The 144,179-nt window shown below is 43.5% G+C and overlaps 1 protein-coding gene across 1 annotated transcript; it reads left to right on the forward strand.

Moving 5' to 3' along the window:
- The first annotated feature begins 23,292 nt into the window (after positions 1 to 23,292).
- Positions 23,293 to 95,291, forward strand: PAH (phenylalanine hydroxylase). Its single transcript, XM_019952115.2, has 13 exons — positions 23,293 to 23,388; positions 30,749 to 30,856; positions 44,471 to 44,654; positions 59,998 to 60,086; positions 73,192 to 73,259; positions 80,041 to 80,237; positions 82,413 to 82,548; positions 83,606 to 83,675; positions 87,436 to 87,492; positions 89,833 to 89,928; positions 90,457 to 90,590; positions 92,000 to 92,115; positions 94,180 to 95,291. Exons 1-13 carry the CDS (start codon positions 23,329 to 23,331, stop codon positions 94,221 to 94,223), a joined length of 1,359 nt encoding a protein of 452 aa, XP_019807674.1. The 5' UTR covers positions 23,293 to 23,328; the 3' UTR covers positions 94,224 to 95,291.
- The last annotated feature ends 48,888 nt before the right edge of the window (positions 95,292 to 144,179 follow it).

Here is a 144,179-nt window from a genome sequence, read left to right on the forward strand (position 1 = left end):
CTTGCAGCCGTCGCTCGGCCGCTTGGACGGCGCCCACCCAGGCGCCCTTCCTGGGCCCTCGGCCCTGGCCCTGTCTGGCCAGAGCCTGGTCCAGCTTCGGGGCTCCTTGGGACGCGGCGCTGCGGAGAAAGCGGACGGAGCAAACGGAGCAAACTACCGCTCTGGTGGACGGAGAAGAAGGAGACGGGGGCGCGTCTCAGGTGGCGTCTACACAGCCGGGAAAAGGCAGAGTGTCACCATCCGGTTGATTTGTCCACTAGGAATAGGCAGTTTGGGTTAGAGACCTGGGTACAGGGATGCTCGTTTTGACTTATCCCAATAATTGCTTCCCATTGAACTTCCCTTTGTGGAGATGGGTCTCTCTCTAAAAGATCGTGTGGGTGACCGGGGAACCGCCTCTGGTATGGGCGAGTGCTGTCGGAACAATAGTGGTGGTGAGGGCAGTGGTGTCGGGGTCCCGAGGTGAATCACATCTCAGCCTCAGTTTCTTCTTTTAAAACAGATGTGTTTAGGAAGCATAGGACTGAATGGGGCCAACAGAGATCAGTTCTGTAAACTTCCCACCCACACGGCCCCCTCCCCTACAGTAGCCTATGGCCTGCTGACCCCAAAGGACCGGGGTGAATTCCGTGGGATTTACACCTCTGGCCTCTCCCCCCGCCCCTCCCCCACCCCAGGAAAGGAGATGAGAGGGCTCCAGGTTACATGTGTCTCCTCTTCCAGGAAGTATAGGAGGCCATGAAGCCTAAACAGAGTCGCATTACCCGCTTTTCAACAGGAGGAAGCCTCAGACCACCTGGCAGGATACCGCTATCAGGCACATTCCGCAACCCGTTTGCCCCAGCTGTGCGCCCCGGGTGCGGGCCGCTAGGAGGCATCCACCCTCCTGAGCAGAATAGGGGCTGGGGTGGGGGGAGCGGGGCGTGCGTGGCGTACGGGGCGGGCCGTCAATATCAACGCATCTAAAGGGCACTATCCTTCACATTAAGCTGTATCCCTTCCAATTCAGACTCTATCCTTCCACACTTTACAAAGGCCCATAATCCTGGCTCTACCACCGTTTCGCGTTGTAACCTTAAACAACCGCTAAGGCCCTCGGTTTCCCCATCTGTGCCAGAGCGGCGTCCGCCAGCTCATTTCGAACCGTATCTGCGAGCGGGGGAAATTTGCTGATGGCCAGAACGTGTTCTCAGTATCCTTCTAGGATGCGGGCTCCACGGGTGCACAGAGATGCTCCTTATCAGGGACTTCAAGGCCAGAGCCTACTCCCAACCCCCCCCCCCCCACACACACACACACACACACAGACGCGCGCCATGTAATGGGCGTTCAAAGAGAAGGGCCAACTAGTGAAGCCGCGCATTGTAGCGGCCCTACGCTTTGGCCTCCGCCCAGGAGAAAAGACAGCGGGCGCTGGGATCCTTCCGGCCAAAGCCACGGAACATTTGTCCTTATTCTTCCCGCCCCAGCCCCGAGCCAAAATCCCGTCCTCACCCTCCCCACTCCCACATCCTCAGCCTATTTCCTTACATGCTTTGCAGAACCTCCAGGAACCCAGGCTTTCTCTTCCTCCCACTCAACACAAAGAGTGCTCCCAGCCAGACGCTGTCCTCTCCACCTTCTCCAACCCTAAGGTAGAGCAGTCTAGAATCTTTCCTTAGGGGCTTAGCCTCGGCCCTTGGGGACTGTGCACTATCAAGGGTAGGGTTTTTGGGGTTTTTTTTTTGTTGTTGTTTGTTTGTTTGTTTGTTTTGTGGTACGCGGGCCTCTCACTGTTGTGGCCTCTCCCGTTGCGGAGCACAGGCTCCGGACGCGCAGGCTCAGCGGCCATGGCTCACGGGCCCAGCCGCTCCGCGGCATGTGGGATCCTCCCGGACCGGGGCACGAACCCGCGTCCCCTGCGTCAGCAGGCGGACTCTCAACCACTGCGCCACCAGGGAAGCCCTCAGGGGTAGTTTAACATGTTCTTCCACTGAAATTGGCGTTCTGGTTGTTACACCAATTTGGAGCAAAGGACTGAGGCTCAAGGGCCAATTAGAATCCTGCCTCTGATTCTGTGACCTACATTTGACCTCCCCAACACACACTCACACACCTAAGAGAGCTGCCACATACTCTCCCAGGCCCAGGGAACTCCGGACCTTATACTAAGGGATAAAGCAGAGGCTAATTCGCTATCCAGGCTCTGTTACTTCAGAGCTGGGAGTTTGAGCGAAGAGCCGACACTCTGAGTTTCGGTTTCCTCATCCTTACATGCCCATGGTTATAGCACCTACCTCCAATGGTTGTGAGATTTCAAAGAGATGTACGTGGAGCTCTCAGAACTAGGTCAAATGGAAAGGGATTAACAGGAATGGCCTTTTCCAAAACGAGGAGGAAGGCCCTGCTCACACAACCCACCCAGGAAGGGTTTTGTGGGAAGAGGACGCCTGGCTGTCAGCTTCCTGGAACCGCACTGTGCTAATTGCTCCAGCCATTGGAGATCAAATGCCACCCTGTCCCACCGTCCTTTTTGGAATTACTGGGTAATTCCTGTCCTTTTTGAGGAATGGTGGTGATGCTTGCTGGCAAACCGGGGTGATAGAGATAGAAACCAAGTGTTTGTTTGTTTGTTTTAAACACAAACAGTAACAAGTCAGATGGAATACAGACAAGCTTCATGGCTGGCAGAGGGAAAGGGCTTCAGCAGAGCCAGTGGCCCTGCCCTCCAGCTGTCTGTGGCTCCTTTGACACCCAGTGGGCCTGACTCTGAGCAAATTTCCAGGCTTTTCTTGACCAGGACACTCAAGGTCCCATTTATCTAGAAGTGGAGGCAGAAGAAAACAACTCACAAAAGGAGGGTTCCATGCTTTCATTCATACATGGAGTAGTGGCACTCCCTTCGCTTATCTGTCAAGGCCTGCAGGAGAATTAAATCTTTTGTTTTTTGTGAATTCATTTTGCAAATTCTTCCACACGTATCAGGGGTTACCATTCTTGTGATGGGGAGGCAGGACACTCACCCTCTTTGGTGTGTATTACCCATACTATAGATATCCCAGAAAAATGGGGAGGTTCCTCTTTCTCCTCCAGTACAATAAAGGCCTCAGTTTCTGCACCTTCAGACCCCTCTTCTATGTTAGGGGATCCTGACGCTGGACCATACCTTAGATTAAAACTACATTCAACACCAGGATCTGCGTGGGGAGATGACTTTCCTAGTGATGCTTAGCAGTCGGCTGCCCGGGAGACCTGTGGTGCTGAGGCCCCGAATCTCCCGCCACTTTCTTTCCACCCGCAGCTGAAGGCCAGGCCACCTTTGCTCACAGGCTACCCTCAGTCTCCGTAACTGTGCACCTTCTCTCTGCGGAAAGGAGCTAGGCCTCCTTTCTAAAAGTGCCTTTGGTGCTCTTTCTCTGGAGGGAGGGGAGTTCATACTGAAAGTGAAACTAGGTTTCCCATTGAATGAATCATTTAATACAATTATATTTACAGTGGATCCTGAATAAAAGGCAAAGGGAGGACGAAGATGAACGCAGGCCTCAGAGCCTTGATTTGAACAGGAGATTTTTGCTGCAGCCTTCAATGTTGGTGAGTGTTAAGCCCCATAAACCCGGGGTTCTTTGAGAAAAGTGCGCGTGCAAGGAATTCAGAGCAGACACCCACCTCCAGTAGCTGTAACACAGGGCCTCTGTCCTGGGATGTATGCGGCTCTGAGCCTGTGCTTGACACTGTCTTACCCAGGGGAGATGAGAAGTTCATTACTGTGAGGTCTGCTGTCTCCAATACACCCTTCCCAAGGTAAGTTCGGAAGCGGCGCTGCCCAGCCTGGGTTGAGTCTGACCAGCCTGGGATGGGCTGTTGCAGTCGGGGGCAGAAGTACACAGACCAGAGACCTGGCTGAGCTGCTTGGTCACAGCAGCCAGGCCTGCACCTGCATTAAGGAATCCATGCTCCAAACCAATCTATTTGCTTTTTCCATACGCCTTACAAAGGGGGGAAAAAAACTGGAAAAAAAAAAAACAAAAAAAGCACAAACTATTATTTTCTCGTGGCTTTTTGGTGAAGGAGGGGAGGTCGGGAGGGGGAGGGGGTAATTTGCAGCCAACCTCACAAATCCTTTTGAAGTTCTTCAAATAAGGAGAAATAACGCTGCTAAGTCTTTATTTTTTCTAAAGCCCCATTTACATTATGATTAAATACCTTCCTCGGATAAGCATAAAGAAAGTCGTTAATCTATATAGCTCTCCAAAGAATCAATACATTCGAAACTTTTGTAGGATTTGTTACACCCTATTTTGTTACAGTAGACCAGCTCCTCTCTGTCTAGGCACATGGCTCTCCTTCCCTCCCCCCTGCTTCCCCACCTCCTCCAAGAAAGGAAATAAAGTAAAGGTCTTTCACGGTAAACAAAACCAGCTGATTCTTCACAGAGAACCCATGAATAGCTGGAGAAGAAAAAAAAAAACTTACAATAAATGGTGCATTTTTTCTCTGCTGGGTATAGTATTCAAGGATCAGGGCAGTATTCAAACAGAGGTCCATTTTTTGCTCAGCAAGAGAGTTTAGAAAAGGAGCGTGGGGTCCATTCAGCGCTTTCCCCCCTTCACAATCGCCGGGTTCTATGAAACCTATCTTCCATGCCTTGTCGGAGTGTTTCTGGGGACCAATTAGTGCTTTGTTGCACGGCTTCTTTGCTGAATCTTTGAGCAGCAAGAAAAAGCGCTCTCGACTCTCCCCTTATTTTGACCATTTCAGTCATTACTCAGTGTAATAATTAATATGACAACTGGACGCTCCAGTTTGTATAGAAACACCTCAGCTACAGGAGCGAGCGTGCAGTGGGTGGTAACGAGCCCTCACATCAGCCGGGGAAGCCACACACACAAAAAAGGAATGAATGGCCAGAGAGAAAGAGAAGGAATAAAGATAAAATAGTTGGCAGAACGCAGAGGAACATAAAACAGATGAGAACGGAGAGACGGAGGGGGAAGGGGGGACAATTAGAAAGGGAGGGGGAAAAAAACACCCGATGGAGGTTAACTTATTTTGAAACTGTTTTCTGAATAGGACCCTGGACGTGAGTGGGCCGGCTGTCAGCCCAGCGCATTCCCCACCCCCCACCCCCGCCCACCCGCGACTTTCTGAACTCTCTTGGAACTCGGTGGGGAGGAGGGTTGGAAGGAGGACTCCTGCAGCCTTTGGGCTCTCCCCGAGGTCCTTCTAAAGAGTGCACCCAACACACCACCCACACCAGCTCCTAGTTTGCCTTCCAGTTTTGCCTTCCAGTTTTGCAAAAATCCTGTTCCCCGTCGCTCCAGCTTCGGGTGGCAATAGAGAAGATTGGGCGCGAGTGTAGACGAGAGTTGAGTGCTGCATCAGCTCCCCGTGGGTGAGTTTTGGGGAGAGGGCACTTCTGATACACCCCAACAACTCTGCAAAGCTGTCTCGTGGAGCAGCGCCCCGCGGGGCCCTGGCGGGGAGGGTCTTTCCCGGTAGCGCACAGCCAGACTGCGCGCTGCGCCCCGGGTCCCCGCAAGTGCGCCCCGGGGTGGCGATGCGCCCCGGGCTGGCGACCCGCTCCGTGACGGCATGATAAATAATTAGAGGGTTTAAGCGCGTTAGCCACAGCTCATGCTAATGAGCCAGATAAAGGCTCAGTCTAACCCGAAGTGACAGTTTGCATATAGCAGGGAAGAAAAAAATCCGTTTATTTTTTCCGTATCTTGATTGCTTCTTCTCAAATGCAGGCGTCCCCAACCCCCTATTCATTCCCCTGATTCCCTCTCCTCACAGCCCCCCACCTCCTGCCACACACACAACACGCACAGTCCACCCCCCCTTTTGACGCTTCCTCTGTCACCCAGGCCCTGCCCGGCCGCCTGGTGACATCGCAAAATACCCGGGTGTCCCTATCTGACCAGCCGGGAAAGTTCACTCCCAGCGCGCCCTGGCCAGTCTCAGCCCCCAAGCGGAGATGGTTCGTGTGCCTTTCTTTACAAAATATGGAAGCCACCAAGGCTCGCATGCTGAGGGAAGGACTTTGGGGCTGAGGGTCAGAGGCCTCTGAGAGCTCCGGGGGCCCAGCAGGCCCTTGGGCGCCCTCTGCGCTCACCGGGGCGGGCGAGGGGCGCTGCCTGCTGGGGAGAGGAACGCAGGCGCCGCCCGGGGCCCTAGAGCTGGAGCTCCTGAAACGCTCCTGCCGCCTCCTGAAAACAGGGGCAGTTTGCCGAAGTGACTGAGGTCAGTCGTGTGTCCCCATTGTGTGGCCACGTGTCCTGTGTCCATCATCACCTCCCCAAAGTCCGAGCTCAGCCCGACTCCTTGCGGCGCGGCCGGGGAATGCTCTGGCCTATAAATCAGCCAGCGGCTGCGAGCTGTCTGCACCTCGGTGCAGACCTTGACGCTGGCCCCAGCCGGCCAAGGGGAAAGTTTGCTCGCACCAGGTTAGCAAGAAAGAGGCCGCTGCCAGGGCCCAGGGTCTACTTGGGCAACTGTGGGCCCCCAAAGTGGGACAGTTGAACTCTTTCCTCCCCGCTCCCCCTTCCCTAGACCTAGCATTTGCAGAGTCTTTGGGGGTAGGAGGTGGAGGGAGAGGAAGAGGGTAATTTCTGATACATGGTTATTCGTTGTCGTGGAACCTTAAATAAACAGCAACAAAAACAAAATTAAATGAGTTAATATTTGTAAAACGCTGAGAACCGTGCTGGGCACCGAGTGAACACTGTATATGCATTTCTCAGGTAAATATAAGCATACTGAAATACATCACAGGAGGTATGTGCTATTCATCTCAGATGTTAGAAAATATTGCTTTGATCCCAAAATGATCAAGGTTGACGTGCTCACTGATTCGTCAAATAACTGTTGAATGTAATCAGAGATAAATAAGACAATCTGCCTTCAGTCAGCTTCTAGCTTAGTAGACAGAAAAGGAGGAGTATAAGACAAGAAGGTCCATTAAAACACAGTTTAAAAACAATGGAGAGCCCTCTGCCCTCTCCCCTCATGCTCTGTTAGTGTGTGCTCTCACCCTCCCTCATCCTCCAGGTTACCCCCAAGTAAATACACGATCTAGGTAAAAAGTGGACTTGTTGATGCAAACACGTCCAACCCCTCTTCCCCAACCAGATGGTCACCCCCAGCTTCTCCTGTATGACAATAATTCATGAGCAGACACTCATGAAGTAAACACACCCACGCACACACCCGTTAACACCTGTAGTATCAAGTGCAGTGACAAGGCAAGCCACTTGAAGTCAGACAGACTCCAGGTTCTGGAACTTTCTATCTCTGTGCCCTTGGGCAAATGGCTTACTCTCTCCTAGACAATTCTCCATCTAAAAAATAAGGGGACTGAGTAAAATGCTTCCCCTTCAGCTCTGACTACACAGACAATACAGGCACGACCACATGACCCTCTATTGGCAACAGCTTCCCTCTTTGAGCAGACAAACATCTTTCGCTGATCTTTACTGCAAGGACCTTCAGAAGGCACATGACCTCATACCGCTTCATGATGGAGACCAGTCCTTGCTAGTGCCAGGATCATGGCTCCTAGGGGCCAGAGGCTGCATTATGGGGTCAGCATAACTTCAGCCCTGGGGGCCAGAGTAAGAGATGGGCCATTGGCTCATCAGGATTCACATGCAAAGAGAAGAAACTCACCACTCTGGCTAAAGGCGGCTTTGCTTGGGTCACAGGATTCCCTTTGACTTCCTGAGCAGTTTTTGGTTTGGGATTTGGCGGCCAAGGAAGCTCGAAGTCCTCCTAGGTGGGTTGTATGAGTCTCTCGCCACCTGCCGGTTATTTCTTGAACTGCAGTGAGGACTGCGTGAAAATCTTGTAATTCCATTCATTGCAAGTTGATTTTACTAGTTCTATCCCATACAATTCAGTTCAAGCACAGAGCACCATGCTGTCTGTATCACGTCCACACAATACCTACATTAGAAATACATGACGTGCTGTTAATGTTCAGATTATGAAGCTTCATCCCAGACCCACCAAGTCATAATCTGGCCAGTTGGCCTTTATAACAAGCTATGGAGTAGTCCTTTTGTACACTGAAGATGGAGAACTAGTACTCTAGAGGCATTTCAGGTGATAAGACACAATCTCCATTATTCAGAGCTATGAAGAATTAATCTCTTCTGATAAAGAAGTTACACTAGTCTCATGAATATACTTTCTTTGGGTTAAGGGGTGTCCTGCTGACTTCTGAAGGGGGTGGAGAGGATTGGTAAATTATTAAGGGATGGTCTTTGATGCTGACCCCGAAGAATTGGCTAAAATTTGCAGTGGGAAGAAAAGGGCTGTTGGAACAACCTACCGAGCACAGAGCCTCTCGTTTCCTCGACTTTTGAGACTCCAACAAACTTAACCTCCACTCCTCTTTGGCTATGCTCCCTCGAGGCTATATCTTGGGTGTTGTCTGCACTCAGAGAAGCTCCACCTTGGAAATCTTAACTTTCCATCGATTCCTTCTCATCCTCATGCTTTATTATCAAGTATATTCCTAACAAGGAAAGAAATTCGGGTCTTTTTTTAAATTGGGGGGTTAGGGGGAGTTGCCCAAGCATATGATATTTCCCCCAGCTTTATTGAGGTATAACTAATTGACAAATTAAAATTGCATACATTTAAGGTGTACAACTTGATGTTTTGCTGTTCACGTCGCCACAATCAAGTTAATTAACATACTTATCACCTCACATAATTACCATTTTCTTTTTCTTCTTTCCTCTGTGTGTGTGTGTGTGTGCGTGCGCACGCGCATGTGATGAGCACACATAAGGTCCACCTGCTTAGTAAATTCCACGCATACGATACAGTATCGTTAACTATAGTCACTTTGTTGTGCATTAGATCCCCGGAAAGGAAACTGTTTTGACCAGGGGCTGAAGAAAACTGGACACTTAGACCACACTCTCAAGGCTTCTGACCTCGAACCTTAAGACTCAGTGACCCAGGGCAGTGAACAGTAGGAGTGTCCCTGAAACACTTCTTACAGGCAGACAAGCAGCGAGAGCTATCCATGAAAATGACTGCAGATGACATAAATGCATCCACTAAATGCAAATTATTCAATAAATGTAACTTCTCCTTAGCTTGATCTCAATGATGTCTGGGCCACTCTGCATGAAACGTATGATGAAGAGGACTTCAGAGTGGAAAGAGACGGCAGTCTTACCTGATTGTGGTTTAACTCTCTTTGGAACATTTTAGAGAAATATATGTCTATATATGAACCATTGCTAGAGTCCCTCCAGGAGCCATGAAGGAGTCTATGTACGTGCAGGACCCTAATGCTTTAGCTTCATAAGCTCCATAATAAATCTGCCTCCAGTGCCTGTGCGTAAATGGTAGACATATATTGAATGAATGAAAGAATGATTGAATGGCTGAAGTTAAGGAACAAGAGCATGGAATTTGGACTCAAGATAGCCTGTGTGACTGGACAAATCACTTAATTTTTTCCTCATTTTCAAAATGGAAAGAATAATTTGTATCTTACAGATAATGTATGTGAAGATACTCTCTAAATCAAAAAGTAAAATAGAAAAATTGCTTTTAGAAACACCACACATAAAGGAAGGTCTAGGTTCTCCACCTTTAACTTAATATCCCAATGAGTTTCAGTTCCACAGGCATCTTTTCAATGGTTAGCCTGGAGAGCCCAACTCAATGGATCTCTTTGGTCTGTCAAGAGCAAACATGGAGCCATCTCTGAGAATGGCACTCTCTCCATCGACTCAGCAGCCTAGGAATCATCTTTGACTTGTTTTTCACCCTCACCCACCATAGCTAAATGGATACCTTCTAAGTCTTTATCAAATGCATCCTACTTTCTTCGTCTCTACCATCAGTACCATTCTAGTCCAAGGAACCATGACCATTTCTCACCAGGACAAATGTAATCACGTCTTAACTGCTCTTGCCCGGTCCCCAACCCCACCTCCACTCTCCACACTTCAGCCAGAGTGATCTCATGATAATGCAAATCTCAGAGAAACACCATCTCATTACATACTTCAATGGCTTTGCAACTCTTTCAGCCTAAAGATTTTTTAAAAAAAATCTTAAAATGGTCTACAAGACTCTGCATGGTCTGGCTTTCTCTAGCTCTCCAGCTGCATCTTCAACCACGTTCTCCACTGTTTCCACCACATACTTTTGCATATGCTGCTCCTTCTGCCTGGAACTTTCCAGACAGTTCCAGGTTCCTCCCTTCCTCTTTCATCTAGGTATGTTCTACTTCATATTCTGAGATCAAGAAAACCTCCTGGGGAAAGGCTCTTTCAGTATCATGTACATCTCCTTCATGTCCTCTGTGACAGCTGTAAATTTGAATTTATTCCTGTAATTTTATTAAGGTCCACATCCTAAAAAGAACATAAACTCAGGGACGCAGTTACATCCTTGAATCTAAAACAGTGCCTGTATTGCAGCAAAAGCTTAACATGTATTTTTAGGTTGTATGGATGAATCTCACTCACTTCTAGTCCCCCAAGTGTCTCCTCAACCTTAGAGTTCAGCCAGCTTCCCCCTGGTGAGACAGATGCAGAAGAATTAGAATCTATGTCTAAGATCATGCATGTGTTTTACCAAGAAACTGAGCATCCCATCGGTCTGGTAGGCTGTGGGCCTCAGTAGATGTGTTTCCCAAATTTATCACTCAATGAGTAATGACTGCAGCCACCAAGACCCTAGCTTTCAAATGGTCAAACCTACCAAGGCTCTACAGGGAAGAGGGGTCTCTGAGTGGACAGGGGTGTGTATACCACCCTCACCTTCCACAGAGAGCTCTTCTGTCGCTCAAGAGTAAACAGGAAATGATGACGAGTATTTTTCTCAAGACTAACGTCACCACCCCAGGTCTTTTGCCTCCTCTCCTACAAGACCACAATATCTCAGATTCCTCACCCGTACAACGGGAATATTCAAAATCTCTCTCACTGGCTTATACAATAGAATGAATTAAGTAAGACAACCTTTGCAATATGCCTGATACTGAATAAATATTTAAAGGCAGAATAAATATTTGTCCCTTTCTCTTTCCAGAGAGGATGAGATGGAAAGAATAAAGCCGAAGGCTAGCTCATTTACGTCTAATTAGAAATCCAGCATGGCTTTGGGCAAGTTTTCTAGGCAAGCTACCTTCTCTCTTTGCAAATTTCCTTCCTCATAGACGTTTAAATGGAAGAGATAACAACAAAGACAACAAAAAAACCTCTCTCCCAATCCCACAGTCTAAAGAAAACGCCTCTTTCTCATTCTTTTTTTTTTGTTTTTGTATTCTTCCTGACATATTTACACAATGGGGAATACAAAATTTTATATTTAACTTCTATTTGTCATGGGTTGGATTGTGTGCATTTTAAGTATGATAAATGTTTATGATTTAAAAAATAATTTGTATGGCTACTATGTGAATGAAATGTAATTTAATTATTTCCCCTGTTGATGAAGTTTTCACTCCCCCCCCAAAGTTTTCTGACCTGAACATTTTTGTACATATTTTTCTACATTTCTGATTAAACTAATGTGAATTGTGTACTTAGTATTATGCACCAGACACCGTGCTTAGTCCTGAAATTTAGAAAGACTAAGATTTGGTCTCTAGTCTGAGAGTTCTTAATCTAGAAGGAGGAGACAGATAGTGAAAACAAGACAACGAGAGAATTTATGTGTTTAGTTACAGAAGAAAAGTCAAGATGCTATCTGAGTCAAGAAGGGGTGATGGCTCCCACCTGGAGGAAGTGCTTTTTGGAAGAGGCAGTACTTGCGTTGACCAGCTGAGCACCAGCCCTTACCGAGCCCCACTATTGCGGCAGCTTCCCCTGGCTTTGACCTTGGATTTTTCTTAAACCGAATCTTACCCTTATCTGCTTGGATTTGATGCCATAGCTCTACTGACCAGTAGCTGAGCCCGCTCTGCCCCAACGTGTCTTCAATCCCTGACTGATACTGTTGTCCTGCCTCTGAGGCATCTGACTTCGATCCAGTCCTACTTGTGGCTTTGCTGCTGTCACTATTGTTGGTGGGATGGTGGTAAATGTTTAACAACCCACTGACTTCACCCCTGACTTGTAGTGTTTGCTGATTTCCACGGAGTAAACATTCCCACTTTGGCAGATTTCAAGCTATCAATGTACGTATGATGTTGAGAAGAGAGGTGTGGTAGCATATTATTATGTAGTATTTCTACCGCCCAGATAAAATGGGCGTAAATAACCTTAAGAGCATGGATGATAAAATTGAGTAAAGTAATTATGAAATAATTAAATCTTGAGGATTTATAACCTTTGTCTTAAATGTAATTTATTTAATTTTAAGTTTATATAATTTAGTTTATAATCAGGGACGTGTTTAGCAACAGGCTCACAGAACTGAAGAATCAGCTCTCTCACAACTACACGAGCTGGCTTTAGTACCCCACTGGCTATAAATACATGAACTGGTCCTGCCCACCTCTCCAGACTCAGCTCTTCCCTCTCTCCCCTTCCCTCTCTACTTCAGCCACAACTGGCCTCTGTCTGTTCCTCAAAATATTCCCCTGTTCATTGTATTAGAGATTTTGTGCAGATGTTTCCTCCAGTGGGACCCTTCTCCCCTCATATCTTTGCATCTGGAGTGGCGCTGTCTCATAATTCAGTTCTCATTTCAAATATTACCTTGTTGAATAGGTCTTCCTTGTGCATCCGACTTAAATCAGCCTCTTCAAAACAGTTTATCTCTTTTATAATACCTCTTTTTAAGACTTGATCTCTTCTTGGCCATATCAGTAGTGAGTGTATCTTGTTTTTTTGGTTGTTGTTGTTCTTTTCCTGTTTACTGGTCATGTCCCCTAATAGAATGTGAAATCAATGAGAGCATGGAATGTCCTGCTCATCACTGTCTAGAACAGTGACCAACACATAGAATATACTCAACAAATATTTATTTAATGAATGAGTGTATGAATGACAACACAGTGACTTCAATCTGATCGCCAAGAAGGATGCTAAACTAATGGCTCCAGAGTCTTAAGATTTTATATATGTACATTTAATAAATTTGATCAAGTGCATTTGGTTTACCGACTGATTTTATTATACCCCAAGGAAATGTCTAAGTTCTGCTAAGAATTCCTAGAATAGCCTGCCTTAATTTTTATTTTGATGAAAACCTCTTCATACATTAATTGTTAGCTTGTGTGGGCATTGATTGATAGCAATCTTCAGATTTCTGGGTTGTCTGTGTGGGAAAAGTTAGACTAAAAAGAAGCAGACCATAGAAGTGAGGTTCTGAAGAAGCTCAGAGCCAGCTGCCTGTGCAGGATGCGGGGTGGAAGGGTGGGATTCCTAAATTTTTCCAGTGAGACATTGCATTGTTCTTTAAATTCTGATAAGGAAAGAGTAGTGCTTGGACAGATAAATCCATCTTAAAGAACATCCCCACGTCTCTTCTATTGCTGGAAGTAGATTCAGTTGTGAGTGGCAGAAATTTCAAAATTATACATGGGTATAAACAAAATAGAAATAGAAGTTAATTTTTCTCTTATGTCAATGTCTAAGTCAGCAGTCCAAGGCTGCTGGTGTGATGGTCCATGGTGTCAAGAACCAGGCTCCTTCTATCTTGATCCTTCTCTATTTTTGCTCTGAAAAGCATGGCCCCCATTCCCACTTTTACCTCATAATCCAATATGGCTCCTCGAACTCCAGTCAGCATTTCTACATTCTGACCCGCAAAAAGGAGAAAAGAGAAGGAGAAGGGCAGCTTCCTTTAGGAACAATTCTTAGATGTTGCACAGACCACTTCTCTTTGTATTTCCTTGGTCAAATGTTAGACCTGTAATTACATCTAGCTGCAAGGAAGCCTGGGAAATGCTTTTATTTTGGGAGGCCTTGGGGCTGGCTAGCTAACATTCAGAGCTTCTATTTCCTGAGAGAGAAAGAAAGAAAATGGGGCAGCTCGCCACATATGCCCCATCTTTGTTTCTTCTGCATCAAGTGGGTTGAGCAGTTCCCAAATACCAGTATAACTACTAGGCCATGCCAAACTTCCAGAAATTGGCCAGTAAGGAAACAACAAGCCCAAATGAATTTAGGCAGTAAATTGGTCGGAGCAAAATAGGCAACATGTTTCAGGTTTACATTGGCTCCCCTTGTCCCTCAAGTCCATGGGTGTCAAAGCAGAGTGAATCTGGGTGGGTGCTGATCACACGCTGGATCTGTGTCACAGCTGAGGAATACTGAGCTTAGGAAACTCGGGTCTTATTTAAGGGTTGATGGCAACTTTCCCATCCTCCTCTCCAAAGAGAGGCATTCTCTTTACCCTGGAACAACAAAAATCTTCTCTGGGGAGAGGAGAAAGATTTTATTATGATAGAATTTCTTCAGGGATGGAGAGGTTCTCTATCTATTATGCTGATCAGGAAACAAATCTGCCCTTTGACCCAGAGGGAGATAATATCTTCCACTTCCAAGGCTGTTTGCTGTGCAAATACCCTTGGAAAGGTAGTCCAAGACATGCAGAAATGCTGGGGAAATTACCTCCCAACATTCTCCTTTTCTAAATTCTACATAAATGCATGGCCCTAGTTACACACTTAAAGGAACATCTGAATTTGTTTGAGCCCCATAGGCTCTGCTACTACTCTAATGGTATGTTAAATGTCATGGTTTTGTGGTTGTTGTTTTGGAGTCTGAGACTCTTACAGGACACCCTAAGAGATGGTGAGGCCCATTTTGCAACCTTCAACTCATCACTCACTTTAAGGATTTATAAGAGGAGTCTAAGAGACCAACACAAACGATGGGAATAGAGAATTTTATTGGAGAGAGATTCGTTAGTGTGCTGTGAAATTTTTTCTTTCCATTGATAAGTGTGCTGTCACATTTCTCCTTTCTTTCCAGACGTCTTTCCTCTTCACCTTATACCAAGTTAGGGTGGTTAAAAAGAACGTAACAGAGAGCTTGGCCTTTGTTCTCTGGAATTTGGGGGATGTAGGGACTATGCCTAACTCATGTATAAAGGCAAGAAACTCTCTAGCTTATTTGAATATTGAACATGGATGGATGGCCACAGTGAGAGCAAGCTAGACTCCACCATTGGCAGGACAAAGGTATGTTTTACTTGAACTAGGCTGCATGGTGAGATGACACCAAAGAGACAATTTATTGTGGGCTGAACCTCTCTAAGTCAGAAGCTATCACCCAGACCACAGAACCATGTTTAAAATCCCCCAATGGGAAATCTTCATGCTAAATACAAAACTCCCCATTAAAGAAATAATCATAATTTGGACATCTTTTGTGTGTGTGTGCCAGAGAACAACAATACCAGATTATAACTATAGATGCTTCCATGGAGAACAGGTATCATCCGCAGTGCAGTGTAACTGGGGCTGGGGGCAGGGTTTTGGGATAAAGCCCAAGCCTCTGTGCTGCCTGATGATTTAAAATGTAAAGGGCAGGGGTATAACTCAAGGTATAAATAGTTCACAGAAAAGTAAATAGAAACCATGCTCAAAATAAAAGATATTTTAATTAAAACCATAATGAGTTTCTTTTTCCTCCAGATTGTCAAGGATTTTAAAATTTGTTAAGTGCAGAAGAGGCCTCATGGCTGGCCTAAAGGCCACATGTCTGGGTATCTAACATTTGTTCTGCTCCCTCAGCAATAAATTCATAAACGTTCTTGGCTTACGCAGTTTATGTTAGCATGAAGAGATTGATAAGTGGGAAGTTGGTTCTAGGTTTTGTGCTGTAGCGTCTTCATAAGCTTATGCAATGTATGGATGAGGTTAATGAGTTCTGTTTTTTTTTTTCTCTTTTTAAAAGTTTTTATTACGGAAATTGACAAAAAATACGATAAGAGTGAGATAATAAAATAATTACCTATCACCTAGCTTCAGTAATTATCAATATTTTGTCATTCAATGAGTTCTGTTTGATCCAGGCAAGGCTCTGTCCAGACGTGTTTTAGTCTCATGGTCATCAGGTTGGTGTGAAGGCGAGTGCCAAGCTTCCATGAGGTCTGATATGTCTCTCATTCACTCAGATATTACCATCCACGTGTGTGTACTCACTTGTGAGGGCTATAGCCCTGCTTCTCCCTAGATAATGTTGATAACCTTTTTGCTGTGAATCCTGACTCAGCTGATTTGTTTGATTTACTCAAGTGATGTCTGGTCTTTCTGTGTATCTGAACCTACTTGTCAAGATTTGTCAATACTGAGGTAAGCAACCTCATATTAGGTTGGAAAATTATAGGAAATAGACACTCTCACATTTTTCTGGTAGTATATAAACTGGTAGAACCCATATGGATTGGGAAACTACACATAATGATTTGCCTGGGATAGTTCCAATTTATATCTGTTGTGTCAGTGTAATTATCACTAGCACTCCTTTCACTATCAAAAAATTCCAGTTTGGATGATAAATTATATGGTTACCCTCTGGAGGATAATTAATAATTTTTAATATCTATTGAAATGATAAATGTCCCACTCCTTTGACCCAGGAATTCTACTTAGAGTCTTTTTTTCATACAGACATATTCTAACTTATGTGTAAAATGATACATATACAAAGTTATTCATCACAGCATTATTTGTAATGGCAAAAGATTGGAAACTACAATAATGTTAATTAACAGAGTACCAATTAAATTATGATAATTCATAGAAAGAAGTACAATGGAGCTATTAATAAAGAATGAGGAAGGTATACGTAGTAAACAGGGTGATTTCAAGACATATTATTAAGTTAAAAGTTCAAAATGACAAGATATCATGTATATTGTGCTACTATTTGAAAGGAGGAGAAAGAATACATGTACACACACAAATACAAACACATATCTGCTTAAAAGTCTCTGGAAGAAAATAATAACATTGGCTGTCTTTGGGGAAGAGAATCAGGTGCCTGAAGGATATGGGAGTGTGACAGAATTTTCACTATTTATGCTTTTACTTTTGGATTTTTGATCCACATGAGTGTTTAACTCTTCAAACACAAATAATGAAATTAAAAATCATATCTCAATGGAAAAAATAAATAACAGAGATAACCAGTGTCTTAGTCAGTTTTGGTCTGCTATAATAAATATACCATACATAGACTGTGTGGATAAAACAGCAAATTTTTTTTTCCTTACTGTTTTGGAGGCTGGGAAGTCCAAGATCAAGCTGCCGGCAGATCTACTGTTTGGTGAGAGCCCCCTTCCTGGTGTCCAGATAGCCATCTTCTCATTATATTACACATAGTGAAGAACAGAGAGAGAAGAAACAAACTCTCTCATATCTTTTCTTATAAGGGCACTAATCCCACTCATAAGGGCTCTACCTTTATGACCTAATTATCTCCCAAAGTCTTCAGTTCCAAATACCATCACATTGAGGATTAAGCTTCAACATATAAATTTTGGGGGGACACAAATATTTCAGGTCATAACAATCAGCAAAGAAAAACAAATAGAAAGGATAACTTCTTAATCGTAAGAAGAAACTTGATCTATTCTTCTATAGAAAGGTTCAAAAGGAGGAAATGAAGTAAAAAGTGCAGGAAATAGAAAATATGAAATAAAATAGCAGAAGTAGGTCCTACCATAAAAGTTGTTATAATAAATGTAAATGGGTTAAACTTTCTAATAAAAAGATGGAATTATCAGATTAGATTAAAACACAAGATATGTATGTATACATACATACTTATAATCTATGTGTAAACATTTGAATGTATTGTTTGTGTTCTACATCATTTTTGTCTGATTTATTAACTTCTGAAATGAGTATGTTAAAATATCTATATCTATCTATCTACCTATATCTGAGAAATAAAGAATACCTATTCTTTGCTAGCATGCCTGAACATTTACAAAAATTGGCCACATGTGCTTGGCCACCAAGAAGGCTTCAATAAACTCCAAAAAATCACAATCATAAAGACTGGGCTCTTTAACCATGATGTAATTCAGTTAAAAATTAAGAAATGAAAGTTAAAAATATCTCAAGTACCTTGAATTAAATAGTAGATTACTAATAACCCTTGGATTATTGAGAAAATTATATTCAAAATTTAGAACCAAACAATAGTAAAAAACACTGACTGTATCAAATTAATGAGACACAGCCAAAGCAGTACTTAGAAACATTTCATTTTAAATGCATTTATCAGGAAAAAAAGAAGAAAAAAACAAATAAGTGTTCAACTCAAGAAGTTGGGAAAAGAACAACAAAACAAGCTCAAACAAAGACATAATAAAGAAAAGTGGGGAGAAACAATGAAATAAATGACAACACAAAAAATAAAGAGGAGCAGTCTTATGTAATGCTGACTCACATTGGACAAATATCTGGCAGGATAAGAGAAGATTCAAATAAACAAAATACAAAATGAAACAGGAAAAATAAATGTAGACACAATAGAACTTCACAAAATAAGAAAAGAATGTTTTGAACAATAATATGTTAGTTTTGTTGAGACCTTGACAGACTGAATTAATTTCTGAAAAAAATATAAAATGAGAAGAAACAGAAAACATAAATATGCCAATAATAGTTAAATAAGTTGAACTATAATCCATTACTTTTCCTGCCTCCCAAACTTTCAGGTCCAGTATATTTACAAGAGGTCCTACCCTACCAAATCTTCATGAAACAAATAATTTCTATCTTATAGGTTGTTCCAGAAATTATAAAAACAGGGAAAGTTGTACAACTCCTCGTGTAGGGCTACAGTAATCTTGATGTCAAAATAGGGTGATGATGGTACAAGTAAAAAATTGCAGTTTCACTTCACTAATAAACAGAGATGGGAAAATCTTACATAAAACATAAGATAACCACATCTAATAGTGTAATAAAAATTAATATATCATAATTAAGGAAGGTTTATCCTAGTTTGTAAGAAGAGTTTAACATCTAAAAAAATCTACTAATGTGATTCATCACATTAATAGACTAAAAGGAATACGTCACATAATTTTCTCAGTAGATGTAGAAAAAGCATTTGCTAAATTCATTGCTTTATGATAAAAATAAGCCTCAGCACACAGGGGGCAGAGAGGGGTTCATAAACCTGATGATAGTTATAACATCAAAAACATACATTTAGCATAATATTGATGGAGAAACTTTGGCTGCATTCATAACAAATTGGGACCTAGCATGTATGTCTACTCTTGACTACTCCTGTTTAACACAAGTGTCCCTAGATTAGCCAATACATTCAGAGTTAAAGCAATTAATGTCTCAGCTGAAATATGGAAGAATGAGTGTGCATTAATAGACAAATAAACTTTGGGAAAACATACAGTCAAGAAGGGAGACTTGACAACCAGATATTAAGATATACTACCAAACCATATTGTAATAATAAATGCAGTATGATATGGACACAAGAGGAGACATAATGCAATAAACCAATGGAATAAAATTAAGCTTTAGAGAAAGACTCAGGTATAAATGGCAATTTCATCTCAACTCAGAAAATTCTGACCTAAAAATGGGGAAAAGTCTTTGCCCATGTTATTGAAAAACTGACTCATGATATGGAGGGAGAAGAAAAAACAACTGGGTGATTACCATATCCCATATACAAGAGATACAGAAAGATTAAAGATCTGACTGTGAAAGAGAAAACTCTAAGGATGACAGAAGAAAGAAGAGAATATCTTAGCAACTTAGGGATGAGGAAGGACTTCTTAAAAAAGACCCCAATAGCACAAACCACAACATTATTTTAAGATGGATTTTTATTACATCTGAATTATATTTTTTCTCAAGGAAAGACATTAGCTGACAGTTAACTGAGAGTGATAGATTGGGAGATGGTATCTTTGTGACTTGAGAAAGACACGAGGGTAATATCTAGACCATACAAATTATTCCTGCAAATCAAGACAAAAACCAGGAAACCCAACAGAAAAATAGGCAAAGTATTTGATAATGAACTATTGAAAGTATGGGAAGTCTTATGTGGCATGGTGTAGAAAGAGGTACTCAAACTCATTCGTTAGAGGAGGGATGCAAATTAAAAACAGCAAGAACATACCTTTTCTCACTGAGTAGACTGGCAAAGAATCAGACACTTGGAAAAAGCCAAATACTGAGGATACCCAGCAACAGGAACTCTTTTGCCCTACTTGTGGGAGTGTGGACTAGTACAAGCTGTTCAAAGGGGCAGTCTGGCAGTACTTTGTGAAATTAAGAACGCACGTTCCCCATGATTCAGAACCCTACCCTTCTATCCCAGAAAAATTCTCACACAGGTATATAAGCGGACAAGGATGAGGTTGCTTACTGCAGTATTGTTTGGGGTGGTGGAAAATTAGAGATAGCCTAGGTGTCCATCACTGGGGAATGGAGAAATCAAGTGTGGTGGATACACACGGTGGAATACTCTACTCCAGTTAAAAGTACAAAGAACCAGTACATTCAGCAGCATGGCTACATCCTAAGAACAGAGCTGAAAGAAAAAAGTTAGAAACCATGCAATCTATAGGACATGTATATACCATAGTAAATCTATACTACGACATCACTCATATCCATGAAAAATACATACACACTCCAATATTTCCCTGCATTTAACAAATCCATGGCTAAATATTAAAACATGTTAAGGATGTGGCCTCTGGGGTAAGGGAATGGGAGTGGGGAATGAAGATAAAAGAGAATGAATAAATAAAACAAGAGAGGGGTCTTGGAAGCTTTGATTTTTGGCCATGAACTCAGAGGTTATGATTAACTTACTTCTCTACCTGTGAGGTTAAATGAAAAGCGATTGATAACATGCAGTGATTGGGAAATCTTCAACTTCCAAATCAATGAAGGTCAGCCCTAAGTTTACCAGGTACACAACTGCACATCTTGCGACATGGTGCCCACCCCTTTCTGGCCATTCACAATATCTCAGTGGTCTATAGGCTGAATTCTTGAATGTTCCTTCTACATCAATTTTCTTAGGACTCAGCACTGCCCTTGTTCATACAGCAACACATTATATTCCATCCCAATTAAAATGATAGTTTGAAAATCATCTACAAAATTCATGTCACCATCAATCTCATCTTAAGTGAGTTTTTATCTTATTTCATGGATACGTTTTCCCTTTTTGCCAGAATAATTTTTAAAAGAAGCTATTAAGTGATTTTCTCTGAAGTAGCAGACAACTAGTTGCGCTCTCCTCCCAACACAGATCCGGGGCATTTTTATGTGAGAGGAAATTAAGAATTCCATTTTTAGTAGGCGTGAAAAGAAAAGAGAAGCGTGCTATTATTTTGTTGTCCTAAAAGTCAGTGTTGGTCTTATTTTAAAAAGGGAAGGAAGAGTATTTATGAGCCAGTGTCTTGGAATTGGGTGAAATGTAGTTTGACTTTGAACTACTTATCTAAACTTTCTGTGTCTCAGTTTCCTTAGTTATAAAGTGGGGGTGCACGGTTCAAGTTTATGAGGGAAGAAATGAAATCAGGCATGGGGAGAGCTTGGCAGTGTCTAACATACTAACATACTAACATACATGTGCATGTAAGTACGTAGCTGTTACTGCTGTTTTCATTCATTGCATGCCTGTTATACGGCAATACAACAGGCGCTGTCACATTCATTGCTCTCCTTAGTATGCCAGCAACGTCAAGGGATGACGTGATGTTTGCAAGGCAATCCTAGGGTGCAGTAAAACGCTTCATGTCTACCACATTTCATGTCTACCAAACTAGAAAACCACTGGAGTCAGATAAAGGATACCGATTCTCCTGAGGGTGGAAGTCAAGGTCTTGCCCTTCCATGTTCAAAAACACTGATCTTCCAACTTACCATAGAGAATATTAATCACACACCCAAGGACTTCTTTTGGACAGAAATTACACTTAATGTATATCTGTCTTCTTAGCAGTCAGTAGAAAGCCTGGCACATCATACAGGCTCAAAGAATCCTAAACAGCAACCCTTAAAGCCCCATTTTAAAGACAAAGAAACTGAGGCATGGACTTGACCAAAGTTAATCAGTGGTGGAATCAGGAGTTCATCTGTTTGTTTTGAATCCTGAATCTGAGATTTTTTTTCTCTTTTGGAAGGTGCTTGGTCATTCCGTCAAAGGATTATGGGAGGGGAGGGGGCGGATTTCTAGCAACCTCTATTATTGGCTTGTTTTCTCTTAGCCCATTGCCCTCTCCTGGCTAAATATTAGGCAGGCATTCAAGGTCTTGATGCCTTTGATTTTTTCACATCCTTTTTGAACTTCTGACTCTGCGGTGCTCTTTTATATTTTGTTTTGCCTGGTGGCAATGAATGCCTCGTCTCAGTTCCTGGGTCTGAAAAAACAGAGGTGAATGACATTTTCCTGCCTACTAGCCCATCTCCCTATTTTATTTTCTTCAGAAGGCTTAGCTCTGCCTAAACTTATTTATTTGTTTGTTTTCTGTCTCCCTCCCAGAATGACAGCACGGGTGTGGGCAGGAGGCAGGGTCCTCCACTTAATTCACTGCTGTATCCCCAGTACCACCTGGCATGCAACAGAGGGGTCCGCAGTAAGCATTTGTTGTTGCATACTTTTAAGCAATAACTTCTAGTTATGGAGTGTTTAACTATATGGCATGAACTGTACTAAGTGTTAAATGCATCACCTCATTCTTTCTCTTATCCACATTCTTAAAACACCCTGGCAAGACTGAGCTTGCGTCCTCTTCTGGGTGCTCCCAGCAGTGATGTAAACAGCTCCGGGACACATGGCTGCATTTCAACCCAGGTCGTTTATCTTATTATTCTCTTTGCTCCTTAGTCACTGTGCCCAGCGTTCACAACATCACCTATATGTGATGTTCTGAAGTCAGAGCACAAAAAAGGCAGTTTCCTTAGTGGTAACATAGAAAGGAATCCCCCCTCCCCCATCTCAGTTAAGATCTTGGCTCTCTTTCTTATAAAGGTTATCATCCGGCTGTCACAGGTTTACACCAATCGCAGAGAACCCGTGCCCAGGCTTCTGAGAGTCCCAGAAGTGCCAAACCTGTCTAATCGCCAGGGCACATTTGGCCCTGCGTTCTCTTGTTGGCCTTCCTCCATCCAAGGCGGGCAAGCCAAGTCCGTACTCCCCTCACCAGCCACACCCTCCCCGGCCCGCTCCCCCTGCCCCTCCCCTCCGAGCGGTCCAGGCGGGGGTGACCCGGAGCTCGCCGCGTCAGGACAACGCCCACCGGGGGCGTGACTGTGGCGGGTAAGCGCGGCAGGAGACACCTTGGAATCTCTCCTCCCTAACGCCAGGTTAAAAACCTCAGCACCACGTGCTGTTTGCACTGTTTGCAAACCCGCCTGCGACTGAAGCCCCAGAGCTCCGGAGACCGCACGCGCTGGGAGCTAGCATGTCAGCCGTGGTCCTGCAGAACGGAGGCTCGGTCAGGAAACTCAGCGACTTTGGACAGGTGAGCCAGGGCGGGCCTTAGCTGCGCAGGGAGGGGAGTTTGGCCCCCGGTGGAAAGAGGTCTGAGGAGTGTTGGGTTTTCCTACTCCCATGAGCTCACCAGGAATGCTGAATTCATTTGAAGATGATGAAAATGTCTAGGAAGTTGACAGATAACACGTGCTCAACAAATGTTTCCCAGTGAGAGGACATCTGTCCTGTGTGGCTTTCAGGGAAAGAGCACGGCTTGAGGAGCCAGGGAGCTGGCTTCCAGAGCTGCCACCAACTAGTTGCCTGTCTTTGGACAAATCACTGCCTGTATCTTCTGTAAACTGGTCCTTGACGATCTGGAGTGGCAGTTGGGGTCCATGCAGATCTGCTCTTCTTTGATGTTTATAACTGTTCTCAGCCAGGTATCAAAATGGCAAAATTATGAGAAATTGTAGCTTTTTTTCACCTTTGGGAGAAAATGGCGTTTGAAGACGTCTCACACTTACTCAGACCTGAGGAAGAAGAAAATTAAAAAGAGGGGAAAATGCACAAGAGTTAGCCTTGGACTTGGAATGTAAGAGAGCCCTAAATGTGGCAGGGATAATGTCCAGGGTGTATTCCGTTCGCTAGAACTTTTGCCTTTCCCTTGAGGTGAACAACTGCAGAATACACTCTTTAATCGACTGATCACACTCCCAGATTCTGGGGTTCAGACTTAAAGCCCAGCCCTGGGAGATAACGTGGGTCTAAGGCATCTGTCAACTGTAGGATTAGTGAGAACAATCTAGAGAACAGGGAGCCTGGAGAGCAGAGGATGATTGATGTTTTAGTATAACTAGAGACTGCAGAACTTTGGACTAACTTTTTTTGAGTCCTGAAAGAAAGACTTCCTTTGAAAATGGTACGTAGGGCTTGGGAGACAGAACTTCGTGTTGAAGAGGGATGGCATGGGCGTCAGATCCCAGAACAGATGCCAGCTTTGCCATCGTTTAGCTTCTGTGCTGCTGGCCGTGGGGCCCCCGTGACTATGGCGGGAGGTTAGGGGCAGCGATCTGGTTAGGGAGCTCTGGGGACTAAAGTTTTATTTGTAGAGCACTTAGAAGATGGAGAACCACAAATTGTCACTGTCGGTGACTGGGGGTAAAGAGGAGGGTTTAGAGAGTGCTCTGTAACACCCGTGTGTTGAAAGCAAGGGATTTAACTTTGCAGATCCTCAGATCTATTCATATGAAACATTGGAATAAAAATATGCACATTATAGAGTTAGTATGAGAATCAAGTGAAATAATGTCTATGAAGGTCTTAGCACACTTCCTGGAGCATAGGAAAATGCCAGGGGTGTCTAGCCAGAAATGATTTGTTTGTTCAACAAAATGCATCAGAACGTTGGCAGGAGGAACACACACTGAGTCAAGCACAGTGGCTGGTGGAGCTTTGCAGTGGTAAGATGCCAGACCTGGAGTTAGGAGTTGTGGGCTCTCATGTTTGGTTTACTGAAGCTATGTACTGGGAAGTCACCTAATCGGGCTGGAGAGGCTCAGTCTGGTATCTGTAAAATTGGGGGGGGGATGCGGATTTTGAACTAGAATAGTCTTCAGGACTCCTTCCAGCTCTGACAACCTGCAAAAAAGACACATTTATGAACAGAACACACTAGATGTAATCCTGACATAAGGCTGGTCTCCACCTGCGAGCACAACAATCCTGCGAAAGATGTTCAGCTCATTCATCCGCTCAACAAAGACTTACTGAGCACCTACTCTGAGCCAGGCACAGTAGAACCTCTGCCCTGATGAAAATTACATTCTTGTGGAGGAGACAGACAGTAAAAAAAAATTCACCAAATGAACATATACTTTCATGTAGAGATAAGTGCTGTAAAGAACATAGAACAGGGTGATGGATTAAAAGATTAAGGGAACTTAGAAATCACAGCTCTGAATGGCACAAAGCCAGGTTCAAACCCAGATGTGACTCCAACACCCTGTGTACTCCTCCACCACACTGCTTCCTCCTGCAGATAAATTCTGGAACACAGAGGCAGAGTATGTCCAAGGCAGGATGTCTGCATCTTGTTTTGGGGTGTCTTACACTGTAGATGTGTGTATGTATAATCACACATGTGAATACACACCTCCTCCCATGACCCCAAAAAGCACTACAATTGAAAGTCAGTGCCGCTGGAATATCCTTGCTGCAGATTAATTGCTGGTAATCGTGAAAACTGCTCTTCTCCAAAGATAACAGAATGTATTTATTAGACACAACCAAAGAGAATGTATTTCTATTGTTAAGGGTATTGCTCGGTGATCAAAATCCTTTCCTTCTTGGTTGCCAGTAAAGTTTTTTCTCCCTGCCCTCTTCCTTCTTTTCTAGTTTTGGAGCTACTTTTCTCTACCTTTATGCGTCCTGAGTGTACATGTCTTTCTAAGTCAACTCATATGTCTATTGGAAACAAATAAAGTATAGATTATGAGCCATTATAAACACGTTCTGGAAGAGGTTTGTCCAAGATCTCATGCTGATCCGCATAACAATGCTGGAATCGGAATCCACTCAAGGCCACACCATTTCACAAAATTCCATGGGCTTCCTTTCGTTTCAAGTCCCTCAAGCTTTGAAAAGGGGAGCTATTGTCCCAGTTGGGTCACTGCGGTGTGGATTAAGGATTTTGGAGTTGTTGGACCTGGGTTCACATGCAGACTCTGCCACTCGTTAGCTGAGTGTCCTTGGACAAGCCACTTAATCTTGCTGAGTGTATTCCTTCATTTTCAAAATAACAGCACCCATCTCATGGGGCGACTGTGAGGACTGAATAAACTATTAAATGTAAACTGTTTTTTTCTGCCAGTGCTAGTTTCTACCAATGGTGATGTTTACTAAACTGTAAAAAGTACCAGATATGGCTCTGGGCACATGGTGGGTACTCAGTCATGGCCGGCTCCACTTTCAATATTAATAACAATAAAGAGTAGAGCCTTATGGTAAATGTGAATTTGCAGACACAGATGAGAAAAGTCGTAATTAAAAAAAATAGGCTATATATGTATCAGTGGTTTCAAAATCTTGCATGGTTAAGAGTCCTCTGCGATGCTTTTGAAAATGCAGATTCTAAGATCCTACACCAAATATTCTGATTTGGTAGGTTTGGGTGGGGCCCAGGAATCTGCATCACGAGGTAATTTTGGAGTGGAGACCCAAGGAACACCCACTTAGAAACCCTGATCTAGAAAGTATATGGGGAGAATGACGAAAGTGAAAGGGGACAGACGTGGGTAAGGTATAGGCTGTTAAGAGTGGTATTGAGTAAGCTTCTGGTGATTGGACCAGAGTACAGCCCTTACTATGCAAGAAACAGAGCCTTTAATGTGGACATTGTGTCTATAGCAGAGGGAATTCTATAGAATGAATGACATTTAGGAGCCTGAGTTCTTTTTTTGTTAATTAATTAATTCTATTGAAGTATAGTTGATTCACAACGCTGTGCTAGTTCCTGCCGCACAGCAAAGTGATTCAGCCATACATATACATATATATTCTTTTCCATTATGGTTGATTGCAGGATACTGAATATAGTTCCCTGTGCTACACAGTAAGACATTGTTTATCCATGCCATATAGAATAGTTTGCATCTGCCAATCCCAAACTCTCAATCCATCCCTCCCCCACCCCCCTCTCCCCCTTGGCAACCACAAGTCTGTTCTCTATGTCTGTGAGTCTATTTCTATTTCTTGGAAGTTCATTTATGTCATATTTTAGATTCCACATATAAGTGATATCATATGGTATTTGTCTTTTTCTGTCTGACTTACTTCACTTAGTATGATAATCTTTAGATCCATCCATGTTGCTGCAAATGGCATTATTTCATTCTTTTCATGGCTGAGTAGTATTCCATTGTATATATATATATCACATCTTTGTGTTTTCTCCTTCATAACACTTCTTTTTTATTTCACTTTTTATTTTACATGGGAGTATAGTTGATTAACAATGTTGTGTTAGTTTCAGGTGTACAACAAAGTGATTCAGTTATACATATACAAGTATCTATTCTTTTTCAAATTCTTTTCCTAATTAGGTGTTACAGAGTATTGAGCAGAGTTCCCTGTGCTATACTGTAGGTCCTTGCTGGTTATCCATTTTAAATACAGCAGTGTGTACACGTCAATCCCAAACTCCCTAACTATCCCTTCCCCTCACCCTTCCCCCACTGGCAACCATAAGTTCATTCTCTAAGTCTGTGAGTCTGAAATAAGTTCATTTTTTTTAGATTCCACATATAAGCGATATCATACGATATTTCTCTTTCTCTGTCTGAATTTCTTCACTTAATATGACACTCTCTAGCTCCCATCCATGTTGCTGCAAATGGCATTATTTCATTCTTTTTAATGGCTGAGTAATATTCCATTGTGTATATGTACCACATCTTCTTTATCCATTCATCTGTTGATGGGCATTTAGGTGGTTTCCACGTCTTGGCTATTGTGAATAGTGCTGCTGTGAACATTGGCGTGCATGTATCTTTTCGAATTAGAGTTTTGTCTGGATACATGCCCAGGAGTGGGATTGCTGGATCATATGGCAATTCTATTTTTAGTTCTTTGAGGAAACTCCATACTGTTTTCCATAGCAGGAGCCTGAGTTCTTAATCTGCCACCCACTGCCTGTGTGATGATCTCAGGTGGCCCATAGTCTCCCCATCTGAAAAATGAGAGTGTGGAACTAGATGAACTCTTAAGACAAGTCCACCTCTTTGAGTCAATTATCAAGTCCCATGTGGGTACCAGAGGCCAAATGGAACAAACAGATCAAGGAGGGATTGTTCACTTTGGCTAAGGAGTACATAGGTTTTCTGAGAGAAGTGAGACCCAAGAGGGCTTTTGAGGATGGGGGAGAGGGAGGAATGCAGTGCATTTACTCTAATGAGGAGTTGAAAGGGCAAGGAGGAACCAGTTTTCTGGAGGGGAGGTTCCTGTGGGTGAAGCTCAGGAGGTGGGGTACTAAGGGGACTTTTGAATATCACAAAGAGGTCTTGTATCCTGTTGGCCACGGGGAGCCCCTAAAGAATACTGAGTAGAATAAGGACGCGAGCAAAATTCTGCTAGCAGGGCTCAATCACTGCAGATCACCAAGAGCTGGGTTATTGTGGCGGCAGTGGGAACCAAAGAAGGACCTGACCCCGAGAATCATTTCTGGAGAAGGTCAGACTGGACTTGGTCATTGGCTGGACACACACAGGAGTGGGAAAGTGGTGAATGACAGAGTTTCAAGCATGGTGCGTTCATGTCTGAATGGCCCCAGTCATAGGTGACACCATTGAGGTGTGTCAGAAATAGGCTCCCTCTCTTGGAGGCCAACAGGAGAGGAGAATGTTGCCAAGTGAATTAGAAATGGAAATCTTTTGTCATTTCAAGGAAACTGGAAAGAACTGAGGGCTCAGTGTCATCTCCTAGGAAGAAGACTGACATCAGAGACTGCTCTGCGTGTCTCTGGCAGGGTTTACTAGAGACGGAAGGTAGAGCAGAGCCTGCAGGAAGCTGTGATTCATGGACAGCATGCTGGGATCCAGTGGCATGGGTTCCACTGCTAACCATGCAACTCTGGACAAGTTACTTAACTTCTCTAAACCTTCATTTTGTCATCAATAAAAGGGGCACTTGGAAAGTAGTAAAACCTACTTTCTAGATTGTTATCAAAATTAAATGAGATAGGGCTTCCCTGGTGGCGCAGTGGTTGAGAGTCCGCCTGCCAATGCAGGGGACGCGGGTTCGTGCCCCGGTCCTGGAAGATCCCACGTGCCGCGGAGTGGCTGGGCCCGTGAGCCATGGCCGCTGAGCCTGCACGTCCGGAGCCTGTGCTCCGCAGCGGGAGAGGCCACAACAGTGAGATGCCCGCGTACCGCAAAAAAAAAAAAAATTAAATGAGATAATCCAAATCAAGTGCTTATTATAATATCTGGGACATTATAGGGGCTTTTAATGTACGGTAGATTAAAATAATTTTTAGAAAGATAATATCATGGTCCATATAAGGATATATAGCAGTTCAGTTTTGCAATTCATTTAAGGCTTCCTCTAATCACACTTGCTGATAATTCTGGTTCTTCCCCTGCACCTCTGTTTCAGGTAAGGTTCTGGGAAAATCTGAATTAAAAGAATTTCATCCTGAGGGTCATCCGTGTTCATACAGGGCTTATGATGCCAAGTCACTGAGACCCTGCCCAGCACAGCCTTCTCATGGAGATGATGTAACAGCCATTCTACTAATTTCATTAACTTGCTTACAAGAGAGTAACTGTTCTGCATGGGTTGTTTTTCTTTCCCCCAGTTTTAGGTATATGCTGTTTATTTGAAAGCACACATGGAACTCTATGTATTATTGTAAAACTTAATTTAACACTTAACTTTAAAATTTTAAAAGATTTTGGCAAACCCTTTCTGGAATGGCAACCCTAATCCCACCTTAATTTGCTGTCACAGGCATGTAGAAAGTTGCTAGATCCTTGACATTCTTTGCTGTTTGAAGGCATCCATCTTCCAATAAGTTATATATGTGCTCTTATGTACTTAGTGACTCTTTTTCAACAATTGGTATCTCAGACCCCAGCATCTGGGAACAAGTTTAATGTTCCCATGACATCTTTGCCAAAGGCCAAGAAATCATTCGTGGGTATTCTTAATATTTCCATCATTTTTACATATTTCTCTTAATATTATATTTAAACTATTTTATCTTTTTCATCATCTGAATACTGTTTTGACAGGGCTTGTCATGACTACAGATTAGCTTGCTTTCACACGTGAGGAAGTTAAGAAGCCTAAGCTATCCCAAAGTGTTCTGGTTGGTAAATGGAAGAGAGAGGATTCCAACCCATGTCTTTGGACTCAAAAGCCTGTGTGTGTTCTATTTTTAGTATTTTCCACCCTGTATTTCTCAATGTTTTCCTGGGACAATTATTGTACCATATTATACCACCTCTAAGATCTTTTTTAATTTATCTCGTATGTGTATGTGTATTTGAACTTCTGATGAATGGGGCATCCTCTCATTCATCTTTGTTTCTCTCAGAGCCCTAATTGTACCTAGCACTTGGTAGGTGCTCATTAAAAAGGCAGTGAATCTATAGTGTAACTGGTGACATTTGTGAATAATTAGAGCTTTCTAAAGTTGAAGTCTGATCTAAGAGCACCACTGAACATTTTACTTCCCTTGATTTACTTCTTTTCCGCCACACATATACTTCTGTAGAGAATATATGTAGCCCATTGCATTCCAAGACTTAACCAGAAGAGGAAGTTCATGCTCGCCTCTTCCTTGGAGGCTTCACAGGAATGAATTGCTGAGCTGTGAAAAACATTTTACCCAAATGCATTTAATCCTGTAGGAAACAAGCTACATTGAAGACAACTCCAATCAAAACAGTGCCATATCACTGATCTTCTCACTCAAAGAAGAAGTTGGTGCGCTGGCCAAAGTCTTACGTTTATTTGAGGTAAGTGCTTTATTCATTTCCACCTTGAATAATGGCATAGCAGACTTCTGTGTTATCTTCTAGTTTGATGTAGCGAAAAGGACATAGGATCTGGAATTGGAAGACTTGATTCTCAGCTTAGGCTCATACGTGACCCAACTGTGTGAACTTAGTTAAGTCTTTCATCCTCTCTGAGCTAAGGCTTCTCCATTTCATAATTAGGATCATTCACAATCACTGGCTGCACACCAGGAAGCCACTGTTGGACTCACTCTTCTTTCATCAAACTTTCCTTGAATTAATTACAGTCAAGCCTTCATGTTTGCGAGTCCTACATCCCTCGGATTCAACCAAAATTTCGATCTGGGTTTGGCTGAATCCGCAGGTATGCAGCCCATTGGTAGGGAGGGCAGACTGTATTCATTGTACCACGATTACCATCTTCTATAAGGGTCTTGAGCATCCGAGGATTTTGGTACCCATGGGGTCCTGGAACCGTTTCTGCATGGATACGGAAGGACACCTGTGCTATCCTCTCAGTGTTCCCGAAGCACTCTTTAACTTTTAACTGCAGCACTTATTTGCCTTGTGAAATGTATTCTGTTTGACCCCAGGATAGTTTCTTCAGGCAAGGAGCCTTGTGTGAGTCATCTTTGTGTCAGACTCAGTTTTTTTTTGTTTTTCTTTTAACATCTTTATTAGAGTATAATTGCTTTACAGTGTTGTGTTAGTTTCTGCTGTATAACAAAGTGAATCAGATATATGCATACGTATATCCCCATATCCCCTCCCTCTTGAGCCTCCCTCCCACCCTCCTTATCCCCCCCACCAGGTGGTCGCAAAGCACTGAGCTGATCTCTCTGTGCCATGTGGCTGCTTCCCACTAGCTATCTATTTTACATTTGGTAGTGTATATATGTCCATGCCACTCTCTCACTTCATCCCAGCTTACGCTTCTCCCTCCCCGTGTCCTCAAGTCCATTCTCTACATCTGCATCTTTATTCCTGTCCTGCCCCTAGGTTCATCAGAACCTTTTCTTTTTTTTTTAGATTCCATATATATGTGTTAGCATACGGTATTTGTTTTTCTCTTTCTGACTTACTTCACTCTGTATGACAGACTCTAGGTCCATCCATCTCACTACAAATAACTCAGTTTCATTTCTTTTTACGGCTGAGTAACATTCCGTTGTGTATATGTGCCACATCTTCTTTATCCATTCATCTGTTGATGGACACTTAGGTTGCTTCCACGTCCTGACTATTGTAAATAGTGCTGAAATGAACATTGTGGTACATGACTCTTTTTGAATTATGGTTTTCTCAGGGTATATGCCCAGTAGTGGGATTGCTGGCAGACTCAGTTTCAATATACATATTAAATGTTCAATTAAGAGTGAAATTTAATTTAAATATGAGCAAAGGAAATTAGACTTTTCAAAAACACTTTCGGGGGCTTCCATGGTGGCGCAGTGGTTAAGAATCCACCCACCAATGCAGGGGACATGGGTTCGAGCCCTGGTCTGGGAAGATCCCACATGCCGCAGAGCAGCTAAACCCATGTGCCACAACTGCTGAGCCTGCACTCTAGAGCCCACGAGCCACAACTACTGAAGCCCGCACACCTAGAGCCCGTGCTCCGCAGCAAGAGAAGCCACCGCAATGAGAAGTCCGCGCACCGCAACGAAGAGTAGCCCCTGCTCACCACAACTAGAGAAAGCCTGTGTGCAGCAATAAAGATCCAATGTAGCCCAAATTAATTTTAACAAGAAGGTCTTTAAAAACAAACAAACAAAAAACGACACTTTTGCCCTGGATTTTAAGAAGGAATATTTTTGAAGCAAGTAATTTTTCACCCCTAGTACTTTAATTAAATTCTACTTGGTGACTGCATACATAAATAGATGGAGAAGAGACCAATCTCCCAGGCAGAGGAATGCCAAATAATTTAAGTAGATCCTCTGGAGTCACAGAAGGAGAGCATAGCTCCCCACTCCTTAGGTCTGGGCCATGGAGAGTGACTTGATGAAATGGCCTTTTACCTCTGTGGCCTTCCTCCCCCAAACCCATAACCCCAGTCTAACCATGAGGAAAACATCAGGCAAACTCCAATTAAGGGACAGAATACAAAATACTTGACCAGTACTCTTCAAAACTGTCGAGGTCATCAAAAACAAAAAGTGTCTGAGAAGTTGTCACAGTGAAAAGGAACCTAAAGGGATATGACAGCTAAACATAATATAGTGTCCTGAGTGGGATTGTAGAGCAGAAAAAGGACATGAGATATAAACTGAAGAAATTCCAATAAAGTATGGTCTTTCGTTTGTGATAAGGTATCAACATTGGTTCATTAACTGTAACACTTGTTCCGTACTAATACAAGACATTAATATTCGGGGAAACCGGATATAGAGTATATGGGAATTCTCTGTACTATCCTCTCAATTTTTTCTGTAAATATAAAATTGATCTAAAAAATAGTCTATTTTAAAGAAATTAAACTTGGATATCCAAAAGGAGGAAGAAAATGTCTGCCTGAATGAGAGCAAGACATGAGTGTACAAAAGAGAGAGAGTGCTGTCTGAACGACAAGCTGGTTGTAAGATAGAATATATCCATAAAATGTAGGAATGTCACATTCTAGTCTTTGTGTTATACGGTTCATCAGCATTTTCCTCTTAAGAGGTCAGGCCGTAGTCAGGGTTAATAAATTAAGTAATAGTAAATTAACAGGATGTTTTCAACCTAATAAATAAGCCACAAGTAACTAAATTATGAGGATGAATGCACCCAAGGAGCATGGACTGTATGTGGGATGGTTGAATCCCAGAGTTCATTGACCTTGACCGGTTGTTTAACATGTGTGCCTTTGTTTACTCATCTATAAAGTAGGGCTAATGAACCATACCTCCCTGGGGCCATGAGATTTTATGTGCTATGTGAGATGCATGGTATGACCGAGCCCACAGATGATGCTCATACGATATCTATTCCTTTACTCTTTTCACGTGTGTTCTATGAAACCTATCAGAAATCTTTGAGAACATGTGAAGAGGAGAAAGATGACTAGAGACAGTCAAAAGCCTTGATTTAAAAATTTTTTTCCCAAAAAAGTAAAAAAAAAACACCCCCAAACTTAGAATGAATTACTTAGTATATTTTGTGAACATGTATAGCAAATGGCAATGACCAAGAGTCAGGGCAGCGCCATTAAAGAAAAGCAGAGTTACTTAGTAGAACCAAAAGATTATGGTGGCCACAGTGTATTTGTGTACTTCATGTCTTTCATGGTATCTGAACGAGATGGAGAAGTAAGTGTTAGATAAAATTACAGACAAACCCTTTAAACTGTGTAGTTGACACTAAACTTCTAGACCATATAAAATGAAATCAAAGGTAATAGATGGCAAAAAAAGAAAGAAAAAGAAACAGGAAAAATCTAAACTACACTTTTGGACAGTGTTTTCTAAGCAATATTCTGTTGAATGCCACAAGTTAGTAGATGTTTTACTAGAGAGTTACAAGGGTAAATATGGCTAAAAAATTCTGTGTCTAGATTTTGGAGAGCCATCATGCCTGTGAAAATATTAAAGACCATGGAAAGCCCTGCAGAGTGGAAACCTTTTCAATGCTATCTTACTCAGAATTTCCCAGACATTTTTGGTCATGGAACCTTGTTCAAGAAAGACCTATTACCATTTTGCAGGCACTAGTGTTCCACTGAACTTATGCTATTTTAGACTTAGGAGCTCCAGACTATCAGTTATAACCTAGGTTTGGGACCCTGAGGAGTAGAACAGCATTGGGATTAAGACTATGTTGTCTGGAACAAAACTGTTTCGGTTGAAAAACCAGTTGTGCCACATGTGAGCTGGGTCACCTTAGGAAAGTTACTTACCCTCTTGGTGGCTTATTTCCTCATTTTTCAAATGAAGGTAATAATAAGCTTGCTTTGTAGGGCTGTTGTGAAAATTAAATGAATTAATACATGCAAAGTACTTATTAAAGTATCTGGCACATAGTAAGAGCTCAATAAATGTTTGCTCTCATTATTTCTATGCACCCTAATTTTGGAGAGTCATGGAGCATCAGAGACTCTTAAATTCTTAGCTCTATGAGAGCCACAACAGTGAGAGGCCGCATACCACAAAAAAAAAAAAAAAAAGGATTAACGGGACTTCCCTGGTTGTCCAGTGGGTAAGATGCCGCACTCCCAATGCAGGGGGCCCAAGTTTGATCCCTGGTCAGGGAACGAGATCCTGCTTCCATGCCGCAACTAAGAAGCCCGCATGCCTCAAGTAAGACCTGGTGCAGACAAAATAAATACATAATAAATAAATTATTTAATTAATTTTTTTTTAATAAAAGGATTAAGTTTAATTGGCTTGAAGAGGGAAGATGGGGTGAGGAAACGATAGGTTCATTCAAATATTTGAAGGGCCATTGTAGAAGAAGAATATTAGTTATTTTTTATTACTTCAGTGGCAAAAGGGCAAAGCATAGAAATTATAGGAAGCATATTTCAAATCACCTGAAGGAAACATCTCTACTGTAGAAGGGTGCTGGAAGCCCTTGATTTCAAGCATTATTACTATCAAAACAGCTAATAAAAGGCAGGGCAGAATCAAAGCAAAAATTATGGTATAAGTAAACTTACTTTTCCTTAATAAAGACAGAAGATAAAAATCTATTCCAAGGATTCCCTGGTTGTCTAGTGGTTAGGATTTTGGGCTTTCACTGCCTTGGCCCAGGTTCAATCCCTGGTGGGGGAACTGAGATCCCGCAAGCTACACAGCATGGCCAAGATAAAAAAAAAAATACATTCCAGCTCCTCCAAGATTGGCAATGGAGGAGAAACATTCCATATGGGAGAATCACCTGCTCCCTGTGAGTCCCTTGCTAAGTACTCCTGCAGTCACCTCCATGCTTAATGAGCACTGCCGTCTTTTCCTTAGATGATTAACACCAAAGTCATCATCCCATTAAGGGATGATGTTGCCTGCCATTGGGCTTGTGGTCTACTAGACTTCAGCTAGTAGCAACATCAGAATGCAACACAATAGCCTTGATTATTATAATGAAGATACAGATGTATAGTGTTTACATGTATTGGGTGGGTGGTAGGGACAGTGAAGCAGATGGTTTAGTGATTTGGGGCCAAACGATGAGAAACATACCCACCCCTCTATCTGCCAACCCACAAACATCCCACTGTCCTCAGCAGATTCATCTCTCAATTCTCTGCATTTTCCGTACCTCTCTATATTTTTAGCCTCTACGTGCTCACATCCCACGCCTTCTTAGAACAGGAGTCTCCTGAGAGCCTTTACTGCGAGTGGCTTAGTAATGGGCTATAAAATTAGAAGCAGGCTCCTGGGGGAAGTTGCAAAGAAGAGGTCTCCCTTCCTCTGCCAGCACTCCGCTAATCGTTTTACCGTGAATTCGCCAGGGGAGGGAACAAGCAAACAGGCAGATATACAGAGATCTAAAGTATCAATACATGGGTGTGTTCGGTTGTCATCATTTAATTGATGGAGACACACCGGTTCAGACTAAGCAAGCTGCCCAAGACTAGACACTTAGAGGTAAAAACTGCTTCCAAGTTCACCTTCCATTTTCGTGGTAGATTGGTCGTTTGAAAACAAATCTATATATTTGTTTATAGTCTAAATGTGACATATACAGTCTATGTTTGTCGCATTCACTTTCTATGTGTGACCTCTGCCCAGATGACGCACGCCTTCCCCTCATCTGATAGTCAATGAGCTCTTATTTTCTCATTTATGCATTCAATTAACGTACTTTGAATATCGGCTGGGTTTTGTTTGTTTGTTTATTTGTTTGTTTTTATTGGAGTATAGCTGCTTTACAATGTTGTGTTTCCACTGTACAGCAAAGGGAATCAGCTATGCATATACATATAATCCCCTCTTTTTTGGATTTCCTTCCCACTTAGGTCAGCACAGAGCATCGAGTAGAGTTCCCTGTGCTATACAGTAGGTTCTCATTAGTTATCTCTTTTATACATAGTATCAATAGTATATATATGTCAGTCCCAATCTCCCAATTCATCCTACCCCTGTTTCCCCCCTGGGTGGCCATACATTTGTTCTCAACATCCTTGTCTCTATCTCTGCTTTGCAAATAAGATCATCTATACCATTTTTCTAGGTTCCACACATATGCGTAAATATACAGTATTTGTCTTCCTCTTTCTGACTTACTTCACTCTGTATGACAGTCTCTAGGTATCGGCTGTTGTCAGACCGTATATTGGTGCTGAGGAGACTGCGAAGAGCCAGGCAGTCAGTCTCTACCCCTTTAGAACGTGGAGGAGCTCAAGTTTCCATGAGCTTTCCTAACCCAGGCTTAGGGCAAAATTGGCCCGGGGAGGTTTCTTGCAGATACAATGTTTAAGCTGAAACCTAGAGGGTTGGCTACGGGAGAGGAAGGGGGGACGTACATTCCAGAATGAAGAAACAGATGAGTTGAGAGAATAAACAAGTGGCCAGGTCACAGAATCCTCAAATCCCCTTACCATCTACCAACCTCAGTGTTCCTGGAGATAGAGGTGGGATCGCAGAGGGGACATTCGGTCAGATACAAGATGTTTATTACTTTAAAGTTTGGACTTTAAGGTCCTGCCTGTGACCCCTGGGTCTGGTGAGCAGGACAGAATCAAGAGTGAATCACAAGGGTTGCTTTTGCCCCTTTGGCCTCAGGTCCAGAGCAGTTATGGCAGTAAAATATTTACAGGGAACATTCCATCTTTAATCAAAATAAGAAGAGCCTTGAGTTCCACTGGGGGGAAGAAAGTTTTTATAACCCAGATGACTTTTTCATCTTATTTAACCCCCCAAATATAGATAATGATATAAAGAACGCCCATGTAACTCACTCCCTGCTTAAGAAATACATCATTACAGAAATGACTACAGTCCCTGGGTATCTCTTCCCCATGCACGTCCCTCCTCAGAGGTAGCTGTTAATCTGAATTTGACACATACTATTCCCATGCATCTTTTTTTTTTTTCCGGTACGCGGGCCTCTCACTGTTGTGGCCCCTACCGTTGTGGAGCACAGGCCCTGGACGCGCTGGCTCAGCGGCCATGGCTCACGGGCCAAGCCACTCCGCGGCATGCGGGATCTTCCCAGACCGGGGCACGAACCCGTGTCCCCTGCATCGGCAGGCGGACTCTCGACCACTGCGCCACCAGGGAAGCCCCCCATGCATCTTTTTAGACTTTGTGATACAGAGATATCCATTAAGATATACGGCATGGTTTGGCAAGTTTTGTTTTATTTTTTTGAGGTATAGTTGATTTACAATGTGTTAATTTCTGGTGTACAGCAAAGTGATTCATTTATATATATAAAAGAATATACAAATGAATAAATATATAAAAATATATATATATTTCTTATTCTTTTCCATTATGGTTTATCACAGGATATTGTATATAGTTCCCTGTGCTATACAGTAGGACCTTGTTGTTTATCCTGCAAGCTTTTAATCTTCATAAAATTGGAATCATACTGTAACCATCCCTCTGCAGTTTTCTTTTTGGGGAGAAGGTGGGGAACATTGTTTTGATATTTGCACATATATTCTTGCTCATTTTCCCATATCTTCCATCGTGTGACCGTATTTCCTGTTGGTGGACATATAGCCTCCTCCCATTATTTGTCCATGCAAATGATGCTACCCTAAACATTTTGTGTAGGTTTGATGATCTAGCTATTGAATAGAAGAACCTCAAATGGAAAACTGGCACTGTTTTCAGCTGCTGACCTGTTCAAAGCTGGGCATATTTGAGAAACAGCAACACGGAGCTGACTTTCTAAACTTTCATCATGAGGTTAGATCCCACGCCGTGGAAATGTAGACAGAGTGCTGTGGTCCATTGATGGTACATGACTTGTGGTTGCGCATCAGTAGCCTGGACTGAAACAGGCCACAGGGCCATTTTGATTTTCTCTCTCCAGTGGCAAGAAAAGGGAGAAAGGGGAACTTGGGACAAAAAAGCTCATGTCTCTAAAGCCTTGAAAAGAGCCCGGATTAAGCTGCTAGCCCGGCTCTTCCCCAGGAAGGGGTTCCCTCCGAGTTGGACACAATCCCGACCACATGGAAGGGAGGGTGGGGGAAGAAATAACCTAACAAAGAGGGACAAGACTGAGGGAAGAAAAGACCAAGAGATTACAACAGAGACCCTTCCAGGAGAAGCAAGAGTGGGATCCCAAAAGATGGTCTCCAGGGCGTGAATCCTTCTGGAAGTTCAGCTGGAACCTGCCCAAGAACTCTCCTCCACGGTAGAGTGGGAGATGATCTTGAGCTCCCTCTAGAATTTAATTGTGCTTCTTCTGCTTTCCTGTTCAGCCCAGTGGGTTTAATTTTCAGACTCCTGGTCAGCTAGGGCTGTTGCTGGCCCTCTCGTGAGCAGAGATCAGTAAAAATATACAGGAAGCCCTGCCTGTACTTCCGTGAGACTTATCTTTGTAGTTACCATTTCTCACCCCAAATGTTGACGTAGTCCCCACACTGTTTCTGCCTTTGTCCCACAACAGTCCGTTCTTCTTCTTCTTCTTCTTCTTTTTTTTTTTTTTTGACTGTGCCATGCGGCTTCTGGGATCTTAGTTCTCTGACCAGGGATCGAACCCATGACCCCTGCAGTGGAAGCGCAGAGTCCTAACCACTGGACCGCCAGGGAAGTCCCCAGTCTATTCTTAAAATAGCTGCCAGACTGCTCCTTTGAAAACATGAGTCAAAGGATGTCTCTCTCTCTCTGCCCTATTACCTCTCATAGTTTCTTAATATTACTCCAAGTGAAAATTAAAGTTAAGATAACGGCCGATAGGTCATTCTTGGTTACTCCTCTGCCTCATGTCCTATTGCCTCCTGCCCCGTGCTCACTCTGCCCCTGTCACGCTGGCCTCGTTGATAGTCCTCAGTCATATTGCACAATGTCTGACCCCAGGACCGTTGCACCTGCTGTTCCCTCATGTCCTACTCCCTCATTGACCTCAGGTCTATGCTTACATGTCACCTGTTTATTGTTTGAGGACTTCCTGACCCCATTGTTTAAATGGCACTTGCATTGAACCCCTGGAATATTCTGTCCCTCTTTCCTGCTTATTTCTGTCTGTTCCGTCTGAAGGCAGTATATTTTATTTATTTATCATAGTCATTGTTTGTCTCTTCCTTCAAGAATGTAAGCTCCAGGAGGGCGGGGATTTTTCCTGCTTTTTTGTTTTTGTTTTGTTTGTTTTTCTTTTTCTTTGTTTTTACCACGCCATGCGTCATGTGGGATCTTAGTTCCCCGACCAGGGATCGAACTCTCACCCCCTGCATTGGGAGCATGGAGTCTTAACCACTGGGCCACCAGGGAAGTCCCCGGGTTTTTCTGGGTTTGTTCGCTGTTGTAGCCCAGCACCTAGGACAGTGTTTGGCACAAGGAAGGTGTTGGATCGGCTGAGTTATGAAAACCTCCTGTCCGTTTGCTTGAGACCAATGACGTGGGACATCGTTTGTGACTGTCTTTGATGTTGCCCCCAGAAAGCTCTGAAACAGGCCAGGACATAACTTCATTTGCACTTATGCCAAGGCAACAGCATGTAGGGGGTCCAAGAAGCTCCCCCTTTCCCGTCTAGTCTCATCTAACAATATGCTCAGCACTTCCTTCTCCTTTCTAAAACATGCTCTCAGGGAAAAAGCTGAGAAAAGTTTAAGGTAAAGCAAATATGAAAGGGTAAAATGACTCATCAGCTTAATGTGTTTCAATTCCCAGGGAAATGTGTCTCTATACCAGGTTGAGAAAGGTAGTGTATAATGAGTTCTTACTGAGTATCTGTGAGCGAAGCCACAATTGTGCTAGGTAGTTTCCCTCTTTTTAATTCCTATTAAGCTGCCACGTAATATTATGATTTTTATTTTAAACACAGACAAACAAAAGTTGAGAATGGCCAACTAATGTATCCAAAGGTAGTGAGTAGCAGAACAGAATTTGAACTCAGATTAGTTCCAAAGCTCACATGCTTTTCGCTGTACCATTCTTCTTTCCTCGAGGAATGAAACGGAGGAGGAGAGGAAGGGGCCCTAAGCTGGAGGTCAAGAAAAGGTCCAGAAGCATGAATCTGTTTTCCACAATTCGTCATATTCATTCTGTGTATCTATAGCTTTATCCACTTGTGACGAATCCCCTTTTAGAAAGATTTCCTCATGGATGGGAGCAGAAGCGGGTTTCTGGTCAATCCTTGTTCAAATAGACTGTTCATTCTACTTTACTTTTCTCTGGTCCCCACACTGTCTGTTCAAGAGTCCTGAGTAATCAAGTTGTTACTCAGCCATCTTGTACACAGAAATTAAGTACTGGACAAATTGTGAAATTGTCTTTGGAATGTCTAACTCTAAACCTTTCTTGCCTCTGCTAAGATGTCCACGTGTATTAACACAAAGAATTCTTTCTTTATCCCTCCCCCAAGATGTGGTGAGTGTGTAGGGGTCAATTTTTAACCTGCATAGAGCCCTTGTTTAAAAATAAAAATTCATTTACTAAAAGGTAACTAAGATCATAATCAGGTTTGGAGGTTGATTTCTAAAGCCTCCTTAGCAACCAGAGTTATTGGTATCTATCTAAGGATCCACGCTATTAAACTGGAAAAACTCCACTAAGGAAATTGCATGCCAAGCTAGAGAGTTAATTGTTAACAAATTGATTCAAATGGGAACGAAGTCGTTTAAAAAATTTGGCTGGATATTCTTAGCCAGAAATTTCACTCACATTTAAAAGATAGAATTTAATTTTCATTATATGCGTAATATTATAAGACATTTGGCAAATAACTAAAAGATACACATAATCTCGTCATAACTCATCATGATGCATTTCATTCTAGCCTTTTTTTCCTTGACCTGGGCATAATTTTTTAAAACATATTTTAATGATCACATATCTATATCCATCGTATTTTCCCAAGTGGCTGTCATTATAACCATTTAAGAGACAAAGTTAAATTTTCATTGTAAAAGTAATAAATGTTGTTTTTAGAAAAGTTGAGCTGTGATAAAAAAGAAAACAGAAAGGAGACAAAAATCACCCCTAGGCCCATCATCTAGAGACTTGGAGTGCTTACTGGTGCTGTATTTTATGCATGTTGTTGTTGGTTCCTTTCTAATAGTTGCATAATCTCCACTGAATGATTACACTGCAGTCCACCTAACCATTCCCCTATTATGGGAATTTAGTCAGCTTACAAATTTAAGTAAAAGTTTTTTCCCATAAGTTAGGTCTCCAGAATTATAAAGACTGAGTCACGGGGCACACATTGTCTTATGGCTGTTCCCAAAGTGCGCGTCTTCTCTCCGGAAGTGCTGTCACATCGGGAGCGGTGGGGTATGGGTGGGGAACATTATCAGCTGTAGTCTGCCTGCCAGCCTGTTTTTCACTCTGCATCCTTTCTCACCTCCTACGCCACCCGCCCTCCCACACTGTCTCGCAGATAACCATGCCGAAGGTGTGTGCACTCCTGGCTCTTGGCTTTGCTGTTTTCCCTGCTCTACACAAGGCAGAAATTGGTTATCTCTTCGTTTGAAGTTTCAACTTAGGTAAACAGCGGGCGGAGCGTAACCATTCTCTATCATCGTGAGCCAAGAAGGATGACACTGCTCTTGGCTGCGTTTAGGAGGTCACCTCTGTTTGCATAAAAAGCTTTGGAGCAACCGCTATCTCTCTGGCCTTCTCTCCTCCACATACTCTCTCTCTAGTCGGGACGCCCACATTGGGTTACCTGGTCAGGGGGTGTGTTCTCTGCAGCTGGTGCCCATAAATAATAGCTCCATCAGGTACCCCTGGAAATCATGAGGAAGAAAGAGCAGGAAGGGTGCCTGCGTAGGAATGCTTTTTACTGTGTTTACTATACCCAGAGGTTTCATTTGGGGGGGGGGGGTTGGCATAATAGCAATAGCAATGATAAAAGCTGCTATTTGAGGGATGCTCACCGTTACCTCTGGCAGGAAAGGCTGTGTGGTTAGAAGACCAATGTCTGAGATTAGAGGAAAAGGGCCTCCCTCTCCGGCCACGTTTAACAAAGCACCTTTATCTCTGATTTCATTTTTTACATGTTCCTTAACCTCTTCAGAGGTTTGTTGGGAAGGTCACAGAAAATAATTCTAAACTGTAAAGTGATATTCAAATGCAAAAAGGTATTGTTATTGTAATTACCCCTGTGCCACTAACCATCAAGAAAAAAGATACGCTTCTTGAACTACAGGTCGATGAATTTCATTTCTTTGAAATTATAGAGTTATTCAAGTTAAACATTTTTTTCTGGGTACATTTTATCCATTTCAATGTTTGGGGCAACCCCCCCTTTTTTTATTTTAATAAAGTAAAGAGGCTTGGTTTTCTTCACAAAGAACCGTACTGTCAATGAAGTCAGACTTTTGAATAAGTAGCAGATGAGTACCACACATTCAAATTTGAGGACCAATTTAAGTAAATAGTTCTTCTTAAATGACAAACCCCATAATAACTAAAGTACCACCAGCTAAAGACATTGACGTTGAGACATTTTATTAAGTGAGTATTATTTTTGTGGCATTTAATGAATGCCTGTACATGAGCCTTCCCTTCTCAATGAGGCCTCATGTGTCCGCTCTGTTAAATACTGTAATCTCCCTCATTCCATCCCAGGACGGCCCGTTCCCTTCATCCTGCTCTGCTTGGTATTTTTTCCTTAGCCTTTATCATTATAATCATTATAAAATAATACACAAATCGGTTATCTTTTATGTTTGTTGTTTGTCTCTTCACAACTTGAATGGAAGCTTTATAAAGGAAAATATCTTTGTCTGTTTTGTCCACTGATATATCCCAACCGCCTTGCAGAGTGATCAGTACCTAGTAGGTACTACATACACATTTGTGGCATAACTTGAATGAAAAGTAATTATATAAAAATATGAATGATATTATACTGGATAATTTTAACTGAGCATTTACTAAGTACCTGGCAATGTGTTTGTATCATCTCATCCAATGTTTCCAACAAATTTATGAAGCGGGTACCATAGTACCACCAAATTACAGGTGGAGAAACTGACGGTTAGAAATGTGAAAGTACATTTTATAAGGTCTCGTAGCCACTATAATTAAGAACTTTGATTTAAACCCAAGAAGCCTGACTCCTGTGGACTCTATTCAAGCAGAACAATGTTGCTTGTATTTATTGATTTATTTATTGAGGTACTATTACTGAGATTCTGTGAGATGTCATTCAGGAAAGGAGGTTTTCCTGTGTAAATATTTTTGGCAACCACTGACCCAATGATATCTTATGTTTGCAACTCTAAGCCCTGAGCAGATTTCCACGTGATTAAATTCTGTGGCATTTGAACTGTCTCCCCCACCTCTTGTGATTAGTTATTTGGTTTTGCAGAAGAAAAGGTAAACAACTTTTGCAGTGTTGAAGACTTTCTTCTATTCTTATATTTAAAAAACAAAAGACAAAAAAAAGAAAAAGAACTACTCTTCCTCATCTCTTCTCCTTTCGTTGTGTTTTGCTCTGGTTTTGAGTGTTTGGTCTGTGTCAATTCCAGTGACTGCCCCCTTCACATACTCCCTTACACCTGTTTTCTAGGAGAATGATATAAACCTGACCCACATTGAATCAAGACCTTCACGTTTAAAGAAAGATGAGTATGAATTTTTCACCTATCTGGATAAACGCAGCATGCCCGCTCTGGCAAACATCATCAGAATCTTGAGGCATGAAATTGGGGCCACTGTGCACGAGCTTTCCCGGGATAAGAAGAAAGACACAGGTAAGAGACAGCAATGTTGCAACACAGATGACCCTACATTCTCATCATAAAATAATGGCAAAAATAATCTCTACCGGGCTTGCCTGGTGGCGCAGTGGTTGAGAGTCCGCCTGCCGATGCAGGGGACACGGGTTCGTGCCCCGGTCCGGGAAGATCCCACATGCCGCGGAGCGGCTGGGCCCGTGAGCCATGGCCGCTGAGCCTGCGTGTCTGGAGCCTGTGCTCCGCAACGGGAGAGGCCACAACAGTGAGAGGCCCGCGTACCGCAATAATAATATAATAATAATCTCTACCCTGGAAGACCAGGATTAAGTGAGAGGATATAGGTTAGGGACTCAGACGAGTACCTGGCATATTTAGACATTTAATAAATGTTCTTTTCCCCCTTCCTCAAGATAGCTGTTTCTTATATTAGTTGTCTTCTGCTGCAATTTTCATATATTTTTCATTCGTGGATTATTTTGCTGTCAATTTCGTAATTTCTAGAGGTAGGATGATTAGGGTATCCAGGGTGCTTTCTATATAAAGATAATTTTGAGACAAATTCTTTAGTTACCTCCATTTCATCTCATAGCCTCTCCCCAAGTCCTTCTCATGACATGTCAATTCTGGAGCTGGAGCTCCTTGGCTCTGTTCTTAGGTCTTTCACTGTCTCTCTGTCTCTTCCACTAGATTACAAGCTCCTTGTGGGCAGGGAAAGTCTCTTACCTATGTTAATATCCTCAGAGTTTAGTACAGTGCTTAATACACAGCTCTCAGCAAATGCTTGTGAGTGATGGCTAAACAGAGCAGTTGTCATGACTTGTTCTGCCCCCTTATTTACTTACTGAAATTGCTACTGAGTCCAGACTTGTTCTGCTCGGGTCATGTCAGGCCAATAAATCAGGAGACCAGTTGTTAGGGCAAGGAGTAACGACTTTATTCAGAAAGCCCTCAGACTGAGATGATAGCAGACTAGTGTCTCAAAGAACCATCTTACCTTATCAAATAATTCAGACCTTCTTTGAAACTAAAAAGGCGAAAGAGTTTGTTTGTTGCAAACTTCTTGGTGCAGGAATCCTTTGTTCTTGCAGGTGTCCACACAGGTCAGGTCATGATATTCCTATAAACCTCCAACAAAACAAATACTATTCTCTGTTCTGCAACTTTTAATCTCTATATGAATGGAAAGGTGTTATACCTTTAAAGGTCAGAGCCCGAGAATGGGCTATCCTGTATATTTCAGGCTATAGGCAACATTCTTTTACAAAACGTGCAAAGCCATCATGACTAAGCACAAGCAACAGAGTACAAAGGTTAAAGTAAAAGAAACAGCTCTAATATGGAGTCAGATTTGTTCTTCCCTATTACAAAATGTAATTGATATGCCCTGGAGGGGAGTAGGGCGGTAGAGCCAAGGGATTAGGAGTATGGGCTTGGGGTTGGACAGGCTTCAGTTCAAGTCCTACTTTTTCCACTTATTGGCTTTGAGACCCTTGACAAGTCTCTTTAACTGCTCTGACCTCAGTTTTTCATAGGGCTTTTGTGAGGACTAAATGAGATCTTCCATAGTCGGTGCGTAGAACAGTGCCCAGCTGGATAAATGAGCGTATGTGATGGTTGTTAAATTGGTGAGCCATGCTAATACATTATTATTAACTAAAGGCTGTACATTAGGGATCATGCTTTGTATTGTGCAGTTCTGTTGGTTTTGGTAAATGCATAATGTCATGTATCCACCATTACACCTCATGCAGAATGGCTGCAATGCCCGAAAAGTGCCCTGTTCTCCCCCTGTTCATCCCTCCCTCCTTATCCCGTCCCCCTGGCAACCCCTCATCTTTTTGTCTCCATGATTTTGACTTTTCCAGAATGTCATGCATTATGAATATGGAATCATAGAGAATACATCCTTTTTAGGCTGTTTTATTTTTACATTCAGCAAGGTTCCTCCATGCCTTTTTGTGACTCGATAGCTCATTCTTTGTAATTACTGAATAATGTTCCATTGTATAGATGTACCACATCTTGTTTATCCATGGGTAAGGCTGTTAAACATTCATGTGCAGGTTTTTCTGTGGACGTAAGTTTTCGACTCATTTAAGTAAGTACTTAGAAGTGTGATTGCTGAGATGAACTATTTTTTTCCCATATAATCAAAAACTTTTTTCTACTGTAAAATCAAAAGCTTTTTTTCTTGCCCAAACATTGACGACTAGCTCAAGAGGATTTCAGGCTCTGTACCTGAAAATAGTATGTTAATAGACAGAAATGCTTTAAAATGAGACAAGACCCACCTCTTTGCATAGGCCATTGAAACATTTTCCAAAACACACCTCCGAGGCCATCCTAGGAGACCTCCTCTCTTCCTGCTCGTGTCCTCCTGTGGCTGTAACCAAGACAAGGAAGTCCATCCTGGGCTTCTGCCTTGGCCAAGGGTGAGCAGCGATGCACAGGGTCTCTGGTCACTGGGGGCGCGTACTTGGAATTCCTCCTCAGAATAACCCTATCTGCCTTCCTTCCTCTTCCACCTCCCAAGTGAGCTGCTGCCCTGATGACAACGGACTTCTCTTGCTTTTCCGGCCACCTGCTCCCAACAGGGGCCACAGGCCCTCAGGGCAAAGGGCCTGCTGAATCGTGGGTCAGGCTCTGCCTCTGCTCAGAGCAGGTAGAGGCCAGGCCAGCTGGGGCCCTGGGGTAGGAAATCAAAGCATCTGACAGGCAGGCAGGCAGCCCCCTGGGGAGGCAGGGAGGATGCACAGAGATCAGCTGAAGGGCTGGCAGCCTGAACGGGAGGCTCCGAAATAGGATGTGGAAGAACAGTTAGGAGCCCAGACTCCGGAACCAGGATACACACTTGGTGTGACTTTGGGCAAATTACTGATCACCACAGTCTATCACTGTATCAGATGGGAGTACGAATCTCTGCCTCACAGGATTAATGAAATAACACCAGTGGAGCATTGAGAACAGCACTGAGCATGTTTAAGGGCTTAACAGAAGTTCTCTATTCTTAGCATTATCATCCTTGTTATTATAAATTATGACCTGAGCACGGGAGCCATGAAAAGCCAGCCTGTACACAGCTACGTTTTCGGAGATTCTGGGAACTAGAAAATAACCTCACAGGTCAGGCGGCCCAACAGACTCCTTAATTTTTCATCATAAAAAATGGAGGCCGTGACTTGCCTTAAGGCACAGAGTGAATTCTGTGCAGCTGTGGGCAAGCGGATGTCTAACACTGCTCTGTACCTGGCACCGTGCTTGGAGCTGGAAGGAGAGAGAGTCAGCACGGCCCGTCCCTCGTGAGCTCACAGGCTGGCAAGGATGACAGGACAGCCAGGTGAATACAGAAGAGGGGCGGGCGCTGTGATGGAGACACTGCTGGTGGAATTGGGCCTCTTCTCCACTTTTGACTCTGAGGACCCAGCAAGTGTGAAAGTGAAGAAGCCAACGTTCTGACACAGAGGCACCACGTCATCATCGTTGGGCTCGTCAGAGGTGGAACGTGGCACAGGTTTGATTCCCTGGTGGGGCTCAAAATGGCAGGGCGTTGATGTTTAACGTTGGATTGGTACTTTACCTAGTGAGGAAAAAACTGCTCAGACTAACCCTTTAAAACAACATGTGTTTCTCGACCCTTATTGCTTTGGATGGTTGTGCACTCTGTCCCATATTGGCTGCCACTCCCTGACACGGTTTCCTGACCTTCATGTCCACGTAACGGACCGGCTGATCTCCACGCAGTGATGCTGAAACAGCCCAGTTTTGCACCTGCTGAGAGACACGGGCCCTTTGGGTGTCCGGGGTTGTTTTTGTGAACTGGAATCTGGGCCCAGAAACAGACCTTTTTAGGAGAAGCAACCATCCCTTTGCAGAGTTGTTCTTTCCGTCCAGCTCCGCGGGAGGATGATTAGAAGAAGAAAGGCATCATCATAGATCCGAACCTTTGATTCTTTCACTTGACAAAATGCCCTTTCTATTGAGGGGCTCAGATCTCAGGGGCGAGTCTGACAGCAGGTTGAAGGGGAGAGATCTGAACCCCTCAAATCAATTAGGCTAAACCACTTTCCATTCTAGTTTTCAAACCGTTCAAAAGGCCGTGTGGGCGCTAGAAAATGAAAGTTTTCAGTTTCTTAATTGCTAAAGTTCCCCACCCAAAACAGCTTAAGGGAAGGCTAATTACGGTGACATGTTAAAGAAACCCCAACCTTCTAAAATGCCTCCTAGAGAAGCTGATGGGAGTTTAATAGGATTTTAATCCAGAGAGTCTTTTGAATACTTGAGGTCTATTCTCCGGCTACCCTCTCTCCTGATGACCTCAAATCCTTCTTCAACCCAACATGAAAGAGCATTAATATCTTCCATCGATCAATCTACTAATCCTTTTACATTTCCCTTTGAGTCTTCTGCATGACATTACATTGAGCGGGGGGAATGGAAAATTCCTACGTGGAGGCAGATTGCAGCCAGGAGCAGCAGATGGACAAAATGACTTGGCTAGACAGAGGTGTAGGATCATCACCTTTTGAGAAATTTATCCGTTTGGCGTTATTTTCCAAGAGCAGTTGGCCATTGAGTAGATTTCGTTCATGCTGTGGTGGTGATTGTAAGGGTCTTGCTGTGGCAACAAAGGGAGTCCAGACTGCCAGGACAACTGCGATTTTCTGTGGGGAGTAGAAAGGCTATTTATGTATTTATTCATCTCTCTATCTACTACCTATATCTAGCCTAGGGGCTTTTATGATTTTTATTTGTCTTCTTATTTGGATTAATTCCTGAAGCAATGATTTAAGTGGAGAAGACGAAGATTTAATTGTGAGACGACAAAGTAACATCATTATATTTATTCCTTCCCTCATATATGCCCCTCTCCCCTCCCAGCCCTCTTGAGTTTTTCCCTCTTCTGCTTCAACATTGCTGCCGTGAAAGGCAGTGCCACGATAAGGCTGCAGTTTCAGATCCATCGTGGGAGGAGGAAGGATAGGGTTCCTCGGAGGAGTCTGAAAAGCCCCTGGGATTTTGGGCAAAATGGCACATGTGCACCTGCATGCATATGTTTTAGGAGAGAAGATTCTCAATAGGGTCATTGTTCCCAAAGAGTTGAGACCCTGTAGAGAGAAGCTGCTTAGGGCAGGAGGGGGTCCAGATGGTCGGGGGTTTTCCGCATTTCCGTCACCTGTGCCTGCTTTTCCTCTCTCTCTCCCTCTGCTCCTCTGTTCTGTTTCCATCATCTTTCCTTTGTCCCGCTCCTCACTTCCAAACCTCCTCCCATGCATTTCACTCAGCCCCAAGTGTGCCTCAGGGCTGTAGATGCTCGTGGCCCCGGGCCTGCAGGAGACGGAGGGTTGGCATGTTTGCAAAGACACACAGGAATGATTGACAGCCTTTTCCAGTCTACCGGGCTGCTTCCTGCCTGTGTTGATGCTGCCGGAAGTCCTCTGGCAGCTGAGGATGGGACTTTCGTTTCCACTCTGCCTCATCGGGACAAGCAGACTCGCAGCTGAGAGGATAAGCCCATTGAGGGGAAGGTGGCATCAGCCCTGCAACTGGAAGCCGGTCCAGGGCTTGCGGCTTCGCAATCTGTCAGAGGCAGCTCTGTTCGCTGGCAAGGGAAGATCCCGAGTAAATGCTGTGTTTGTAGCCAGTCTGTTTGCCAGGTCGCAGGGCTTCAAGCTGAGGAAGATCATAAGGTTGTAAGCAGGCTTTCATTCTAACAGGAATTCCTTATTTGCATGCCAAATCCAAACGATTTTCCCCTTCGGTTGTCTCATGGAAGCTTTGCCACAGTCAACTCAGATAGCTAGGGCAACAGATAACATGATTCTCATTCTCAACATTAGGAAGCGAGACAGCGGTACACTTGAACCGTGGTGTGGAGTTTGGAGTCTTCGCTTTTCCAGCTCAGTTCCAGGGCTGTAGCTGTTTTGGCCAAGTTACTCGCCCTCTGTAGGCCTAGCTTTTCTCGTCTGTAAGATGAAGATATCTGTGAGCCAGTGCGGCTGTGGGGATTCTGTGATACACTTTGCATAATGTGCCTGGCATGAAGGATCCATGCAAAATGGCCAGTAAACTTGTCCCTGAGTCTTTTCTAAGGATACCCGGGAATCTTACGGTTGAGGCAAAGCCAGAATCCCCAAACTCCCGATCTTTGGTAAAGAAAGGCCACCATGATGTGCTTTTTGGATTGTGAAAATTACAAAGAATTAGACTGAGAACCCCTTTTCTGTCTGTGACAGGTGTGTTCCCTCGACTGAAGGGGTAATAAAGGAATAGGAAATGATTTTAACTGAATGTCAAGTTGCCATTCATGCTGGATTGAGGGAGTATCATAGCAAGTCAAAAAGAGCAATTAGTTTAGAGTCGAGAGGCAGGATTTGAATTCCTGTTCTATACACTGCCAGCTAGGTTTGAATCCCATCTGACTCCCTAGCAGCTGGGAGACCTCTTTACCTCTCCTTCCTCATCTGTGAAATAGACCTAAGACCCACTTGGCCACTTTCTGGGGCTCATGGGGTCTTCGTGCAAGACACTCTGCGTGTTAGGGTGTTTGATGGATTGAGCTGAACTTGCTTGAGTTGAACAGGCCCTTGATATTGTTCCTCCTTAAGCCTCAATAAGGGGCGAGCTTTATGATCTATAACCTCAGCTTAATGTCAGACTATTTGCCACCACCGGCTCCATCGGGTGGACACACTGACCAGGCTAATAACACAGAGGGAGTTGGTGGCCGTCACCCCCTCACTGGGGCCAGCCTCACCTCGCAGCCGGGGAGATAACTTCCTCTTTGGGATGATGTGAGGGGCCCTGGGAATGGCTGACTTCCTGTGAGCATGGTTTGGACGCTTGACATTATCCACTTGGCCGTGTGTTATATCGGAAACAGCCCTGGTCTAGGAAGCAGCTTCACATTCAGATTTCCTGCTTTTTCCCTCCCTCCTTCCCTTTGCCCCCCTCCCTTTTTTCCTTCTCTTCTTCCTTACCACCCTGACAACATCCGTTACCAAAAGCAGTAACCTCTTTCTTGTTTTCATCCTCTTTGAAATATTTGTAGCCTTTGACGCCGTTTTCCCCCTAGAATTCTCTTTTTCCTTAGTATTTTATGAATGACTTGGCTCTTACTTATTAAAATCCTGACGATTGGGGTTTTCTTCCTTTTTCTCCTACTATTCCTTCTCAAAAACCAGAGTCTGCTTTACCACCTTCTTCTCTTTCATTCCCATTTATGCCCTAATTCGGTTGATCATTCATTCATGCAACGCATATTTATCGAGCGTCCATTCGATGGCAGCCACACGGAGGGATGCAGTACGGAAAACAGCACACGTGGTGCCTTGACTCACATGTCTTATGGTGTAGGAGGTAGTTGCTGTTTGGCCATGTCTATGCAGGGACAGGGAAGTGGGCGTGTGTCAGGAGCATCTAGGAGATACACTGAAGTCATTCTTGGGCATGGTGGGGAGAGGGGGAGCAGGGCCAAGGAGGGGCTCCTGGAGGGGGACAGACATATGGAAAAGGCTTTAGATGCATTCTGTTTGATCCGATGGAGGTTGTCTGTAACTCCAGCTGTAAGTAGCCAGTAGTCAGATCTCAGGGCAACGTGAGCGCTCAGAAAACAGAATTCAGTATTTGGGAATATGGTGGACAACCTGCCAACAGGCACGTTTATAAGATAAGTGACATCTTAAAAAGGCTATGAGGAGGATAGCTCCAGGTTAGCTTGGTGATTGGAATAAATGCCCTTTTCTTTATTCATTATTTCCCTTGTATCTTTCACTCATTCCATCCATTTATTCATTTCCACTCCATTTCACTCTTTACTTCCTGCTAGGTTCCTTTTATTCATCTGGTTCTCATTCTCATTTTGACATGTGGACGGAGAGATCAAAGGCTTTGCCTGGGCTGTCAGTGATAAAAGTGGGCCCTGCCCTACCACGCCTCGGCTCCATCCAGGAGGCAGGGACCAGCTTGGCTCCGTCGGCCAGCGTTTGGGTCACCTGTTCTCGCCAAGACCTTCCTGAAGGGCGTTCCTTCTTCAAAAAAGAAAATAGAAGCTCCTTAAAAGAGAAAACTAACCCCCTCAGACGTCTTAATCTGTTGTGATCAGCACAGCAAAGGCTTCTCTGCCCAGCTGGAGGCCATCGGAGGCTTCAGAGGGGACATCCAGGAGCCTGGGAAGAAGGGGTGCAAAACACCCTTCTATTTTGGGCCTAGGAAGCCGAGGATTTATGGCTCTCCCTGAGACAGCCTGGAGACAGAAGTCTGGGGCAAGCCTGGGTGCCTTGTTGGCGACACCCTGGGGCTGGTGGAGGGAGGGGGTTAGATAGGACCCAGGCTGCACCTTGAACTGCTATAAATTTAATGGGCCAGTTCTGACCCGCTGGCCGGGAAGCAGGCTCCAGCCAGGCCTGGGGGCTGCGGAAGGCTTTTGCTCTGGAGCACCCCTGAGCCAGCCGCCCCTCGGCGCCCAGGCTGAGCGGTTGACCCCGACTTAATGAGACCGCGACGTGGGTGTCCAGGGCCAGCTCTCCCTCTGGCTGCTTCCCTTGCAGTCAAATCAATATTTATTAATGATCCGCACCCCGCCCCCACCCCGGATGTTTCTTTCCTCACAGAGGGCCTCTGTTGCACCAGCCTGCCCAAGCCATTCATTAACTGTGGAGCCCCGCAGCCCGCCAGCCCGTGGAGGGGCTCACAGGGGCCAGCCCACCACGGATGTATTTGCAAAGGTCATTAATGAGCTAATCTGATTTAACTTTTCAAAACAGAGGCCTGGGTCGCTGGGGTCAGTCTGGATTCCCGGCTTTGTGAGTGAAACTGGGTGGGAGGGGAAGGGCCTGTGAGTGTCACTGAAGAAGAGAAAGGAAATGTGAAGGTGTCTTTGAGGAACCGAGGACTTAGGTATTAAATAGTTACCTCCCCTAAAGCCAGGGGGGCTCGGGATGGAAGGTGGTGAGGACCCGAGGCTGTCCTAGGGATTTTCTTCAAGCCCCTCTAAATTCCTGTGTTAGTTTGTCATCTCCTTCCCCTCTCCAGGCAGGAGAACAGAAATCTAAAGTCAAGGGCCGCTCACCTGCACCTTATTCTAAACCAGCCTAGCACAGCTCAGCGCACAAGTTCAGCGCACAAGCTACAGAGTTCGGATTCCCGCCCAGCCGGTGCTGTGATCTTGAACAAGTCGTTTCATCTCTCTGAGCCTCAGTTTGCTCATCAGTAAAGCGGAAATAATCGTGTCTACCCCCCTAGGGTTACTCTGAGAATTGAAACAGACAATGGAAGTAAAGGGCTTAGCGCAGCTTCTGATGTATGGGAAGCTCACAAAAAATGTAACTTCAAAGGAAAAATAGGTAACTGTAACTTCGGGGCTGGGGAAATGAGAAGAGCCCAGGTGTCGAGGATGGAGACACAGGTATGAGCTCTGCCCCTGCCACCAGTGGCCTGCGGAACCTTACTTAACCAGACAAGTGTCCCTGGGACTTTGTTTTGAGAGGTTCAAGTGTAATGATGCCACAGGTCTACCTACTGGGTGCCAGTGGCTTCTCATCCTAACCGAAGAGTAGGTGAGCGCGTGGCTGCCGCACCTGTTTCAGGGATGAGAAGCCAGAAACTCAGAAATCAAGGAACTTTCTCTGTGGGAGGGATGGGTAGGAAAGCTGAAACTTGAACGCAGACCTACCGGCTTCCAGTCGGTTCTCTGCAGTCTGCTGCCTTTAGCACTTGCCGTCCGCACCCTGTTTTGCTTCCCAGCCGTGCTCAGCTGGGCCTCTTCCCCAGGCAGTGAGCCATGGCAGGACCTTGGTCCCCCCTGACCCCCCAACACCCAGAACTTGCCTCTCCTGGGTCTCATTTCCTTAAGCCCTGCTCGTCCCTGCTCCCCAGGCTGACAGCTGGTGAACTACTTCTCTTAATCGTCAAGCCCAGCCTGGGTCCTCTTTTCTACTGCAGAGGCTGTACCCAACGGCGGCCTCCGGGAGACAACACCTTAACCTCACATGAGGTCTGGGGAGGGGATGGGGGAACCGATTCAAAGGTAGGACTGGGCTGCTGCCTGGAGAAAGTGTGTAGCAGGCCCATCCCTCCTTATTACCTGGCTTTCTCTAATGATAATAATGATCACGATAGTGATAATAATACCAAATACTCGTAATGTGAGTATCTGTGCCAAGCACTGTCCTAGTCGTAGCTCATTTAATCCTCACACACTCGGAAGTACATCCTCTTATTATAGCCGTTTTACAGATAGGAACCTGGGGAACAAAGGGGTCAAGTAATTTGCACAAAGTCTCAACGTCTCAAAGTAGCCCAGGTGAGATTTGGACCCAGGCAGTCTGGCTCCAGAGTCTGTGTGACTATAGCCACAAAGCTTTGCCACTTCTCTAGCCTGCTCTGTTCTGGGCCTTTTCTGGATGATCATGGGGCCCAGAAGCCACTGAAGGCCCCTGGACTTGGGTGAGCACCCCATGGCCTCGCAGTGCCCCCTCCCCTGGGGGTCCCTGACAGTCTCCCTGACTAGGTCCTGGGACTTGCTAAGTTGCTTCGACCTTTGTCTTCTCTTTGTCAAGACTTGAGTCCTTTGAGTCTTTGCAGCCCTCTCAAGTTCTCTGATATTTTTTTCCACCAAGAGGTCTGAACCAAGCCATGTGGCCCAACTACAAAGTGTTTTCCCTTTGGAGGAGAGAAGAAAAAAAAAGGTCAGCCAAAGCTGAAAATATGCTGCTCTGCTGCCCTCTGGCGTTCAGTTGGGAGCCGGCCAGCTTGGTTCACCCAGCTGTGAACCAAGGCGGGGTCAACAAAGCTTCTCTCCGGAGTAGAGCCCTGTTTCTTGGGTGAGAGAAAGGGAAATGGTGGGGGCCATGCATTCTGGATGCTGAAGAAATGCAGTGGCTCTGCTTCCAGAAACAAGCGAGGCCGACACATTAATTGACTGGAAGTATAAATATATTTTCATGTGTCCCCTGGCCAGCCTCAGCCCTCCATAGTTGGAATATGAAACCCAAAAGGGACTGCAGCGGCTAGTGAATCCCCCAGCTCGAATTTTATACAGGGGGAAACTGAGGCCCAAGATCAGGAATCCTGGTAACATCAGAGCCAGATTGAAAAGGAGCTTGTAACTCCAGTCTCCCTTCTTTCCTCCTCTTCCCCTCCTCCTTTTTCTTCTTCATCATCATCATTAAACTTTTTCCCATCCTAATTGTAAACACCGATTGAGCACTTACTGTGTGGGCCGGTCACTCTGCTAAGATGTGTCCCATTTCCTATAGCATTTAATGCATGCAATGATGGCAATAATAGGGAATGACAGTTTTAATCCATTTTGTGGCTAAAGAAACTAAGGCTCTGAGCGATAAAATGCTCGCTCAGTTACACAACAGAGTAAGTGGTTGACTTCCTGGCCTTGCGGACTTTCTACTCTGCTCCCCGCACTATATTAACGGCAGAGTAAAAAGAAAAAAAAAAAAAATCCCTGGAGCTTGCAGCTGAATAATACTAGTACAGACGTACCTCTTCTGTTGTGCTTTGCTTTACTGTGCTTCACAGATTCTGTGTTTCTTACAAATGGAAGGTTTGTGGCCGCCCTGTGTCAAGCAAGTCTATTGGTGCTATTTTCCCAACAGCATTGGCTCACTTCCTGCCTCTGCGTCCCAATTTGGTAACTCGCACAATAGTTCAAACTTTTTCATGATTATATTTGTTATGGTGTTCGGAGATCAGTGATCTTTGCTATCACTACTATGACTCACTGAAGGCTCAGATGATGCTTAGCATTTTTTAGCAATAATGTATTTTTTATTTAATGTATATACATTGTCTTTTCATACATAATACTGTTGTACACTTAATAGACTACAGTATAATGTAAACATAACTCTTATATGTACTGGGAAACCACAAAATTCGCGTGACTCACTTTATGGTGCTATTCTCTTTACTGCGGTGGTCTGGAACCGAACCCACAGTATTTCCAACATGAGTCTGTATTTACTATGTACCAGACACTGTTCTCAACAAATCACACATATTAACTCTTTTAAACTTATGTTGTTTCTATAAGTATACTTTATTATCCCCACTTTACTTACGGGAAGACTGAGGCACAAAGAGGAATAATTTGTCCTGGATGCCACAGAGGGTAAATATAGAGACAGCATTCAAGCCTAGGCTGTGTGGCTCTGTTATCCAGGCCCTTAACCATGACCAGTCTGTGTCTCCCTGAGGCAAATAGGGAACCAGATCTGGGGCAGATCTAGGAACAGACTCTGGCTATTACAGTCCCCTTGAGCCATGGCAAGGTCGTGTCATGTCTCTAGGACCCTCACCCTGGGGTCTGGAACCACAGGATGTTATATAAAATAGTATCCCCATCTCCTTGCACTGCTTTGTTCTTCTTCAGGAACTTCCCGGCATTGTTATATATTTAAATTTATTTATTGTTTATTCCTTGTCACCCTCACTAGAATATAAGCACCACAGGCATGAAGACTCCACTGTATTCACCTCTCAACGTCCAGTGCCTGGTAGTAGGGGATGCTCAGTACATAATCATGGAAACGCCTTTGGCAGGGCTAACGGCCACCCCGCCCCCCCCAAGTCAGAAAGGGGTGCAGCAGGAAAGGGCTGGGGGCAGCTGTTACTGCCAGAATTATGGATAATTTTTAGGCAAAAGAGAGATTATGAACGAGTGGGGATGGGCTGCCTTGGAAGTGAGGTAACAGGGCGACAACATGCTAGAGAACCAGGAAGGGTCTTGGAGGAAATCCCGAGTCCTGGCTGACTGCGATAGGATGTCCTTCCTCAAGCCCTTCCAAACTCGGGTAAGGAATAGACCCCATTTTCAGTGATGACAACAGAGGTCCATTGTGCAAGGGAAGGCACTGGATTCAAGGAGAAAGAGAAGCTTGAGGAGAATTCAGGTGACAAAGTGGGAAGTCAGGTCCCATGCTAAGTGAGCAGAACATGGTGCGGAGTCATCCCAGACTCCAAAGTCTAGCCTTTGGGACCGCAGAGGTCCATGAAGAGACTTCCCTCCCTGTTCCTCAGTTTCCTCTTCTGTAAAATGGGGATAATAATAACTCCTACCTCATGGGCCTGTTAGGAGAATTGGGTGAAGTACGGTATGTAAAGTGTTTAGGATGGTGCCTAGCACGCAGCAAGAGCTATATAAACATTAGCTGGAATTACTACGTCTGTTCCCATTATTACTATCATAGGGAGCTCACCTTGAGAAGTGGGCTGGTTTTAGGGGCATGGAAGCCTTCAGGTGGGAAACTGTAAACACAATCGGGCCGTCAGGCTCCAGCCCTCACAACCACTGTGCGCCCCACCCCCATACCTGGCAGGACAGATTTTGCGATCCAGAACTGAGACCACAGAGTCATCCAAGCCCGAGTTCCAATCCTGCATCCACTGTTTCCTAGCAGTGTGTGTATTTGGGTTTGTCACTTAGCCTCTCTGTATCTCAGTTTTCTCATTTATAATATGAGCAGACCAGCAGTACCCACCAATAGTACAAATACTAAGTAAAGTATTTAGAATGATACTCAGTGTTAGTTTTTATTACTAACATAGGAATTAGAAAGCTTAGCATCTCAGATCTATGGAAACGAGGCTCTAAATGGACCGTCATTACTGCTATTCAGATAAGCATCTTCTTTTGGTGGAATGCAGCTGATTCCCGTCTGATGCCGTTGTTATTATAGACCATGGAAGACAGTTCCCCACTCTGGCCACTAGATGGCACGCATGTTCTTTCCTGCCCCACCCGAGCAGGGCCAGAATCAGAAATAACGTGCAAGAGATGGAAAGCTACCTTTTTGTGGGCCACTCGGCTGCACCCTTTGCCTGCATTCTCATTTACACCCCGCAACAATCCCCAGATTAAAGGAGATATTTCACCAAAAATGCTAAGCATAGAGGCTGGCACGTGGTAAGGTCTCAAAAAATGTTTGGGATGCTTTCTATTGCTGTTGCTGCTATTCTCCGTTTCACGGAGTTGGGACTGAGACACAGAGAAGATGAATAGGCAGCTGGGGCCGAGATTCTAAGCCAGACCTAACTGGCTGTAGGTTCAGCATCTTTTCCCCTAAACTTTCCTCCCTCCTTTCCCTCCATGCACCTAGAACTACAGTGCACTCCTGCCTGGTTCCTGACTGCTTGGAACTTACAGTTCAAAATGTCCTCGTCTGTTCATTCTTAGGATGACTCCACTCCCAGTGTGTCTTCTTTCTTGAAGGCCACATACATTTAGGAGCTACCACCTGCGCTTCGCCCTGGGGTCCCTCTGCAGGACCCAGTCACTGTGGGTCACACAACGCAGACCCCATCTTCTCTCCCACTATGCTGCTGCTTCAGAACAAGCCCACAGATTTTTAGGTGCTGCAAGGCATCGTCAAACTGCCGGACTGCATTCATTCTATGTCACCGGTGGCTTTCAAATTGGCTTTGGCATCAAACGGTTTTGCTGGGGTCCCTGGGGGCCCTTTTGGGAGGGAGACTCATGATAGGAAGATGGGGTCAAGAGAAGAGAGCTCACGGGCTCATCTGTGCTTACAGTAGAACAGCTCTGTTTTACCTAATTTATATTCCGGAATACGCCTGAAACACATATTACATGAAATATTCTGCTGCTACAGTAAACCTTCAAAAACCACTCCACTATGCCACGATAGGTGGAAAGGAGACGAATTTTGAGATAATTCAGAGAAAATTTCCAGGAAAGAGAGTATGTTTAGGAATGTGTTTTCAAATTAGTTTCCAAGGTGCTAAGTGAAATAAGTCAGACAGAAAAAAAAAGTTAAATACCGCATGGTATCACATCTAGGTGGAATCTTCAAAAAGAAAAAAGGTAAACTCATAGAAACAGAGAGTAGATAACCGGTTGCCAGGGGCTTCAGGGTCGGGAAATAGGGAGAGGTTGGTAAAAGGGTACAGACTTTCAGCTATAAGATGACTAAGGTCTGAGGATCTAACGTAAAACATAATGACTATAGTCGATAACACTGTATTGCAGCAATGAAATTTGCAAAGAGAGTAGAATCCTCCCCCCACAAAAGATAAATATATGAGGTGATGCATGTGAATGGGGAGAATCCTTTCACCACGTATATGTCTATCAAATCCCCATGGTATATGCTTAAAATACCTTAAATTTTTGTTGATTATACTTCAGTAAAGTTGAATAAGCAAATAAGTAAATAAAATTAGTTTCCAAGGAAAATAAGATTTGACTTTCATGGGTTAGCTGGGACCCCACTTGCCACCACCGTGGACTTTAATTGGAGCTGGTCCCAAGCTTCTGATCTCGGTGAGGGCTTTGGCCGCGTCCTGCCAATCTGCTGCTCAGGACTTTGTCCTTTCTGTGTTGCAGTGCCCTGGTTCCCAAGAACCATTCAAGAGCTCGACAGATTTGCCAATCAGATTCTCAGCTATGGAGCGGAACTGGATGCAGACCACCCCGTGAGTCCATGGCCCCTCTGATGAGATTCTGTTAGTACCTCCCCTGCCGCACCGGACTCCCCGCCCTTCCTTTGGAGCCATGTGTCTTTGTTTGCTTGTACCACAAACATTTATTGAGTGCCTACTTAGACATCTTCAGCAACATCGTTGTCATGGTTACTATTGTTGAAGCAAATACAGATCATTATCTACATCCAGAAACTATTGTTTATGTATCATATATGTAAGTGATGTGTACACACACACACACACACAAGCACACACACATATGTAAACTATCTTTATTTCTGACTTGGTCCCACTCCAGAGGTTTAAATCAAGCGTCCGGGAAACACTAAACTACTAACAACTCTGCCAGGTACAGTGGAGCTGTAGGGAGTGGTGACACTGGATTTCAAAGCCTGAGAACAAGATGCTAGTCCAATAAGGAACTGGGAGGCTTTAGGAGCTGAGGGTACAGCATATGCAAAGGCTCAGCGTTCTGAAAGTATCCGGAATATTTGGGGAATGGCTGGCTGGCGTGTTAGGTGTGAGCGTTTGAGAGTGTCAGATTATGAGCCTGGGCGGTGGGTTGTGGTCAGAACTTAAAAGATCTGATGTATCTGACAGAGAACTCGGACTGTGTTCCGTGTCCTTTAATATTTCTAAGTGAAGGACCAGGGTCAGGGATCTTAATCATTCCCCTTTTCTAGGGCGGAGGGTTCCAGGGAGGAGCAGCCCGTGGGTGAGAAATGCCACCATCATGTTGATGGTCTTTTATTCTCTGCCCAGGCAAATGGTCCCTCAATCTTTAAATGACGTGGAAGCTGTTTTCCTTCACAAAAGCGATGGTTACTGTAACTTCCTGGGAGCCTCTGCATTTCATCAGGACTCTGTTTTCTTCTTCCATTTATGTGGTCTTTACAGTTGAGCAGGTCGTGAACTTGCTCTTCACAAGGGCTCTTTTCAGTAAGCAAAACAGACGTTCCCATTTTACAGACAGATTCATTAAGGCCCAACATGAGTAAATAACTTTTCTAAGGTCCCATGCTGAACTTTGGATCCTTTGACTCTTACCTCAGTGCTCACGGTGCCTGAGGACAAACGTCTAGCCAGTGACAGAACTTCAGGCCTCTTCACAGAGACAAAGAGCAAGCTATTTCGGGGGTAGGCTGGCCTTTTAAAACATGAACAGTTGTTGTTCCAATTCAAATCGTAAACCCCTTAGCGTGGACTCGAAAATACAGAAAAGCATGAGGAAGGGAATGAAGATCATCCGTAATCTCTTTTTTAATCTTATTTATTTTTTATTTCTCTTTTTTCTCTTGGTACTATTCTGCACTTTTTTACACTGACAAAGTGTTTTATAAACAGAAGCAAAGGTGAATTCCCCCCCTGCTCCTAGGCTTCAGAACAGAAAAAACAAAAATCATCTATTACACTGTCCAAAAATAATCGATATTTTATTTATTTAGACAGACATGAACATATATGTGTTAAATGCAGTGCCACAACTTACTAACCAGCCCCCAACAGCGAGCTCGTAGGAGGCTTTCAGTCTTTCACTGTTACGATAATTTGGCAGTGAATCTTCCTGCCTGTGTGTGTGAACTCCCAGAGCTTCTTTGATTCTTACTTGTGAAGTTACTTAATCTAAGGATAGAAATTGGATTTCAGGCTCCCCACCTTTATTTAATTAATTAATTAATTAATTAATTTATTATTGGAGTATAATTGCTTTACAATGGTGTCTTAGTTTCTGCTTTATAACAAAGTGAATCAGTTATACATATACATATGTTCCCATATCTCTTCCCTCTTGTGTCTCCCTCCCTCCCACCCTCCCTATCCCACCCGTCTAGGTGGTCACAAAGCACAGAGCTGATCTCCCTGTGCTATGCAGCGGCTTCCCACTAGCTATCTATTTTACGTTTGGTAGTGTATATATGTCCATGCCACTCTCTCGCTTTGTCACAGCTTACCCTTCCGCCTCCTCGTGTCCTCAAGTCCATTCTCTAGTAGGTCTGTGTCTTTATTCCCGTCTTACCCCTAGGTTCTTCATGACATTTTCTTTTCTTAAATTCCGTATATATGTGTTAGCATATGGTATTTGTCTTTCTCTTTCTGACTTACTTCACTCTGTATGACAGACTCTAGGTCTATCCACCTTATTACAAATAGCTCAACTTTGTTTCTTTTTATGGCTGAGTAATATTCCATTGTATATATGTGCCACATCTTCTTTATCCATTCATCCGATGATGGGCACTTAGGCTGTTTCCATCTCCGCGCTATTGTAAATAGAGCTGCAATGAACATTTTGGTACATGACTCTTTTTGAATTATGGTTTTCTCAGGGTATATGCCCAGTAGTGGGATTGCTGGGTCATATGGTAGTTCTATTTGTAGTTTTTTAAGGAACCTCCATACTGTTCTCCACAGTGGCTCTATCAATTTACATTCCCACCAACAGTGCAAGAGGGTTCCCTTTTCTCCACACCCTCTCCAGCATTTATTGTTTGTAGATTTTTTGATGATGGCCATTCTGACTGGTGTGAGATGATATCTCATTGTAGTTTTGATTTGCATTTCTCTAATAATTAATGATGTTGAGCATTCTTCCATGTGTTTGTTGGCAGTCTGCCTGTCTTCGTTGGAGAAATGTCTATTTAGGTCTTCTGCCCATTTTTGGATTGGGTTGTTTGTTTTTTTGATATTGAGCTGCATGAGCTGCTTGTAAATTTTGGAGATAAACCCTTTGTCAGTTGCTTCATTTGCAAATATTTTCTCCCATTCTGAGGGCTGTCTTTTGGTCTTGTTTATGGTTTCCTTTGCTGTGCAAAAGCTTTGAAGTGTCATTAGGTCCCATTTGTTTATTTTTGTTTTTATTTCCATTTCTCTAGGAGGTGGGTCAAAAAGGATCTTGCTGTGATTTATGTCATAGAGTGTTCTGCCTATGTTTTCCTCTAAGAGTTTGATAGTTTCCTCTCCCTGCAAAAACTAGAGGTGAAGTCAGAGCATTTGGATGCCGGTCCCATCTTCCTGGGTAGGATGCAACCCAGTCCCATGGGGCCCTGGGGATGGCCAGTGTCATACAAGGAGAAGCTTTACATCCCCTTTGACGAGTCAGTGTCGGGCCGTTCTGCCCTGGGAGCAAAACATCTCCAAAAATACTGTTTCTAAGAAAAGCTGGCCACCCTTGACCCCGTACCTGGTATGGGCCCTGTCGGGCGTTTTCTCCTCTTCCCCAGCTGCCTCCTCCTTCCCTGTCTCATGTCCCATCTGTTGGCCACGTGCCTGGCTCACAGGGAACAGTGGGGGAAGAGGCCAGTCCTCAGATATGGCCTGTTCCCTCTCTTTATCCTCTTGTCTCCTCAGAGGCAGTCAGGGCTGGACTTAAAACTCCTCTGGAATTCATTGTCTTTACAGATCCAGCCCATGTCTTTGGGTCCCTGGGCTCTCCATGTCATGCATTTTATCATAAAACTATAATTTATCAGGTACACAGTCCACCTGACGAGGAGGCCAGGCTCTCTCTGTTCCTTCCTGTGGCTTCTCATCAGATCCCGGGAACTCACAGGCCAATGTCAAGAGTAAACCCTCCAGGGTGCTTCCCTGCAGCCTCTGGGCCTCACAGGGCCTGGCCCCACCATGAGGAGTGGCTGGGGTGTCCTCCCCGAAAGAACCCTCCGTTCCTTGTGGTCCCCCGGTGTTCAGGATGACCTCCCCCTGACCCCCTGCCCTGGCAGCGTGCGCTGACATTGGACCCAGCAACTCACTTCAGGGCCTCCAAAACAGCCACTTGGAGAAACGAGACCAAGGAAGATTGTTCCTGAAAGGCAGGGTAAAGGGCATTTGCCTTTCAGCTCGCCAGTGAAGCGGGACCGTGAAATGGGGTAGCTGACCTTCTTTCTTCTGCCAGCAGTCTCCCGCCTTCTCTCCTTCCCTTCTTCCTTCCACAAACATTTATTAAGCGAATGACATTCACAGCTAGCATTTCTTACACGTGGACTGTATGTCAGGCACTGTGCTAAATGTTTTACCCACATTTTCAAAATTTAAATGTTAGAACCATCCTGGGAGGATTGTATTTTCTCATTTTCAGAGGAGAAATCTCAGATGAAGAGGGCTGTGTGGCCTCACGTGTATGTGAACTGTGTCCCAAGCCGCGTAGAGGAAAGGGGGTGGAAATGATTCATAAGACATGGTTCCTGCCCTCCAGGGGCCTTCAGTCTCGGGGTAGAGCAGGGAGGGGTGCCCACTCTTCCCAAGGGATGCCGGAGGGGACTGGGATACAGCTTGGCAGGCGGAATTCAAGTGGGTCTGTGGGATTCCCATTTCTAAAACGGACTCTCCTTTCTCTGACCACCTCCCAGCCTCTGTGCTCCTGTTCATGTCATTTCCTTTCTCTGGGACACTTTTCCCTATCCTCTCACTTCTTTCCCTGCTGGCAAACCTCTCTTCATCTTTTAAGGCCCAACTCATATATCTAGGTTTCCGTAAAGCCTTCCCCCTACTTCTTTCCCCAGGCCAAGCTTTTCACACTGATGCTGCAGAACTGTGTGCACTGTGTTTTATACTTTGAACACAGAGCATCAGATCAAAATAAACTCACTACCTCATAGGACTTCTACAAGGGTCATGAGCATGATTCTCAAATTGCAGTCTTTGAAAAGAAATTCATGATCAAAGGGAGAAAGGCTGTATCCTAGAACCTCATTTTAAGCATTTACAAGTCCCATTAGAGGCTTTGGAAAATCCTGTAAAAATGACACCCATTCAACCAATGCCCCTTAAGTTTATTTACCCATGGAACCCCTTTTTCATGGAATACTATGCAATATTATCTTAAATGGTAAGTGTTCCATGGAACACAGCTTGGGTGATATTTGGTTAAATCATAACACACAAAGTACATGATTAAACACCAGGTTTAATGAGTCAGACAGCATACGGTATCAGTTCTAAGTTCACTATCAGTTCTAACGTTCAGTCCAGTTGGGGGACTGGAATGGTTAGGGAGGACTTTGGGAAAGAGGGAGATCTGAGGTGAGCCCTCTAGTAACAAGGTCAATAGGGCCAACTGTTTATCAAACAACCCCCAAATCTCTATGGATTTACCCAATAAAAGTTCATTTCCAGTGTTGGTCAATAGGGAAACTGCTTCATGCAGTCTTGACAGAGACCAAGTCTCCTTCCATCTAATGGAAGAACCCTCATCTGGGTCCTGGAAGCTGTCTCCATTCTCCCAGGCATGGGAGAAGAAAGTAAAAATTATGCCTGGGAGGTTTTTATGATCCAGGATTCAAGGTGACTCACTTAGCTTCACTCGAATTCCACCGACTGCAGCTCAGTCACAGGGCTGCTACTTCCTGCAAAGGAGGCTGGGAACAGTGGTTTAGCAATGTTCTCTGAAAGTAAGGGGGCTCAGATATTGGGGAGCACAAGGAACCTCTGCCACACAGACCCAAACCCCAGAGCTCCCTCCTCCAGTTTCCCTGGCACCTGCTGAAGATCTGCACAAGGGGAGGCTTTCTGGTGGAGAAAATATTAGCTAATACAACTGCTTTTCTGTGTCTCTTTCTACTTCTTGATCTAAATCTCTCAAACTGCTTTTCAATCTTTCAAGGCGTGGATATTGACTTTCCCTACTCTCCAGAAAGAGCCTCGCTCATCCCCAAGAGCAGGTCTTTCCAGTACGTCTCTCCTTCCCTCTTCCTTTGCCCATCCATCCTTCTCCACCCGAGAGCCCTGTCAAAGTCTGTTCTAAGGATTAGTCAGCTAGCTGAGTCATCAAAGACTTCCTTTAAAAAAAAATTATTTATTTATTTGGCTGCGCTGAGTCTTAGCTGTGGCACAAGGGCTCTTAGTTGAGGCATGCATGCGGGATCTAGTTCCCTGACCAGGTATTGAACCCAGGCCCCCTGCATGGGGAGCATGGAGTCTTAACCGCTGGACCAGTGGGGAAGTCCCTCATCAAAGACTTCTTGCACTTCTACTAAGCTGCTCTGTCAAAAGCATAATTTTTAAAGAGATACAGGTAGATAGTGAACATCTGTCTAAAATCCATTGACCTGGTTAGTAAGGGAAACAAGATGACAAGGATGGTGCAAAGGAAGATACAAGAGACCAAAGCATATATATGGTCATTGAAAAGTAGGACGCCAGATGAGACTGAAAAGGTGAATACACATGACTAACGTCCTATAAAACAATAAGCCATCACCATGAGTGTTTTCTACTGGAAAGAAGTCATTTGCAACTTGATCATAAAATAAATGTTTTGCAACTTACCAATCTTCTAAAAGTCAACATATAACTTTGAAGAGTTTGGGCCTTACTAAGTAGTCAGTTGCACATCAAACAAATATACCTGCCCCTAGAGCATACAGTGAGCTTGTTAGCCAGTGATCTAATAGGACTTTGAAAAGGCACACAGTAATTTTTTTTGCCTAAGTTTTGCGTAATTTTTCTTAACAGCTCCTACTCAGGAGTATGCTAAGTACGCTTTGCCCTGAAAATCCAGTGATAAGTAAGATAAACAGATTCCTGAGTTTAGTAATTATTAACAAATATAATGATCGAAAGGAGAAGCACTCAATTTGCCGAGGGAACTTATTGTAGAGGGAAACTAATAAACTTCAGGACAATCAAGGTAGGTTCCTAAAAGCTGAAACCAAGTTGGAAAGACCAAGTAGTAGCTTGTTAGTCTGAGAGAGTGTGAAAGAGTGTTCCAATCACAGGGAACAGCATGTGTGAAGGCCTTAACATGGGAAAAAGCATAGTGTGTTCAAAGAATTCAAATAAGACTGATTTGGATAAATTTGGAGACGTAGTATACAGGCAATTGTAGTTGGAAACATAGGCAGGGCCAAATCACGTACAACCTTGTGCACAATGTTAAGGATTTTGGACTTTATCCTAAAAGTGGTAAGAAGCCATTGAAAGTTTGTAGAGCAGAGAGAGACCCTACCAGGTTGGTATGTTGTAAGTCTCCTTGGGCTGAAGTGAGGGAGGGGGTTATGAGGAACAGACAAAGAAAGGCCACTTGGAAAGTATTTGTAGTAGTCCAGGAGAGAAATGATGGGGGCCTGAATCAAAGTGTAGCAGTGAGGGCTTCCCTGGTGGCGCAGTGGTTGAGAGTCCACCTGCCGATGCAAGGGACACGGGTTCATGCCCCGGTCCGGGAAGATCCCACATGCCGCGGAGCGGCTGGGCCTGTGAGCCATGGCCACTGAGCCTGCGCGTCCGGAGCCTGTGCTCTGCAACGGGAGAGGCTGCGACGGTGAGAGGCCTGCGTGCCGCAAAAAAAAATAAAAATTAAAAAAAAAAGTGTAGCAGTGAGATTAAAGTAAAAAGGATAAACTCAAGATATTTGAAAGGAAAAATGGACAAAAATTATCAAATGTGAAGAGGAGAGAGGTAAAACAATTCCCAGATTACTGACTTGGGAAGTCAGGTATCAGAATCTTTTCCAGGACAGTCTTCTTGGCCTTATTGGTGGTGACCGTGGCCAGCCATGCAGAGTGGGCAAGAGGAGGGGTTGTGGTCAGCGCCGTCCTTGTCTATTGACTTGCAAGTCTTTGGTGAGTGTCTATGGCGTGGCGATGGCAGGTACTTAAAAAATACGACTTAGAACTTCTTGTCTCCTGTGTACCATCCTTCCTCCAGTTGGTGTGGGACTGATAGAATGCAGAAAGACTCTCACTATTGCCCTAGATGCAAAATAAATCGCAAGGTAAGAATTCGGCAGGTGCTCTTTTAAAAGCCCAGGGATGGGTGACGGGACTGAGTGAGCCATTCCAGAGTACATCCTTTTCATATTCTGAGCCAGACTTCTCAGCTTGTGGATTTCCCACCATTGTGCACAAATGCATCATTTTTTCACTGTCTCCTTTGTACTCGGAATTTTACATGATACCCTGCTTACATTACCTAATCTAATCCACCCGACACTGCGAGGTAACTACCGTTACTAGTTTCATTTTACTGATGAAGAAACTAGGGCTCTGAGAGGTGAACTAACCATCAGGCCATGCTCCTAGGGATTGAATGAGTGAGTAATCCAACCCAGCGTGTTCAACTTCAGTAGTCTAAAGATGGCATTTCTGAGGTTTAATCTCCACCATGATATCAAGAAATGATAAAGATCTCAGTCTAGAAGAATACTCACTCGGAAGACTTTTCCATATGGTTACTGTCTCCCCAAAATCCCCACTGAAGCAAAAGCACAGACTTCGACACCACAAGTAACACAAATGCTGAGATTAAGGAAAGTGATTGCATGTGGACCGCAGGTGATGTTACCACTTCGCACCCTGTAGAATTCTCTCCCCTTTCTCCCATCCATTTCTCCTCTCTTCCCCCTCTCCCTCCCCACTCCTTCACCAACAATATATTTTCCTGTCAAACATACTTGGTTACATGCAGTGCGACCAAAATTGCTGCTATTAGCTTATTTGAGACAGGATGATTAGTCATCACCAACTGTAGCTTAATTCAGAGTGTATTCCACATGTCTGCAGAGGCCCGTGGTCACCTGGCAGCCCAGAGGATGCAAGACCCAGTCCCTGAGAGACGGACCCCAGACTTTCGCTGCTAACTGAGAGAGCAAAAGTCTGTGCCGCCTAGTTGGCAGGGTCCCTTCGCAGGCTGATAATGAACTTCTTAGAAACTTGAGCTGGCAAAGGACCACGGTTAGAAACCTCCCCATATGGAAAATCTTTGTATTATATTATATTTGGATGTGTTGATATAGCTCAATGTATGAATCTGCTGTCACCTCCCATAATAATCTGAGATGGATTTTTAATATTATTTTACTTTTCTTCTAATTATAAAAGGAGTAGGGATAAATTAGGAGGTTGGGATTAACATCTACACACTACTATATATTGAATAGATAACCAACAAGGACCTACTGGATAGCACAGGGAACTATAATCAATACTTTGTCATAACCTATAAGGGAAAAGACTGAAAAAGATATATATGTATATGTATGTATAACAACCACTGCGCTATATACCTGAAACTAACATGATGTTATAAATCAATTATACTTCAAATAAATAAAGTGAAACAATAAAATAAACTCAAACTGTAAAAAGGAAAAAGAAATCCACACTCACAGTAGAAAAATTCAAAAGCCTAAACAGTACAGAAGAATAAAACAGTTCCCATTTTCATACCTTTTGTTGGATTTGGTTGTATTTATTCCATCATTTCATTTTTATGCTATTTATATAATCCCTCTGACACAGTTGATACCTACTGGATATATAATTTTATATTAAGCTTTTTTTTTTTCACTGATGGAAAAGTCTTTAAACTGCCTAGACACAGTACATTGAAGATTAAAGATAAATGGGAAGAGAAATTGCAATGGGCATCCCATTCTGGAGACAGTATAATGAAGTAGAAATCCACTGGGTAAGGGAATTCTTCGCTTGTCTCCCTGGTTACCCGTCTCAGCCCTCAAACCTCAACTTACCACCTGGCTAGGACCAGAAAACCCAAGTGGAGGTACAGGTTCTGCAGTTTAGGGACCCTGGGCAATTGGCTCTACGGGCTTCACTTTCTTCATGTCTAGATCAAAATACAAATATAGATATTCTCCAAGGCACCTCACAAGCGCAAAAGTCTATGCTTTGTACTTAGGGGCTAGAGAAGGCCATGACTGTTAAATAAGACTTGTAGGTGAGGATGACTGTAAAGGTCAAGCATTAATGATTGACAAACATTAACGTTATATTCTGAGTCCTAAGTATGGAGATGTGTTCTTCATTTAGCCCAGTAGACAGGTTCCTAAAAGGGTGTGTTAGAGCTGCTTGGAAATCAAAGGATAGTGCCCAATCTTCTTACTATATCATCCCACAGCAACTTACCTTCACCCAGTAGAACTGGGCCCAGCACAGTTTTAAGTTTTCAGATTCCTAAGCTTTTCTGTTTATTCAAAACCATTCAGTGCTTAAGAGAAAACACTCTAGTTATACTTTGTAATGACCATGTCCTGGAATCTTTTCTAAATTGAATAATCACTTAATTTATCTGGGATTTGGTTTTAGAACAAAAAAACGAAACAGTATGGTAATTTTACTTTACTTTTCCAGTGTGAAACGTTTACATTTCTCTGTTTCTCAAAACATATCCTGGGAAACAAAATAGGGAACTCCTTTCTTCCCTCCCTCCCTCCCTTTGTTTATTCCTCCCTCCCCCTTAAGCTTTTCTTCCTTTCCTCTTTCAGCAAGTGTTTGTAGTTCTTTCTGTGTGCCAGACTCTATGCCATGGATTGTCAGGTGAAATTACATTATATACATGAACCCCTGGGTTTTTGGAATTATTGGTCGAGCTGGATTTTAAAAAACCAAAAAAATAACCAACCAACCAATCAAACAAACAAAAAAAACAATATCTGAAAGTCAGGGAGTATTTATGCTTTAAAAAAAGTCTTTACATATTACTCTCCGCGACATTAGCCTTTGTTTTTGATTCACTAATGTCTTGGTTTGGAGGGATGGTGGGACAGAGAAATTTCAAGCTAAAGTGATGGACGGCATGGTTTATTGGTAAATGCTTGGAGGGAACAAAGCAAAGTTCTACAGTGGTGACACCAGTGTCTTGTCTTACTAAAACTCAGATCACAATCAATTTTGGGGGGAAAATGACCTTTTTTCTAGCTTTATTGAAATATAATTGACACAACATCGTGTAAGCTTGATGCTGATTTAATACATGTATATATTGTGAAATGATTACCATAATGAGGTCAGTTAACAACTCTATCACTTCTCATAATTACTGTTTATTTCCTGTGGTGAAAACATTTAAGATTTACTCTCTTAGCAATTTTCAAGTATATAAGACACTATTGTTAACTATAATTGTCGTGCTGTACATTAGATCCAGAACTTATTCATCTTGTAACTGGAGGTTTGACCCCTTAACCAACATCTCTCCCTGTTTATCCCACTCTCCATCCTCTGGCAACCACCAATCTACTCTCTGTCTATGAATTTGGCTTTTTTGGATTCCACGTATAAGTGAGATCATACAGTATTTGTCTTTCTCTGTCTGACTTATTTCACTTAGTAAAATGTCCTCAAGTTCCATCCGTGTTGTCAGAAGGTTTCCCTTCTTTTTTATGGATGAATAATATCCCATTATTTGTATATACCACGTTTTCTTTATCCATTTATCTGTCAGTGAACACTTAGGTTGTTTATTATGTCTTGACTATTTGAATGAGGCTTCAATAACATAGAGGTGCAGATATCTCTCCAAGGAAGTGATTTTATTTCCTCTGGATATATACCTAGAAGTGATATTGCCGGATCGTATGGTAGTTCTATTTTCAATTTTTTGAGGAACCTCCATATTGTTTCCCAAAGTAGCTGTACCAGTTTACATACCCACCAATAGTGCACAAAGGTTTCCTTTTCTCCACATTCTTGCCAACACTTATCTCTCGTCTTTTCGATAATAGGTATTCTAACAAGTATGAGATGATAGCTCATTGTGATTTTGATTTGCATTTTACTGATGATTAGTGATGTTGAGCATCTTTTCATGTACCTGTTGGCCATTTGTATGTCTCCTCTGCCTATTTCTAAATCAGATTATTTGATTTTTTTTCTATTGAGTTGTATGAGTTCCTTATATACTTTGGATATTAACTCCTTATCTGGTATGGTTTGCAAATATTTTCTCCCATTTTATAGGTTGCTTTTCATTTTGTTAGTTGTTTCTTTTGTTGTGCAGAAACTTTTTTGTTTGATGTAGTCCCACTTATTTACTTTTGTTTTTGTTGCTTGTGCTTTTGGTGTCATATCCAAAAATTCATTCCCTAGACCAATGTCAAGGAGCAATCGAGAGAAAGAAGAACAAAGCTGGAGGAATCACATGTCCTGGTTTCAAACTATATTACAAAGCTATAGTAATCAAAACAGCATGGTACTGGCATAAAAGCAAACAGACTAATAGAACAGGATCAAGAGCCTAGATATGAACTCATGCACATACAGTCAACTAATATTTGACAAGGGAGCCAAGAATACTCAATGGAGAAAAGAATAGTCTCTTCAGTAAATGATGTTGGGAAAACTGGATATTAACATGCAAAAGAATGAAATTAGACCCCTATCTTACACCACTCACAAAAAATGAATTTGAAATGCATTAAAGACTTAAATGTAAGACCTGAAACAATAAAACTCTAAGAAGAAAATATAAGGAAAATGTCCTTTTAACCAATTGGGATCATGTCCATCTCAGGGATGTGACCTCCCCCCACACCCCCAACACTGAAAGACACACTTGGCCTCTTTTCACTCAGAAGTGTGGTGCTTGCCAATTGCTGAGGAAAGGCTGCCTGCAGGTCAGCCTCAGAGGAGAAATTATTATCATCTATGTACTGAGGCAGAATCTCAGTGAGTTGAGCCCCTGCCAAGTTGTAAAGGTTGACATTTACTGAAGTGAAGTGAAAAGAGCAAGAACTGGGTGATTCAAATCCTGGCTTCAACTTCACCGGACTGCACTTCTCTGAGCCAGTGTGTATTCTGGAAAGAAAGGGATAATCATACTGGTCTACCTTACACATTTGTTGTGAGAGTTATAAATAAAATAAGTTCGTAGCACGCGTAGACTAGTACATAATAGACACTCGATAAATGGCATTTTTTTCTAAATTGCAATAGCAGTAAGCATGTACTTGTTTGTCTCTCAAGAAGTCAGGAGGCAGTGCTAGACACATGCCATTGGTCAGGAATTTAGCAGCTATTGTATATCTTCTTCATAGACACTCATCCTAATAACTCTGCCGAGTTTAGCAAGTTTACAAGTTAGAATGCTGTAGATCAGATATCTTTAAAACCTGGACACTGTTTGCACTTTGGAATCCCAAGGCAGAGGCTCACACTGAGTTGAAAGCATTGCTAGTAATGCGTCACTCACGATATTTAGTGGGAGAGCTTACCCTCAGTTTAACTGAGACTTTATTTTCAGAGTATAATCAGGGGAAGGAGAGATGCACTCTCAGAGCTCAAGGACCCCCACTCAAAACATGCATAGATATGCCAGGTCTCTCCCACGAAAGCCTGGAGAAATCAAGTATCTCCTTTCTTCCTAGGGCTTTAAAGATCCTGTGTACCGAGCAAGACGGAAGGAATTTGCTGACATTGCCTACAACTATCGACAGTAAGTCTGCTCTTCAGGGTGGGAGGTGGAGCAGGGGGTGGGGGGCGTGCCAGCCTCTCCCTCGCCCAAAGGGAAACTACCGGTGTAGAGAATCTCCCCTGTGTGTGTATGTATGTGTGTGTGTGTGTGTGTGTGTGTGTGTGTGTTTAAACCCTCCCTTGAATAACACACATTTTAAAAAATGGACCGCAACACAAAACAAAATTACCCTCTGTGCCAGGGCCCAGCTCTCTCCCAGGCTTTGTTGTGTAATTACGCAGGGATGTCTGAAGTAATTATAAAAGGCCTCAGTCCTGAGTAAAATAGCCTCTGGTATTCTCCACATTGAACGGGAAGCTGGCAAAAGAGAATCTTTTACATTCAAGAGGGAGTTGGCTGCTTTACTGAAATGGTGAAGCATTGGAGGTTTCAGGAGAGCCAAGCCTCAGGGTTCGACTTTCATCTGATCTGACCCAGATGTGAAGGGCAATTTTAGGATGAGTTTATTTTTTTCTATCTGGGGTTCTGTGCTCCTCCTCTACCAGATTTCAGTCAAAGGAAAATGCAAATGTCAAATATGTTATTTGGGAAGAGAACCACATTGCTATTTTGAGTCCTCAGAAACTACAGAAATGCTCCCATGAGAAACTCAGTGTTTTGGGACCTGAGCTCCCTTCCTGAGTTAAGAGTGTGAGAAAAGACATGCCCAAGAAGAAAGGAACAGGTTGTTCAGAACACTGAGGTGATGGTATTTTAGCAGCTTTGCTAGAATATGAGGGAGATAAAGGAGATGCTAGGGCTCTGTATACTGAATAAAAGCCTACCTTCCAAAGGGAAAGACTTCCAGAGAAAATGAGAAAATTCCTTTCTCTGAATGAGTCCTGGTAGTAGAAAGATCCAGAACAGTGCAGGCCTTGTTCATATCTAGACCCAGCTGGGCCTTGGCTTGCGGCAAGCAGGAATCACAGAACATGGTACCTCTCTCCCCTGTCCCCACCGTGGCCCCAGCATGGACAGGTAGACACCATCAAATCAGGTACAGACAAGAGTCCTTCTTGAGATAGTCAGTAATAATAGGTCATATTTACCATCTCCTTGCTATGTCTGGGGCTTTGCTAAATGCTTAGTTTACATTATTTCATTTAGTTTTAATAATAACTCCCCCTTTTTCAGGTGGGAAAACTAAAGCTTAAAAAAGATTAAGTAACTTGCCAAAGTTATAGAACTAGTAGGTGGCATAGTCTGGTTTTGAACGCAGGCTTGTTTAACTGCAAGTTGCTCTCAACCACTTCCCTGAGTGTCTGGGGATCTCTGAGTCAGGAGACCACACTTCTTCACATAATCCAGGAGCTGCTTATGAGACACATTCACTCCTTCTTGGCTGTTGGGATTTGAAGGGAAAAACTCAAATCCACCTCCTTTCCATAAAAATGTTACACCTGACGAAGAAGTATGGAATTGGTTGAATGCCTCATGATTCTGGATGGTCATCGGATAAGTTAAACTGGTTTTTGAAAACTATTCATAGATGGCTGGTACTCAGAGGAACACCAGAGATCTTCCAGTCAATTTTCTACCTTGTATAGATGAATCCCAAATGGTTAAGTGATGTACTCAAGGTCATATATCTCATTAGGGACTGAACTTGTCCTCCAATTCAAAGCCTATTTCCAGCCTCATCTCAGCTCATCTCTTTTGAACTTTTGATGCTATTTACTACCCCTTCCTTCTTTGCAATTGTCTTTTATCTCGGTATCTGGTACAATTGATTCTCATTCTTTCAAGATTCCTCGCTTAAATTTATTTGAGACCCCCAAACTCGGGGCACTTTCACACTCATTCCCAGACATGCACAGAGCAGGGAAAAATGTGAGTCCCCTGCCACATTTGTTGAATTTTTGTTCTTTTTGTCGGTAATTTTGCTGTTTAAAATGGCACTGCAGCGTAGTGCTGAAGTGCTGGCTGGTGTTCCTAAGTACAGGACGGCTCTGACGTGCTTAATGGGGAGAACGTGTTAGATACGCTTCCTTCAGGCCTGAGTTGTAGTGCTGTTGGCTGTGAGTTCAGTGTGAATCTATCAACAAATACGTTAACCAAGGTGTCTTTAACCAGAAGCACACACAAGACAAGGGATTATCAGTTGTGTCCTGCATTTCCCGCAGGAGCTATGGTTCAGTACTCACTCAGAGTTCATGGTGACTTTATGGAACAGAACTGCCGCCAATAAGGAGAATCAGCTCTACTGTGCTCCTGCTGGTTTCCCTCCTTCCTCTTTGAGGCTTCTTCTCTGTCTCCTCTGGCCTCCTCCTCCCACCCCAGAAATTGTCATGCCTTTCAGGACTCAGCTTTGACCCTCTTCCTTGGGCTCTACCACCCTCCATGCCAACAGCCCCGCATTCTGGTCTCTAGCGCCTTCCCAGTCATCCTACCACATGGGGCTCAAACTCCTGCCCCTTGAGTCCTAGAATCACAGGATCAGTTGATACAATGTGTTTACTGTGTTCCAGGACCCATGCCAAGAGCAAGACAAACAGACTCTGTGTCTTCTGGGGGATCATTGAGAAAGACAGACAATAACAAAAAGAACAATAAATGCAATAGGTATGACTAAAGTCAAAACGCAAGTGTCATGAGGCCACATAATTAGGAACTTTAATGAAGACCAGGGGAATTGGTTAGAGGAAGTGATATTTAGACTGAGAATTGAAGATTGAGTAGGAGTTTATCAGCTGAAGAGAATGAGGATAGTGGATGAGAGGGCAGGTCTGGTTAGAAACAGGGCTTTTGTTTTATTAGTAGAGGTATCAGTATATATTTAGGGCCAGAGCTGAATTACTGGAGACAGTAAGGAAGCAGCTAAACCCTGCTGCTGTTTGCCACCCTCTTCTAGGCCCATCTACCATGCGATGCTTTGACTCTCCTCCAGAAGAATATTTAACAAAAGTCTTAAAACATCACTTTGAAGAGGCACTGATTACTGTTGTGTTTTGTGGGCACCAAATTATTTGTCCTGGTAATAATTCCATGTGTGGGGACTTGGTGTAAAATAAGACTGAGTGAGGAAGGCTATGCCAGGAGCTGGAGTACCTTGAATGCCATCTTTGGTTGGTGGAATAATTCAAAAGCAGTGTCTTCTCCTTAAAACATGTTTGTTTTTTTTTTTTTTTGGAAGAGGGATGCTAATTGGCTTAACTAGAAATCCTTGTATTTCAAGCCAAATTGATACTCTTCCCAAAATATCTTAGTTTATTTTAGTTAATGAGATCATAGTTTTATAAAAATAATTGATGATATATTAAAAGACTGAGGATCTTGTAGAATCTCAGGCCTCTTGGTAGAAGGAGAAGATGGAAAAAATGTGCTGAATTCAATTCCTAAGTAGACCATGGAAGCTGGTGTGTGTCTGTGTCTGTGTGTGTGTGTGTGTGTGTGTGTATAAAACTAAATTCTGAAGTATTTACTATATCCAGGCAGCATTTCCCACATTGCTTACTTGATTATCACTACAATGTTACTAGGTAGTTTTGATTATCCTTATTTTGAAAAAAAATATAGATACAGATACAGGTACAGATATAGATATAGGTATCAGCGAGTGGCAATAACTTGCCCAAGGTCTGACACAGCTGGGAAGCTGCAGAGTTACAGTTCAGATTCTCCTGCCTCTTCCCAGGAAAGCAGGGGCCCCTGGGCCACTCACGTCTAGGTTGGGATGAGCTGCCCCAGGAGGCAGGTAAAGAGCACAGAGCTGTCACTGCCCCAGTGACCCCAGGATGGGTACTGTCAGGCTGAATATGCAGGAAGTCTGAGTCAGAACCTCAAACAGGCAAGTGCAGGTGAAAGGAGGGCTCCAGAGTGAACCCTCACCTCCTTGGGTCTTTATTCAAATGGCACCTTCTCAGCCGGGTCTTCTCCAATGTCCCAAGTAAGACTGAAACCCCTCCCTAGCACTCCCCATAGGGACCTTTGCTCTTCTTTTTCTCCCTTACACTTTTCACCATCTAACAGAATCGTGTGGATTTTCTGTCTCCCCCCCCACTAGAAATGTGGGCTCCACATGGCAGGGATGTTTCTTTTTTGTTGTGGTAAAAACATTTAACATGAGATCTAGTTTCTTAACAAAAATTTAAGCATACGACACAATAATATTAACTATAGACAATATTGTACAGCAAATCTCTAGAAATTAATCATCTTGCATAACTGAAATTTAATACCTGTTGAACCACAGCCTTCTGTTTTTCCCTCCCCACAGCCTCTGGCAACCTCCATTCAACTCTCTGCTTCTGTGTGTTTGACTCTTTTATGTACCTCATGTAAGTGGAATCATGCAGTATTTGTCCTTTAGTGACTGGCTAGATTCATTTAGCATAATATCCTCAAAGTTCATCCATGTGTTTGCATGCGGCAAGATTTCCTTCTTTTTAGTGCTGAGTAACATTCCATTGTAAGTGGTAGGGATTTTTGACTGTTTTGTTCACTGCTATATTCCCAGAGCATCATGAGTGTTCAATAAATATTTGTTGAATGAATAAATGAATGCTTGAACCTAAGAGGCCATACGATAGTAAAGATTCAAAGTGGTAAGTCAGAGATGGAGCTGGGAATTGTGCCGAGAACCATCTAGAAGGCAGCTGCAGCAGGTTTGGATTATGTTACTGGGGTGGGGGTTAGGCTTTAAAATTTTATGTAAGAATATGCTAAATGGACTATAGGGATTTATATCTTTCAGCTGCAAGTCAACTCAAACAAAAAGGAGGCTTTTCTTGGCTCCTATAAGTGAAAAGTTTAAGGGAAGTAGTTGAGGCACAGGTGGGTCTGGGACTCAGCGTCTCATTCTCTCTCCCTTCCCCTGACTCTGGTGTCCTCTGTAGTGGCCTTGCTCAGAGGCACTGGCCTCATGTCTCTTGGAGGTGGACCCCAGCACTGCCAGGCTGACACCACAGCCCAACCAAAGATTCTGTCTCTTTTCAACACAATCAACAAAAGTTCTCTCATTGAGTCTCATTGGCTCTCATCAGGACATGGGCCCATCTCTCAGCCAGTCACTGTGGCCAGGGAGATGAGACACTCTAATTGACTGGGCCCGGTCACATGCCCACCTCTGAAGGTAGGAGTGGTGGAGTCTCCTCTTACCTGAACCTGCAGACTGAGATGGGAGAAGGGTGCTTTACTGGAAGAATGGGAATGGATACTGAACGCCTGGCACGGTAAATGTCAACCAGAGGGACAGCTCGTTGCCTAGGATGTTACTAACTCTTGAAAATTTGTTGCAGAAATAGCAGATACCTTTCTTTCTAAATGAGAATCCATTATCATGATAATTACCAACTATCCAACGGTATTATTGTCAACACCAGTGTTATGTACTTTATACATAGCATTTCTTTTTAATTTAAAAAATTTTTTTTTTATTTTTTAACATCTTTATTGTATACATAGCATTTCAGTTAACTCTCTTCCATACCCTCCAAAGAGTTAGTTGGCATTAGCCCACCTAACGGCTATGCAGACTAGGCTCAAAGAGGTTTACTAAACTGCTTGAGGCCATTCAGCTAGGCAATGGCGGAGCGAAGCAGTGAACCCATCTCTGTCAGTTTCCGAAGCCTTTTCTTTCCCTGCATCAGGCACTTAGCCCTGAAACAATGGGGCATCCATAGGCAGGAGCTTTCCTGATGTTCTTTTCAGTCCCTACGCCATTATAGAACCCTATAATGGGCTTGTCTTGCTTTCGATTCTGAAGCAACAGTCTGTCTTTTTCCCCTAATCCCTGCCCATCTTTCCACGGAACATAATGAGGACTTTGCTTTAATGTCCATGGAAGAGCGACAGCTCTGAAAGGGCAGGAGGGACCTAGTTTGGAGCCTGAAGATGATCCATAATTCTAAGGTAAACAGCCTCGCCTTGTCCCAGACACCGTGTACCCTGTTAGGAAACAGGCCTGTAGCCCAGAGAACAGTCACGGGTCTTTGAAGTCAGGCTTTGTTTGGTTTTCATTTGTTTTCGCTGTTCAGAACACAGCTCACTCTTAGATGGTTTTCGAAAGGACCTATCGAACTAATGACTCTCCAAATATAGTGTGTCACCTGGGAGCTTATTGGAATCCAGATGCCCGGGCCCTCCCCTTCCCCACAGGTTCCGGATCTGAGGGGCAGGTCCAACATACATACTTTAATAAGCTCCCCGTATTTTTGTTATGTCATAGCGGAAGATGCTAGGTAAGCAGATTTGCACCTAACATGCATTCAAGTACCTTTATAACTTCCTAGGGGCAGAAATATCAAATCCAGCAAGTACATGCCCATTAAACAAGGGATCTCAAACTCATGGTACACATATTAAATCCACTTTAGCCAACAGGTAGAATTGCTTGAACTTGGATGCCTTTGTTTAGAAAGAGGATGTATTCTTCACTTGACTCAGCCTCCGCCCTCCTATTATCTATACCTGCTACTTCACACATTTATATTACAGGCTCCCGAAGGTAAGTGAATTTCCATACTGGGTAAAGAATATGAGATAGGAGAGCAGAAAAGCCAAGTGGTTTCCCAAAGTGAGAGGAAATCCTTGGTGCAGTGGATGAGGTGAGAGCTTGTATCCTTGCTTAACCAAGTCACATGAATGTTTGCTATATCAAGAAATGGAATTTTCCTCTTTCAAATCACTTATGAAATATGAAATCCGCTGTGGTCGGGGGCGGCAGCTCACAGACTCTGAACCCGTCTCCCTCTGCTACGGCTCCTTCATCCTCTACTCTTGCACCTGCCCTGCAGCAGACAAATATTTCATGTCTGTATCCTAGTGGGCAGCCCATCCCTCGAGTGGAATACACGGAGGAAGAAAAGAAAACATGGGGGATAGTGTTCAGGACCCTGAAGTCCTTGTACAAAACCCATGCTTGCTACGAGCACAACCACATTTTCCCACTTCTGGAAAAGTACTGTGGCTTCCGCGAAGATAACATCCCCCAGCTCGAAGAGGTTTCTCAGTTTCTGCAGAGTAAGTCCACATCAGGGTCAAAAGGTCGGTGTGGGGCGGATGGGGAGGGGAAGAAAAGTAAATGGGGGTGAGTGTGTTCATGCTGATGCAGGCAGGTTGCTTGTCCCAGGAAAACCGGGATTGCACAGGCTCCGGATGCGCAGGCTCAGCGGCCATGGCTCACGGGCCCAGCCGCTCTGCAGCACGTGGGATCTTCCCGGACCGGGGCATGAACCCGTGTCCCCTGCATCGGCAGGCGGACTCTCAACCACTGCGCCACCAGGGAAGCCCTCTGAAAGGATTTTTTAACACTCAAAGCCCAAGGTGCCTCGTCCGGGTTCTTCCTGCAGCTCCTGCTACTTTATGAGCTGGCTGCAGTGTGCGTTTGTGTAAGAAAATGAGATTTGTGCTGAGATACCTGAGCTCTAAGTCTATGCATCTGGTATCTGGAATCTTGCTTTGATCCTCTCTAGTTGGGAGAAACTACCTCAGTTTAGTCATCTGTCAAATGGAGACTGTCAGCCTTTTAGCCTTTCTCCTAGGCAAATTGTGAGAATGAAATAAGATATTGAATGTGAAAGCATAGTGTTACCTAGTGTTACGGCAGGTGCTCATTGAATTTGGGCTTCGTTGGAATCTGAGTAACTCAGTGGGTAAATTCGTGATCGGGTTGACCTGCCCATCATTTCCAGGGGAGATAAGTGTTCTCCTTTCTGCCAGGTGGTGTTGACTCAGCAAAATGAAAATAAACAGACAAAACATATTAAATGCCTATTACGTGCCAGGTAAAATGAGGGAAAGTGGGGATACAGATCACAGGGTTATAGAAAGAGTTTTCTGTGCCTCTGAACTATGCAGAGATGCTATGGCCAGCTCTGGGGCAAAAAGCCAGGGAAGCTACGTGGCAGGGAGGGAAGTGGTAACTAGGATAGATTGGGAGAGGGGGCGGCTAGAGGACCTTTTGAATCCCTTCCATTTAGAGTCTTTACTTCTCAGATAAAGAGAGGAGCGGGGGCCCAAGCAGAATGAACTTCAGCCTGAGGGTCTAAGGCATGTAATCGGAGGGACAAAGGGGTCTTAAAGACGTTCTTTGACTAATTACACACGTTGCTATGGCCAATAACAAGAATACAGCAGTAATACTAGCAGCTGGGGAGGTATAGAGTAGCAATTAAGGAAACAGACTCTGAAGCCGGACTGCCGGTAGCTGTGACCTTGGGCAGGAGCCTTAACCTCTGTATGCCTCAGCTTCCCCATCTAGAAAGTGGAGATAATAAAAGCATCTACCTCCTAGAGTAAGGATGAGGATTAATTCGTATATCTAAAGTGCTTAGAACTGTGTCTGACATGTGGTAGGTATTATATGGTGTTAGCTATTATTACCATGATCACTGTCATTACTATTCTCCTTCCAGGTTTGGAACAAATTGAGAGACAGATATAGGAACCAGAGAGATGGGTGATCAAAATGTCAGCTGTATTACTGATAGAAGCTACTTAGAGAATGTGGTATAGAGGTGCAGGCAAAATGGATTTCCTAATATTTCACCCCTGGATTAGGTAAACTTACTCGCCAATTCATTGGTGCAGTGTGTAGTCCATTGCCTGGCCAAGAGCAGACCAGAATGAGCTCCTGTGTGGATCGTGAAGAGAGAAAGGGCAGAGAGGGTTACATTGAGAATATTCATTTCCTCCTCTCAAATTCTTCAATCAGAGAAGTCACTGTTCCTCATGGGGTGTCCTGTGTGAAGCACATATAGAAAAGCTAGAAGTGTTCCTTTCATATTCTTCCGTCTTGGGAAGTAGAGTGGGAATTCCCCACTCCGGAAACATGAGAAGTAGGGAATAAGCATTCCACCCTAACAAACAATAATGAAAGCTAAATTTATTGGATGTTTCCAATGTGCTAAGCTCTAAGTATTTTATATTTATTAGCTCTTCTGATTCTCAGACTAACCCTAAGAAGTATCTACCCCCATTTTGCAGATGAGAAAACTGAGGCTCAGAGAAGTGAAACTCCTTGACTCAAATCACCCAGCTAGAAAGTACTGGGGCATAGATTTGAAGCCAAGTCTGCTTGGCATCGACACCCATGCTCCTGGACGGCTGAGTGTACTGGTTCCCTCCCTAAAGGTCTTCAGGCCCTTTTGGGTCCCTGTGATGGGCTTTCAGTTTTCTTTCTCCTTTGCTTCCCAGCTTGTACTGGCTTCCGCCTCCGACCTGTGGCTGGCCTGCTTTCCTCTCGGGATTTCTTGGGTGGCCTGGCCTTTCGAGTCTTCCACTGCACTCAGTACATCAGACATGGGTCCAAGCCCATGTATACGCCTGAACCGTGAGTATCGTCCTTCTGCTATCGGTGGCCAGCCACAGTGAGTGCCATCTCTCCCCGCTCCAGGTACACTGTGGGCTAGTCCATGGGACCAGTTGCCTGGATGACGACAGTACGACAAGGGAAACTCATCTCTTCTGGGGATTTTCTCTGTCCGAATAGATTGTACTGATTGGAGATTTAGGTATCTTGTGACTCAAAGGTTCAGATCTCCTCTGAATGAGAGAATGAGAGCTCACATTCAAATTCCAAAGACACGGTAGAAGTCAGAGCTGTGGAGTGCCCAAGGGGAACAGGAACAAGTGACGGCCAGGCTGTCTCAACACCTCCTCATTCCTGAATCACACCTAGATGATTCTAGTCTCTCTTTGCCTAGATTGTGTCTTGGCTGGAGGTAGTGAATGACTGGCCACCATGCTTTGAGCCATCTTCTTAGTCAAATAGAAGTTAAGCAATTGATATGAAAAGTCAGCAGGATGCCCCAAATGATCTTTCCCAGCCTGCAAAGTTCATTACTATAAACCAGAAAAGACCTGTTCCTAATAAACCTGGTGCCGAAAGTGTTAAATAAATGTTAAGTTTTCTTCTCTGACCAACGGCTGCCCTCTCCAGAATAAGAGAGGACTCTATTATTTTTATTACTATTATTATTTAGTTCCCATGAGGAATAACTAACTGAGCATATTGTATCTGCCCAGGGATGTCAATACCGACGAGAAGACTTGGGATGGGAAGTGTTTGTCCACAGCTCGCGCAGGCGTATGGGAGGATGCTCACAGGAATATTGCCTCTTTTGTTCTGCATCCCACTGGGCGTACACTGAAGACCCCCTGGCTGCCGTGCCCTGCCCTGTCCCTTACTTTTCTTTCCCCTTCTCCCTTTTCTCTTGTACCTTGTCTCAACTGATAGCAAGCTTTACACACCACTTATTCTTAGGAATGAGTTTGTAAGACTGAATGAGTTGCTTCCTTTCTTCCACCCATTCCTCACATAGAAAGACTGAGTCTGTTATGGCTTATAATCCTCCTCCCCTCCAAGCTCTGTGCTTTCTGTTTTTCAGTGACATCTGCCATGAGCTGTTGGGACATGTACCCTTGTTTTCAGATCGCAGCTTTGCCCAGTTTTCGCAGGTGAGGAACTGATCTCTCTAGCCTTCTACTCACAGGGGTGAGACCTGGACTGCTCAAGATAAATTGAATCCATGCAGGGGCCTTCATGTCCTCTGCAAGGGTAGAAACCAAGTACAGTTCTGTGATCCCATCACAGATGGGTATGTGGTCCCATGGAGCTGGCCAATTGCCAATCCCAGGGACCACAGCATGGAATTGGCGACTCGGTCATCCTCTGAATTGTGTGTTATTGACTTAGCTAATCTCACTTGTCCTACCAGGTGTAGTTTAAGAGCCTTTTCATCCGTGACAACCTCCCTGATCCCTATGCAGAAGTAACCTTACCATCTTCCAAGTTCTCCGGGCATTTTTTTCCCGTCCTCTTTAGGGCCTTTGCCGCTTTCTACCCTGTCAGGCAGTCAGTTTTGTATATGCTTTCATTAAGTAAGATGGCATTTGACAAGAATCCAATGCCAGTAGCCTGACTCATAGCTGACAAAAAATAAAGAGCCAGTGGCCTCGTCTCCATCATCAAAGCAGCAGGCTAGGCTTTGATTCATCTAGCGCAGTGGTGAGCAGGCCCGAAAATGCGTTTTGGATGAGTGAAAGGATCCTAGTAAGTCTCTCCTGGCACCGAGAGGCGGCCCCAAACCATGACTGGGTAACTGCGATCACGGGAGAGTTGAACGGTGCTGCTGGGGGGCACGTTGCCAGCCCACCCTGTGCCTGGGTCACAGAGACGTGGACCAATAAAAGCCCTCCCTGACAGTTTTCTTCCTCACAAGGAAGAATAAGGATCAAATGGAAGGACCCATGAGCAAGGGCTGGGCCACGTGTGTGTGAATTGCACAAGCATTTCCCCTCAGCAGAAAGAAAGAACTATTTGCACTCTTTTTTTTTTTTTTGCGGTAAACGGGCCTCTCACTGCTGTGGCCTCTCCTGTTGCGGAGCACAGGCTCCGGGCGCGCACACTCAGCGGCCATGGCTCATGGGCGCAGCCGCTCCGCGGCATGTGGGATCCTCCCAGACCGGGGCAAGAACCCGTGTCCCCTGCATCGGCAGGCGGACTCTCAACCACTGCGCCACCAGGGAAGCCCTATTTGCACTCTTGAATGAAGAGGCTGCCACTGAGTAGCTGAAACAAACTAACGAACAGCAGAATTAACTGCTTGCTAACCAAGGGAAAACTGCGCTTGTTAGACACAGCCTCTGGAAACAAAGACAATGATTGCTTTTATGTGGGTTTGGGGGGATTGTGAAGTTCAGAGATCGTTGGACTTTTAGAAGTGGGAGTGTTTAGAAATTAGGTGAACTTTAACCATGGAAGCGTCACCACGGGACTGAGGCTATTCGCCGACCAGCTGACTTTCAGAAGTGCGGTTCCTGCTGCTAAGATGTCATTGATTGCTTGGGATAGCTTTCAAACCAGGATTTGTTAACATGGCCAAAGGAAGATCAGTTTTTTCCTCGGGGAATAGGAACTTTTAATTCTCATCACCAGAGGTTATTCTGCCCAATCAGAGGCCAAGTGGCCATTCTCCCCAAGCCGGTTCCATTTTGGGGACTCCCCACAGATGACAGGACAATTACCTGAGTCAGCAGACAGAAGCTACTGGGTCGTCAGTGTTCACGGTTCCAACTTTGACCTGGACTGTTCCAAGGCAGGGAGTCCTTTTGAGTTCCCCGAGCATATTCCTTTTTGATCTAAAAGCAGGACACTGGAGTGCAGGATGGAGTGGGGATGAAGCACTTTGGGCCCCTTGTATTAGACAAGATCTGGGCTCACGAAGAATGGTGACTATGAGAACAGGGCACTCTCTCAACCTTGCATTTGTCTATGACTTCTGTTCGATTCAGGACCGTGGCATGTCTGAGCTGGGTGGATGGAACACAGATGGGGAAGGGGCAGGAGAATGGAGCCAGGCTAAGTCAGTGTCTGAATTTGATTCACTCTAAATCAGACAGCATTTTTTTGCATGTAATGGGCTTGACCAGGGAGGGATACAGAGATGAAGACCACGTACCCTCTTGCATCCAAGGGGGCCCGGTCCTTGGTCCTTCTCTCTGTCTGCTTTAAGTACCATCCAATCTCATGGCTTTAAGTACCATCTCCACTCTGATGATGAACACATTTATATATCTAGCCCAGACTTCAGTCCCCAAACTGAGACTTACACATCCAGCCATCTACTCAATATCTCTGCTTGGATGTCCGATGGACATCTCTATTCATCCTGTCCAAAATGCAATTCCTGATCTTACCACTCAAACCTTCTCCACCCACAGCTCTTCCTGTATTAGTTCATGGCAACTCCATCCTTCCAGTCGCTCAAACCTAAAGCATTATTGACTCCTCTCGGACATACCCCACAATCAATCTTGCATAAAATTCTGTGTCTGACCTCCAAAATATGTAGAATCTGACCATTGCCCATCACGTCCACTGCTACCAATTTCATCTCAGCCCTATCGCTTCTCATGCTGGTGACTGCAGTAGCCTCCTAACTGGTCTTTATGCCTCTACACTTGACCCCCTACAGTCAACTCTCACACAGCAGTCAGAGTGAAACTTTGACGGCACAAATCAGATCTTGCCACCCTTCTGTTCAAAACCCTGCCTTGGCTCCCCATGTTGTAGAGAGGAGAATCCTAAGCCCTAAAACGGCCAAGGAATTCCTACACGATTGAGCTGCAGATCCCTCTTTGCTGTCACCTGCCACCCCTACCCCTTACTCTGCTCTAGCCACAGTGGTCCTTCCCCATTGTTTGAACCAACCGACATCGCGCCTCCTTCACGAGCTTTTCCACGGGCTGTACACTTGGCCTGCACAATTCTCTTCCCTCAAATATCAGCAATGCCAACAACCTCTCTTCCATCAAGTCTTTGCTCAGGTATCGCCTTCCCAATGATGCTTACCCTGGAAGCTTATTTAAAATCCCAGCCTCCCCACCCCACCCCCGCTTTCCTGGTACTCCGGGTCCCCCCTTGTCCCTTCCTCCTTTTGTTTCTTCTTTCCAAAGAACTTACCACCTTGTAACATACCTATGTATATGCTTATTATTTCTGTCTTTCGCTATCCACTTAGACACTATTTACAAGGTCAAGGATCTTTACCGTTTGGTACACTGCCTGCCACATAGGAGGCATTTGATAAATATTTTTGGAATGAATAAATGCATATAGTAGGAAAGAAACATATATATTTGTATATATACGGTATGCCTGATACAAGGTAGGCTGGAGCAAATGCTGTGAAAGAGACAGAGACCACTAGGGGATCCTGGATTTGGAGCTGTGATGAGAGGTGGTCCATGACATCTCAGACTCTCCAGCTATGTATATACCTAGACAGATGTCTAGTACTTCTCTGCAAGTCTCCTGTGGTGTCTTCAGGGTACATGATTAAGTCTCATCTAGTGCTCCAGGAATGTTCCGCTTGAACTATGGAAGAATAATCAGGACATGAAACTTCAGATGCCACCTATCGCCTGACCTTGAGCAGGTCGTCTCCCTTCTCTGTGCCTCTGTTTTCTCTTTTGCAAGGTGAATACAAAGGACCAAGTGATGGATAAAGGCTTCCCCCATTCTAGAGATCTGTGATTTTATGAAATGTGGTCAAGGAAGATTTGACAGAACAATGAGAGTCTATCTGGGCCCTTCTGAAGGCGTCTAGCCACCCATCCCTTTCCTGTGGTCAAGTACGAGGTCGGACCCGAGGGTAGAGGTTGAAGATAGGCAGACCCCAGCCATGCCAGTGACTTTGTTTCTCCACAATTACAGGAAATCGGCCTCGCCTCTCTGGGTGCCCCCGACGAGTACATTGAGAAACTCGCAACAGTAAGTTCTCTCTCTTCCTGGTGGATGGTGTCAGGGCCCCAGGTCTTTGAAGCTTTGCTCCTTCCCTGAAAGCCAGGTCATTTGCGGAAAAAAATCAGAATGCCCTGGGTTACGTTTGCACGAGTGACATTTCACATTTTGACTTCTTAATGGTTCGATTGTGAAATCAACTGTATGCAGACATTTAATTTTAAACAGTGTCTTGAAAACACCAACAGGCTATAATGATAGTCCTTGAGAACCCCCTTAAGTGGGTGGGAAGCTGGATTCACAGCTTTGAAGAGGGAATATTTACTCTCTGCCTTTACACTGGAGCCAGCGTTAAGATCTTTCCTTTCTCAGACACCAGGTAGAAAAGGGGGTGGGCTTTCCCCTTCTAACTGAACACTTCCTTCCCCAGTGGATCTGACGGCTCATCCACTGAAGCCATGGAGGCAGTGACTCTGCACAGCAGGCCTTTCCTTCCTACAGACCCCTTTCCAACTTGCGGGCATCCCTCCCCAGCCTCTAAGCCACATTTCTTATAATGTGTTCAGCTGGGAAGATGAGAAATAAAACTTTATAATGGAATTAGGGACCGCAGATGAATGCAAATATATCATGAAGATGTATCAGTTTAGAAGTTTACGAATTCAGTTTATCAGAAGGCCCAAAACTCTGATCCTTTCTCACTGACCAGCTGCTCTGAGACCCTGGGCAAGTGGCTTTTGCTTCCTCATCTCTAAAAATAGACACAATCGTTTATATTCTGCCCATCTCAAAAGTATATCATGATCATCTTGAGGGTCTGAAGAGTTAAACTTGTGTGAATGTGAGTTTTTAAATGCCAGATGCTGTAGCGATACAAAAAGCAACTTTCAAAGAAAACTGCAGAGCTTGATAGAATCTCTCACTTGTAAGAAAAAAAGAAACTCAAATGCAGAGCATCATGCTACTTGCTGTAACAATGATAAAAGTACTCATTACCAACATAGCTTCTCAAAAAAAAAATCTTATTATTGATATACTGAGCTGGAAACAGTCTTGGGCTCCTTGCTCTGCCCTTGAGATGCTGTGCCACTGTATGCATGTAGCTTGACCTCTCTGGGCTAAAGACTTCTCATCTGTATGTGCGGAGGTCAGACTAAGTTCTGACAGCCTTCACAGGTTTAGCATTCTCTAGTGCAATCAACGGACTTAACTAGAAACCCACAGCTAATTCTCCAAGACTGTGACAATCTCTAGCACTAACTGGGCCTTGGCTTTCTCTTGGCCCTATTCAGTAGGGTGATGGCAGACTTCCAGGACCTTATTGCCCAGGCCATTTATCTAGGGCACGTTGCACTGGGAGCTATTGAAAGAAAAGGATTTGGTTTTGGGGGAGGATAAGTGCAGTGACTGACAGGGTTTTAACACAGATTGTTGGATGGTGGGGATATTAAATAATAACGTCCGAACTGAGAAGGAACTTTGAGGCCAAAAAAGGAAGGAGGAAACTCCATAAAATGCAATGATGAAGTTTATTGTGGGTAACTTACACATAGGCAGGGCCAGGAGGACAACAGCCCAAAGGCATTTGCAGCCTCACTCTGCGCCACGAGAAGGGTACAGGGGGATTTAAAGGGACCATAACTAAAGATAGAATCTGACTACTAAGGGAGAAGCATGTCCGCTCCGTCAGGAGCCAGGGTTTCTTCATCCCCTTCATCCCCTCACATTATTCCTTGTGGGCCATTAACCGTCTGCATCAGCAAAATTTTTCATATCAGGTGAAGTTTTTATATCAGGCAAGGGTAAAAGTAGACGAGAACTTGTCTGGTGCATTCCTTGTGAATAGGCTAAAGCTCTGTCTTGCAGAAAGGGGAGGGGTTAGGACCGCAGGCTTAGATGGAGCTGACAGGATGGAGTCAGTGTGGTTCAGCCACACAGATGATAAGATGCCCCCTCACTGATTCTATCACGACCCAATCCCCTACCTCCCCCGCGGAGCCTGACGGGATTGTCTGGTAACTCCAACCAACTTAGGGGAGCATCTCACTCTAGTTGATGCCATGGAGAAGGCAAAAGGGGCGGAGGAGTTCCTGTCACAGAGAGAGTTGCTTGCTGGGAGTATCTTCTGGGGGCTTCCTCAGTACTCCTCCACTGCATCCCATCCCATCTTGCATTCAGCCAACTCTTGATTCAACAGGTGACTGGATAGGGTAAGACATAGGACAGACACAAAACCATGAGCCCAGGTCATGCTGATTCAGAGAACAGACCTGCGCAAACTCCCACCTGGGCAGTCCTGTCCTTGGCCCTGGGTCATCTGCTGCCTTTCCCTTCCTCGAGGTATGCTCTCAACTTGACGTTCCATTTCAGATTTACTGGTTTACTGTGGAGTTTGGGCTCTGCAAGGAAGGAGACTCCATAAAGGCATATGGTGCTGGGCTCCTGTCGTCCTTTGGTGAATTACAGGTATGACCCTAACAGAAACCAAGGATGGATCTGAAAGTGGTGGGTGCAGCAGACCACCCTTTTTCTCTTTGCGCTGTTGAAACCCATTTGTATTCACTTTGAAATTCAACCTGGGGGCTTCTCCTCAAGTGATTGATCTCTTAGCGGCTATGATTTGGTCACGACTGTGGGTGTTAGAGGTAGTACACAGGTCTCCAGTGCAGAGGGGCCTCCTGAGCCCAAGGTTGACCTGTACATTGGGATATATGCAAACACATGCCGGAAAATGTGGTTGGCCCCCACGTTGTCTATTGATCACCTTACTTGAAAATGGTTGGGGTAAAATACTCCTTTCTATCTTGACTGCTGGCTTTAGATGAGCTATAAAGGTTATCTAGTATATGCCTAATAATTCAGTTGACTGCATGTGGGCTGGGGTGTGGAAGGAATCAGGATGAGATGGGAGGGGGTGCACCAATGGCCTCTGGGATGCGGCAGGGACCACCAGCCCTGATTTAACCATGAGAACTTTCCATCTGGGACCTGCAGTATTGCTTGTCAGGCAAGCCGAAGCTCCTTCCTCTGGAACTGGAGAAGACCGCTCTCCAGCAGTACACAATCACAGAGTTCCAGCCCCTGTATTACGTGGCTGAGAGCTTTAATGATGCCAAGGAGAAAGTGAGGTGAGGTGACGACCAAGGTGGGTCAACGGCTCTTGGGACCCTCCTGATTTGTCCTGTTGCCCCTGATCTGTGGGTGGCTTGGAGAGTGGACTCCAATGACTACAGCAAGGGCATGCATCAGACCACGTTATCCCCCAGCCTCCCCACCTTTGTGTCTTTCCACTCTCTGTTGAGAGAAGCTCTTTCCTTCACGGGACCCTATTTCATAGCCTATTGGCTGAACTGTGCCGAGCCCTGCAGACAAGCCTGCCAGCCGATCCTTGCTCATTGCCGACCCCCAGTCCACACCTGAACTCTCCTATGTACAGGGCGGCCACAGAGGTACCCACACCGAGCAGCGCTAGAAGGCTTCTAACCTGGGGAAGTCCCTGTTGCTTCATTCTCCTAGATACTTGCATAACTCGCCCCCTCCCCTCCTTCCAATCTTCACCGGCATTTAACCTTCTCTGTGTGTCTTTCTCTAACCAGCTTATTTACAGTCACGACCAGCCCTTTCCCGCCAGCACTCCTTATCCCCTTCTGTGATTTATTTTTCTCCTTAGCACTTTTTTTTTTTTTTTTTTTTTTTTTTTTGGCGGTACGCGGGCCTCTCACCGCTGTGGCCTCTCCCGTTGCGGAGCACAGGTTCCGGACACGCAGGCTCAGCGGCCATGGCTCACGGGCGCAGCCGCTCCGCGGCATGTGGGATCTTCCTGGACCGGGGCACGAACCTGTGTCCCCTGCATCGGCAGGCGGACTCTCAACCACTGCGCCACCTGGGAAGCCCCCTCCTTAGCACTTATTAATGTCTAAACTCTTGTATGATTTAAGGTCCACGAGGGTAGGGATTTTGGTCCTTTCTGTTTCCTGCTGTTTCCCTGACCCTAGCACAGCGCCTGACACATAGTAGGCCCTCAGTAAGGAATTAGCGAATGTGCCAGTCTCAGAGCCAGCTCAGCAAGAGGCTGATGGAGTGGTACCAGGACTCTAAGACTCTCAGGCCTCCGCGATGATGGCCCTGCCATCAACCTGCTTGAGCCACTCTGCTCCCAGCAGGAGGCAGGCCAGGCAGAGGGTCTACCAGCACAGGGCAACCATGATGCCATTTTTTACCACTTGTTTTATACCTTATCAGTGATGGGTAATAAGTGTGAGTCGTATAGGCCTCTGGGATCCTGTGAAGCTGGGCATGTCAGCTTTCAACGCACTGGGCTTAGGTGAGCAAAGGCAAAATGCTAGCCCACAAATGCGCTGGCTTCCCAAGAGGACCTCACTAAAGTTCCATTTCACTTCTCAGCCTGGTTCTAAAGCCCCTGTTCTAGTGAGGTTTCAGTGCTACCAAGAGCCAAGTGAAATGCAATGGAAAAACCTTTTAAAATTATTTTTCCCCAGATGGTACCCTTCACTTAGATCTATGGGTTTGGTTTCAGGAACTTTGCTGCTATAATCCCACGGCCCTTCTCAGTTCGTTATGACCCATACGCCCAGAGGATTGAGGTCTTGGACAATACCCAGCAACTTACGATTTTGGCTGACTCCATCAATAGTAAGTAATTTACACCCTTTGAGGCCATTCTCCCATAACTAGAGGATTGTGTCTTCTTACCTTCACCATAGGAACGATAAGAGATGTATTAAATCTTTAATTAAGAAGAAAAGCATCTCCAGGGAAGCCACTGATTTACTGCAAGAGAAAAACTTGGCAAAAAGGCCAGCATTGCCTTGCGTGTCCTTTCTCCTTTGACCTTCCTAGATTCCACCCCACCTCCTACCATCACACCACTTTTCCACTCTGGCTTGTCGCTGCCACGTCCTTCTTTCTCCTTTGTATCTTTACCCCTTTCTCTCTAAGTGTCCACTGGATCTTGCTCTGCCTGGAATACCAACCCCTAAGGAATAGGTTCTATCTACTTTATCAACCATAGAGTAGCTCATCTATTGACTTTTATTCTTCCTGGATAATGAGGATGTTATCATAGTTGCTCTTAAAAAAATCACAGTGTTATTTGTTCATCGCCCGATTTTTTTCTAGCCTTCAGACTCCCCTCCAGCAACACCCACCATGCTTTCCCCTGGGCCCTGGCCTTCGCCCATACAGTTCTTGTTTAAAATAGTCTCCCTACCACTCTCATTTAGCGGTCCCAACCCCAGTTCATCTTTTAATCGTTCATAGATATCTCTTCTGATAAAAGACTGGTTTGGGTGTCCCTCCTACATCTTGGCATTCCCACAGATCCCTCTCTCAGAGCATTTATCATTATATTTTTTTTATAATTTGGTAATTGTTTACTTGTCTCCCCAACTAGACCTGAGCAGAGAACTGTGTCAGGTTTGCTGTCAAACCCCTAGCAGTTAGCCCTATTCCTAAAAATCATATTAGGTACTCAAGAGCTATTGAATAAATGGCTAAAACCACCAAAGGATCAAGCCTAAAGGGAGGAGCTCTAGGCCAAGTGGAGGTTTCTATCTCAAACAATGCTAACGAAGGCCAAAAGGGCAGGTGGGCTTGAAGTATCCCTCTCATACCCCTCTTATGTTGCCTGAGGCCACTTCTAAGACGTAGAGCTAGCCCATTATAGTCATTCCTCCTTAGGTATGGCCCCTGCAATCAGCCATCTTGAAAAAGCCCAAGGCTGATTCTCCCCCATAGACACCGTTTGGACACTCGGCTGGAACAGATCTGCTCACCAAAGAGGCCAGCCAAGGGCTCTGGAGGCTGGGGTGTGAGATAGAAGGGTCAGGCCGTAGCTGTTTTCTCTCTCTCTCTCATTTCCCCCGAGGAAGCAAAAATAACTCCATAGACTATTGTTTATAAGGAAATTTTTAAAATCACAGAACAACAAATTTAGGAACTGAAGGGTCCTTAGAGCTACGTGACCTAATATAAGGCCCCATCACCGCTCTGCACTTTCCTCAGGATCTAGGAAGGAGGGAAGCTGTTTTGTCTCCAAGGCCCCTTCCACTTCTGTGAAGAGTCTATGTCCCTGTGGCCCCTTGGCATGTGAGAACGTGTCATGAATGGAAGCAACTCCATCGTACCCTCCTTAGTCCAGTGGTCTGGCAATCTAGGCTGACTTACCTGCTTGGACCATGCCTTCTCAAACCTCGTGTCCCTTAGAATCACTTGGAGAGCTAGAAATCATTTGGAGAGCTAGTTAGAAATTAATAGTCCTGAGTCATATCCCCAGACTAAATTCACTGAATGCGTGATATGACTCAGGAGTTTGTATTTGTAATAAGACCGCAGGTGATTCCGACACAGCGGGTTTGTGTGGCTTGGGTTCTGTGGCTTAGCTCCTTGCAAGCATCTGTGGTTGGTCATGTAAAAGAGAAACAGAACAGCTAGTGATTTCCCGGGGAGAAAACGAGTAACTCCTTCCCTGAGAAACAGCCTATGGAAAAGGGAAACTAATTACATTAATAGCTCTAGTGCCTCCTACAACTTGGAATCGCCTGTAACAGCCCAAATCCTAGGACGCCAGCTCCTTGAAGGTTGCGGTGGTACCTAGTATAGCCACACACCCCACTGATCCCCTAGCGTTTTACACACTGTGGACACTTGAAGGGTGTTTGTTCATGGTATGAGTGGCTCCTTTGTTTTTCTTTGTAGGTGAAGTTGGAATCCTTTGCAGTGCCCTCCAGAAATTAAAGTGAAGCCATGCACTGAACCTGATCTGTCAACTTGAGAATCTGTTGATGGAAATCCAACTACTTCTTTCATTTCATCTGAAAAAGTCTGAAAAGCAAACCTTAATTCAAGATAACAGCCTTGAATCCTTTCTAGAACAAGATGGAGGGTCAACAAATAAATCAAAATAATCTGAAATGACAGCATGTTAATACATACCCCAAAGCATAATGGTAGATCTTTTGGGGTCATCTTTGATTTCGAGATGATAATCCCATACTCTCAGTTGAGTTAAAAATCAATAACCTGTCACATTTCATCAGAGTTAATGAAAATTCAGGACCTGCTTCATTCAGCCTTCCTAAATACTTTTGTTATTTGCTCTAGAGAATTCCTAAAGGAGTATATATCACTCGTTGTGAAACACAAGTCTGTCAGAATTGAATTAACACCTTTATTGGAGTATAATTGCTTTACAATGTTGTGCTAGTTGCTGCTGTATAACAAAGTGAATCAGCTATACGTATACTTATATCCCCATATCCCCTCCCTCTGGTGCCTCCCTCCCACCCTCCCTATCCCACCCCTCTAGGTGGTCACCAAGCACCGAGCTGATCTCCCTGTGCTATGCGGCTGCTTCCCACTAGCTCTCTATTTTACATTTGGTAGTGTATATGTGTCCATGCCACTCTCTCACTTCGTCCCAGCTTCCCCTTCCCCTTCCCCATATCCTCAAGTCCATTCTCTATGTCTGCGTCTTTATTCCTGTTGCAAAGGTCGTTTTCTATTTCAGGGAACTATGATTCTAATTACTGCTTTGTTATTTTGCCTGTGGAGATTTTCTTTAATTCAGGAGCCTATTAAAATAGTTATAAATATTAAAGTTCAAAGTGTAAAATCAAAATATTTCTGTATGCTTTATTGTAATCATCAATGCTGCCGTGGAGAGTAGAACTCCCCATCTAACTCCTGCAACGTGCAGTGTCGTTCTCCAGTTGATTGTCAAGTCTGCTTTTGGAGACATTTTGAAGACCCTTAAGATGCAATAGATGTTAATTAAAAGCCTGGCTGGTAGATATTCAGTAAATATTCATTGAATGAATAGAGGAATGCATTATTAAACATCAAATCTTCAACAGATGTGAGAATTTTAATTATGTTTAAAAAAACTTTAAGGGTTACACAATTTTGTAGTTTCAAATATCTCTTGGAATGAAATAGTCCTCTCACTGCCCTTAGAAATATATTATCTGGATAAACTTGTGCTGAAAGAATGATCAGATTCCCAGATTTCCAACCCATCGCAGGGGCTCATTGTGATAATCCAAGTCAGGTCAACAGATTTTTACTTTCATTGGTTGTGCATTTTACATGAACACACGAATATGAGAAACAGTGGGGAGAGTAACAATGGCTTAAAAGCTTTGCTTTAAATTTTCACACCACTCTACCGTATTATTTTGGAAATTGTTAAAGGATTTTTGTAGTACTTCTTCAAGTGTGATTCTCAGACCAGTTGTATCATCATCAACAGTAAATCCTAGGTGCCGTCCCAGCTTACCCAAATAGAATATCTGGGGATGGGACACAGAGACCTGTGTTTTTAAGTACCCCAAGCGATTCTTTTATGCTCAGTCAAATCTACTGGGTACATCAAGTTTGAGAAAACCTGACTTCTGGTGGTCAGTTCTGCCACTTGCCAATTAGGTCACCTTGCATAAGTCACTTCCCCTCTTTGGACCTCAGTTTAACTCTAACAATGAGGCGTTAAACTGGATGACTCAAGATCCCTTCCAGCCTTGAAATACATTTCACATGCTAACATGTGTCTTTAAACAACTGTCCCTAATGTATTAATAGGGTGTAATAATACCTGCCTATGTATGCCAGCAGGGTGGAAAGAGCAATTTGGTCTGAATGTGTCTGAGGTTTCATTGCTTTGAAGCTGGGATTTTCTTGTCTGTATGTATTTCCTCATGCCTTTGAAGAACCCATTGACAAGCACTGATTCTAGAAGTGGAAGCGGGCTTTTTCTCTGGTGTTCCTTTAGTGCCCAAATACTCTGCAAAGGGACTATTTTGATAAATGTTTCTTTACATTAAATGCAAATTAGAAAATTTCTTGACTCTGGAACTGAAATATTGTATAGTATTTTAGACTGGAAATTTTATTTTATAGTGATTTTTAGTCCTACTGAAGATAATTTAGTGTGTTCTAAGTCAAAGCTTAGGTTTAGGTTGTAATTTTGGCAGGAAGAAATTACACACTGAATGGAAGATATAGTCTCTGAAATTTTCATGTGTTACTCAGTACTTTTTATCTGGATATAAAAGCTATAGCGATGGAATTCAATATATTTACATGTGTTAGTATTACTGTCTATTTAATATATAATAAGCGAGCAGTTTTAAAAGAAACAATATTAATGTTTTACTGACAGCTAATCTTGGTGTGTCCAAACAAAAGAAATATATGGAAGAATATTAAAACTGTGTAGCATTAGTGTTCAATGAGTTTTTGAAAGGAGGAAACTAGATTTTAATTCTAGATTTCTAAGTTATATCATTTAGTTGTGCTTCAAAGAATCTACCACTAAAGTATCAGCTTCATAAATACAACAGTGTTGATTATCTTCTTCACCTCTGAAAGCCTCAGCATGTAGCACATGGTAGGTGCTCAAAATCTTTTAAAAAATTTTCTGAGGGCCTCCCTGGTGGCGCAGTGGTTGAGAATCTGCCTGCCAATGCAGGGGACACGGGTTCGAGCCCTGGTCTGGGAAGATCCCACATGCCGCGGAGCAACTAAGCCCGTGCGCCACAGCTACTGAGCCTGCGTGACTGGAGCCTGTGCTCCGCAACAAGAGAAGGCCGCGACAGTGAGAGGCCCGCGCACCGCGATGAAGAGTGGCCCCCGCTCGCCACAACTAGAGAAAGCCCTCGCACAGAAACGAAGACCCAACACAGCCAAAAATAAATAAATAAATAAATTTATTAAAAAAAAAAAAAAAAAAATTTTCTGAGTTGAATCACAGGGAGTGTAGTGAGGATTGTCTCTCACAAATAAACTATTTTGCAAGAAAAAATTGAGAAACAACTAAACTTGCAATTTTCCCTTTCAAAAGCTATTGAAAGTTTTGCATCTTAGTCTAAGCTATGATTTTTTTTTAAAGGAAGATATTATCCCTTGTATAGGCTAGGTTATGGCTAGATAGTTTGTATTTATACTGCTTTAACAACTGACATACGGTAGTGCTTAATAAATGTCAATTAATAAAGGGGACAAAACTGCATCAGTGAAACTTCTTAGTTATCCACAATGGGGCTGAAATGGTCAGAAAGCAATGAGCGACTTGCCTAATAATTGCAAAAAAAGCACAGAGGAGACAAAAGAAGAAAGCTTAGTAAAAAATGAACTTTTCAAAAGATAAAGAAAGAAATGTGATCAAACCTTTCTCTTCTCAACGGAGTCTGCACCTCCACACACAGTCACTGCTTTTTAATAGCTTTCCCGTTCAGTTTCAAAAACCATAAACAGTAGCAGGCTTGATACATGCTATAAATGAACCTAGTAGTTTCTGTGCCTTGAATTTTCTCCTCATTTGTAATCTTGCAACTTCGCTAGCTTCAAGGCACAATTTACCTTCTCACCTGTAGTAAGCACAATTCCTTTAAAGCAGGGGTCCCCAACCCCGGCCGAGGACCGATACTCCGCCTGTTGTTAGGAACTGGGCCGCACAGCAGGAGGTGAGTGGCAGGCGAGCGAACGAAGCTTCATCTGCCGCCCCGCATCGCTCTCCATCACTTGCATTACCGCCTGAACCCTCCTCCCTCCCCACCCCGCTCCCCGCCCTCATCCGTGGAAAAATTGTCTTCCACGAAGCCGGTCCCGGTGCCAAAAAGTTTGGGGACCGCTGCTTTAAAGAATAAGCTCAGAGTGATAAGCAATTGCGGAGAAGATGGATTCTAGCCCTCCAGGGTATATACAACTCTCCTCTATAACATTATTCATAATTGTTCAGGGTACTCTTTAACAATATTTGTTTTGTATATTTCTTGCACATTGTTTCTTTTATGACAACAATCTCTAAATAACAGAACATTTATGAAAAATAAAGAGACAAGAAGATGTGCTTCTCTGAGAGATGGACTTAAGTCTTCCAGAAGAAGGAGATGATACTGCAGGAAGCATAATACCCGCTCATTTTCAGGTTTGTCGAAATGGATGAAAGGTGAATGGTGATTCGCTTGAACTGCAGTCTGTATTTTTCCTCAGATCATTCTTAGGAGGTGGGTGATGCCCAATGAGAGTAAGTGGATCCGTCTCTTTCATGGAGGTTATTAAAATTAGTGCATACTTTGGATGTCTATGGTTTATTCTTCCCAGAAGCAAATTAAGGAATATCTATTAAAGAAGAAATACACTTAGTCTTCTCTGAGGCCTCTTTATTCCTAAAGGTTCTCAAAGAAATGTCAGCTGCATCCTGTCCTTTTCTGCAATGACATTTCAAATGGAGAGAGTGCTGGCAAAAGGTTGATTTCCACTATTCCTTGTGAGTTGGCAGGGGAGAGTGGAGTTTGGACTTCGAAAGAAGTGATCAGGAATGTATATTCCTTTGTGTTTTTGAGTTTCTCCCTTATGTCTGTGTTTTCAAAATTGCAGCCCTTGGGTTTCTTTGAAAAGTCACTCATCCTATCACACACACACACACACACACACACACACACACATTCCTTTGACCTCTAAGAGATTTTATAAGAGGTGAGTTGGGGCTGAGTTAAGGTCTCTGCCAACGAAGGCACAGAGAACATATTTGAAGGAGAACATGTTTTAAATTTGTTTCTTAGAGAGCCTCCAGCCATTGGCACCACCCAGAAGTAGAGAATCAGCCTGGGACAACAGCATTACTTGCAAAGGGTAACTGTTGGCCTAGGAAGGCTTTCAATCTCCTCCAGTGTCCAAATACTCCTCACGCCGCCAGCCCTAAAGCTGTGGAGCCCAATGAGCTCTGTTTCTTTGGCCTAACAAAAAATCAAATTTCCAGCAGAAACGAACACACCATTGTAAAGCAATTATACTTCAGTAAAGATGTTTTAAAAAAAAGAAATAGATGATTTTTGCGGAACTATATTTATGGACAAGAATTTTGCCCCTTAAACAGAATAAAAATTAACTATCTAAAATTGGCAAAAAAAAAAAAAAAATCAAATTTCCGAGTGAGGAAGGAGGAAACAGAACCTTTCCCAAACTTTCCATTCCCAGAATGTCCTGGCGCAAGGGAGAAAAAATCGCTTCCCAGCGCAAAGGGCAGGCTGGGATTATAAAAGAGTGGTTTTATGACAGTGAAGTACCAGGTAAGAGAGCTAGAACGTGCCTGAGGCTGGAGAGGAGGGAGAGGAACAGACTATCCGCGCCTCCCTAAGCCGCGTTTCTCAGCACCGCGGACAGTACCCACACCCAGCATGGAAATTACTGGCCTGGAAGAGGATGGAAAAGCCCGAAGTCTATCCTTTTACTGAGCAAAAGTAAGGAGGGGTAAAGAGTCTAGAAGGAGTAAGTACAAAGATCAAGAGGCATGACTCTGATGGTAGTCTTCCTCATTACAGACTCTGAATAAATTTTGGCTGAATATTGGAAAGGCAAAGTAGACAAGTGTGATGCGATCCCCTTGGTGACAACGTCCAGTGTTTCGCATTTTACACAAATGAAAGTTGGGTATCGTGTTTTCGTTAGTGGTGCACTCCCACGTGATACTATTTGAGATCGGAAGATGTAGCATCTTTCAGTAGCACTTCTCTGGCGACCCCAATTCAAGTGCCAGTTTTTCCATCAAGTTGAACCTACTTGGACAGACTCTTAATCTCCCTGAGTCTCAATTTCCTCTTCTGTAAAATGGGGAAGAGAAATGCCTACCTTATAAGATTGTCACAAAAATCAAACAACATATTTTGTTTATAGATGCCTCTCAACCACTTTCAGTAACATTCTAACAATTTTAAATGTTTATTATGCTGGCATAAAGCACAAATGAACTCCCATAAGAACTGGTTATTATTATTATGGTTGTTTGGGTCCAGCAAAATGATCCCAACTGACCCATCATTCCAAAGAGATGGATAATTGTGGGGGTGCCCTACATAAAGACTTACACTCGAGAAAGGAGTTTGACTAAAGCAGAATTTAAACTTTCAACACAATCCAGCTGTACAAACTATATACATGAAAGCTGTGAGCAATAAAATAATGAAATGTGCATCAACTTGAAGCTAAAACTATATCTTGAAAAAGATAACTTTGGAGATTGAGACGGAAATTTCCTGTTTAAAGCTCGCAACAGACCTTCACTCCTTTAATCCCATTTCTGACACTCCCACAGCTTTGTGTGTTCTCTTTTTCCTTCTGGACCTTTGGCATTACCAGCGCTCTTTTAAACCATGACCTTCAAAAGGCCAGCATTCACTCTGCTGCTAATGCCACTCTTTTCTGCTGGGAATATCATGTTGTGGTCATTCTGTGACATGGTTAACATAAACGAAATTGTCTTGAAAATCATCATTCTCTAGATATGTTGTTTCACTGAGGAACCAACACAAGAAAACCTCCCTTCACTTTGCTGCTCAATTTTAAGGTCGCCTTGGGACATGGGAGTTGGCAGGCTTTTTGTCTTTGCAGAGGCAGGAAGTAGAGACCAATTTTTAAAATAATAGTAGTTGGTACTATGGTCAAGCCATCTCCCGCTCTGAACATTTTGCTCCAAAGCCGACCCGAGAAACAGCCAATGTAGAGGGCCAAACGGAAATAACAATTCTTGCAAAATAGAAGAGAATGAATTAGTCTCTCAAAGATGCGGACGTTGTAAGAAAGCATCCTCATAAAAGATGAGAATAAATGTCTCCAAAATCTGCCATCGGCTGTATACTTTGACAGAGGCAAGAGAGAATCAACCAATATACAAAGCTTTAAAACGCAATTTATTACACTTTTCGGGTTTTATTCAACAAGTATTTATTTGCCTGTCTACTTCCTGCTCAGCCCGGGACCAGGCGCATTAAAATGATTACTGCAAGGACAACGCGGAAGTTGGTTTAGCTGGTATGTTTCCACCTTTGCACCACCCCATTTCCAAACCTCCTTTTCTCTTCCCTCCCAGTAGCTCGCCGAACTAAAAGGGAGCACTTCCCGTGTTTTAGTCCTGGCTCAGATTCAGCTCGGATGGAGCCGAAACACACGCTCCATTTTTAAGGGGTTCAAACCTCACCGATCCAAAGATCTAGTTTCTATTTGGTGAAATTAAAGTTGCATCCCCCGACACACAGACCAGGGCCGTGGGGTTTAAGCCATCCCAGACTCATTCCACCCTGCAGCTTCCAGGACCAGGTTGGCGGCTTGGGGATGGCGAGTAAAGCAGGAAACGACCACGTGGCTACGCAGCCCTCACCTTCCGCTTTTCCGCCTGCACCGAGAGGCAGGGCAGGTAAGGGTGCGGGAGGTGTAATTGCTTCGCGGAGGAAGCAGGGTGAGAGGGTGGGAAGCGTCCACATCATTTTAGTTCACAAGGGGAGATAGCACTGAGGGGGGAAGTGAAAAAAAACTTTCAGATCCGCCCTGGCAATTGACACACGGTTGGGAGGGTGCGGAAACGCGGCACGCAGACTTCAATTAGCCCGCCTGCAAGCAGGTTAATTAAAACCATTTCCGGTACCACAGCCCCGGACTCCATCCGTTTTAGCGGAAGATGGGCAGGCTGCTGTTGGCCTTAAGTATCCGCGCGTTGAAGTCGGGCAGCACCACGGAGAGCTGCCGCCTCCAGGTCCCTCTGTCCTCCCAGCCCGGGACAGTCTCCAGTTCCACCCGGGAGGACTGTGGCTCCGGAATTGGCCCTCTCTTGCTCTGCTCTCCCCACCACCGACGGTGACTTCTGGGAGCCTGGAGTCCCGCCTTGAGCTAAGTGCCCTATGAAGGATCAGAACCAGAGAGCCAAGAAGGGGCGCCCCATGAGTACCGAGGTCTGCAGCGCTGGGAGCCCAGCTTCCGCGCCCGAGAGGCAGCACCCAGGGAGATGACAGAGGGGAAAAGGCGGCCGCAGGACCCAGGAGACGACAGGGCGAAGGTGACCTTGCTTTTCCCCCTCGAGGGCAGCTGCCTTGTCAAAGGCTGCCCAAGTCATCAAGGTACCCCTTCCCTTCAAAGTGAGGGAAGGGAGAGAGATGTTCTGGAAGCCTCTCTGTGCAGTGGAGCTGAGATTTCCCAGGACGCTGAGCTTTCCCAGGTAAGCTCAGTCCCTCCGTTTTCCCCTCCATACCCCATCCCTCTTAACACGGCTCTTTGTGGGGTGGGGTGGCCAGGTGTGGAATTCCCTCACCTGTATTAGTCTTTCGTCCCAGTGTCCCCATTTCGCCAACCACTGGGTGATTGCCTCATGCCCACCTCCTCTCTTTCCAGATCCCGCGATCCCCAGGTCCTGTAGAAAGAACTGAGAGGGAGGCCTGGTTACCAGGGCCCAGCTGGGGGTTGAGGTCTGGGGGTGCTTGCCTTTTGTTGGAAGGTGGGAAGAGAACGTGAGATCCTTCTGCTTCAGACTGGCCTTCTCTGCTGGCTTCCATTCTAAGTGTAGAGGCAGAGCTCAAGGAGAAAAAGGCTTCCTGTTCATCCAAGACTGAAGAAGCTTTCCACAGATATAACCTTTGTTCAAGGAGCTGCAGCTTTCTTTGTGTATGTGGGGTCGGTGGGTGGCAGGAAGCACGGGAAGCATATTTCAGATCAACTGAGCAGCATCTTCTAAGGTTTTGATCTCTGCGAACCCCAAAAGTACTCAGGGCTGGCCCAGGAGACAGTGGTCAGGGTGGAAGGCTGGACCTGTGACCAGGTTGAGGGGGGCGGGGAGAGACAAGGGAGGAGGGAGGAGGGAAGATGCCCACTGGATTTTCTTCCCGGTTGGGTGTCAGAATGGGAATGCAGACACACTCTTGCCTTTAGGGATTTATAATTTAAATTATTGCTACTGGTTGTGGGCATCTAAACTAGAATCAGAAGCAGGAAGTATTTGTGGAAGGGAGTCTAGGACTCTGAAAAGAAAATATTCAGTTAAGCTTTATCTGGGTGGTTCAAGGGGGGTGGAAATCCCAACCATCTGACACCTTCAGGCAAGTGCTAAATGCTCTAAAAAAACCATGAATTGGGCGACGTAAAAAACTACACCAAGGTGATTTCTGTAGCACTGTTTGTATTAATAAATATTTTGAAACAAGCCAAATGTCCATCGATAACAGATTGTTTAGATAAACTATAATCTATATACAGGAGCATTGTGCAGGCGCTCAAAATAAAATGAGGTAAATCTGTAAATACTGACTATCAGGGAAGTCTAGGAGATACGGTTAAGTGAAAAAAAAAGTATGATCACATTTTCATTTCTTTAAAAAAGGCTGTCAGTGGTGTACATGTATGTACTTAGTTTGTAGGTATGTTTTTACGATCACAGAGGAAAAAACAAAGACTCGTGAGCACCAGAATGTTGACAGTGGTTACTTCTGAGGCTGGGATAGGGGGTCAGAGACTGCTCTCATTCTTCACCTTATATAGTGGTTTTAAGAAAAGAAAAAAGACGGTGCAATTAAAGACAAAATTTCAACTTTTTCGGTTGATTTTATTTTCTTTACTTCAATATTTTCTGTAGAAACAAATACCACTGGAATGAGAAAAAACAAGTACATGAAGATGTCAATTACTGATACATCTCTCCCTTTTAGTCCTTGGAAACAAGGATCCGCTGTCTAGAATCCAAACCTGCTCCTGAGGCTAAGGGTGCTTTGTCCCAGCTGGAAATTTACATGAATATGACATTTCTAAGTTCAGTGTCAGCCTATTTTTTTTTTTTTTTTTTTTTTTTTTTGCGGTACGCAGGCCTCTCACTGTTGTGGCCTCTCCCGTTGCAGAGTACAGGCTCCGGACGCGCAGGCCCAGCGGCCATGGCTCACGGGCCCAGCCGCTCCACGGCATGTGGGATCCTCCCGGACCAGGGCACGAACCCGCGTCCCCTGCATCGGCAGGCGGACTTTCAACCACTGCGCCACCACGGAAGCCCCCAGCCTATCTATGGATGCCTTAAAACAAGAGCTCAGAAATACACAATTTCGCCCAGAGGCATATCATTGTATTTCCTTGTTCATACTTTCTGAATCAAAACTGAGTAGAGATACCATTTCCTTGGATTGGCTATACTCACTAACTTTGTCTCTTTTTAAAGGTAGTTCCTGGAATTGCCAAGTGCCACAGCCTACTCAAAACTTTGTTCTTGTAAATCTTTCTGAGTAAGAAGACAGCACAACATAGTGATTAAGCAAGGGAGTCAAGTCAGTTTGAAACTTGGGTTTTCCCATTCACTGAATATACGGCCTCAAGCAAATTATTACCACCTTGTGCTTCTGTTTCCTCATCAGTAGGATGGGAATACAACAGGAAATGCCTCATGGGTAAACCTCTAAAGAGTTTCGGAGAGTGCTAAGTGGCAGCGTTAATTATCAGTGACGCTGCCTAGAAAGATGCTAATCAAGGGGCAATAGAAAACTGTTGGCAGCAACTTGGATTTTTTTTTTTTCTGGATAAAAATACCCAGCATAACCAAGAGGGATGGAGCTAGAGAAATGGGAATTGATTAAGAAGCCTGAAGCTACAGTCTGCCTACTTAGATGCACTAAGATAATGGGTTTTAGAGTCAGACCCACTGGATTCAACTCCTGGCTTTACCATTTACCAGCTATTTACATACGAGCAATTATGTTACCTCTCTGTACCTTCCGTTAATTACAAAATGACAACAATAATAGTGCCCACTTTATACAGTGGCTGTGATCATTGAGGCTAATCATTAAGAAGTGTTAGCTACTAGGTTTCTCTTGCCCTCTAAAATCAAAATTGCTTAGACACTCTCAGTGATCCACCCATATCCCTGTGCCCTATCCACTTCAGTGCAGGAAGGCTGACTCCCAGCTGCCAGCTCCTGCATTTCTTTTCCTGAAAGTTTTAACTGGATTCTAAGGCACTTTGCCTGCCCTATGGTAGAACAAAAATGCCTAGAAATTAATAACCCTCCATCAGTCTTCTACCAATGACCAATAAGAGTTGGTAGAGGATTTTTTTAAATGTATATATACACTGGCTCTCAGAGTTTCTTCAGTGAGGTTAAGCTCAGTCGCCCACAGTAAGAGCTGCTCGATAACACTCCCTTTAATGATTGCCTTTCCTTCCCCATCTCTCTTTCCTAATTTTCTATCTTCAGTTCCTAAATAAACTATTTGCATAAATAAACCTAAATAATATATAAAAATAAATAAATAATCCTAAATAAATAAATAAATAAATCCTAAATAAACCTTTTCTCGGGTTCTTCTTCTGGGAGAACCCAAAGTAAGAGAGGAATATAGTGTTTCAGTGATGACTGTGGTGGTGCTATGTGATGCTCATATGAGCTTCTATATTTTCTTCCACAATCGCCATCCTTAAACCTTGTTCTATGACGTAATTGCTCTCGCTTTACTCAGATGTCTTCATTTCTCTTTCTTAAATTTGCTTGGATTCCAGGGAAAATATAAGCTCTCGACAACCGCCACCATCTGGCAACCGAGCATGGACACAGTTTGGACCACTATCACCCTGTTTGTCTGAAATTCATTCCAGAGCTTACAATTTACACTCTCCAAAGTTCTAAAATGGGACTCCATGCAGGCTTCTCATCTGCACTGAGAATAAATACAATTATCGTCCCTGGCATGCAGGAATCTGTCATGTAGGCAGACCTCTATCTTTCCTAATAATAAGGCTGGAAATGTGAACGTGGATTTAGGCCAATGTGTATGTACGGCACAAACGCTAACCCCAGACGTACAGATAAAGGGAAATTGAACTCTCTTGTTCATGAGTTCCTGGGAAGGAAAAATTCCACATAGTAGCGTTGGTAGCCTGTAGTCAGGCAGGCTGAGATTTCATCCTGGCTCTTTCACAACCAGCTGTGTAACCTTGAGAAATTTATTTAATCTTGCTAAACTTTGGTTTTCCTCATTTGCAAATTGAGGATAATCATACTTACATAGCTCACAGGGTTTTTTTAAGCAATTAAATAAGCTAATACATATTAAGTACTTAACACAATGGCATATGGTGTCTAAGAAATGTTAGCCCTCGTTTTAACTATTAATAATAATAGCAACAACATATTGTAGAGGAACCATAAAGGACCGTATAGCACACAATACATTTACAGAATCTGGACACGGGAAGGAGACCATAGACATCCTGCAGCACAGCATTCCTCTGAGATAAAGGGAGGTAACACTCTACAGCACACATATTTGGCTTCAGCAAGCAAATGTCGTCATTTGTTCAGCACGTGTTAGATATGATTGCTGGCGCTGGTGTTGCTGTTGGAACTACAGGCGAAAGGTAGAGCTAGTTGATGGAAGGTATTAAGGCTACAGGCCAGTGCAGAGCCCATTCATTTTCACCCAGCAAGTAGCCATAGGTAACACCTAGCACCAGCTGAAAAAAGGAGACTATCTCTCTTCTCCAGGCCAAGAATGTGGGCAGGGACCTAGCTACCTTGGAAGGGGAGGCAGGGCTCCCTGGGTGCAGTTTGCCAGAGGGAAGAGTGGGTTTCATTAGTGTGGCACTGAGATGGAAGTACATAGGAACAGAGAAGGAGCATGGCTTCTGCCTCGACACACTTAGACCGGGTAGAAATCTTGATTGGCCGGTTGATCATTTCCCAGGATAGAATGAGTACCCATAATACGCAGGTCCCATTGCTGCTGGTGGAACACACACTGGCATCTGCCCTAGTAATTTCTGCCCCTTATCTCCAAAGGCCCACATTTGAGGCCCTATTCAGAGTGAACGGCTGGAATTCTTTCAGAAATTTTAACCCAAATAGAGCTGCACTGCCTTATGGCCTGTCTTATCACAGTATTGCTTTCTAAAGAAACATCATACTGGTGGTGAAGAAGCACTGTTGAGCAATTTAATTCCTTACTGGAATCTTTGGAAAGGGCATCTAAAGGAAACTGTTTCTTTCCTTACAACAAAATACCCTGATACTCCACAAACTTCTCTCCTTTCTCTCTCCTGTACTTAATATCTCTCAAACACACACCCCGTGAAACTTTTCTTTCTCTCTCTCTCGTATTTACCTTCCTATCTCCTTCCAAATTTCTGGCTCTAAAGATAACATAGTATCATGGTTCAAAGCATAATCTCTGGAATCAGACTGACTAGCTTTGAACCCTAGCACTGCCATTGTTTGTTTGTGGCCTTGGACAAGTTGCCTAATAACATTATTTGACATATATTGACTTTTACCTTGTGCCAGGCAGGTTTTAAGTAACTTGCCCAAGGTGACTTAGCTAGTTAGTGACAAAGACAGGACTTGAGCTCAGGTGGCTTGACTCCAAAGCCCATACTATTTGAGGCTATACTATTCTTCTATGCTATGCCTCAGTTTTTCATCTTTAAAATGGGGATAGGGCTTCCCTGGTGGCGCAGTGGTTGAGAGTCCGCCTGCCGACGCAGGGGACACGGGTTCGTGCCCCAGTCCGGGAAGATCCCACATGCCGTGGAGCGGCCGGGCCCGTGAGCCATGGCCGCTGAGCCTGCGCGTCTGGAGCCTGTGCTCCGCAACGGGAGAGGCCACAACAGTGAGAGGCCCATGTACCGCATGGCAGGGAAGGCAATGTACTTGTGAGTGGTAAAGCTGTAAATACATTAATCTTCTCAACTGAAGTTCAGAGAAGCTAAGTTACTTTCCTAGTACTGTAGTCCCATTAGTAAATTGCTAAAGCGGACTAGATTTAACTTTAACTCTATACTGCTTCTAGACTAGGTGTTCAAACCCATACTCAGCCATCTTCTAATGATGTGATATTGAGCATGTTTCTCCACCTCCCTGGGCTTCAGTTTCCTCATCTTTAAATTAAGGATGATAAAACCAGTCCTGTCCACCTCACAAAGCCAGGGTAAGAATAAAACTCAGATACGACAATGCAACTTGTAGACCTTCAAACGGCAAGGGAATGTAAATTTAGGTACCAGTGGAGCCTTCTAGAAGCTGTGGCAGACAGTAGGGAAATGAACAAAGTTTGGTGGACATACCAGACACCCTAAAATTACCCAAGGACACCAAAGATGGCCATTCAGTCTACTGGGAGATCTATCAAGAAGACCTACTGAGGAGCGGACAGGGGAGGGCTGCCAAGGTTCCTGAGGCCAGAGGTATAGGAGAATCAGAGAGCTGCCCCTGCTTCACATTTGAGGATGGGAAGAGAATCTCTGTTTTACTGAAACAACAGAGTACTTCAAAGAGGTTACTTATGGAGAAGAAAGAAGCTTCAACAGTTGAGCTCATGGAGAACCCAGTCACTTATACATCCAATCTTCCCTCATCCCCCGTCCTAACAGAATCACTAGGATTGCCTCCCCTTAGGGACCAGGTTGCCTCAGTCAGTTGTTCAAAAAATATTTGTTAATGCCTATTATGTGCCAGGACATTATTCCAAACAATGCAAACCACTTTCCTACTTTTGTGACGTCTGCATCCTGATATATGGGTAAGGAGGCAGGAGGGGAGACATAAAATAAAGAATGCAATTATTGGGTTGGCCAAAAAATTCGTTCAAGGTTTTCCGTACCGTCTTATGGAAAAAACCTGAATGAACCTTTTGGCCAACCCAATATTTTGTGTGATAAGGGCTATGAAGAAAATAAACATCTGAGTGTTCATTAAAATAATTTCTGATGACAGATCACTCTATACTTTTGGCAAATAATCTGAAGGTGTTCAGATAATTGAGGGACATTACTATAATAAACCTTATATTCTCATTTGCCTACTTACATCAATAAGGTTTCTCAGTATCTACAACTATAAAATTTTTTAAAACACACAAATAGAATCAATACTGGTTCCTGACTCATTCTAGCAATAAGTAAACTAGCTCTATATGAACTAATGGAGGTAGAAAAAAACCCCTCATTTATCTAATTAATAAATGCATTTCCAATTAAAGTGAACTTTTGTAGATTTTAACTATTTATAAATTGTGTATTAATAATATTTGTACATTTTACTCAATCCAAAAGAAATATTTTAACACTTAGGATCTTATAGTTGCCGGAGATTTTTTAAAAAACATACTTACTTTTAATTTATATTCATATTTTTATTGCAAAGATCAATAAAATGCTTTAAGAAATGAAATATACTGCATTAGGATAAAATTCTGCATGCAATATGGAATGGAAATACGACTTTTTTAAAAAACAGAAAGATACACATTTTCTAACTATGAGCAAAGTGTTTATTCACATATTTTGAATGGATTATGAGTACCAAATTGCAGTGGAATTCAGATTTCATTAGATACCTACAGAAGTATGGTCTACAGTTTTATTTTAAATGTCAATATTTTAATACACCAGGAATTATATTCTTTGCAACATATGATAAAATAATAACTTCAAAATATATAAGGGGGGAGGGCTTTCCTGGTGGCGCAGTGGTTGAGAGTCCGCCTGCCGATGCAGGGGACGTGGGTTCGTGCCCCGGTCTGGGAAGATCCCACATGCCGCGGAGCGGCTGGGCCCGTGAGCCATGGCCGCTGAGCCTGTGCGTCCAGAGCCTGTGCTCCGCAACGGGAGAGGCCACAACAGTGAGAGGCCCGCGTACCGCAAAAAAAAAAAAAAAAAAAAAAAAAAAAATATATATATATATATATATATATATATATATATGGGGTATATGGTTTTAAAGAATTCTTTTAGGGATTGTGTGAGATAAAAGTTTGAATAAAGACTGTGTGTGTTACCTGTAGGCTGCCTTATATTTAGCGGCCCCTAGAGGGAGTCCCTTCCCAGTTCCACTTGAGGACAGCTTAGAAGGGTAGAGAACTCTTACTTGCATTGATTGTTCCATAAATTATTAGAAACACCCTGGATGGAAAATTCACTGGGAGGGAAAGGCTGCATAGTGGAAATAGCACTAGATCTAATGTGAGTCTTGAGTCTTCTCGTAACTAGCTCTTTGGCTCCCTGGACCATAGTTTCCCCGTTTGAAATATGGGCATAAAACCTACTGTCCCTAATCCACAGTGTGCTGGGATATAGTGATAAAGAACACAGACCCCAGGATCTGACTGCCTGAGTTCAAATCCAGCTTGGCCGCTTACCAGCTGGGTGACTTGAAGTATGTATTTTATACCTGTGTGCCTTCTGTCTGTCATTTAAAAGCATAATCCTAAAAAGCGTAATAGGATCAACAATAGTACCTACCAAATAGAGTTGCTGTGATGATTAACCAAATTAATATTTATAGATAGAGTGCTTTGAATAACCCTGGCACATAGCTATTATTAGTACATATTACCTTAGTTATTACTATTATTATAATCATTCACATGTTTACTGACATGTAAAATCAAATGGGCCCTATGGCTGCTACACAAATAAAAGAAATACTTAAGAAACTATATTGGTTGTGGTGTTTTCAGCAGCAAATTACAAAGCAAAACTGACTAAAACTGGCTTAACCTGTAAGAGGATTTATAATTTCCCATAACAGGAAGTCCACAGATGTGACAGTTGGGGCCTCAGTGACATTACTTTGGCTTTGCCCAATAAGTGTGCTTTGTCTTTACAATGACATCCTTCATGCTCATGGGATGGTTACTGAAAGAAGCTGAAGACCTTGTTCTTCCCTTCTGCCATGGTCTGAATGTTTGTGTCCCCCCAGAATTCGTATGTTGAAACCCTCACCCCCAGAGATGATAGTATGAAGAGATGGGGCCCTTGAGAGGTGCTTGGGTCATGAGGGTGGAGCCCTCATGAATGGGATTAGTGTCCCTATAAGAGACCCCACAGAGATCCACCTCGCCTTCCACTATGTGAGGAAACAGCTAGAAAATGCCAGCTATGACCCAGAAAGAGGGCTTGCACAGAACCCTCTCACTAGAACTCTGGCGCCTTGACCTCAGACTTCCCAGCCTCCAGAACTGTGAAAAATACACTTCTCTTGTTTATAAGCTACCCAATCTGTGGTGTTTTCTTACAGCAGCCTGGACAGAATAAGAAACACCTCCCATCTGATTGGCCTACGTAAGATAGGTGCCCATCTCTGGATCGAAAACATTTGTTAAGGGAGTACCATGCACTGACTGCCTCAATCCTGGTTGTCTGAACGGATCGCTGGCAAATGGGATACTGTGACTAGATGAGACTAATCAGAATCCAGCCCCTGAAACTGGAGATGTGACTCACGTGATGTCTTAGTCAGGGTCCCAGCAGGAAGCAGATGACATATTAAAACTAGGTAAGTGAGGAAAATTTAATAAAGTGACTGTTTATGAAGTTGTGGGCAAAGTTGAAGGAACTCAGCAAGGGACGGTGCAGTGCCCAGGGGCTAGCAACTACAAAGGGCCACTACTGCCCCTCAGCCTGAGGAGTAGGGAGCTCTTATTCGAGCGTACACACAGCGAATGGGATGGAGAGGGCTGAGCAAGAGGATCTTTGTCTGTTTATAAAGGAATGCTGTCTACCTGCAACTACTTAGCCACGGATGAAGCCAACAGAATAAATACCCCAACCTGGCTCGTCTTCCAGTTGCTGAAAGCCACAGTGCCAGGAGCCATTAATGCCACCAATGCATGCCCATCACCAGGTCAGGCACCCAGGCCCTAGGTCAGAGTGGAGAAGGATAAAATGCGGTTGGGGGAGCAATTGGAATAGTGAGCACGAAGGAATACTGAGCACACTCAGACTGCTCAAGGGAGGGGAAAGATACCCAAACAAAACCATGTCCTGGTAGGAAAGAAGAAAGGAAATGCTGGATAGAGAACTAACAGGATTCACCAGAAGTACCCTTGTTCAGAATAACATTGTTCTGGGGACTTCTCTGGTGGTCCAGCGGTTAAGGCTTCGCCTTTCAATGCAGGGGGTGCAGGTTCAATCCCTGGTTGGGGAGCTAAGATTCCACATGCCTCATGGCCAAAAAACCAAAACATAAAGCAGAAGCAGTATTGTAACAAATTCAATAAAGACGTTAAAAATGGTCCATATCAAAAAAAAAATCTTAAAAAAATAACATTGTTTTCTTTCTTTTTCAAATATAGATTATCTAAAATTGCAAACATCTCTTATTTGTAAGTAAAATGCATCCCCAAGGGAGCTGCACAAGAAGATAACAAAAGACCGAGCTGCCACTACTTGATGAGGGATACAGGAAAGGGGGATGTACTGACCTTTCAAAGAAAAGTGAAGAAATCCATTCCCATCAGGGATTGCAAAGAGAAGTGGCTGTTCCCTTGATAAAGCCAAAGAGGGCAAGCCTAATGAGGCCTAAGCCAGTTACATGGTGTAATTTACTGAATGGGGTTGGCTGCCTTGCAATGTTTCAAAGCAATTTTTTTGTAATACATGATTAGTAGGAAAGGATTTGGATGTTGCCATTTTCCAAAGAAAACTTGACTACACTTAGTAATACAGAAAAATATTCTCCTTGGAAATTCTCATGTTTCTAGGCAAAGCGGTATCGTAAGTCAGAATTTACACAACGTATTATTGCCTAATGTATGAGGAGTAATTCGGAACTAAATGTCAAGACAGACCATCCCTAAGGGACTCCAAGAGTAAGTGGTAACATCAAGTGCCCATCAAGGGCAAGGAGAGTCGACACCAGTGGTTCTCAACACTAACTGCCCATTAAAACGACTTGGGGAGCTTTAATTGTTTTCTACACCCAGACTCCTCCCTAGAGCAATTAAATAAGAATCTTTCAGGGAGGTCCAGGAATTGGTACTTTTTGAAAAGCTCTCTGAGTGATTATACTTATATCTCTGGTAGAGGCGGCATGCCCAAATCAATCAGATCACTTGCTTTGCTGGTTAATTCATCAGTTCAATCCAAATAGCTATCCTGGAGTGTGGTTGTGCCCTGCTGTGTCTTGCAGCCAGGTATTAAGGCCTTACAATATAAGGGTTGGGACCGGAGGCTCTGAAATCAGGCTGCCTGGGTCAAATTCTGAGTCCACTCATGGGCTTATGTGACTTTGGGAAAGTCATGTAACACTTTTGAACCTTAGTTTCATAATCTGTGAAATAGGGGAGGGGCAATGGTAGGAATTACAACATAGACTGTTTTGAGGATTAACTTAGAAATAACTTCATGTTTATGAAGGTTTTAGTGCAGTGCCTGGCACAGAGTGTCTCTCATTAAATGCAAACTATTATTAATGTGTCTAGATTGAAGCCAACTGGATGTCTCAGAAGTATCCCCACATTCTGCCCAATTGGCTTTCTGGAGTTCTCTGTGGAATGGGCTTGGGAAGGTGGGGATGTTAAAGTAGTGGACCCTTCCAACTCAAAGTCTAAGGGTCTATGAGTTGCTTTGGGGGGTCGCTTCGCATGAAAGGCAAGGACGTTCACAATTAACAAGTAGAAAATGACTATTATTCCAGTCAATGGTAGTCACTATTTATTTAATGTGCCAGGCACCGTGTTAGGCACTTTACATCTTTTCTCACTTAATCCTCACAAGAATCCTACAAAAATAGAAAGTATCCCCCATTTTGCCGATGAGGATCCTTTGGCCCAGAGAGGGTGAGTAACTTTCCCAAGATTATCCAGCTACGAATCTACTGAATTAGGATTTGAACTCAGGTCTTTCTGGCTTTGTAGCTCATCCTTTGTCAACTGGGCCATGCTGCCTCTCTTGAATGACACTCCTCAACACTAGGACTGCTGTAACTTCTTCTTCTAGAATGAATGGAACCATGTTCCAAGGATAGAGCTTTCTCAACTAGTCTCTTCCTTTCTAGGATAACACAGATCTGGAGTACAGAAGCTAAGAGCATACATTAAGGCTTTGGGCTACAGAGAGTAAGCCAACCACCCAGGCAGTGTTCCTGGGTCCAGAGCTTTTCCTGGAAAGAGAATTCTTTTCCTCACGGAAATATTTTTTATCCCGTAGGATGAGCCAGCACGTAGTGGTGCTCCGTGGAGAAGAAGGGGCAGTGTCGCTGGTGGTGTTCTGCCGAAGACCCACTCTCATGGCATTCAGCAGTGGAGGGTGATTAGTGGGTGGATTAGCTGCTCACAGCCCATCTCTAAGACGTGAATATGAACCAATGCATAACCACTGAGAACCTGCTACTTACCTACCACTGGGCAGGGCTCCAAGCCATTGTGATCCCACTTTCCCCTGCCCCAAGTATAGACACTTGGCAACACCTACATTTTTCCTAATTTTGAAAAGTGCTTGTGTGAAAGTTCCCAAAAAGCTAACATTTTAAATCACATTTACATATTTTTAAATAACCTCACTGCAAAGACAAAATAATAATAATAGCCTAGTTTTATTGAGAGTTTTTTTTTTTTTTTTTTTTTTTTTCCGGTAAGCGGGCCTCTCACTGTTGTGGCCTCTCCTGTTGCGGAGCACAGGCTCCGGACGCACAGGCTCAGCGGCCATGGCTCACGGGCCCAGCCGCTCCGCGGCACGTGGGATCTTCCCGGACCGGGGCACGAACCCGAGTCCCCTGCATCAGCAGGCGGACCCCCAACCACTGCGCCACCAGGGAAGCCCTATTGAGAGTTTTTATGTGCCAAGCTTTACATGTATTATTAACCCATTGAAGGGTTAATAATTATCGGGTTAATTAACCCAATGCCCTGTGAGGTACTGATCCAGTCTTTCAGGTGATGCGACTGTAGCCCAGAGAGGTTAAGTAATTGCCTGGTGGATTCTGTGGTAGGTCTCTGGTATCTATCAGGTCCCAGCAGGAAACAGAAGAGATACTCAAATTGGGTAAATGGGGAAGAGTTTAATATTGGGAGTAGACACACTAGATAGTGTGGGTAAGGTATAAGGAAATTGAAAAAGGTTAGGCAGTACCTTGGCCCTAGGCATAAAAGGAAAGACATCTGCCAGGAGCTATGACCCTGAGTGGGGAGAGGTAGCCAGGCCTCATGGCCCAGCATGGAGGGAGCTGGGAGAACAAATACCACCCATTACTCTCCTCCCGCCTACCTCCCTCCAGTCTCCTGCAGTGCTTTCCATCAGCTGAACCCAAATGGAAGTCAGAAGACAAGAGATCCTTGATTCAGTCCATCCAGGTTGACTTCCCTGGGGCACAAGACAGGATGGAGAAGGTTAGAGAATGGATCTGGAGGAGAAAACAGAAAATACTGAGTGCACATGTGATCTCAGTTTGGATAATTAACTCTTCTCTTTCTAGAATTTGAGATTGGAAACACACAGAAACTGTCCTTAAAAAGGAATACTGTTAATGGTTCATGACAGAATGTCCGTGAATTTCTGCTGCTGAAGAATCTTGAGCTTTTCTGCTTCCATTCCTTCTACACATTGGCTGCTCAGCGATCCAGGATGTTTCTGACAAGTCTCTTATTTCTGCCTAACGCAGTCAAAGTCATTTAGTGTGGCTTGTAACAAAAGGTCCCTAATGAAACAATGCCCAAGTTTTCTCCCAGTCATCCTAGCCCTCTCTAGTGTTGGCATTTAGATCACTGCATTTATGTCTATATTCCCAACTGTGCTCAAGAGAAGAACTTATGTAGGGGGCTTCCCTGGTGGCGCAGTGGTTGAGAGTCCGCCTGCTGATGCAGGGGGCACGGGTTCATGCCCCGGTCCGGGAAGATCCCACATGCCGCGGAGCGGCTGGGTCTGCGAGCCATGGCCGCTGAGCCTGCGCGTCCGGAGCCTGTGCTCTGCAACAGGAGAGGCCACAACAGTGAGAGGCCCGCGTACCACAAAAAAAAAAAGAAAGAGAAAAGAACTTATGTGGAAGAAGAGGAGGAGGGGGGAGGAGGGGGAAAAGGAGGAGAAAGAGAACAAGAATGATTTTAAGAACTTGGAAAGTAGGAACTTCTTCGATGTGCTCCTGTTGAGAACCACTGGTCCCGTCATCCACTTTCTCATATAGCTCTTTCAGGAAAAACTTAATCACAGGGTTGTACGTTTTTAGAGCTCGCTCTTCTGGTTAGCTGAATTTGCTAGTTAACTGTTCAGCACCTTTGAATTTTAATTCTAGTTGATACCTTTGTTTAAATGCTATTAGCTTACTTCCCTTCATTAGTGTGTAGTGAATCATCCCAGAGAAAAAGATTCCAAGCCACATTATCTGACATTTTATATAGATCTGGAGCAGTTGCTTAAGATCCCTACAGAGCAGATTGGAGAGACACAACTCAGTTGGATTTTCTGCCCCTCGTTGAGAGAAATCAACCAGGCAATCATTTATTCTGCAAACATTTGTTGATCACCTGTGTTGCGCCTGCCTGGAGTGGTCCAATCAGGGCATATAAAAATGAAAACAATATCTTTTCATGGGAGGAGTCTTACAGCCTTAGCCCTTTAGTGTTCCCTCTGCCTGGTAATATCTATTTTACTCTCAGTATTTTAACAAAGAACTCTTTTTCAAATTATTTTAAGATATGTCTTATAAAAAAAACATTTGTTTGTGTGTTTCACTTTCACTGCACCAGTGGAGAGCTTGGCTTTCAACTCCAAGTTTCTGGCCAAGACCTTTCTGTCCACCTGGGGGCAGCATATCCTTACATAGAAAAGCACCTTGAAGGAAACGACTGGCTTTCTGAGCTCCTGGCTTTCAAACACAAGCCTTTCAAGAAGTGTTTCCCATATGACTGACCCAATAAATATTCAATCTGAAGAATTATCTTTGAAGAAAGGGTTCTATAGTCAAATAAGTTTAGGTAACTCTGGTTTAAGTAACGTTAAAAGGTGTCTTCCCTGCAAGACCTCTCAGAAACTTTAAAATACTTTTGTGGTACAAAGTCAACACCAGGGCATGTTCACATTGTGCCTGGCACTGTGCGAAGTGCTTTACTTACATTGATATATTTAATCCTCACAGCCATCCTGTGAGCAGGGACTAATACAATTCTCCATTTTACAAATGAAGAAACAGAGGGACAGAGCTCCTATGTGGTAGCTGAGTTTCAAACACAGGCCATCTAGCTACAGAACTTGCATATTTGACCATTACACTATAGTGTTTGCAATGTGAGACTCCAAGAGGAAGAATTTAATAGTCACTGTTTCCTACATGTATTTGGCTTTGGAACTCTTTTCTTCCTGCTGGTCAACACAGAGGACTGGTGTTTCACAGAACACGCTGTGAGAAATGCTTCCATAATGTGATGACAAATGCCATCCCTCTTTAAAATTTAACCTAAATATAGATCCACGGGTCCAGTATGTAACTGAATGGTTAACATTCAGTTGAATTCTGATTTGATGGGAAGGCTCCTGTCATGTTAATCTCTATTCTCAAAGCTAATGTCACTAAACCAAGACTAAAGTATGTATTTAAAGTATATCAAATACCAGTCAGAATTGAATTTTCTTGGGAAGAAAAATACAAAGTAGAGAGGTGAAACTAGAAAGCCACAGGCACAGAAGCTAAACAGTGTGGAATGTTCTGGGAAAATGAGGAAATGCTCACCTCTTCATGGGAATCCAAAACTAAGACTGAGATTCTAACTAATGTTGGAGAATTAGAGCTGGAATAAGAGTGGCACCTCTGACCAACACAGGCCATTTTAGAACAAAGTTAAAACATCTGTAAAACAAAAAATGTCGCTCGCCATCCAGTTATACAAGTACCAAATCATTAGCCACTGCAGTCGTTGACCAATAGTTCACCCTGAAAGGAATTCAGGACAAAAAACAGGATGAGGCACTCTGTGCTTTGGAAAAACAGGCCCCTTAGAGAGTTGATGTATATCTCAGGAAGAATTTTAGTGAACCCAGATTCTTGCATCTTCCATAGAAACACTCTAAAATCATTAACTGAGATATCTATACCTTGTGACTAGCAGTAATATTTTACCAAGATTCATGCTTTACTACATGTATTCCCTAGTCAAAAATCATATATATACTGACTTCTTTACCTGTTGGGGGCAGTTCCCTCAGAGCTATTGAGAGGCTGCTTTTCAGGCTATAGTCCTCAGTAAGATCCCTAAATAAAACCAAAACCCACAGCTCTTACATTGTGCGTTTTCCTTTCAGTGGACAGCTTTTGATGAGCATGAAGGGACCAGAGCAGACTTCTTTCCTTCTCCTGGACGCTATAAGGATCCAAAGCCATACTACCGCTAAGGGCCCCTTATGCCCATCTGCCTCCTTGGCAAGTCCGGACGACTCAGTAAGTCTCTCTTGTTCTCAGATCCCCCGTTTTGGTTGACGATCCTGAGTTTTATTCTGTGGTGGATAAAGAGGTACTTGACGTAGTTGAAGAACACCGAGAAAGTCTTTGGTCATTTATAGGCAGTTATTATTTTAATAAAAATGCCTCTCTTCTAGAAGATTCATAGAAAGGACTTTTTGACAAGTACAGGTTTCTGATAACTTTCAGATCATACCACTGAACTGGATAAGAAATTACAGAGTTATAATGAAAACTCTGATGGCTTCATAAAACTGTTATCAGAAGATCAACAAGAATTAGTTATGTAAGGCTGAACGATAATTTTATGACTTTTTGCCTAAAATATTACTGGCTTTTCATCTTTGTTTTCCAGATATAAGGAAACATTTCCCCTTAAACTAATTATAGCTTACACCAATTTGGTAAATTATACTTTTGTAAACAGAACTGAAACCTTTACCTTTTTCTCTCTACCTGATCCCTCCAGAATTGGAAACTCTTAGTGAGCACTCTTATTTTCATGGTAATATGGTTATTTGCATAAGTTCAATAAGAATCTGTTCTTCTTAGACATAATTGGGAACATTGGTTATGTCACCGTGGCTTTGATTGGAATGATATATTTGAGAATATACACAAAATCAAATATGACCAGGCAGCTTCCAAGAACTAAGGTGGACTTTATGGAGCCATAAAGCCCCTTGGAAAAATGACCTGATACCTTGCTCACAGGGTTCCCAGCATCCTTACAAGGTGGATAAAGGAAGTCATTTCCTGGCAAATGCAAGAACCTCAAAATATTTGGGGGACCTCAAGAAGAGGGGAATGCACCCAAATCTGTAGGTACTGCAGGTAAAATCTGATGTCAAGTATTTGGCGTGGCTTTCTTTGCCTTGAGAGGCCTTTTAAAGTTCAATCTGAGATTCCTTATGAAAAGTTCCAGGAAAGCCAATTTAAAAGAGCCTATGATCAATTACACTTATGTAAGTAGTCAAACCAAGTTTATGGAAACCAGGCATATTTTGTGGAAAAATTTGTCTTAATTCAGCTCTATCTGATAAAAACGAGGGTTAATTTTAGAGAAAAAAAATGTTTCAGTGGCTATTAAGTTCTAGTGTTGTTAATTGACTTTGCATTTTGGTGTTTACTGCCTAAACTCACTTCCTAGGTGGCTCCTGGTAACTATGTTGCATTATTGTAAAGCTTAATTGAATTAGGAAAAACACATTCTAAGCTTGTTTTTGAAGCTTATCTATCTTTTATTTAAGGTAATTTATCTTTGGATGAAGATTAGATGCCCTATGACCTGCAACCAGGAGATTATGTGTATCGGAAAAGACATCATTTAAAGGACTCCCTCCAGCCTAGATGGAAGGGCCCTTATCATGTACTCTTAACTAGCTCATGTGCAGCGGGGGGGAAAAAAAAAAAAAAACCAGAAGGAAATTGGTTCTTGGATTCATATTTCTCACATTAGAGGGAACCCAGCACTGGACTGGTCTATAGAGAGGACTGCTGACCTCAAATTCACCTTAAAATAATGCTCAAACAGAGGAGAAATGACACCCATGCCAGGACCAGAAGATGACACCAGAAGTAGACAGCTATCCCAAGGTGCTGGACCTGACCCATATGATTATTTATAGCACTTTCTTGATTTCTTGGACATTTTGCCTATGAATAAAATGCTTTTCTATCATGGGCACGACCCTATGCAGAGCATAAAAATTAATCCAATTGTTGGGTTTATGGTCAATTATCTACATCTAGTACTTCTGGTTTACCTTGGTGGATTTCTCCTCTCCAAGGCTCTGATTACATGGTTCTTAGAAAATTAGTTTCGAAGAAAGAAGTTATAGTTCTATTCAGGACGCTATTGATATCATTAGATGAGATCCCCTCTTTTAGCCAGTCAATCCTACTTGCTATGACTCTGGCCATAAATATGAATTTTCTTTAAAAGTTACTCAAGCTAAATCAGAGCGATGAGCTAAGTTTCAGTCAAAAATCATAACCACCCATGTATTATGAGGGACTCTCTCTCAGTTATGGGATGGATACATACAGGCTACAGTCATTTAAGTTTAAAGACCCCCCCTTATGTTAGAGCAATTAGATCATACTAAGGGTAATCAGCCTAATAACACTGGGAAATTGGGCTAGATCCCTTATAACAATTCCAGTATATCATTACCCTTAAAAATAGCAGTGGGTACGGAACAGACTGGATCAGACGACCGGGGATATACTTGGCTGCATCTAATGGAAATCCTTGGCTTAAATTCTTACTTATGACCTAAGTTACGCTAACTATGTTATATACTGTATTCTGCCTACTTTATAAGATTGTTGTTTCTTGTATTACCTAATGCATAACTGAGTCTCTGACAAAAATGATGATGACTAAGAGACTCAAAGTGGTTGGCCAAATATATAGTTCCATATAAGATTAAAATTATTGTAATAGGGTAACTCTAGATGTGGGAAGAAGCAACAAGGGAGAATCATTTCCTGGACCGTAACAGACTGGTAAGGCCGGTGGCCCAGAGACTCTTATGGCTACCATTAACAAGATCCAGTCCTGTCATAGCAGATTGAGTGGCCTATCAAAGAAATCCTCACCTGACCTAGGAATTAGCCTTCACAGTACTGTGAGACAAATTGGTCATGAAATGCTTCCCACACCTTGGTCGAATTTATGACCAAAAGGGAGGACTGTAAAATAAAGAATGTTGCCCATCATCCTGTTCTACAAAGATTAAGTCATTAGCCACTGCAGTTCCAGAACGACAATACACCCTGAAAGGAATTCAGGACAAAAAACAGGGTGAGGCACTCTGTGATCTGTAAGAATAGGCCCCTTAGATGAATAGATGTATATCTCGTGAAGAATTTTAATGAACTCAGATTCTTGCATCTTCCCACACATACAAACACTCTAAAGTCATTAACTGAGACATCTTTGTGACTAGCAGTAATCTTTTACCCACATGTGTGCTTGCCTGCATATACTCCCAAGCTAAAAAGCATATATATACTGGTTTCTTCCCCCTACCTCTTGGGGCAGTCTCCTTAGAGCTACTCAGAGAGTGTTTCCCAGGCTATAGTCCTCAGTAAGGTTCCTGAATGAAACCCAAACCCACAACCCTTACGTTGTGTGTTTTTCTTTCAGTCAACACATCTAAGGGATAGTCTACCAGATAAGACTGGTAGTTACTTTAAGCAGTATTTTCTAAACCTTAGTCATTTATATACATACTAACTTCATGATTTTTTTCCTATCAGGATACCACTACTACTATTTATCCAGTATTTTCCATAAATTGTCTTATACTTTTGTATAAATTAATTTTTTAAAAAGCTCATTGTTTGAGAATTCATGGTTTTGAAGGAATAATTATCTTTTTCTAATATGTAAATGTAAAACTGAAGAAATAATTGTGTTCCATCTAAAGTGATCTGTGTACCATTATTTTGGAAATGCTTTTCTAAAGGATAAAATCCTTCCACTGCTGTGAAAAAAGAAAAAGGTAGAATTGAGACTGAGTTTTAAAAGGCTAAAATATATTTGAAGAATAAGACTGTTGGTGAGAGATGAAATATATATATATATATACTTTGAGGTGCAATTTAAAATTCCTTTCTAAGGTTGTTCTAAAAATATTATCTATTCTTTTGCTTGTATTTTAATACTGTGTTTGAATAAACAGATTACCTACTTTCATAAACGGATTATCTTTTGCTTAGTTCTAATCACAGCAATGAAAATATCAAATATACTTGAAATAAACTGTCAAACCAAAAGAATGTTTATTATATGGGATATTTTATTTATGAAAACCTATATTGCAGCTTTGTGTTAATATTCAATATCAGCTTCATGGCAATTTTGAATTTTTGAAAACTCATCTTTTGCTTCTAACAAGTACAATATATATTAATATACTACAAAGTTCACTTTACCAAACAGCATTTCATCTATCCATAGATTAATCATGGCACCAAACACTTTTCCATACTGTATTTGACACAGAAATTGAGATACAGATAATTAAATCTGTTCCAACAACATGAACCAGAAGATTATTTGATAAAAACAAGAGACAGGGACTTCCCTGGTGGTCCAGTGGTTAAGACTTCACCTTCCAATGCAGGGAGTGAGGGCTCAATCCCTGGCCGTGGAGCTAAGATCCCACATGCCTTGCCACCAAAGAACCAAACGTAAAACAGAAGCAATATTGTAACAAAGTCAAAAAAAACTTAGAAAAAAAAAAGAGACAGGGCTTCCCTGGTGGCGCAGTGGTTGAGAGTCCGGCTGCCGATGCAGGGGACACGGGTTCGTGCCCTGGTCCGGGAGGATCCCACATGCCGCGGAGTGGCTGGGCCCGTGAGCCATGGCCGCTGAGCCTGCGCGTCCGGAGCCTGTGCTCCGCAATGGGAGAGGCCACAACAGTGAGGGGCCCGCGTATCGCAAAAAAAAAAAAAGAGAGACATTTCCTTATAGCAATACTATACAATAGAACTTTCTAGGATGATGGGGAAAGTTTGACATCTGCATGTGTAACAAGTAGCTACTGAATTGGAATTGGCATAATGTGATGTAGCCCATGCCCAAGGCATGAGCAATGATAGTCATATACAATCATTGCTCATGATGACCAAAATTAACCTGAATAACCAATAAATGTTTCATTATTTCTGTCCAGACCCCAGATTTATAGAACCAATGCTAACTTAATTTAGCCAGAGTCACATACCTGTCTCTTGCAGTAATGTTATTTTCAGACTTTCTAGTAGGCATAAATTCTATTTATTTTCTTTATTTCCACTTGGTAGTACTATAAAAATTGTAAAAGCAACTTGAGTTCATTCATTTGATAAATATTTATTGCAAGCTTATTCTTGGCAAGATCCTGGAAATGCAGTACTAGACAAGATAGAAATGGTTCCTGCCTTCATGAAACTTAGACTCTAGCTGGATGGGACTTGGTGGCATCATTAAGGTTCATCAATGAGAAAACAACCTTGTAGAAAGCATTGTCCAGATTGTTCAGAAACTAAGGTGTCCAGAACTCAGACATGTATGCTTAACTCCAGTACCCTTGTGGGAGGAAACTAATCTAAACCAGAAAGTGAGAATCTATTTACAAAATGTGTTTTATCTTTTTCCCTACTTTTCAAGTGATGATGCCTTTCCAAGGGTTAATTATACACCCCAGAAGATTTCAACTTGGTGAACCCCATTTCTTTCTTTTCTTTTTTCCTCCCTCCCTTCCTTCCTTTCTTTCTTTCTTTTTCTTTCTTTCTTTCTTTTTCTTTCTTTCTTTCTTTCTTTCTTTTCTTTCTTTCTTTCTTTCTTTCTTTCTTTCTTTCTTTCTTTCTTCCTTCTTTCTTTCTTCCTTCTTTCTTTCCTTTCTTTCTTTCTTTCTTTCTTTCTTTCTTTCTTCCTTCGTTCCTTCCTTCCTTCCTTCCTTCTTTCTTTCTTTCTTTCTTTCTCTTTCTTTCTTTCTTTCTTCCTCTTTCTTTCCTTCCTTCTTTCTTCATTTATTCATACATATTGACTTTATACTCTGTGAGGAGAGTTTCTAAAATTATCATGAAGGTATTTTTTGTATAACGTTTTGATGGCTCCACCATGCAGGGTTAGAGAATTTATTGCTCTATATGTCAGTTGCCTTGGCATTTTGAGGCAAGTGAATAGAGAGGTTAAGGCTTGGATCTAGCCAAACATGTACTCTGTATCACAAATGGGTAATCTTAAATGATAGAATAGAGCCACCTGTCTACCTCAGATATACTAGTCAATTTGATGTGCAAGACCTATGCTTCATAGGCAGGGAAGTTACAATTTATAAAATAATAAGAGTTGGGGCTGGAAAGCCATCTTAAAATCTTTCTCCTGAAAGACAATATGCAAAAATCCCAGGGCTAAGTAGACAATACGAACACTTGTAAACGGACGGCGGTGCGTAAGACCCCTGAGGCTAACCTGCTTGTATTCCTATCAAGCTAGCTCCTGGCTAGATTTGTTGCCTGTTAAAATCCATTAGCCAAACAAAATTAGGGGTGTTTCGTCTAGTAGGTGCTACTAAAGGCATACCTAGGACCTAAGATTTTTTTAGAGCCTATAAACATGTTTGAGACCCAAAAAAAAAAAGTTTTGACTCCAAAACTTACAAAGTGTAACATACCAACCAATCAACTGCAATTCAACTATTTTGTAGCTAATTTAAATTATATTTAATTTGGGATATGGTTGATTTTAACATGCTTGATAGATTTGATGGGCCTAAAAGAGTAAGAATACCTAGAACTCCAGAAAAAAATGACAATGCCAAACTTTCTTCTTTGTCATCTTGAGTCACCAAGTTGCTAGTTTGCAAGCCCTGAATTATGTGCTGGCTGTCCAGACAAGAATGTCATATCTAGGGAGATCAAGTGAATTGGACAAGTTCCCATAGCTACACAGAGGCATGTCCCCAACTAGAACTTTCATCTCTGAGTCCTGCATGAGGGCTTTTGCACCCAGTGTCATCTACATCCGATTCATCGGGATACGTGTTAAAATGCATATTCATAGGCTCTACTGAATTAGAACCTCTAGGGTTCAAACCCAGGAATCTGCATTTTGTCCCACACAAAATGTATCATTTTACATTTCCAGGGACAGAGCTATTTAACTAGTCAGCTCTGGTCAGTTCATTGAGCCAATTTGTTTCCAGTGAGTTGATGAATTGTATTCAGTTGACTTGCTGGTATAACGTGGACACGAAAGTCTAAAAGTTGGGTTTTTTTTTTCTTTTAAATGGCCCTAAAATGGAGAAACAATAATGCTTAGATTTTTTCTTCAACTGTGACATTGGATCAAGTATTTCAAAGCTCTCTTGGAAGAAGAGCCTTGGACCTGCTGGTAAAAATACCAGGGGACAACTGTCATGGAGGGGAATTGTGGGCCAAGATGAAAATGCTGAAAGGTTCAGGGATAAGCCACTCACCCTTTTGGCCTCTGCCTTTTTGACTTTTTTTCCCTAAATACATTAGTTCAAACTGGTGAATGTACAAATGTATGGAATGTTCCAAATATGTAAGTACAGGCACTGTCCTAGGTGCTGAGGAATCCATGATGACCAAGACAGACACAGTCCTTGACTTAAATTTGCTTACAGTCTAGCTCAGAACAAGGTAAACAAGAGTTTAATCCCATTTCTGCCAGTAATAAGCTGTGTGACCTTGGGTAGGCTACTTCACCTTTCTGGATTTCCATTTTCTTATTTTAACCTCTAGCTCAGCATAGCCCCTATAGGAAGCACCAATGGCCTTAGAGAGTGGTGGGCTACCATCTACACTGACATTTCGTTGCTGCTTGTGCCTCTCTCTGTCTTCCTACCAGTCAATTTTTGTTTAATTCAGAGCTAGACCATGCCAGACCAGTGAAATGGCTGTCTTCTCCACACGACCCCACCCAGGGACCCCTGGGGCCAGTTACATCAACCTTTTCTCGAAATTTTCTCTCTAAATTAATTCATATGTGCTCTGGCTATGTGAGAGCGTCACATCCATTACCTCATGGGTGTGATGGCTCCAGCAAAGCCCCCAGGGAGCTGTGCAGCCCACTGCAACCTCCTCCAAGGGCTGTCCCTCTGCTGTGCCACCAGTCCATGAAAAGAAAAAAAATGACCCCAGAGTCCACTGATTCACTTCCAAAACAGCCCCAGGGCTAGAACAAACTGCGGTGGCTGACTGGTGGCAAGAGGGAGGTAGGATGCCACCACAGAAAAGAAACAGTGACCTTTGTGGATATTAAGGGAAAATATGCATTCTTCCAATTACAACGCTAATCAAGTCTGGCAAATTCTGATGGGGGCATTTTTATGAACATGTGAGGTTAATCTGGGCTTCCCCATTACTGAGTTAGTCCAGAATACACACTCTGGGTTATATACTGGGAGTAATAGTAACACATAATAGCTGTTGATTTAACCAGTATATGTGGAGCAACCATTATGTGCTTAGTATCATTGTGGGCATTGGGGATACAACGATGAACAAAGCAGTCTTTGCCTTCATGGTACATACATTCTAGTTCAGGGAGACAGAAAATAAAACCAAACTGATTAACAAAAAGCTATATATTGATATGACATAATTTCAGGTAATGATAAGTGCTATGAAGAAAAGGGAAGCAGGGCAGGGGATAGGAAATAAAGGAGAGGTGACGGGGTGGGGGGGAGGAAAGACTTCTTGACTGAGGCAACATTTGAGTAGAAACTTAAATGAAGGTAGGGGATGATCTAGAGGCAGATATCTGAGGAAAGAACATCTCACACAAAGGAAAGAACATAACGAAATACCTGGCAGAGGCTGCTGTGTATTTTACACACATTATAAATATTTGCTGAAGTAGTTCATACAGTATGAGACAGGTATTTCTACCAAACTTTGAGAAAACTGAGGTTCAGAGAGGTTAAGTGATGTATCCCGAGCCACACAGCAAGTTAAGTGACAGAGCTGTAAGGTGGCTCTGCCTCAGTGCTGTCCCTTCCTATGTCTAATTGATCCTGGGATTAGTCATCCCTAAACTTCCCCTGAATCCCCCCACATAAGGCACACCACCTAAGTTTCTACCAGCTCTGAGTTCTGGAATTTGATGCAAATCCCTAGAGACAGAGCTTGGTATTAATACCTGACTCCCATAAAAGGTTAGATAAAGAGCCCCTGAGAAACCACCTGCAGGCTGTGCCCAAAGATGTTTGGGTCTGAAAGCGTCTGGAGGCATTGATGGAATTTGTCCTCATGGTACTGTGGGAGGTCAGCCTCTCCCAGGCGCTTAGTTAGGCTGCTGCCGCCATTTCTTTCTTTCTGGGGAGGAATGGATGTCTGGGGGAGATGTCAGTTACACCCTCCCTGACTAAGGAAATGTGCAGAATGGAAAGACAGCCATTACCCCAGGCTGGCCATTGCGCCCTTAGCAACAACAACCATGTACACACTCACACACAAACACTGCACCAAAACAAGCAAAGGTCACTCTCTCTGGTCACTTCCAAGAATGATCTCAATTTTTCATAAAACAATGTTTATAAATTAGATGGAATTCCGGAGCAGTCCGGGAATAGAAATAACCATTTTATGAGGTTTACTGCCACTACATTATTGCTTTTCTGCCCTGAATGAGCAAAATAGTGTGCAGCCCGCCTCTTCCAGAGCCAAGCAAAGACCTTTTACAAAGGATCCAGCCAAGCAAGTCTGAATGGGGAGGTATCCTTGGTTCTAGTAGGGGCTTCCATTTACAGCCTTTTGACCAGAAGCACCTTGAAGTCAGGGGCTGTGCTCTATTCATTTTTCCATTCCAACACCAAGCAGAGTCCCTAGTACAACATAAGTATCTAAGAAATGTTTTTGATTGTTGAATGAGTGAATATGTAACTGAATCAATGAATGAAAGAACAAATGAATAATTTGATCCCCAGGGCTAGTGCCAAAGAAAATGAAGATACTCAACAAGACTACAAACACTTTTGAGCCCTTGTTACATGTCCAAGCTTTGTTTGTGATGACACCGAAGAAGTAGCCCATGTTCTTCAACCTGCTTCCTGCTCTCACTGGCTTTTCCTTGGTCCCTCAGGGCTTCCATGCTGCTTGCCGTAACTCTTGACACAGGCTGCTCTTCAATCCTAACTCCAGAATATACTTTCCCTCTCTACCTGTAAAAATGTCCACTGTCTCAGTCCCCTGGATGTAACTGGCTGGCGTATTGATGAACTAAATGCCTTAGCTGAGTTCCCTCAGAAGCAGAGCTTGAGGCAAGGATTCGAGTGCATACAGTTTATTTGGGAAGAGAAGCTGGAAGAAAAGACAGCCAATGAAGGGTGCATTATTAAGCCAGTTACCTTTATGGACAGATGGACTTTAGTCCTATGTGAGAACTCTGAAAAATGGCACAGGAAATATGTCACCTTACTACAAGTTATTCCACCAGGAAGCAAGAGAGTGCGGTATTTGTTCACCATCTTGTTGGTTGCTGGCTGAGAGGTGTTAATTCTCTGGCGCTTCCAGGCTTCCTTGCACGTGTGCAGATTGGCCTTCCTTGGCTTTGGAGAAAGCACTCAGACAAAGCAATGCTGATGTCTATAGTTGGAAGTAACTGGAGCACAGTGAAGTGGTAAAGCTGAAGGAATGTGGGTGGGCCACTGACCACACTGGCCACCCTAACTCTTAAAGGGAGAAATGGCTGATCACATCCACCACAAACACCCTCCTAGAGGCACCCAGCTTTCTAAAGAATAGCTTGAATGGGATAATGTCTTAACACAAATCGTTGCCTCTCTTATTCAGGCTGGAAGATGAGAGAGGGAGTTGAGATTTGGTGGTGGAAGGGGGCAAATGAGCCTCCACTTAGATACGGCAGATGCACCAGCTTTTCTTGGACTTCTGGGTGAGGTGAGCTCAACTTTTGTAAAAGAGTTATAATGCAGCCAGTATTCTTTACAGGAGAGAGGTCAACCAGAAATTAAGTAGCCTCTATCAAACCTATGCATGGAATCCTGGATGCCTTTCAGCTACTGGAGAAATTCTGTGGCTACTCAGAGGACCACATCCCTGAGCTGTAGGACGTATCTAGGTTCTTGAAAGTCAAGCTTCCCTTCTTTTCTCCTCCTTCCTTGATCACAAACCTATGAGAGAGGACTGACAGTTTCATGGAGTTTTACTGACATTAAAACCAGAAGGACACTGAGAAGTCGTCTCCTGCAGACCTGTCATCTGACAGCCTGGAAGCTGAGGCCCAGAGTGTGGAGGTCACTTGCCCGGCATCACACAGTGGTGAGTGAGAGACTCGTTTTACCAGGCAGAGTCCAGCCAAGAAATGAAAATCGCTTGACGTTTGTCAAGCAAAAAGGGATTTAACACAGGGCAGTAAGTACTTTCAAAACCATTGGAAAGGCTAATGGGGCAAGAGTCAGGAGGATCGTCACTAGCTTTTAAGCCGTGGTTCCAACAGCCATAGAACTTTGGAAGCTGTCCAGAGCTTGGAAACCAGTTCCTTCCACAGACCTGAGGCCCATAAATGTCAGGAGACCACTGCAAACCCTCCTGTGCTTAGCATCACATGCTGATCCTTCCAGAAGAAAATGATGGCTTCCATCTCTCTTCCACCTTCCACATCTGCCAGTCCATCTGGCTGGCGGACTGTAACTCATACGTAGCAGTGTGGTGAGCTTCTGTTTGCAGGTATATGTGCAAACCTAGGTGGTAGAGGGAACACCTGCTCAGTGGTGTATGCTTTTCTCAAAGAGCAAGTGAGGAAGAGAGGTGGGAAAGAGGGCCACCAACGGCTGGAATTCCGTGCCTGGTCCCACCCTTGGCAGCAGACCCTGACACAGGAGTACTTCCAATGTCATTCAGTCCATCAAGTTCATTGTCTTTGTTTTTCTGCCTCCCCCATGTATGTCAGTCTCTAATGCTCTATTATGGGTGCGAAGTGACAAATCTTAGGGGAAAACTGGGGTTCCTCGGGACCTGTAGTGGCTACAAGTGGAACAACTTGATATGGGAATCCAGAAAACCTCCCTTGGTGGAGTCTGCAGGTGTGCGTCAGAACTGTTTTTAGCACTTCGTTGGTGTGGAGGAATTTGGAGTGACGTGGCTTGTTGATATTCATAAATTTAGGGTAACTTGGCTGGGGTTGTGCCTCTTACACTGATTTGATGCGTGGCTTTAGACAAGTTACCTCAGGGTCCTCAGCTCTAGGGGGAATGTTGTTGGGCTACATTGTCTGTGTCCCCAGTCCTGACATCCTAGTATCGTGACATCAAAACATCTTAATTGTAAGGTTGCAACATGGTCCTGAACCCCAAAGTAAGGTGGTTTCACAACAATCTGGAGCTTTCTATCTTAAGGGGAAAAGTTCTGTCTAGACAATTCCCACCTGATCCTCTCTCCCTTAACCAGAGTTAGAACTGACTCTGTGAGGCCAGTGGGGTCACTACAGTGTTTGGTTCACAAACAAGTGTGTAAATTATAGTACACAGTATAATTGTGAGCTATCCATTAGAAACCACTCCAGGGCTCTGAATCCTGTGTTCAGAGCAGCCCTTGTGCCCAACTTTGAGACGAGGCTTTTGGGAGGACAAGATTCTCACTTCTTTTTAAGCATCCCGTGACTTCCTCTTACCCTGTTTTAAAGTCTTCTGGAGGCATCACATGTTCCTAATCTCTTTCTCACTAATCCGCACTTATCAAGTGTCACTTCTTCCAAGGTTCTTGCTCTCTGTTCTGAGATGAAGGTGGCATCATCAGATCACTAAATCCCTGTTAACTGATTACTGCATTAATGTGTGATCTCATCTAATTTATGAAATATCAGAATCAATTTCAAATGTGGTGATCAGGGTGGATTTATTATTAGTACTATTGTTGTTATTATTACCAAACAACAATACTATTATTGAGCAATAGTAATAATTACTAATGATGATGATGATGATGATAGCACTTAACCTCTGCAGAGAGTCTTGGGGTCTTCAAATTCTTTTATTAGTTATTTTCAAAGGAGGGAACTAAGACTCAGATCAGTTAAGAGATTCACCCAAGATCACCCAACTGATTGGCTGTAGAGCTGGAAATAAAACCTAAGTCTCTTGGCTTCCAGTTCATGCTCTTTTAACTCCATATATCACTGCTGGGAAGAAAAGCTTACAGAAGTTCCTGAGTAAAGCTGAATGAGGAAGACGGATGAACTGAGTAAAAGGACTGAGGCCACAGTGGGTGCCTATGTGGCATTAGACAGACTTGCAGTCTTTCATACCAAAATACCCATCGTGGTTCACAGGATGGTCTGATTTCTGAGTTTTAGAGGGAAACACTCATTTCTAAATCCATCAGTCAGGTTTCCTGCTTAGGAAGCAGTCAGGGCCACCATCTCTGTGTGGGTTGGACACTGCACAACCCCAGGTGGTACCATTCCCACGATTAGGCACTGTAGATGTCTGTATTCATCATGAAAGCTTTCTGGAAGACGACAGTAAAATGTCTTATTCTAAAAAATCAGTGCATTCTGACAATTTTCTGAGAGCTGGAAGTGGGGTTTTTTGAGGAAGGGAAATTTTTTTTTAAATCTCATTCACTCAAAGCTGGATAGGTGAGTGTTTATCGTGTACACAGTCTACGGTCCAGAAGGATGGAAGATATGGAAAAGAAATGTGCCTTTCATTTGTGTCCTTATTGATTTACTCATAGTCCATTCATTCATGCATTATGCATTCATTTAAAAACTAGACTTGGGAGGATAGCCTGTGCTGGACACTGTGCCTGACACTGGGATGCTTAAGACCAGGTTCCTGCTCTTGGGGAACTCAGCCTAATGGAGACTCAGACAGGTACCCAAAACACCCTATAGTAGTGGAGTGTTTTACGGAAACCCAGAGGCAGGAAATGTAACCTAGCCTCACGTGGGAACAGACAGGGTGGGGAGAGTCAGTGAAAGTCATTTTCCTACCCAGGCGGCCTGAGGCTGTCCCAGGTGGAAGGAACAGCGTGTGTGAGTCCCTGCAGGTAATAGGCTGTGTCCTCAACACCTGACATATATTAGCTCATATAACCTCAGAACAACCGTAGCAGGCAAGCACTATTATTATTCTCATCTAACAAATAAGGAAAGAAAGGCACAGAGGGATTAAGTAACTTGCTCAGGGTTACACAGCTGATAAAGAACAGACCTAGCTTTTGAACCCAGAGAATTCCGCTACAGAGTTCACACTCGAGAGGGACACCATGGGGGTTTTAGGAGAACCCAGTTTGGCAATTGTTCAGGGCTGGGGTTGAAGGTGGTGAGACACGAGGCTGGAGAAGTCCATGGATATGAGTTAAGGGGACCCTTCGTGACTCGGGTGGTCTGACTCAGGGCTGGTTGTAAGAACATGAGTCTTATCTTTCTTTAGCTCCAGCTGGTGACTCCACCTTTTCTTGTGGCTGCTTCCCAGAATCCACAGCCCAGTCTCCCAAGGGGCATATACCTAACAAACTGTGAGGACCCCAGGAAATTACTCATCTTCCCATTCTATGTCTGTACTGACTCCAGAGACATTTCCCAGAAGTTGCTTTGTCAATTTTTAAACTAAATTTCCATCTCTTGTTTTGTTGCTATGAAGCTCTTTTCCCCTAAATGTTGAGTGATGGGAAAAGGTGACCCAGAAACTAAATTTCAGTTATTTGAGGGCTCTGGTTTAGATTGATTCCAGCTAATTGTGAGTTTACTCTATTGGGTTATTTTATGATTTAAGTTCCAAAAAAGCTGGAAGGAATGCATAAATTTCAAAAAATCTGTTACTTGCTCTCTCAGAACTTTTGGTCTATTTGGTCAGAGTCGAAATTTATCCTTGAGAGATTATTAGAGAAAAATCAAATTAAAATTTAGCTGACAAACAACTTACTCTGTACCTGTTATAATAGTCCATTAAAATCACTATGCAAGTTCTTGGCACGGTTCATAGGCTTTGATCAAATGAACAGAGAGCACTTTTTTTTGGCTCTATCCCGGGTTCAACAATTGTTCAACCATCAGATACAAATACTCAAATATTAAAACACCAGATCATTGCACAGGTACAATGAGCTACAAAACATTTTAGCAAACACTAGAGTACTCCCATGCAAAACGTAGCAAAAAGATCTTAAGAAAATGTCCCTCTGAAAACCAGTCCCGAGTGGGTATTTTGCTGTTGATCATGGAAAGCAAAGAGCTATCCCTTTGGTCCATTTGCTGTTTGGGTTAGCAGCCCATATGGTGAAAAGGGTACCGGCCTGGGAGTCAGGGGAGTGGGGAGAAGAACTCAATACTAAACCCAATTCTACCATTACCCAACCCTGAAGAGTCCCTTTACTTTGGGAACATCAGTTTCTTATCTAAAATGGATTGAACTCTATGATCTCTTGTTTCAACGGGGAAACAAGACCAAAGCTTTGATATTGATATAGATAGGCAAGCCTCAAGTAATCTTACATTAAATTTAATCAGGGCTCCACAAACTTTTTTTGTAAAGGACCAGGTGATAAATATTTTAGGCTTTGCAGACGCAATATTGTGATTTGTAAGAAATACATATATATTTGGTCTTCATCCACAGTTACTGGCTCACAGGTCCCCAAACCATTGGAATTTCCTAAGCTATAAGACTAATGGGAGCATCTTTTGTTATGATGTTTGGTCTCCTGTCCTCAGCTCCTGAAAATGTTTCAGAGCCATAAAGGTAACACAGGTGTCTTGTTATTCGTAACTAGCCCCTTTCCACCACAACTGGGTTTATGTTAATGAAGATGACTTTGGCCAAGTACCTAAAGATGGAGGCTGGTTGCCAAGGGAACCAACCTGAATAAAGGGTTGGAATTTTCAGTCCCACCCCTTGATTTCTGGGGGGAGAAGAGGAACTGGAGGTTGGACCTAAGGCAAATGAATTAATCAATCATGCCTACGTAATGAAGCCTCCATAAAAACCCAAAAAGGAGGGGGCTTGGAGAACTTCCATGTTCCACCATGTGGGGCCCTAAGCTCCACGAGGACAGAAGGTCCTTTGTTCGGATGTTGCCCTATGTATCTCTACATCTGGCTGTTGACTCATATCTTTTAATATCCTTCATAATAACTTGGTAATCTAGTGAATAAACAGGTTTCCTGAGTTCTGTGAACCGTTCTAGCAAATTAATCGAACCAAGGAGGGTGTCATGGGAATCTCTGATCTATAGCCTTCGGTCAAAAGTACAGGTAATAACGTGGACTTGCAAGTGGCCTCCTGAGTTGGAGGGGGTTGTTGGACCCTCCAACTTGTAACCTGGGCTTATGTTTGGTGTCTAAAGTGGAGGGCAGTCTTGTGGGACCGAACCCTTTACCTGTGGAATCTGATTCTATATCCAGGGGGACACTGTCGGACCTGAGTTGAATTCTCAGACGCCCTGCTGGTGTCTGAGAATTGCTTGTTGGTGTGGGGAAGCCTACACGTGCACACACACACACATACACACACACACACACACACGTTAGGATTGGGCCCAGGACCATAACTTAGCGGGCCATAGTATTTGTGTCACAACTACTCAACTCTAATGCTTCAAGAAAGCAAACGTAGACAGTACACAAGCGAATGGGCGTGGCTGTGTCCCAGTGAGACTCCATTTACTAAAACAGGCAACAGGCAGGACTCCAGTTTACAGCACGATGGAGAGGATGGCTGTAGGGATATGATTGGGATAGGGGAGGCCCAGAACCGTGCTCCAGGCCCAGCGTGCAAAGGCCACCAAAGCTGCCCAGCCCATTCCACCTGCGAGGGACCAGAGAACAGACTTGGGATGCGTCTCCCTGCGGGATGGGGATGAAAGAGTTAAAGAGGCAGGGGCAGACACAATTGTTTCTTTCTAGGGAAACTATTCGGACTTGGGGCTTTGCTCTGTCACACAGCTGGAAGTCATTACTGCTGAAGTTTTTTAAGTGAAAAAGTTTTATTTAGGCCCTCGTGAAGGTTTACTTAGGCCAAGGGTGAACTCTGTGCTCACATCGCTGCCGTCCCCGGCCAAGGGCTTTGGTCAGTCCTGCCTTTGAGCCATATTCTTGAGCCTTCCTTGCCCTCCTGCTGACCCTCTTGCCACCTGGCCTCGTCCCTCTCTCCTCCTAGCCTCTTTCATAAACTATCAGTCCACATAGATCTTCTCTGGCAAGTGGGACCAGCCTGTGCCAGCAATACGGAGAATTGCATAACTCCTCAATGGGAACGTTCACCTTCTTGTTAGCTGGTGTCCAACACTGCCAATGTTTTAGATTAACTCAAGAATCTCTCACCTGGAGCCTTGGGCACAGACACAGTGGGTGGGGTTCACAGACCATCGAAAGTCAGGTCAACACACACAGGGAAAATCAAGTGGAAAAAGTAGACTCTTTTTCCTTCTTTCAGATTGATTTAAATAAAGGAGACAAAGGGGTGGTTTGCCTAGTGTGAATGATGGTAAGCCTCTTAGTGAACTAAAACCCAGCGAGCAAATGCCCTTAGTTAACTAGACACCTTTGGTTCTTTGTCTTTTTTTCTTTACTTTTAGGCTAAAGAAATAAGGGTAAGGAAGCAGCCGGTGGCAGGGCTTGATAAGCAGTGGTTGCAGCTACCCTCCTAGTATCACTGCGTCTGGGATCCCGTCTACACACCCAACTTGGCAACAGTTGGGTAGAATGGTTATAGTTTAAGTTCGGAGTAACCCTCTTTGGCACTGCAGGCTCAGAATCATCACAATTCAATGGCATTTTCCGTCCTGTTTGTCACCAAAACAAGGGGGGGGGCCTCAGACTCCTAATAGGATCATCTGTAAGACTGGCAGAGAGGGCGTCTCTGGTGAACCTCCTAGCTCATCAGAAGATTGCTAAGAGGAGCAGCCCTTTCTCCAAGCACTAGGGTTCAAGAGCTCCTAGCTTTAGGTAACGGTGGGTAACCCTGCGCAGGTCAGCTGTCCTTTCAGAAATTCAGTGGCAGAGCTACGTGTGGCTGGGATAGAAACAGTGCACAGAGGATCGAGAGGCAAAGATTTGGGTCTGAGCCCTCACCCAATAAATTCAGCATTCAGAATGCAAAGTTGGAGTAAGCCAACCAAAATATTCCAGAGTCAGGAAGGAGATAATAAGAGCAGTCATGTAAGTGATGACGAACATCTGCTGAGTCCTTACAACGTGCCAGGAACAGTGCTAAGCGCTTTCCAAGCATTAGGTGAAGCAGATGCAGCTGCTCCCATTTTCCAGAGAGAAACTGAGGCTCAGAGAGAAAAAATGGCATACGAAGTGGCACATGGTTACCACACAGTCCAGTCAGAATGCTGACTAAGGGCTAGCTGGTTGCCAAGCCCATGTCCCTATCTCCATGCTCTGGGTGGACAGGAGAAAGGGCCCCCGAATTAGATGTGGAACCTGGATTCTAGACAGAGCTCTGTCACTCAGTAGCTGGGTAAACACTTCCTCCTCCCCAGGCCTCCAAATCCACCCTTACAGAGGAGCTGTCCCGGTGAATCTGGGAGTGTCCCAGTGGCCTGGGATTCTGTGTCAGAGGTGCAGCTCATTCTCTTCTCTATGTACAGATAAAACAGGCTTTTAGCTGCAACCCACTGAGGACTGCTGTCAGGTCAGGGCTTCCTTGCCAGCCTCACTTTTTGGTCATCAGACACCCCTAGTTCTCAGTACACTCTCTGAACCATAAGTGCCAAGGATGCTCACCCTGCCCCTGCCTGCTGTGTGATGTGCACCCTTCCAGGGCTGAGCCCCCAAGGCTGTTCTGTGAACACTCCTAGGAAGGGCGACCACCTTACAGGGGCACCAGGCAGGGCTGTGATTCAGGATAGAGCCAGGGTGGAGATGGAGGGGTTGACAATATATTTAAATAGTCTGGACTTCCCTGGTGGCACAGTGGTTGAGAGTCCGCCTGCCAATGCAGGGGACACGAGTTCGTGCCCCGGTCCGGGAAGATCCCACATGTCGCGGAGCGGCTGGGCCCGTGAGCCATGGCCGCTGAGACTGCACGTCTGGAGCTTGTGCTCCGCAACGGGAGAGGCCACAACAGTGAGAGGCCCACGTACTGCAAAAAAAAAAAAATTTAAATAGTCTGAACAGCTACTATAAGCATCCTACATGATCCCTTGTGATCCAACCACTCTCCTGGTGCCCCAGAACATTCTGGAAGCCAGCCACTGGAGAGTTAATACCTGGCCCAGCGACCTAATCTGGTCTACCACTGATGTCAAAACTAATGGGTGGATGCCACCAGAGCAGTTGTTGAATATTTTGAATACCATCCCTGGCCCCAAGCATGGGCAGAGCAAGGGGTACTCTCTGGGTAACTTTTCCAAGGATATCAGAAAAGCTCCTTTCTCCATCCACTTGCTGATGCTTAAAACCAGACAAAACTTTTACTGCAATTAGAAAAGATTCTTACAATTTATTCATTTATTCCTTCATCATTGCTATTGTCTGAATGTTTGTGTTCCCCCAAAATTCATGTGTTGAAATCCAAACCCTCAAGTTGATGGCTTTAGAGGATGGGCCCTTTGGGAGGTGATTAGGTCATGAAGGCAGAGTCCTCAGGAATAGAATTAGTGCCCTTATTAAAGAAGGTCCTTCTACCTACATGAGAAGATGAGAAGGTGCCACCGATGAACCAGAAAGCAGGGCTTCATCAGACACAGGATCTGCCGGCACCTTGATCTTGAACTTCCCAGCCTCTAGAACTGTAAGAAATAAATTTCTGTTGTTTACAGGTCACTGAGTCTATGGTATTCTGTTATAGCAGCCTGAACAAACAAAGACAATTCAATATCTGAGACACTCCTATTATGTGCCAGGTACCTGATTAGGCTCTGAACAAACAGCAGAATACAAGGAAGAGAGAGAGAGAATAGAAATAGAGAGAAAGAGAAGGAGAGGGAGAAAAAGAAAGACAGATATAGACAGAGAGACAGAGAGAGACTGGAACTTGTCACTTATGATTGAACATGCAAGCACTTGAGGAATGTTCAAGATTCATTTATTCAGCAACAATTATCAGCCCTAACAATGCAGCAGGCTGTGTTCTAGGTGCAGGGAAACCGCAGGGAATGAGATCAGGACCCTCCATGCCTGGAGTTTCCTTTCTCATGGAGAGAGACAAACAATAAACATGAACCACTTGTACTGATAATACAGTAACTGAAGAGAGTGAAGGAAGAACAGCGAGGGGACCTGACGTTCAGGCTGTCCAGGGATGGCTGTTTTATTATGATAAAGATGATTTTGTATCACCTTCAATATTTCAGCTACTATTTAGTAACAAACTATTAACTGGTAGTACCTATAATGTGACCGGATCAGTCCAGGGAAATGCGTCACAGCAGTTCGTAGCCTGTGAGTAGTAGTACAAACTATTCATAGCCTTCCCAGTTATCTCAAGACACGGTGCAAAGGTTTCAATAATAAATTGTCTGTTAACTTTCTAAGATTCATGAGGAGTTGGTGAGTGCCTGAATTTCTGATGCCTCTGAATCATCGTTTTGAACCATAGTTGTTATTAATTATATCAATTGCTCTGAACACTGAAAGTACAGAAAAGACAGCCGAAAGGATGTTTGACCCCAGGTACTCTTTGTAAGTAGTCCTTTCTCCTCATGAAATTATTTATATCACTTGCTTTTCTTATCACTTCATTTTTTTTTAAGTAGGACAAAAAGTGTCTGTCTAATGGAAAGGTCTTGTTACTTTGGTTCTACTTAACTGTTGTGGCCTCTCCCGTTGCGGAGCACAGGCTCCGGACGGGCAGGCTCAGCGGCCATGGCTCACGGGCCCAGCCGCTCTGCGGCACGCGGGATCCTCCCGGACTGGGGCACGAACCCGCGTCCCCTGCATCGGCAGGCGGACTCTCAACCACTGCGCCACCAGGGAAGCCCTTGTTCCAAAATTTCAGGTGAACTTCCTCTACTTTTCTGATGAAGTCCGGTCAGGACTATTGCTCAAAATCTGGCGAGCCGTAGAATGAGCCTGCTTTAAAACTGTTGAAAATCCCGGGGTCAGCTCCAGAAAATGTTGGGCAGAGAATCCCATTGTCATATTTGAGTTTCAATATTGAGAACGCTCACTTCAGTGCCTCTTAATTTTAGCTTTCATAACATTGGCACTACCAAAGGGTCCCCATCTCAGTTGATAATCCTAGTTTTTTTTGCTTCTCTCTGGTTATCATGCCCTGGCTTGAGAGGGGAGCTTGAGGAAGAGGGGCAGCTTGGTGCTCCTGACTATGAACTTGATTTGATCCATATCCGTTAAAGAGAAACTTTAAGTGTCAGGGCTTCCAAAGCAGATTTCCTGTTCAAACAGCATTGGCTGCCATGTCTTTAGACAGCCTGATGGGTAGAGCATAGAGGAACTCATTAAATGTCTGGGACTGTGCTGGATTCTTCTCTTTCATAAATGTTCCTTGGCTACAGGTAAAGAACACTACGAAGCAAGGCAAGGTCTATGAGAACTAATTTTAAGCCGACAGACTTCCTGCGTCCTAAAAAACCTTTGATTTTGGCTGTCTGTAGGAAATGGAGATTTCCTTACAAGACCATCAAACTTGGGATGGATATTCTCTTTCTTGACAGCTACGTACTTTGAGCCACTGGGAAAGTGTACTTGCTCACTCAGATGGATACAATATTCTATTTTTGCATTGTGCAGAGACATGATCTATAACCCAACTGGGAATGTATTTTTTAAAATTACCTGTTTCCTTTTATAAATATTGGAACATTCAATAAATAGTTTTTGAATGCCGAATCTATGCCAGCACTAATTCTAGACCAAAAGTTCTCAAACATTTTGGTCTCAGGATCCCCTTACACTCTTAAAAAATTTTGAAGACCCCAAAGAGCTTTTGTTTATGTGGGTAATATCTATCAATATTTATCAATTTCTAAATTAAGACTAAGAAACTTTAAAAATTGATTGATTTTTAAGTCAATAATTCCATTACATATTAACAAAAATAACATTGATAAATTTTATAAAAGCGCTCTATTTTTCAAAACAATAAAAAAAACTAGTGAGAAAAGTGAAATTGTTTCAAAGGGAACCCTCTTGCACTGTTGGTGGGAATGTAAATTCATACAGCCACTATGGAGAACACTATGGAGGTTCCTTAAAAAACTAAAAAGAGAGCTACCATATGACCCAGCAATCCCACTGCTAGGCGTATATCTGGAGAAAACCATAATTCAAAAAGATACGTGCACCCCTATGTTCACAGCAGCACTATTTACAATAGCCAAAGCATGGATGCAACCTAAATGCTCATCAACAGACGAATGGATAAAGAAGATGTGGTACATATATACAATGGAATATTACTCAGCCATAAAAAGGAACAAAACTGGGTCATTTGTAGAGATGTGGATGGACCTAGAGACTGTCATACAGAGTGAAGTATGTCAGAAAGAAAAAGACAAATATCGTATATTAACACATATATGCAGAATCTAGAAAAATGGTACAGATGAACTTGTTTTCAAGGCAGAAATAGAGACCCAGATGCAGAGAACAAACATATGGACACCAAGGGGGGATAGGGGGAGTGGGATGAATTGGGAGATTGGGATTGACATATATACACCAATATGTATAAAATAGATAACTGATGAGAACCTGCTGTATAGCACAGGGAACTCTACTCAGTGCTCTGTGCTGACTTAAATGGGAAGGAAATCCAAAAAAGAGGGGATATATGTATACATATAGCTGATTCACTTTGCTGTACAGTAGAAACTAGCACAACATTGTAAAACAACTATACCCCAATAAAAAAGGAAAAAAGAAAGAACGGAATAAAAACAAGGGACATTGGTTCACAGTTTTGTGAATTTCTTTAGTATCTGGCTTTGTCTGACAGTTCTGTCTTTGCACTCTGCATTCAATCTGTTGTGATATGTGTTTTGGTTAAAGTATATTTTAAAAATCTGTTTCTTATATACTTACGTAACTAGAAAAGGGAAAGTGATTTGATAGCCTTTTTGGATAACTGTGGATAATCTTTGATGCTAAAATAAAACTCAATTAGTAGTGAGTTCTTAAAAGTTAGCAGCAATGAGGATTTTGAAACCATATCAATTAATTTTTCATACTCTATTACGTTAAAATCCATTGGTCTATCTTGCACTCAGAATGGTTCCTTTTACCATGTGTAATTTTGTAACTTCATGCGTTGTTCACTATGAAAATGGTAGTTCCCTGAGTTATTCAGGTAGTCTAAAAGTTGACACATTGCCTCACACTATATATGCTATATTTTTTAAAATCACATATTTGTTAATATCGCTAATTTCATCAGAAAACATCTTTAAGTAGTGGGAAGCTGTCAAAATGATGATGACAGATGCAAGTTTTCCAAAATTCTAATTTTCACTTGAAATTTTGAATTTTATCATGGGCAACTATACTGTCAGCTGTTTTCCTTGCAGTGGCATTTTAATTCATTTTTGAGAAAATGTCTGTCGCATACCCAGATATAAATAACCATAGTTTGACCGTTGGTCGTTCTTTCAAGTAACAATGGTGTTTCATGAAAAATGCAGCTAGTATAGCTCATACCAAACAAGCACACAAATGCTTTTCTTCAACACAAAGTTTCTTTGTCACTCAAGGGGAACACTTCATGGTTGCTTTCTTTCCATCACATAAAATATTCAAAGGATGTGTACTCAAGGGTCACAATTTTAAAACAATAATTTTTATTGCTTCATCAAGGACATTCTTTAATGAAACTAGCTTTTTTCCCCCCTCTAAGGACATTACAGTGAGGAGCACCATAAGTAGTTGTACAGTTTAATGCCACTGCTTGATTCGTGCTAAGGAGTCATCAGCTCTACCCACCACTGCTTTCATATAACCATTGCAAAATGTTGACATAATGAAAAAGACATTTCATGTCTAAGTATTAATATGAAAACGGTTTCATTGGTGGTTCATGGGCCACGCTTTGAGAACTACTGTTCAAAGTACTGAGAATACTCATAAAGTTCCTGCTATCATGGGAATTACATTTTTCTGGAGGCCAAGCCTTGAGGGAGAAGATAATACACAAGTAAATGCGTAAGCTAATGTCAGGGAATTAAGTGCTAATATGAACATGTAGCAGAACAGTGTGCTAGAGAAGAAAGACTAGAACAAAAGGATTACCTTCTATTGGATGGTCAGGGCAGGCACCTTTGAGGGGATGATCCTGTAGCTGAGCCCTGAAAGACAAGAAAGAGCCAGTCATATAATGATCTGGAGGAAGAAATTTCCAGACAGAGGAAAGAGGTAGCACAACGCTCTGAGGGGGTTGGGTTTGGTGGTTCCAGGAAGGCAAAGGAGGCCAGTGTGACTGAAGCTAGCAAATGCGGTGCCTAATGGCAGGGGATGTGAATATAGAGGTCACATCCATTCATAGGCCCACCTGCCAAGTGGCATATCGGTGTGCTGACAGAGCATGGAATTTGCATTCAGGTTATGGTTCTGTTATTTGCTAGTGGGGTGACCTTAGTCAAGTTAGAGTCGTTAGGTTGGGTTTCCCAGGAACCAGGCTCTGAGGTGGAGATTGGCATGCAGGATGTTAACTGGGGAGGCCCTGGGGGTCCACATCTAAGAGAAATGAGAGAAGGAGAACTTGGAAGAGGCAACAGAGGCTCAGGAACTGTGATGAAGTTGTTACAGTAGGTTCAGAAACTGTGAATCTGGGCTAGCCCTTCAGAGATGTCCCGAATCGAGGCAAGCTTTCTCCCCTTTTCTTGACAAGTCAGTAGATGTGGGCTATCCTGGGAGGCAGATCTGCCTTTGCTCAAGGTCTTTCCTCCTTTCCTGGGGAGGGACTAAGTGGTGACCCACCAGCGGCCTGCAATTTTGGCAGGAGGAAGGGGGTGTCTTTGTGCTAAAGGGAATCTGGGTGGCACACTGCAACATCCACTACACTTAGCCTCTCTGAGTTTTCGTGTCCTTATCTATAAACTGGAGATAAAAATCAGAATAATGGAGTGACTCAAATAGGATAATGTATAAGAAAGGATTTTATTGGCAACGTGATTATGCAAATGGGGGTTGTTGATGTTACAGGGGATTTATGTGACTTTAGTGTTTCTGCCATGAATCCTTTATGATATTTGAACCTACTTGTAATAGTTGTGTCATATAGGAATTTATCTTCTGAATAGCTGGCCTTTCTGAGATAACATTATTTTAACAAGCCAGCAGGTGAGCTGCTCTGGAATCATTCCTGAATGTCAAAATGTAAATCATGTTTAGTTGTTTTTCCATACATACCCCTATATATAGCCTTTTCTAGTTGATTAAAAATCATATTTATCGCCTCTTGTTTTTCCCCTCTAGGGACTGTTGTCATGAATTACTGGATCATATTCTCATGTTAGTAGATAAGAAATTTGCCCAGTTCTCACCGGTAATTATTCTTTTCATTCATTTTTGTCTTGCTAATAAATTTAGTACAACTAGGCTAGAGATTTCTTGCAGGAAAAGAAAAGATTCCATGATAAATAAGTTTGGGCAGCAGCTGTTTAAGCAGTTTACTTACTGCAAAACTTCTTGGGGCCTTTAATAAGCTAATACATAGTGATCCCTAAGTATGGAATATTGTATGAGGCATAAGACAATGTACAGTGCAAGAAAGCGTAGAGTTTTCCTCCTAATAACTAGAATTCTGAAAAGCGGACTTTGAGTCATTTTGGTTAAAATTGAATATAATGATTACAGGGCTTCAATGAATCTCAAAGTTCACCTGTCATCTAGTTCATCCACATATCTACCCACCCTTATGTTATAGATGTTCAAACAAAGGCAAATTCAAGAGTTTAGTACAGTGAGGTATTTCTATTTCCAGGAAGTAATTTCTGGAGAAACATACTAGGCTGAGCATGATCCAATATTCAGCCCATCACACTGTCAGGCCCATCATCACCTCTTGGTCCAGGCAAATCACACTCCCATGTGGTTGCTGGACTGTGCGGAGGGACAACAATTTCACTTTCAGTTTATTATTTGGCTCCTCTCAACACACCAAGCAGAAGTTTAAATTTTATTTCAAGATGTGAATTGTAAAAACAAATTTTATTCCAATCAAAGCCTAGTCAATTCTAGTTTCTTAAGAAAATACTTGGCTGTTGGCAACCCGGACCTGGTTGCAAGGCTCAGACATGGTGTGGACAGGGCCTGGGATTAAGACCTTATGATTAAATAATGGGTGTGAGGAAGAAG

This window comes from Tursiops truncatus, chromosome 11 (genome assembly GCF_011762595.2).
Source record: "Tursiops truncatus isolate mTurTru1 chromosome 11, mTurTru1.mat.Y, whole genome shotgun sequence".
NCBI lineage: Eukaryota > Metazoa > Chordata > Mammalia > Artiodactyla > Delphinidae > Tursiops > Tursiops truncatus.

What these genes read in the sequence shown, in the direction of transcription:
- PAH (XM_019952115.2), top strand. Translation starts at nt 23,329, where the DNA reads ATGTCAGCCGTGGTCCTGCAGAACGGAGGCTCGGTCAGGAAACTCAGC. An exon ending in AAGTCTTACGTTTATTTGAG is followed by an intron (nt 30,857 to 44,470) that starts GTAAGTGCTTTA and finishes CCTGTTTTCTAG; the next exon opens with GAGAATGATATAAACCTGAC. An exon ending in CCCATGTATACGCCTGAACC is followed by an intron (nt 82,549 to 83,605) that starts GTGAGTATCGTC and finishes TCTGTTTTTCAG; the next exon opens with TGACATCTGCCATGAGCTGT.